Below are 144,179 nucleotides of genomic sequence, written 5' to 3' on the forward strand. Positions count from 1 at the left end.
TGTGCTTGGGTGCTTGCGTTTCAGAAACAGCAATGTGAGGGATAGGGAATGAGATGTCTCTGTGGGAAAAAGTAGCCTTTCGGGTTCTCAGCATTTTACTCAGCTGCTTTTCTACTTTTTCAGAAACTACTGAGGCTATTAAAATCTATTCCTGGTGATTAAAAAAAAAATGGTAGCGTCTCAATGGCTCTTTCCCAATTGCCCCACGTCTGGCAGCACATAGCTAAACATCCAGTTTTCTTTTACATTTTCTCTTCTAGGATCAAAACAATCCTGGTCATATTTGTGGGGAAATAAATCTCTGCCCTGCATTCCGTGTAGGGAATAGAGTAAGACAGAGAGCCATCTGAGCTAGCCTGTTTCTCTGGAGTATGTGTTTTGGCTGCTTTAAAAGTCTGGCTCCTTGGTAAGGGGGCTGGTCTATCCTGGGTGTGGGAGGAGGGAGGGGTGAAGCTGGCCTGGGAGTTCCTTTTAGAGCAGACAAAAAGAAACCAGGAAGTAAGGAGGAATTATTACAGTCTGTACAGCTCAGGATGTTAGAGGCGATAACCTCCACGGCCTGGTTATTCATTAGCAAAAAGGAAAGCTCGGGGGAGCGCAGGGCTGGTGCAGCTGCAGGCTTGAAGCAGGGTGAGAGCAGCTGGAGCAGGCCAGGCCGGAAGATTTTGCCGGGAGTTAGGATCAGTCCTTCTCTAACTTTTTCTTGGGACAGAGGGAGAGGCGGCTGTTCTTTGTTCTCAGATGTCCCTCTAAATAAAACCCTTTTTATTTTTGTTATTGTTGGGGGCCCAAGCAGTCAGGAAGAAGCACCTTCCCACTGGACCTCCTGCCCAGTCCCCTCTTGATTTTGCCCCGGGGCAGCAGCTACAAACAGAAAGGCAGCTGTGAGTCTGTCTTGGCCAAGCCCAGATCTGCTGGAGAGATCCGAAGCAGGGATTCTTCATTTTGTTCAGCTCAGTATGGTGAGTTGCAGCTGATTTCGAAGCTGCCTGGTGGAGGAAGACAGTGGATCTGTACAGCGTGTGGGGAGAGGGACATCCTCTCCCCTACTCCCAGCCAGGACACCATGGGCAGCGTCTGCATGAGGCTCTGGGCATACCTGCAGCCTTTTCTCCCCTGCTGGTCCCAAGAAGCAGACAAGTCGGTGGTGATTGAGAATCCAGGGGCCTGCTGTCCTCCAGAGGCTCCCAGGTCACAGGAGCCCGAGAGAAGCCATGGTCACTATTTTGTGGCTCTGTTTGATTACCAAGCCCGTACTGCGGAGGACCTGAGCTTCCGCGCAGGCGACAAACTCCAAGTCTTGGACACTTCTCACGAGGGCTGGTGGTTGGCCAGACACTTGGAGAAGAAAGGAGCTGGCTTGGGTCAGCAGCTGCAGGGCTACATTCCTTCCAATTACGTAGCAGAGGACCGGAGTCTCCAGGCAGAGCCGTGAGTATCACAGACCACACTTTGTTTCTTCGTTCTTTGGGGGCTGGATGCTGAGCTCTCCCTCCTTCCTATCCACGACCACTAAGTCCATGGCAGATGGGTCCAGTGCGGGAAAGCACTCGTCAGAAGCCACTAACTGAAACATGCCTTTCATGAGAGAGAGAACAGGGCCAGTGTTATAATGACTTTGCTTACAGTGTGCACACCTACAGTCCATTTAATGCTACCATTTGCCTTGCTTTAAATAAAACTACATTTTCATTTATGGGCAGTCATCGTTTCCTCAAAACCTACTTTCTATTCTAAAATCTGAGGCTTCTTGTTTAGTTAGTGTTAACTTTCTAAGCGTTCCAGGCTAATGCTACAAACCCCACAGCTAACGGCAACCATTTCCGTTCTGGTAGACTCCCAAATGGGCTTACTCACATAGATGATACACAACTACACAACAGTAGTTCTTCTGGTGAAATCATAACAGAGGAAACTTTCTTGGAGTTCCTGGATGATAAGGTGTACTCTTCAAATCATGACAGCTTTTGGTTGTTAGGACTAAAAACTGGCCAGGTATAGAGAGCAAATTTTAACAAGTAAAGTTACGGCAGTGTTTCTTCAGAACAGTAGATAAACGTTTCATCCTTAAAATGATTTTATAAGTGAGCTTGATGATGAGCACACCTATTGTTGTCATTTGCTGTCTCGTTCCATTTATCTGTCTCTGATTGTGGTGCTTAAACGGTTATCTATCCTCGTAAAGAAATGGGCCACTAGAGGTTACTGAGTAAATCTGGTTACCACATCGTATGACGGGAATCAGAAATGTCCCCCACAGGCTCCGGTTTTGTTTTCTCCAAATGGTGGCACTGTGTGGGAAGTCTGTGGAAACTGTGGGCGGTTGTATCTAGGTGATGGACAGGCCTTTGCAGACTGTCCCCAGCCTTTACCCTCCATCTTACTCCGTGCTTACTGCTCCACCAGACTCCGCGTACTGTCAGTCTGTCGCACTCTCTTAGTCACTACGCCTGCTCTCCCATGATAGATGAAAACCTCCGGAAACAATGAACCAAAATAAATATTTCCTCCCGAGAGAGAGAGAGAGAGAGAGAGAGAGAGAGAGAGAGAGAGAGAGAGAGAGAGAGAGCCGGAGATAGAGTGTGTTAAAGTTCATCTTAGTATATGAGTAATTCCTAAGGTTTAAAGTGGTATAAAAGAGGAAAAAATTATGAAATTATTTAAGCCACATTCCTCCCCTCATCCACGCATTCAAAGAGCAGGCATAGCTGTGGGTATGTTATGGGAAGTAGATCAAATGTAGTTTGATATGTAGGAGCAGGATTAGGGAGCAGGTGAACATTCAAGGTTGGTGATAAGTTCCAATGAAATCTAAAATAGGGAACAGCTTCTGGGAAATAGGCTTATTTGGAGATCCTCTCATGTTCTCCAATAGAGATTTTTTTTCTTTCTGATTGCTCTCTTTTATTATTACTTTAATATGATATTTTTATCAATTTGTTGAGAATTAGGCACTGTTTAATTTGATCATATCCACTCCCCCTCCTCCACAATTTTTGTTTCTTTGTGAGCTACACCTATCTTGCTGTCCCAGGAAACAGAATGGCAAGGAACAGCCAAGGGCCACTGCTGCTGGGTTCCAAACTTTAAGATTTCCAAGGGAAAAACAGTTTGGTGATTTATGAGATTTTTTTTTTTCCTCCAACAGGAACCTAAAATTAAGAAGGCTATAATGTATGCATAACTAGACATTAATTGACTTAGACTCTTGATGAGCAGAACTGATATGTAATCAAATAGGAACAGCCCTTAACAGGACATGGTGGTGCACTTCTATAATCTAAGCAACCCCGGTGACTGGAGGAAGATTGATACATGTTTGAGGTTATATTGAGCTACACAGGGAACACAAGGCCAGCATCGGACACAGAGTAAAACCTTGCTTCAAGGAAAAAATAAACAAATACCTGAATGAACTCTTCATTTCTGTGGTAGTCTAGATCTTCTCTCACTTAATTTCACATGAGAGTGGGTAATACGTGAGGCACATCTAAACAGAAAAGAAGTACCTTTTTCTCATCCCCTAAATGCTTAGTTTTATGCATTTTCTAATACTTTCTTTCTGTGTCAAGCATTGTGAGTATTTTACATTAGTGTAACATTATCAGAACAATGCTTTCATGTTAATATTGAGTGCCTTGAATTCATGATATACCAAGGTGAACACACTCTGGTTAAAAGGTGGGGCACAGTGTCTGGACTAATTTGTCTGTCTAGGAACACAAAATAAATCAGCTAAAGTATTATTTTCAATTCACAGGGATGGTCGATAGCCAAGAACTCTCTTTTTCACTTTCCTAACTCTAGCCTAACTCACCTAACTCTAGCCCTTTCCTTTTGGAGTTGGTTATCAACTGTGTTTCTCTTACTGCTAACTTAGGTCTTTATAGTATGTTTCCCTATACACTCTTCAATAGAAATAGGATGTCCAAAGGTGCTCCCACTCCGTCTTTGCCAGGACATGATGCCTGTTTCCTTCCAGGAACACAGAGAAGTTTCACCTAGGTACCTGGTTTCTTGCCACCATGTGGCTGAATGCTACAGATTCCTGAAAATACTTCCATTCTACTAGAAAGTGATCATAGCAATTTTCAGAAAGAGGATGTTCAAGAGACTCAGACAGTGTTTATTACCAAAGGAATCATATAAAAAGTTTTAATATCTTCATTGATGTTTTCAGCCTATGTTTAAGTTTTCCTCTGAACACTGAAAATTAATCTGGTTAATTGAGTTCAGTAAACAGAACTGAAGAGAGATTGTTGTCTGCACTTTCTTTGTGGATATAAGTAGGCAATGGGAAACCAATGAAAGAGGATTCATCTAATTTCTAATTATTTAGTTCAACATATAGTAGTGTTTATTTGTTTATATCTTTATCTTGACTTTCACTAGTAAGGAAATAATGTAAGAACTTCTGCAGTTATTACTACTGGGGTAAATCAATTGAAGGTTTTAGCTTGTTGAACATCCACCCCCAACTTTTTTGATACCTGGAAGTAGAGATGTTATAAGCACCACACTATTGTTAAGACAAACTGTTGTACTAATGGATTATTTCTACACTTGGACATGCTTTAATTTTCCTGAGAATCTTACATTAAGTGATACAATGGACTAGTTCTTAAAGAATTTTGTTTCTGTGAAGAACCCTTGAATGAATTCAAATTCATTCCTCAATCCTCTTATAGACAAGTGCTCTTCTTCCACATTTTTCAATCCAAAATCCATCAAAAACTTTATACTTAAGGTCCTGTTACTCAGAGATCCTTTAGAAAATATTATTTGATGTTTTTAAAGACATCTAATATGCTAGTTACTATGTCTTAAAGGCTTGGTCACCAGGTGGGGATTAGTAGGAGATCCTTAGGTCACAGGGACTGTGTCCTCTAAGACTGTTGGGGCCTCAGTTTCTTCCCCTTTCTTTGCTTTCACTATGTGTTTTTTCTACTATGTGCCCACATGTGCTGTCTTGCTATATCTGAGATCCACAGCACTGGGATCAACTTGGTCTTGGTCTAGAGCCTAGAAAATTACAAGCATTTCCTTTTTATTGTTATGTGCATGTGTTTGCATGTGGTGTGCATGTTTGTGTGTACAGGTGTGTATGTACATGTATACATTTGCATGTGGAGGCCAGAGAACAATTTCCTCAGCTACTGTCCACTTTGTTTATAGGACAGATCTTTTACTGCTCTGGAATTAGCTAGGCTAGCTCTCCAGCTAATTCCAGGGAGCTGCCTGCCCTGTCTCTTGAGAGCTTGGGTTATCAGTGAATGCTACTATTTTTCATATAGGTTCCAGGGATAGGCCTCAGATATTCATGCTTACAAAGTCTTGGGTCCCATCAGTACAAAACCAAACTCAACAGCAACAAAACAAAACAAAACAAAACAAAACAATCAAATCCCTAAAGTAACTTCTGAGTGTTAATTTTTCGATTAATTCTATCTTGTTGTCTCATACTCTTGTATGTATTCTTACCTAAGAATCACCTGCTGTGTCCTGTGACCACCCATTTGGCTAGGAAGAAGACTCAGTGAAGTCAGGAGAATCCCTATTTGCTATGCTAGGTATATAACTTGGTTTTATGTTTATAAGTGTCTATGAAGCATATAACATTTCTCTTGCCCCCTTAGCCTGAGGTTGGCTTATGTGGTATATAGGAGGGCTAGAGGAGCCCCAGGCCAGGGGAGTTTCTGGCTCTTGTGGTCACCTGGACAAGAAGAAAAACACTGTGTGAGAAACCTTGCCTTTTACTCTGCTTCCCTCTTTCCCTTTCTCCTCCTCCCTGCTTTCCTTTGTTGCCTACACACTAGAGTCTACCTTTAAAAAAAAAAAACAAGAATCAGTATTTGTAGCGTTTTAATATTTATTAATTTATTTTTAATGTGCCTGAGTGTTTTGCCTGCATTGTATGCAAGTGCACCACAGTGTGCCTGGTACCTTTGTAGGTCAGAGGATGGCACTGGATCCTCTGGAACTGGAGTTACAGATGGTTGTAGGCTGGTGTGTGGGTGCTGGGAATAGAACCCTGGTCCTCTAAAAAAGCAGCAAGTGCTCTTAAATTCTGAGTCAGCTCTCTAACCCCAGTATTTGCAATTTGTAATTGGTAGTTGATACTTACAGGGTAAAAATACTAGAATACATATATCCTTTCAAGATATATAAAGAATACATATATCCTTTCAAGATACATAGTAAAAATACTAGAATACATATATCCTTTCAAGATATATGTTGCCTCTTGTGATCTTTGTATAGTACTGAATGAGAGTTCTCTTAAAATGTTATATAATCTATGGCCATTGCCATTGTCTGCCCTGAAGTTAGTAGCTTGGAGGAATAAAACAGATATTTTCAGAAATAGTATCATGCTGCCATTTTAGAACAGAGTGAGGCTTCACTGGTTGGTGGGTTGAATATTATTGAATTTAGTAATTATAAATAGAAAACACCCACAGTAATCTCAGTCATTTTCGATGAAGGGGTCAGTTCATTTCTTTCTCACTTGAGATATGAAGCCAAATTTTGAAAATTGCATTAGCTGAAGATAATTAATGTAGTTTCAAAACAGAAGTTTATTAATGAACAAATAAGAAAAAGGCTTCAGAATACTTGTAAACCACACTAGCAAAATAAACTTTAGCCCTAGTGAGTAGTTAAGTCACTCGAAAATCCACAAGGATGCTAATCATATAATTGTTCTTTGTCTAGGTTATTTCTTTCCCTTTATGCTTGTTCTCAAGGAATAGTAAATGTACACATGTTGAGATGAAAATAATAGATTTGTGGCTCTTCCCCCAAGTGAAATATATTTAAATATTATAATTCTAGAAATCAACTAAAAAGAGGTTTATATGCATAAATTCAAAATACACCTTAAATACACATATGGCTGTCTATGAAATAAAGTGTTTTTGATGAATCAAAGCTATGAATTTAGGACCAACATTTTAAATTAGACATATGAACAGTTAGACATCATGAAATCAATTGGGAGTATATATCACTAAATGATTATGTCACTTCTGTATTCACACTCCTTCACTTCTTTGAATTGTTTGTTATCTATTCCTTGCTGTTGTTTGAATCAAGAGTATGACAAATGTGTTGCTCAAGGAAATCAACCTATCAAAAGTTTTATCTCAGCTTTGATGTGGTTTTTCATGTTAACATTGTACTGTTTATTTTCATAAAACTGTTTATGCTAAGTTTTCTAATAAAAGTGTTTATATAACTGCTACAACTTTAAGAAAAAGAACAATCAAATTCTGTTTTCATTTGTATTGGAAGGAGAGCTAAATATCCAAAATTGTGAGTAATGCTTTTGGTTAGGCACACCCAAATTAAAAAAAGAAAAAAAAATTCACAAAGGTATAATGAAGAAGTAAGGAGTGGCATCAATTAAACTGCATTGAAATCACAGTTAAAAATTGAGTTAAGAGGGTCTTAAATAATTAATAGAGGAAAGACTTGATTCTATGAATCTCATTATACCTTTGAGAAGCATTGACGTATCATGGTTTAGAATCATTAAGATGAGTTGAGAGTTATCTTTTCTACAAAAAGCAACACAGTTGATAATACTTCGGAAATGTCACTTAGAGTGTTTCATTGAGGAATGTTTTCTATTTATCAAAATAATTCATTTCTTTTTCTTTTCAGATTTTCAATAAATTACAAACAATAGGAAATTCTATGTGAATGGGATAAATCATAAACTATGAATGCTAAAGTTGAGTCTTAAAGAATAGAACCTAAATTTCAGCTTGGTTGAATTTACTTTTTGGTAACAACAGTTTAGTGGACACGTAGGTAGCTTTTTTTTTTTTGTCCAGATGACTTCATTTGACATCCTGGCTTGATTTTGTTTATGTGTCCTAATCTTTTTCTCCTTCCTTCCTTCCTTCCTTCCTTCCTTCCTTCCTTCCTTCCTTCCTTCCAACTAAAAGGTAAACATATCACTCATACACAACCTTGTACATAGTAAGATAAGGGCTAACTATTCCCCATACTTTCTGATTTGTCTTCTGACTAAGAAAGAAAAACAAACAAACAAGAATTTGTCTCACCTAACTGAAAAAAAATCCTTTTGGATTATCCAGTTTCCAATATTACAGTAACAATCTCTATTATACATAAATCTTAGAGCAATACTTTGGTTCTTCTGGCAAATATCTGAGTGAGACTAAAGCATTGATGAAATAGAATTTTAATGGAAGTGTAATACTGGTTGTTTCTTTTTTTTTTCACCTACACTATTATATACTTCATGACACAGTATGGTGCTATCACTTACCTGTGTAAACTTGAGCAAATCATTAATAGCTCTATGTCACTTTTTCATATGAAACATGGGAATAATAAAGATGCCCTTTTTCTCAGGATTCACTCTATGACATGATATTGTTTGAAAAAGTGTGGTGTAAATAACCTCTCCATTGTAAGGGTTTAATACATGTTACATCTTATTTACTTGGCAACCTCTTTTGCACTTCTATCCCAATGGTTCACTCTTTGTAAATAAACCACTATTTTAGTCTAGACTCATAATAAATGTTCTCTATAGCAGGAGTCCTACGCTGAGAACCTTTTGGTCTTAGACAGCTCAATGTGGTCCCTCATCTGAAGGTTTGATCTTCAGACAGACTATTCCATTCTGTCTTCCCATAATGCTCCTTTCTCTTTGTTACTTGAAGAGGTGCAACTCGCTGTATGCCCGGTCCTCTCCAGTCCTGCTGTAGCTTCCAGAGTACTAAGAGTTTCTGTTTCTAGTCTTTCTCATCCTTTGCCATTGTGGACACTTTGTTTGCTGCAGAACTGTGAACTTGGGGCACGGGTGGTAAGAAGTAGAACCATTATCTTGCCTCTACCCTGAGCTTAGCATATGTGTAATAAGGCCGGTTGGGTAAATGAACAGTTTAGTGAACACTACTGCAAATTTCAGGTTTTTTTTTTTTTTTTTAAAGAGCAGCTAAAAGAGTGACCTGTGTGAATTACTTTTTTTTTAACCTATTAGAAGATCTATATGAAGGGCATTAACCTTACGCATCATCTCTGTGAGTTGTTCATACCTTATTTTGTTGTTGTTGTTAGATTCATAGTCATAGTAGCATAATCTCTAACCTCCAAAACAAAAAGTTTATGTAACCTATCCTCAGATTAACAGATAATTTTTTGTAATATGGAATGAATATAAAATCAAGAAGAAATGGTAACTCTCATGGAGAGAACATATAAAAACCATATGTACACAAACTAAACTATACCTTGGTTATATTCAAAGTAAAGGAATTGCTAGGCAGAGCTTTAAAATGGGAAGCAAACCAAAACCCAATTTACAAAATTAATGTTGTGGGTCAGACTTGTAATTTCCGTTTTTATGGTCAACATATATAATTTCAAATTAGTATGTTTATGAAATATTTTTCAGCTTATATGTGCTGAAAGTTGACTGGAGTGGATAGCGATAGAGTTTCACGGTTACATTATAAACATTACCAAACAAAATAATTCTATCTTCTTTTTGCTAATTTTCTTGCTAATTAACTGCTACTTTCTCTACAGCCTTCTCCCTGATTTCCATTTTTAATGGAGTCTTTAGCACTTCTTAGCACTGAAAGCACAGAGCTGCTTTCTCCAGGGAAGGTAGTTAGGCAGATTAATAGCAGCTTTAATGGTGTTTCAGGGCCCCTTATAGCTATTTTCCCAAAGCCTGCAACTTTAGTATTAGTTTATGTGGCTGTTTCTTTGAAGATTAATGGAACATCAGAATTTTGCTAAAATGCATAGATGCAAATATAGATCATGTGATCTCTATTACCTACCTTAGTGCTTATTTAGCTAAATTCAGATAGTACTTCCTGTGTAAGATCTTTCTGTTACGCCATGCTTTCTCTAGAGAGATTTTTTTCAGCTAGATGTTTTTCTATTTAAAAAATGAGTTAATTTGCATGTCGAAGTCTGTAATGTTTATATGTATATTTATAGTTCATATGATTTATAATGCCTTCAAGTTTTGAAAAAATTAATAAGAGACTTTTTCATGATTTCTCTGCATTTTTTGAGAGAAAAATGAAAAGCATAAGTCAAGGAATGTAATTACTAAGAACCTCTGAACTTCAGGTCCATAGTAATTTGAAAGGAATTTTTAGAATCATATTGAGAAATATTTCTACTAACACAAATGTTGCAGAGGTTACTGGCAGCTTGATTTAAATGGTTCAGAGGAATTTCACATGGTTCTTCTGAAGGAGCAGTATATTGATGGATGTCAGGTCATTATAATGCTATTCTGATCTCATTTCTGAATACTAATTATAACATATTGACATGCTATGCCATGAGCTACTGCTCAGGAATCATTTCTGGAGTGGCCTGTGGTATTTCTGAATTGTATGATTTGAATGCTTTCTCTTTAATCTCTGAATCGTTTTTGATCGTCAAAGGAAATGATTTCTAAGGGACTCAACAAACACTTTGCTTGTGTTCTCATTGTAGGAAAAGTTTCTAAGACTGGCACAGTGGTTCACGCCTGTAATTCCAGCACTTAGGGAGGAAGAGGCAGGCAGATCTCTGTGAGTTTGAGGCCAGCCTGGTCTACAAAGTGAGTCCAAGACAGCCAAAGCTACACAGAGAAACCCTGTCTTAAAAAATAAAATAAAATAAAAACAAACAAGTAAATAAATAAATGAAGTTTCAATGTGGGTGCTATAAAGAATTTTAAGAGAGTGATTCTTTTTCTTCATAGAATTTTACAGTCTTAGGAAGAAAAAAAAAAGTAGAGAATGTTATGCGAACTCCATTTAGCAAAAGCCCTCCAGTAGCGCACATCTGGAGTGGTCTGCCAAGAAAGAACATACCGGAAAGAAGACTGAATCATCTCAGAAATAGGGCATTAGGAAATACTGCCATATTTGAGACTGCAGTTCTGGTAAGTTTGTAAGGTACCGGGGCCCTGCTCTGGACTGGAGTCTATCAAGAAGTAGAGATGCACATGTTTGACCATCAGTAAATGTTGTTAAGGAGGCAAGACTATCTAGAGACTGAAGACGCAGAACTCACCCAAGTGAGCCAGGATACATCGGCAGTTGGTTGTTCGTGTTATTAGACAATGTCTGTGCTTTTGTGGATGTTTAAATATGATTATATAGTGATATGATCCAAGTTTTGTCTATCATAATCTCAAAGTGATAGCCTCAAGTGCTGGGCTAGCTTCTGAATGTAGGGGCTTCTTTTTAAAAGTGTCTTGGGATGGACAGATGCTCGTTTATACCATAGAAATAGATCAAAATGTCAGGTTGTGCACTCTTGAGACAATATTTGTTTAATGCATGAATGAAGAAAGCAATACATGGATGAATAGGTACAGGAAAAAGAATTCAGGTTGATTTGAAGAGAATCAGACCTTTCTTTCAAGGTTCTACTCACATGATCTTCTTTCTAAAGAAGTCTTTATTGAAAGGATTCATAATCTGTTTTTCCTATAATTTTGCATTTATTGCTAATAAGTTTCATTTGAGAAGGTTTCCATTGTATTATGCCAAACACACTGAAATTAGCTTGTATTGTCTTTTATCGTAGAACATCCACCTGAGACGGGCCTTTTTTTTTTTTTATAACCACTTTGTAAATGTAAATGTAAATGTGGAAAATAAAGCTAAGTAAATTGTTTAGTAGGTTGTTATTAGGACTTAATTTTTATTTCTAGGACTAATTAAAACAGAAAAGTAGAGAGGTGAGCAATCCTATAGCATGATGTAGGACTTGAAGGCAGAGGAAATAATGAAGAGTTTTTGTGCTTCTTCAAAGTACTAAGCACACAAAACCAATTTAATTCTTACATGATAACTCTGTCTGGAAAGTTTTTCCTATCACTGTTTTTAGGGCTGGAAAATTGAAACTAAATTAAATAATTCTAGAGTTGTCTTATCTGGTGAGTAGTAGAGGTGAAAGTAAATTAGATACAGAAAAGCAGAAAAGGACTGGAATTAAACTATGATTTTAAAACAAGTGAAACATTGATTGAAATATTCATTTCTTATAGTAAATTTATTTAATACATCAATTTTGGATGCAGCATTTTAAAAAATATGCCATTAATTGGAATACAATTTCATCTCTTTCTCACTTTCTTTTGACATTCCAACTTTTAAGTCACAGTAAGATATCTTAATAGAAATATCTAGAAGAACTCCAGAAACAGAAAGATCCATACCGAAGGGCAAGTTAGTTCTGTAAAGATGGATCTTGAAGTCATTCATATGGAGAAATTATAATGTCATAGAAATGTAAGTACCATGGAGTGCTGCTGTTATCTTTATAAGGTTTATAAGGATAGTAGAGTAAAAACCCAAGAAAAAAATAGGGAGACAAAGACAAAATCTTTAGAAACATTTGTAGTCACCTGAGCAAGAGTGATATGTGCAAATTTTAATAAAATCCCTTTTTGGGTTGTGTATAACATGTCCACACTCTTCGGCAACCTCCTGCCTCACTAAAAACTGCCTCAATCAAGATGAGTTGACTTGTTTTGTTCTATGGAATAGTAGTAAGTGTGGCAAGAAAAGAGACTTAGGAGTTTATGAGTTAATATTTGCTTTCTACTCTTAAGAGTTCTACAAGTATTGTTCACAAAACAGAAGCCAACCTCCATGAACTCTAAAAAAATTGTGAAGAGCTCCTTCTGGTCAACCTGTCTTGCCACCTGACTGAAGACCAATGATTAAGCCCAGTTAAGATTAGTGGAGCCCATCCTAAGTAACTAACCTTTACTTTGTGAGCTAACTAAATGGTTGTTCTGAATCAAATGTAAGTAATGCAGGAAGAAGAAAATGGAAACAATGGACTCACCGAAGCAGATGAAGAAAGGTCAAGAGAACTAGAGAAAAAGAAGTAATGGCCACTGACTGGTGACAGCATGCAATAAAGATAAGGACTTACAAAGGAGCACTGAGGGTTCAGCCTGGGACTCTGTACTGGGTGACTTAGGCCTGTTGACTCATAGTAAAAGCAGTATATGAGACTTAGGTCAATCCAGAGAGTCAGCATTAGGGAACGCAGAAGTCACAGGGTCAATGGAGTCCAGTTGCTTCCACCTCTAAGCAGAGTTTGCGGTGTCTTACCAGACTGTTTGGTTAAAGGTTTACAGTCTTTGTCCTGTCTCTAGGGTGTCTTGGGAGCTATTTAGCATTGTGTAGAGGATTCCATATTTGGCAGCTGAGACAGATGAGAACAGGAAGAGGATTTTTTTTTTTTTTTACCTCCATCAGCTTGGCTGTCCCAAAACCTTTCGAGAACGCAGTAGGGTTTTCTGATTGTATAACCCCCTCTTAAGGCCCATATTGTGGGAAAAGTGTATTCAGTGCTACATCTTGAAGAGAAGCAAAAAACAAACAAACAAAAACAAAAATGAAACAAAAACCCAGATATTACTTTGAAAGAATTTTGATTGGTGCTAGATTAAGGTGATGTCAGGATTGGAGCTTGTTTGAAAATAATACCAAAACAGGTTAATAACTTTAAAAATTCTTAACTATATAGTAATATACTACCTTGCCTGTACATTGGAAAAAATCCTTTTCTATGATATGTTAGTTCCGACTATTAAATAAAAAGCGTGCTCTCAAAGCCATTTTTTCTAGGAAGCTTCTACAGGTCTCTGCTTTCTGGAAATCCCTGGGGACTGAGTTGGGTCTGTCCTGGCTTTCTGCTCTGGCATGCTATCACTGCCTCAACAGTTAGGATACAGTGGATGTGGTGATGTTTCAGATAAGAACACTATAAAGAGTGACTCAGTAGCTTCTCTCCCTGTGTTATACAATAGCTGATAACAAAGCAGGCCAAACTAGTTTTGAGGTTGAATCATTGGGCTCTGGGCTCTGTTTTAGCAGAAGGCTGCCTTAGGGAAGTAAAAATGAGAGGTCAGAGCTCTGACTTAGGATCTGGTAAGGTAATTGGAAGCAAAAGGTGTATGTGACACTTAGTGGAGGCTAAACAATCACAGTAAATGAGTTTTCATGTTTGAAAGAAATTTTAGGGTTTAAAAGAAACTCATGATCCACTCTAAAGCCTAAAATTCTATTTCCAAAGTTAGGTAGTATTATTCAATACTCTGGCTTATTAATAACTTATTTTTATCTTTTAAGATAAACCCGATAAATATGAAAGAGTACGTGTAACTTCTAGGGAAGTTTTGAACTAATGACTGATAAACATCATTGCCAGCTGCAAGGCATTACTAACAGGAGCCCTTAAGGTTGTCCTCTTCCCAGACCCAGAGCAAGATGGCTACTAACAGGCTCTGGGTTCACTGGGAGACCCTGTTTCAGTGAATTGCATGGAAAATAGGGGAGAAAGATACTTAGTGTTGTCACCAGGCTCTACATACATACTCACACATGTGCATATGTACCAGAACATGTGTTCCCACATACATGAAATACGCATACACATACACATATATACATTCACATCACACCCATATACATGTGAGAAAAAATTTCAAGAGGCTATGTATCTATATATGTACAATATATTAATGTCATTAAATAAGTTAAATAACATATTGTGTGGATATTTATATTTTAGAAAACTATAAATCAAAATAAAGTCACAGTGAGTAGATGGCTGTTTATTTACTTGAGTGTACACTACTCAATATAAATAGACTAAGAAAATGATTGGACATTGAAGCTGGGTATGTGGCTCAGTGAAAGTCTGTGGTCCTGAGTTCAATCTATAACACTGGGGGAAAAAAAAGCCAACAACAAAAACCTAAAAGTAATTTAAGCATAAAATCAAAAGGTGGCAAATCTGATGACCATAAATTTAAACATAGACCAAACAGGAAGTAACCAAACAGGAGGTACATGACTCTACCTTTGCCACAATATTGATTTCACTAAATGATTCTTTAATATTATATTCTTAACATGAGTAGGAAAAATCTAAAGTCAGACAACTTTGCAGTTTCTGATGTCATTACACATAACAACTTTTAAGATTCCTGTGTCTGCATTCTGATGCCAAAGGCCCTTGTCCTATAGACCATGAATGTTTTAAGATTCTAAAGGCCCAGTTATATACCTTGAGATAGTTGATGAGCCTCTGAAATTATGTATGCAATTTGTATGGGTACTCAAGAAACCATATTTTAAAAGTATAAGATCTTGCATTCTGAAATTAGCATGGACTAAAGTTTAAAGTTCATTTTCCTTGAAAACTTGCTTTGCTTCATTATATCAGGTATGAGAAGTTTATTATGCCCCATGGTCTAAGTTGCCAAGAAGCTCAGAGTCCAATTACATGCCTATTTGTAATGACTGTATTTGGCTTTAATGTGGCTTATTCTTGGCCCCACTTGTTTTCTTTTAAAAATATGTTTACAATTCTTCATCAATAGAAAATACATATGGAGGACTTTTTGGTATTATAATTCACTTTAATGTATAAATAACAATTATAAGTATAAAATTTATATTTTAAAATAAAAATAATTTTTAAATGCTAATCTACGTACTAATCAAAGTAAAAACTGGCTTTCTTAGTTTCTTTGAGAGACTATTACTTAACCAATCAGGGTAGGTTGCTTGCCTGTGGGCTGGAACTCCAGCCTTTTCTTTTTATCACCACGCTTTGCTGACCTTGAACTGCTTGGTTCTGCCTCCTGAGTCTCTTTCTTTGTTCCTTCCATTACATTTGCAATATCAATTGGGAACACCATTGTCTTCTGGAGAATTTGACATAACCTTCTCACCATTGTCTTTGCTTGTGAGTTTATGCACATGTGGACTGCACTCCTTTGGCTTATTTCTTACTTACAGAATCAGGTAGGGAAGTGCTTCAGTAAGGATGCTAAACCTCACTGAGAGCCAGTTCTGTTACAAGAGAAACACAGTAATGAGGAAAACAGGAGGAGGCCAATATGAGAAGGGTGCACAATGGCTTAAAACGCAGATGATGGGAAGGGCTGATGGGAAGATGACACGAGTAAAGAAAGGACTCTGCTCAACAGCAGTGTAAGCAAATTAATAGAAGATAAGTTAACATTTAAGCTAAGCAAATAAAGCTGGAGTGTACAAGGAAGTAGAGAGATTAAAAGAAGGGCCGATAAGTAGATAAACGCATGAACTGGTTTGTGGGTGAGAAACTTATCCAGGAATCTGTGCCAAATAAGTCTGACAAATGTGGCCCGTCTAGCAGGGTGTGGGCATTCAGGGAGGCCCAGGATTTGGTGATTATGTATTTTAACTGTATTTAAGACAACCCTGATGCTTTTGTGTTCAGTTTTTATGGAAGCATATATAGCAAGGAGATGAGCAAATTTTAACTCATGCTTGGTTGCTACATGCAAAGCTAAGAATATATAACACAGGTCGCTGTCACTGACAGAGCTCTCATTTCCCTCGTTATACTGCCTTCTTTATACCATTCACTTAATCTGTTTTGCCTGGGCATTGTTGACCCTTGACAAAGTGTAAAGAAAACCTACAGCATGTACCACCCATTGTGTAGACAATGATAACAAGTGACTTGATGTACTTAAAAGTGCATTAGCTTACAGTGTGCATACCGGTGAATGCAAGTCTCTATTGATATAACTTTTTCTATCGGCTAATGGAAAATTGACCGTAGAGCCAAGGCATTAAAAACAAGAGAGATTTGTTGGGAATTAAGTAAGTTAATAGCTTTACTTTGGTACCCAAGGATTCAAGATATTGGAAAAGGAAAGCACAGATATACTAAGAAGGGCCTGATTGTTTCCACTGGGGCAGACATGAAATACATGCTATTCATAGTTGAATGCTCAAAGAAATGCTATGAAAGAAGTAAGAAATTCATATGTATAATTAGGATGGAAAATTTCTTTTTGAGAGGTTAAACATAGATTGGAGATGTTTTTTTTTACAAATTTCTGCACAATCCCAGCAAGTAACGTCTGCTCATTTGTTTATAATTAAACATTATGATTTTTTTCTTTACTAATTACACTTTATTCACTTTGTATCCCCCCTGTGGTTTCCTCCCTCCTGTCCCAATCCCTCCCTTCCTCCACCCTCTGCATGCATGCCCCTCCCCAAGTCCACTGATAGGGGAGGACATCTTTTCCTTCTGATCCTAGTCAATTAGGTCTCATCAGGAGTGGCTGCATTGTCTTCTTCTGTGGCCTGGTAATGCTGCTTCCCCCTCAGGGGGAGGTAATTAAAGAGCAGGCCAATCAGTTCATGTCAGAGACAGTCCCTGTTCCTATTATAGTGGAACCCACTTGGATACTGAACTGCCATGGGCTACATTTGTGCAGGGGTCTTACGTTATCTCCATGCATAGTCCTTGGTTAGAATCTGTACACCTAAAGAAACTAATTAAGAGGGAGGACTCTTGCTAAAATGCTCAATTCCTATCCAGAAAGGCAAAGAGGATGGACATCAGAAGAAGAAGAAAAGAGGGAACAAGTCAGGAGCCTGACACAGAGGACCTCTGAAAGGCTCTGCCCTGCAGACTATTAATGCAGATGCTGAGACTTATGGGCAACCTTTGGTCAGAGTGCAGGGAATCTTAGGAAAGAAGTGGGAAACAGTAAGATCTGGAGAGGACAGGAACTCCACAAGGAGAGCAACAGAGCCAAAAAATCTGAGCACAGGGGTCTATCCTGAAACTGCTAAACATTATGATTAATGGTTTACAATTACAAGTAGATGGATAGTCATCATCTCACATTCTTCTTTAACGGACAAAATATAGCTTTTCTCCTTTCTCAAAGAAACGTTTTCAGCTGATTTGACTTTAAAAGTAACCTCTCAGAAGCTGATCTTTCTCAGATACAAAGGGACAACATCTAGGAAATAGTGTTTGCTCCACAGTCCTGTGACGATAAAATCCTCCCCAAAGCAGGATTTGTTTGTTTGTTTTTCTCATTTCTAACTGCATTGTTGCATCTTAGCCCTGCCACTGAGCAGGCTTAGTGGTTGAGTTTTGAGCAGTGGGCATTATGAAAAGAATGATCACAGCTCATTTTTCAAGCCTATATTTTAAGTTAGCTATTTGACATATTTTAGCAAATTTTGGTTGCCATGATTTTTGTGCCACCAGAAGGGAAGGGTACTAAAAATGATGAATGGTTTGATTTGATCCAGCAGGCATCCAGTGTGTTTGCTGAAAGCAGCAGGAGTGGGCAGCTTCCTGCCTTGCAGATTCTAGGGACTTTCTCTAGCCTGAGGATTTAAGCCTGTGCTGAGAGAGAAGGGCCAAGTAGCCCATTGCTGATGATTTGTCCTAGAAAGAGGCTATTGCCCAGCTAAGGGAGCAAACTGATCTAATTTTCAGAAACAAAGCTAATGCTTAAACTTATTCTAAAAATAAAAGGCTGATCTCACCCTGTGGTTTCTGTTCTACCCAAATGTTTTTCCTGGGATTGAAAAGCAAAATTAAATCACATTTAATAGAACTTACAGGTGATCATGATAGAGAAGTGGATCCAGAGGGAGAAAGACAGTAGTTGGTAAGAGGACATGGATCTAGGGACTTTTAAGAAACTGGTAAGGAATGGGAAGGGAAAACAAGGCTCGGATTTCAATTACAAAGTGGCAAGTGTCCATAACCCACGAATGTGCTCTACTATAAATAGAAACCATAGAAACCGATGTCCACCTGCTCGCTACGTATTCACAGGTAGTTGTTACAACACAGAAACCCTGGGCAGGTAAGATCAGCCAACAATACTGAAAAAAAAAAAATTCAGTGCAGTAGGAATTAGAGATAGCATTTGACACTAACTCTGTTAAGGGCTGAGTGGGCCGAGCATTCAATTCAATGGAGTAGCTCATTAATGATATGACATTTCTCATGTCTCTTCCCCTCTTGATTCAGGCACCTGTGACATTTAGTCTGAGTACTCTAGCCACCAGGCACTAACACTTTGCTAGTCAAATGCAGCAGTGTATTATCTCTTTGGAAAAGAATCTTCAATCAGTTTTATTAGAGGGTTCTGAAAGTGTGTTGTAAGTGGATGGGTAGGAGGGGACCATTGTTGTGGTTAAATTGGAGAAGAATAAGGTTGTTAGCACACTTAGGATGTACGTGATTCTGAAGCATTCTCTGGGCTCAATTGAAGTGTGATATGTGAGTATTGATTTCTTATAAAAATTCTTGACTGCTCGTAAGTTCACCACTATAATTTAAATTCTGGTTGGAAGGCCACACAGCAGCAGACAAATAAAATCAATATTCTTGCCTCTTATAAAACAATTCGTGACTCCATTTCCCCTCCGGCTACTGCTTATGAAACCACTTCTCTCAAATAGCAGAGCTCTTTGAAAAAATTGTCTGAACAAGAAGTCCTATTTCTTTCTTTCTAGTTTAAACTTCTAAAAAATTATTTTGAGAGAGAGAGAGAAAGAGATTGTTTGATAGCAGCCTATGACCTATGGAGGTCATAGGAAAACTTGTGGGAGTTGGTTTTCTCTTTCCTTCATGTGAGTTATAGGTACTGAGTCTTGGGTAATTAATTGCCTTTATCCACTAAGCAATCTTCATGGTGCTGCCTTTTGTTTGTTTGTTTGTTTAAATGTTAACTAATAAAACATTTGCAAAATTATAGATAACAGTTCCTCCAATCCATCAAAACATGGAAATCTTTTAAAAATAACATTTGTATTAATTCTTTGAAAATTGACTTAGTTAGGGTTTCTATGACTGTGATGCAACACCATGACCAAAGCAACTTTGGAAGAAAAGGGTTTATTTGACTTATACATCCTGAATCACAGTCCATGGAGGGAAGGCTAGGCAGAAACTCAAGCTGGGCATGAATCAGGAGCTGAGGCAAAGGACATGGAGGAGTACTGCTTACTCTCTTGCTCCTTACGGCTTGTTCAGCCTGCTTTCTTATAAAACCCAGGACCATCAGCGTATGGGTAGCATAATGCCCATCCTGGGCTGTGCCCTCTTCCATCAATCACCAATTAAGAAAATTCTGCCTACAGCCCAATATTATGGAAACATTTACTCAATCAAGTTTCTTTTTACTCAGATGACTATAGCTGTGTCAAGTTGACATAAAACTAGCCAGCACATTTCATGAATGTATATAGTGTATTCTACCTCTTATGAACCAGTAATGAGATAGTTACACAATCTTGCTCAGCTCTGTCAATGGCAAGTGCAGGTATCATAGAGTCCTTCTGACTCCCATATTCCTTTCCTATTTTTTCATCCAATCAATCAGTGCATTGTTTAGCCTTTTCATTTAATATGTACTTGTAACTCACCATCTCTCACCATATAGTTTAAGATCTCTTGATCTTTTGGTCTCGTTTAGTGTGCTAGTTTTTCCCAATGTTCTCGATTTAGTCCATCCTCTACAAAACTTACACCAAACCTAAGATAAAATTTAAAAATTAAAAAATTTATATTCCAACAAACTGTAACTAATATTAAAAAAATAAAAAATTAAAAAAAATTTATATTCCAAATTTTCTTGTAGCTTCCTGTCTTTTTCCGGCAACAACCTTCCCTCTCCCTCTCTCTATGGTAACTTTCCAAGGCCCTGAAGACCCTCTGTTTCCATTTCTCTCTTTAAGTTCTAACTCAGGTTTGGCTCCTACCTCTGTTACGAGCCCCACCCCCACCTCTTTTTGGCCACAATGGCCACAGAGACCTAGTTAAAAATTCATTTTGTAACATTTGTTGTTTGGAGCCTTATGTTTGATTGCTGTTATTCAGCAAACCATAAAGAAATGGAGAAAACTAAGTGGCTCAAATACAGTTTGATGGCTGGAGACCTTTGGGAATGCTCTGAAGACAAGGGACCTTGCTTATCTTAAGCCACTGACTTACAGTGGTAGGTACCAAATGATCCCAAATGTTTGATAATAAAAGGCAGTGTCCCTCGTTGTCTTCGTATGCATACTTTCACCCAAAAATACTGACAAAGAGTCAGTTTTAAATTTTACTGATATTTAAAGGAAAGTTCGCCATTCTCACTAAAATTTTTAATTAGCTTGTGTTGAGGGTTCAGCTATGTTCGACACTTCAGACAGATTGTTATTAAATACTGCTGCCATGATTCATTGCTTACATTGCACACATTGCAAACATTGAATACAGTCATTTTTACTCATTGATTTTTTTGAGTCGCAAAAGGGAAATTTTGAGTGTCTAACAGTCTTTACTGTTTCTAATAAGACAAAGTGCTATGTTATCAATAAACTGGCATGTATATTTTATACCAGATATTTAAAGATAGTTACATGTTTCAAGAAAGACTTATTTTTTTAGTGAACTCAAGGTAACACATGTATTTATAAAATACATCTGAATAAGGCAAAAATAACCTGAGCACTTCCACAGTGCCACTGCAAAAACCACTTCTTTTTCTTTTTTCCTTCTTGTTTTTATTTATAGCCTACAGAAACAAAAAATTAAGATCAGAAAGAAGAGTGAAAAGGGTAATAAGCCGAGGCAAGGAAATCAGTGTGAAGGTTATCTCAAAGTGTTAGTAGATTTTCAGTACAGTATAGTACAAATAATCCTTTAATATACAGGACTCTCCCAAGTGACTTTGCTCTTCTTGAAGCTGCTGGCAACTTTTACAGCTAGTTAATTTTCACAGTAGATAAAGCCTTGAGAAATCTACCTCTTTGTTGCAGTGTCTGAATGACAGAAAGTGTGGATTCTTCTTTGTGGAGAACTGGCGTGGCCTTGGAGGGCACAGTATTGTGGCTCTGCTGCCACTGCTTAGCATCTAGGATAGCACAGGTCAAGTCCAAGTGAGTGAGTGGGTAGGAAACGACGATCATTACTTCAATCAGCCGGCTAGGTTTCAGCAGCTCCTTCATGCAGGCTAACTGAGCTAACAGAGGTCAAAAGAAGGTGCCAGATTCCCTAGAACTGGAGTTAGAATTGGTGTTAGCTGTCATGTGGTGCTGGAAACTGAACTTGTCCTCTATAAGAACCGCAGATACCCTGAGCCATTTCTCCAGCCCCAAGGCAATTTTTACTATTTATTAATATATCCCTTTTATGTTGTCAACATTTATTCACACTTCCAAATAGGTGCCTAAGTTATATGTTTTGATCGTCAACGCCTGCAAAATGGTGAGCATTTAGTACTTAGTGGGATGTTTGGGAACACCTATGAGAAATTTTTAATGGCCTCACTTCATTTTGAAAGACATTTTATTTTTCAAATATGTGGACCAATGTGCTCTATGTAGCTAGGGTAATCTTGGCTTTGTCTGTCCTTAGCTTGTGACTATATTTTTTACATTGTATGTCTTTAAAAATCCACCTTCTTTGGTTCTTGCCTGTGTGTGCTGAAATCACCCAGAGGTAGTTTGGGACTTTTTCATCCTAGTTATCATTCCGGAACACCCTGGTTGGATTGGTGTAATGTGAGAGTTAAGAGTTAAAATGGTTGGAAAAACTCCCCCAGGTGATTCTAATATGTGGCAGAAACTGGAAACACCACGTTTCTCTATTGACCTGTGCAGAGGCAGGTACAAATCGCCTAGCCTATAAGAAGCCAGCTGTTTCTTAGGACTAATTAGGGAAGCTTCATTTCCAAAAACCACTTCTTGAATGATGTGCCGCCCTGCCCTAAGAAACTAAAGACAGCCTTGAAGTAGAAATGAATATGTGTTTGCCACTTGACATTTTAGTTGTAATTAACAGGATCTCTGGTCTTAACCAACATTAATTAGCATTGTAAACTGTTTAAACACAGACTGTAAAACAGCGCTCAGTAGATTATGGACGTTCATCAGTTTACTTCATGTTTATTGAAGGTTTCCCTTTCAATGCTGAATCTCTGAATTTATTAAACCTATCACATGGCTGTGATGGTTCTGCTCTGCCCATTTGGTATGTAGTTATCATTGCTTCCTTAGATGTTGTGGCATTGGGGTCAGGCTCTGGCATGTGATTTCAGTCTGCAGGGTTTACAGAAAGCCCAGATAGCTGGGGGATGGGGTGCTGGCAGAGACAAAGCTGCCTTCCCATGTTGATGTTACTTATGTTAATATTGTGTGTTTAAAAAAAATAGGTGCAAATATTTGCTTTTTTCCAATGTTAAACAGCAGTAAATGTCCACTACAGAGAGTTTCAGGAAACGCTGAGAAATGTGACTACTGCAGAATAATTCAGAATAGCTGAATTCCAGCTGTAATTTTCTTTAAAAAGTCATCTCATTTCTTAAAATGAGTTTTATACTCAATCCATTGCATCAAATTTTGGATCTAAACTCACCTGAGATATCATAATATATTTCACAACAGTTTCATCCAAAAAAAGAATAGGCTGTATCTGCTTCTAGCTGACTCTAAGGTATTTTAATGAAAGGGGTGCAAGTTTCAGGACTGACGGACCCTCCCTGGACACTAATTATAATTGGCTTGGGTGTATTTAAACTCAATGGTGTAAATTCTTATTTACTCGCACAGGAAAGGGATAGAAAGTATTGTTCTGAGCATACTTGCTCTGGTTTCTCTGCCATTTAAATTTTTAAAAGTTCAAGTTTATATCCAAGTTGTATTATGTCCTTCCTCAGCCACTGCTTCTCTGATGGATATTCTGCTCCTGAGAAACTGGCTTAAGAGTTTTCCATTCTTTCTTCTGTGCTGTCTTATGGTAACATTCGAAAGCATTCTTAAGACATCTCCAAGTGTTTTGCATCAAGAACACTATACAGACAGAAAAATCATTCCTGGATGTTTGTATGCAGACATACTCTTCATCAAAGTGTATGGCTCACATACATAGTCTACATTTTTACTCATCTAGTTTTAAGCTGCTACTTCGTCTTCATCTTAGCTTTTATAATTTGCATTATAATCCTGTCAAGTGAATGTACTATAGCTTATTGAAACTTGTTTCAGCAATCAGCCTCTAAGCTCTGGGGCATTATTTATTATTTAAAGTGTTTTGAATAGTAAAACAGTAAGTATCTTTCTACATAAAGATTCCCCTCACCCCATATTCTGGAGGATTTTGTTAGCATTTATGCCCAGAATCAGAATGAATAAAGCCAAGGATATACAGCTAGTGTCCAGGCTCCTATTGCTTTAGCCAAGTGCTTTTTAAAAAAAAAAGAGTCCAATAACAGTGTAGTTATATGTTCATAAATAACCTTATCAATAGTTGGAATTATTATAATTTTTCTAAACAGTGGGAAACCTTTTTTATAGTAATCAATTTGACTTTTCACTATATATTTTTTGTGTGTCTGTACATCTATGTGCATGTTCATGTATATGCTGATGTATGTGCCCATATATGTACTTGTGTGTAAGTAGGCCAGAGGCAACTTTATATACTGTTTTTCAGGCTCTGTCCAGCATAGCTTTTGAGATAGTCTTTCTGGTCGGTGCTAATGGGCTAGGCTGGCTGGGAAGTAAGCCCCACCAAGTCTCCCTTCTCACCTTCGATAATACCATGTAATCTACTACATATGGCCCTTTCTTTCCTCCTTCCTTCCTTCCTTCCTTCCTTCCTTCCTTCCTTCCTTCCTTCCTTCCTTCCTTCCTCCCTCCCTCCCACCCTCCCTGTCTCCCTCCTTCCTTCCTTTTTTTTTTTTTTTGAGATAGGGTTTCTCTAACAGCCCTGACCGTCTTGGAACCTGATTTGTAGACCAGGCTGGCCTTTACCTTACAGAGATCTGCCTGCTTCTGCTTCCCAAGTGGTGGGAATAAAGGTGTATGCCCCAGTGCCTTCCTCATCTGGCTTTTTCATGTGGCTAGTTGGGAAAGAACTCACAGCTTTGTGTTTGCCGTAAACACTTCACCAACTTAGTTATATAGCCAGCTTTGTATTATGTTCTTACTGTCTTAACTGAATGTAGACCTTTAACTATTTGTAAGTTGAGAATTTTCCTCACTGCAGACTCTGCTTAAGAGAATAACAAGTACACTAGACTGCAAAGGTACTATTGTAACAAGGTAATCAATTATCTTCTATTGGGACAGAGGCCCAGCATACTCTGAGATGACTTTATCTTAATTAAATATATAATTAATTCATTCCAAATAGGGTCACATTCAGATGTAAGGGAGAGTAAAAGTTCATTTAACCTATGAACTTTTAGGGGAGGGGTGAGCATACTTCAACTCAAAACATTCATTAATTGGACACTGCTCAAAGTTAGAATTGCATTCTAACATTGTCTTTAAAATCGCTGCTTGAGATTTTTATTTCCTTCACCCCATGTAGGTCCCCAACACATCTAACACATTATCAGTGTATTTGAGAACTTCTAATGCCTCACAGTCAACTCGCAGCCTTGATCCTAGCCCCATAGCTGTATACCCACTTGGACCTAGAGAAAATATTATGGTCATTGTCCAGTATTTTAGGGATACACTGTGAATGCCCATCATCTCTTCCTTGCTTCATGTCTTGTTTTATGCCCCCTTTGACTAATCTTTCCCTATTGTTCAATCTTTACCATTTTGATATTCAGTAGAACATCATCATTGACTTATTAGGCTTCATTTTTTTTTTTCACTTCTGGAAAGTCATTTGTAGAATAGTTAGTTATTCTAATTATCCTTCTTCTTCTTCTTCTTCTTCTTCTTCTTCTTCTTCTTCTTCTTCTTCTTCTTCTTCTTCTTCTTCTTCTTCTTCTCTTTCTCCTTCTTAAAACTTTCCCTTTACTGATTACTCTCATGGGCAGAGGAACCAGCTCTCCCTAAAGAACTCTTTGAAATACAACTTATCCATTTTTTTTTTCTGACAGTTTGTCAATAAAAACAAACTTAGTGGTCTGGTTATGTAGTTAGATAAAGTATCTGTCTATGTGTGTTAGCTGTGACTGACTAGAAGCACGTATGTAGAAGAGGAAGAGTTTGTTTGGCTTACAGTTGTAGGGGATACAGTCAATCTCAGCAGGAGTGAGAGATGACAGATTATGCTGCATCTGTAGTCAGGAAGCAGGTTAGTCAGGAAGAGGGGCAAGCCTATAAATTTCCAAGATCTGCCACAATGACCCACTTCCTCCAGGGATGCTCTGTGTCCTGAGCTTTTTGATGTATGTTGGCACTATTGTTCTTATTGTGTTTTTGTTATGGATGTAAGGTCTTAAAGGTACATAGTTTCTGAGCACCACATGTCTGAGCACAATTATTGTGCGAGGCTGACCTCAAGATGGAATTTCCTCTAATCAGCCTGACTTTGCCATCTCACTGGCATTAAGATGTGACACAGAGTGTTAGCATTCTGGAACTTTTTCCTTTGAAATTGTTTCTGCTTTACATTTTCTTTCTTGTGGATAGAATGGTGTGAACACTTTTTCATGTTTTTCTTAGCCTATGGTCAATGGATAAAATAATGGATTTCATTATGACATTTTAATGCATGGGTATAACAAACTTTCACTTTTTTAAAAATTTATTTATTATTTATATAACATTTTGCCTGCACAGCAGACCTTACTATAAATGGTTGTGAGCCACCATGTGGTTGCTGGGAATTGAACTCAGGACCTTTGGAAGAATAGCGAGTGTTCTTAACCTCTAAGCCCCCAACTTTCCCCCTTTTACCCCTTCATTTGAATACACAAAACAGAAATATTTTGGAATCCTGCATCACAGTAATTTGTAATCCTATAAACACTAATATGCATAGTACAAAGAAACTTCAATTTCTTCTTTCTAGGTCTTTTAATTATACTGCAATTTTTGGTAGAGGAGTCATTTGTGACTATCGATGCTTTTTGCTGCAGTACTGGCTGGTGATGGCGCCTATGTGTTTGCACATGATAGCAAGTTCCTACCACTGAGCCATATCCCAAGATCTTATGGTTTTTAAAATTTTTAATCAGTTTATTTTTCTTTTTGTTTAAAAAAAATCCGCATTCAATTAATTAATAATTAATTAATTTAGGTGTTCTCTCCCTCTCTGTCTCTCTCTCTGCGTATGTGTGTGTACACATGCATGCCATGGTACATACGTAGATGTGAGAGGGCAACTTGCAGGAGTGATTTCTCTTCTTCTGTGTGGGACCTGAGAATCAAACTCAGGCACTCAGGCTTGGAATAAGTGTCTTTACCTGCTGAACCATCTCACTGACCCCTTAGCCTTATTTTGAGATGATTATGAATTTAGCTGCAGATGCTAGCAATAATCTTGCTTCACTAATGGTAACAGCTTTCAAGGCTCCACTGCAAGCAGGTGAGGCTGAAGATAATTACATCCTTCTTCTGCTCAGACACAGCAGCCCTTCCCCATTTCTGCTTCTTATGCCTGCATCCTCTGTCTTGCTTACAGCCTCCAGCCCTGGTACAAGCAAGCACAAATGTTTATTTAACTCAGTTTCAAGACTATCACCTAATATGTTTGGAATTGGCTTTTTTTGTTCAATAAAAGTTCCTAGTTCCTATGCATACAGATTGTTATACCCTTGTATCTTCCTTTTAATTATTTCATAATATTTCATGGTTTGAACAGCATGAATACCATTTACACACCGAAACAGATCTGAGCCTTTATGAATTTTATGGTTTTTATGAATGGAGATACTGCAAACATTTTTCTACAGATTTTTGTGTGAACATAAATTTTCATTTCTTTGGGATAAATGCCCAACTATATAAGGGCTAGGCCATATGGTTCTGCATCTTCCATTTTGATAAAAATCTGCCATACTATTAATTACAAATGGCCCTGTCATTTTTTTCCTGCTAACAATGTGAGAGTGACCCAGTTTCTCCACATCCATATCAGAATTTAATAGCTATTAGTTTTTACATTAGTCATTCTTGTAGTAATGGCATGTCTGATTTTAATTTGCTTTTCTAATGGCTAATGATGTTGAACATCTTTCCACATTTTACCCTCCAAGAAATCTCCCTTGTTTTTACCCAATCTTTTAGGATGAGCTTTTTTTTTTTTCTAATACTGATCTTTGACGACTTCCTTATAATTTTAGATATTAGTTTTTTTTCTCAGATACATGATTTGTAGACACATTATTTCATTTTTATCGACCCGTACATTGTCTCTTTAAACAGAAGCATTTAGACAAGAGATGTAGCCAGAGATTAAAGAGATGGTGTCTTTAGCCAGAAACTGACGTCGATGGATGCGTGGTTCTGTGAAACATACTACATTATAGTGGGAATACACAGTGAGTGAGTGAGACCTGTTCATATAGTGTTCGGGAAGTAAAGAGAGATGTGACATTATCCCCTTCCAGGGCACACCTCCAGTGACCCAGTTTCCTCTCAGGAAGTGCTGCTTTTTAAATGTTCCACTATTTCCCACAGACTAGAGCTTAAATATTTACCCCACAGGCCTTTGGTAAATACTCCAGATTCAAAGTCAAGAAAATCACCTAGTCCTGGCTACTGAAGATTTTGCTTTAGCTTTTGATTTGGGATTTTGATATGAGAATTGTTTGCTCTATACTCTTATTCCCCCCCAACACTTTTGTATATATAGGCAAAGGTCAAGTCTGGGTACCCTCCTCAAGCACTTCTCCACATTACTTTTTGATAGGATGTCATCAAATTGGCTAGGGTAGTAGGCCAATGATCTTTAGGAATCTATCTCTGTCTGTTTCCTCACTGTAGGAATTACAGTCATAATTTGACATGACTGTAATTTTGGGTGAGTTTTGGGTGTGAAACTCATGTCTTCCTTGCTCTGTGAAAGCACTTTACTGACTGAGTCATCTCCCCAGCCCATTATACACTTACCAAAAGGAACCAATATTTTTGGTCCGAGAGTTGAAACCTCTGTCAATGAATTAATGGAGGAGAGACTATGAAGCCATAGTCTACACAGTTGAAGTCTTATCTTTCAAAATATTTTTGATGATTCTAAGCATTGTGAAGAATGACAAAGTGCCTCTTCTGTAGGTTTGGCCATGAAAAAACAAGAAGGGCATAGAAAGGTAGGACCAGTATTCTCAGTGCATTGTATGGTCATTGGTGGGTTACCAGGGTGAAGGGCATTCAACAGGAATGCCAATATGAGGGTAAGATGCTCTGTGTTTTCCCATTGAGTTCAATTTTTCTCTTTTCAATAGTCTTGTGAGAAGTGTGCACTGGGAATATTGAGTGACTACCTTTTCAGGACAACTGTATGCATTCAATTGGCATCATAGTAAAAAAAAAAGAAAGAAAAAAGAAATGTAGCTTTTTACAGATGAGAAAACTAAGATCAGAGGTCAGAAAACATCAGACATCATAAACATTCTAATTAACAGCTAGTCAACTAGCTAAGTTTCGATTGAAGCATGAGCAGAATGGCAAACTCCTCCATCGCACCCTGTGAAGGAACTGACTTGGCCAGGCTGACCTTATTATCAGGTAATTACAACGCACAAAGATTAGTGATAGGAAAATGTTATTGAGAAATAGAATACAATACGGAAGGCCATAACCATGTCAGGGAGCACTTACGTCTTAGAAGAGGACTGGTCATTTGCAAGATCAAATGTTTAAGCATGATTCATGAGGTTGATTATTTCTAGAGAGAACTTGGTTATATGGGAAGCGTGCTTAGGGATCAGACATCAGTCCGTGATGACATCATCGTTAGTTTCAGGAGCGTCAGTGAGGTTAAGCACTGAAGTTAAGCACAGCAGCGGAAACCCACATAGATTTTTAAGATGAGGGTTAGTTCAGTTTTCTAACAGATGTGAAAAAACTACATTCTTGCTTAGTTCCTGGTCTTAGTATGCAATTCCTGACTCCCCAGCCAATCAGAAGCATGTTTTACCACTGCTGTCTTAGATGGGCTGCTGTCCCCACGAGGGGCCTGAATACCTGCCAGGCGTCTGAGCACCGTGAAATGTCTGTAGCTTCACGAAGCAGAGAGAAGTGGCAGCAGGGGTGAGATCATTGACATGAGTCTTCAGGGTCCACTGACTCTCAGTCCTTCCTTTCCTGGAATCTAAAATTCTTGATGTTCTTTGACTGAGAACTTCCTCTCCAGAAACCATTTGTTTTATTTTAAAGTTAACTATCCTAACAGGAAGTAGATATTATTACCTTGGAAGCAACTCACATTTCCGTATCCAGCCCTTTGATGAGAATAAGATCTTAAAACAACAAAAGACAGAACAGTTTAAGGGTCTCATGGTGTGTGTGATGAAGTGAGGGAGACAGTGTCTCTTTGTGTGAGATGGTATGTCTGTGAGGTGTCTGTGTGAGACAGTGTCACTGTGTGTGTGATAATGTGTGTGAAGTGTTTGTGTAAGACAATGTGTATGTGTGTGTAATGGTGTGTTTGTATGAGACAGTGTGTGTGATGGTGTATGTGTGTGGGAGTTGTGCAGAAGACAGTGTCTCTCTCTGTGTGATGGTGAGTGTATGAGGCGTGTGTAAGGCAGTGTCTGTGTGTGTAGTGATGTGTGAGGTGTATAAAAGACAGTGTCTCTGTGTGTGATCGTGTTGTGATGGTGTGTGTGTGTATACTTGGCTAATTTTATGCCAGCTTGACACAAGCTAGAGCTAGAGTTGTTTGGGAAGAAGGAACCTCAGTTGAGGAAAATGCTCCCACAAGATTGGGTATGCTCCTGATGAGCAAGGCTGGACAAACCATGAGGAACAAGTCAGTAAACAGTGTTCTTCTATGGCTTCTCTTTCGTTCCTGCTTCCAAGTTCCTGCTCCAAATTCCTCTGATGGAGTGTGTGATGTGGAAGTGTAAGCAAAATAAGCCCCCATTTCCCAAGTTGTGTTGGCCATGGTGTTTCCTCACAGCAAAGAAACCTTAAGTAAGCCAATGTGTGCATATGAGATGGTGTTTTTCTGGTGGTGGATGTGTGTAGCTTTTCTGACACTGGACACAAACTCCAGGAAGAAGTTTCCTGCAGACTCTGACTGAATATGTCTACAAACAAAGCCAGTCTTGTTCTTTTAAAGTCCAAATTAAGGAAGCGTAAGGTTAATAAGGTACCTACCACAGCAGAGAATTACTGTTTTAAAATTTTTATTAGTATATGTTGAATGCATAAAAATAATTTATTTCAATGTGAGACTTTCATATATGATTATAGTATATAAAGCACAGCATTCTTTAAACATATTACACTCTGTTCGTAGGAAGTAAGGACATGGGGGCAAAATGGACATTTCAAGTCCAGGTTATTTCATTGTCCAATTAAAAAAAATACCAATAGTTTTTAAAAGAGTGTGATCAAACCACGAATAACAATATTCTATATTCAACCAAAATGTAGGTGCTCTACCCCCACAAATTATTTTTCAAAAGTAATTTTATTTTTTTAAATTTTTAAAAAATATTTATTTATTATGTATATACTGTTCTACCTGCATGTGTGCCTGTGCACCAGAAGAGGGCAACAGGTCTCAATATAGATGGTTATGAGCCACCATGTGGTTGCTGGGAACTGAACTCAGGACCTTTGGAAGAATAGGCAATGTTCTTAACCTCTGAGTCATCTCTCTAGTCCCCTCAAAATTAATTTTAAAAATATTTCCTTTTATTTTATGTATTTGTGTGTCTGCATGTATGTGCGGTTGTGTGCACATACATACATACACACACATACATGCATCTCTGGTGTCCACGAAGTTCAGAAGAAGTCATTGGATCCCCTGAAATGAGTTAAAGGCAGCTGGGAACCACCAGATATGAAGTGCTTTTAACTACTGAGCTATCTGTCCAAACACCTAACTGACTTTTATAAGGCACAGTTTACTACAGTGAGACATAGGTCTTAGGCTGCTTTTCAGTGAAGGCTGGTAAATTTATGCACTATGTAGGTGCACAGAGTTAACATATAAAAACCTTCTTATCTCCTCAGAAGCTCTCTACGGTTCTTTTTTTTTTTTTTTTTCTCCTGTGCCTTTGCTTGGTACTTAACTGGCTTGCCATCCCTCCAACTTATAGCCTTTAATTTTCTCTCTGACCATTTTTCATTATTATCTTAGTTTTTTTTTAATATTTAACTTTTATTTTCCCCCATTCAGTTTATTCAAAGGAATATATCTGATACAGCTTTTAAAAGAGCAGTAGAAACGTTTGCATTATGGTATTCCTAGGACATTTATGCTGCACAAAATTTGCTACCTTGTTATCTTTGCTTGCAAAAGTTTTTCTTAGAAAATAATATGACCTTCTTGAATTTCAATTATTCTGGGGTGTCCACGGCTACTTGCCCCTGGATAACTGGGTTCTGGAGATGCCATATCGCTCTGTCTTTTGTTGCTTGAGCTTTTACGCTGGCCTCTACCCATTGGGCTATCTTAGGTGTTTGGAGTTAGTTTTTGGTGGTTCCTGGAATCCTGTGGTGGAGAGAATCCCTTGGCAGGAAGATGGTTTTTCCTGAAGGAAGCCTTCTCAGCTTTTTGGGTATAGTCACTGGATGGTCGGTGTTTTTCAGGAGTTGTCTCTGCTCACTTCAGGCATAGAGACCTGAGTGGTAACTGTGGTCCTTGTTAGTCTAGAGGGCTCTCCTCTCACCTGGAGAAGTCCTGAAGACAGCTGCCCTGCTTCTGGGTTTCTTGCTGTAAATTTAGTGATCTGCTGCTGTAACCTGTGTGTTCCATGGTTTGGTCAGTTTTGTTAGGGATAACCAACAGCACAGACTCTAAGACCAACAATCAATAAATGGGACCTCATGAAACTGAAAAGCTTCTGTAAAGCAAAGGACACCATCATCAAAACAAAACAACTGCAGATTGTTTCCAACTACAGATTGGAAAAGAATCTTCAGCAACCCTTTTTCTGACAGGGGACTAATATCTAGTATATATAAAGAACTAAAGAAGCTGAAAAGCAGCAAACTAAGTAACCCACTTAAAAAATGGGGAACAGAGCTAAACAGAGAATTTTTTTGTAGAGGAATATAGAATGACAGAGAAACACTTAAAGAAATGCTCAATATCATTAGCCATCAGGGAAATGCAAATCAAAGCAACTCTGAGATTTCACCTTACACCCATCAGAATGGCCAAGATGAAAAACTCAAGTGACAACACATGCTGGAGAGGTTGTGGAGAAAGGGGAACCTTCCTCCACTGCTGGTGGGAATGTAAACTGGTACAACCACTCTGGAAAGCAATCTGGTGCTTTCTTAGGCAACTAGGAATAGTGCTTCCTCAAGATCCAGCCATACCACTCCTAGGCATATATCCAAAGAGGCTCAAGTACACAATAAGGACATTTGCTCAACCATGTTTGTAGCAGCTCTATTTGTAATAGCCAGAAGCTGGAAACAGCCCACCCAGATGCCCCTCAACTGAAGAATGGATGCAGAAATTGTGGTACATCTAAACAATGAAGTATTACTCAGCAATGAAAAAAAAAAAAAAAAGGAAATCATGAAATTTGCAAGTAAATGGTCGGACCTGGAAAGGATCATCCTGAGTGAGCTGTCCCAGAAGCAGAAAGACACAGAAGGTATATACTCACTCATATAGACATATAACATAGGATAAACCTACTGAAATCTGTACATCTAAAGAAACTAATCAAGAGAGAGGACCCTGACTAAAACGCTCAATCCCCATCCCGAAAGGCCAAGAGGATGGACATCAGAAGAAGAAGAAAACAGGGAACAAGTTAGAAACCTGCCACAGAGGGCCTCTGAAAGGCTCTGCCCTGCAGACTATCAAAGCAGACACTGAGACTTATGGCCAACTGTTGGGCAGATTCCATGGAATCTTATTTAAGAAGTGGGAAATAGTAAGATCTGGAGAGGACAGGAGCTCCACAAGGAGAGCAACAGGACCAGAAAATTTGAACACAGGGGTCTTCTCAGAGACTCATACTCCAATCAAGTACCAGGCATGGAGATAACCTAGAACCCCTGCACAGATGTAGCCCATGACAGTTCAGTGTCCAAGTGGGTTACATAGTAATGGGAAGAGGGACTGCCTCTGACATAATCTGATTGGCCTGCTCTTTGATCACCTTCTTCTGAGGGGGGAGCAGCCTTACCAGGTCACAGAAGATGACAATGCAGCCACTCCTGATGTGATCTGATAGACTAAGATCAGAAGGAAGGAGAGGAGGACCTCCGTTATCAGTGGACTTCGGGAAGGGCATGAGTGAAGAAGGGGGAGGGAGGGTGGGACTGGGAGGGGAGGAGGGAGGGGCTTATGGGGGGATACAAAGTGAATAAAGTGTAATTAATAAAATTAAAAAAGAAAGTAATATGACCATGGCATAAATTACATTTTAATTGATTATATGCAAAATGCAATGGAGACTGCAAGGAACATAGAGAGATCACAAGGCAGGAAAAACAAACAAACAGAAACAAAACCCTTACTCTTTTCTTCACGAACTAGACTCCTAGGACTAGCACTTTAAGTAGGAATTAAAGTCGGCACAGTGAGGAATCTCAGCTTGTTGCTCTTTGCAGGGCTTTACTCATAGTCCCCGCCTTTCCTGCTGCTGAGTGGGGTTTTGTCCACATCATTGGCGTATTGATCACATATGTCAATTATGAAGCATTTCCTCCCGACACATTCCTCTGAAAATGTATTTCTCCAATTATTTGGCATCAAAATGATGAATGGCACAGGTTTTTTTTTTTTTGGTTTTTGGTTTTTTTTTTTTTTGTTTTGTTTTTGGCCCTTCTTTTTAAAACATCCTACAAGAGAGTTTCCCCATCAACAGTGTGGATGTAGGAGTGAACACAGTCCTGTCTTTACTGCCCTAGCTCACAGTAAACCCCAATGACTATTTATGTATTCCCTATCTGTTCTGCAGAGTCCATAAATGGCTCCCAGGGATTTGGAGCTGACTTAGGTTGATGGGCACGTGGACAGAAGCTGGGATCCAGCGGTCTGGTTTCTCTGATGAGGAAGCCTCAGCACTCTGGAAGCTCTGTGTGTTTTATCTAGAGTTGAACAGGGAGGCACAACAATTGCATATAGTTTAATCTGGGTTCATACAGATAAACAAGGAGGCAGGTTTATGGTGTGCTGTTGGATCCAGAAGACAATTTTAGCTAATTTCAGCAGGAGCAGTCTCAGTAGAGAAGTGCTCTTTAGATTGTAAGTAAAGACGGAGGGTAAAGAAAAGAAAGCTACCATGGATCAGAGTGTCAACATCCACACTTGGACCAGATGAAGGCTTTGCCATGCTCCTGAGCCTCACCCTGGGAAAAAGCTTTGCCATTCTTCTATGGGTCTGAGTCTCTTGGGACTCTTGTCATGGCCAGCTCATTTCAACAAAACACATTCACTCAGGATTTCACTCAGGGCTTTCTCCAGGTTCTACAATTTCATTTGGAAGGTTTCTCACATTTACAAAGCTTGTAAGACACTTATGAGAAGTAAGATTGAAAGATATCATTCTGCATGAACTCAATGACTGGCTCCATTAACCCCCTCCCACCCCCCAGGGAGGAACAGTATTGCTAGGCCACAGAGGAGGACATGGCAGCCAGTCCTGAAGATACCTGATAAGCTAGGGTCAGATGGATAGGGAGGAGGACCTCCCCTAGCAGTGGACTTGGAAAGGGGCAGGGAGGAGATAGGGGAGGGAGGGTGGGACTGGGAGGGGATGAGGGAGGGGGCCACGGCTGGGATACAAAGCAAATAACCTGTGATTAATATAAAAAATTAATAATAAAAAAAGAAAGATGTCATTCTTAAATCTAGGTGCTGGGGAAAAGAAGATTTAAAACAGAATTATTTATTCTTATTTACGTGTCTATGTGAATGTGTGTGTAAGTGCCCCACTGTGAGTGTCTGTGAGACTGAATTCTATGTGTCTATAAATGTCTCCATGTGACTGTGTAAGTGAATGTCATGTGTGTATAAGAGCCCCCATGTTAATGTCTGTGCTAGTGAATGCCAGGTGTGTGGGAGTGTCCCCATGTAAATGTCTCTGTGAGTGAATGTCATGTGTGCAGGTTCCTCCATGTGAGTGTCTGTGTGAATGAGTGTCTTGCGTGTGCAAGCACCCCTATGTGAGTGTCTGTGTGAGTGAATGCCACATGTGTGCACGTGCCTCCAGCAGCCAGGCGCACCTGTTGAAAGTGGAGTTACAGACAGTTGTGAGCAGCCTGATGTGGGCACTGGAAACTGAGACCTGGTCCTGTACAAAGACAGCAAATGCTGTTAACGGCTGAGCCATCTCTCCAGGCCAAAACATATACATCTTTTAACTTTAAAACATGTTTAAAAAATCTTGTGATACAAAGCTTACAAATGTTTCTGGTAATCACATGCATTTCAGGGAGCTGGGGAGACCATGTCTTATCACTGAAATTTTCTATCTATCAAAACAATTCTCCACAGAAAAAGATCTATGAGTCTATAGCACTGACAACATGGAGGGAACATTCTCTTTATGAAAAATAATGCAAAGTTATATATTCAATTTCTCAATCAGAATATATTCAAGTCAATAAGAAGCTGTATTATTTTTGTATTACCAAATGATTCCACAGAAGTAAGGAGGAATAGTGTATTTCGGCTCATGGTTTCGGGGAGATTTCATTTCATCAGATGGCTGTGGTGTGAGTGCCGCTGTGGGCATGAAGAGGCAGACTGCTGACAGGGCTGTGTCTAGAGTTAGGAGTGGGCACTGCTGAAAGTGCCCGATACTTAGTGCGCTGATCCTGCCAGGAGACAGAAGCTCTGGAGAATTCATGGCCTTCAACAGGGGACCACAAAAGGGAGGATCCAGACTGAGTGCTGGGGACATGAGCATGGGGGACATTTTATGCGCAAACTGTAACACAAGAGAATAATTGAAGCAGACCCATGGAGGAAATCATTCCACATCATCTAGAGGAAGTGACAAGTAACATCTATTACAATAATTAGAAAGTGTTGATTCACTTCATCCTAAACATTTTCCCTGTAGTTTAACTTATTTCTCTTTTGCTCTTCACGTGGCAGTGATTTCACAAAACTGGTTTTTTTTTATTTGACGTTTATTTATTTTGTGTGTGCTTGTGTGTGCATGTGTGCGTGCCGTGCAATGGCACATGTGTGGAAATCAGCGGACAACTTGTGGGGATGAGGTTGCGTTTTCCACCGAGTAGGTCTCAGGGATTGAACTCAGGTCATTCAGCTTGGTGGAGAGCCCACTGAGCCATCTCATCAGCCCCACACTGTCACATTTTTAATCAAAAGAATAAAGAACAGTTTGGTTTTACCTTTGAATTGTTTGATTGTTTTTTTTTAAATTATTGTTAGTTCTTTAGAAAAACATCTTGAAATGTCAGTATTCAATATATGCAGTGTCATCTATAACTTTCAGATTGCTTAAGTGTTTATTCGATGTCATTTCACTTTCTACATCCACATTTAGATTTGTGTGTATCTAAATGAACGTCTAAACAGCACACAGAAGTTAATGTCTATCATCATAGACTCCTATTGTGCCATTCTCCAGGAACATGTTTAGAACCCAAAGGGTTGCTCTTCCCAGCTCGTAACCGTTTATTATTTCAGACATTCCCTGGAAAGCTTGAGAACAAATCCACATTTCTTAGTCCCCAATCTGCACAGTTTAAGTAGGTCACATGGAATGCTTTGTGTGTGTGCCAGCACGGGCTCTGCTTACTATTTGCATGATAAGCAATTCGGTCCCTTTTCGGTTACTTCCCCTCTCCATAATGCATGAGATGGAGGCCTTGCCCTAAGGACCCCATACTTCACCATAAGAATGACGCTAGATGATGAAGTTGTGAAGACTAAAGGGGAACTGAAGTTCAAGTGGGATTCTTGTGACTAATTTTGTCACCTGGCTCCTATGACTGTGATCACGTGACTGACCAGGGATAGCTTACGACTGGCAGATCTGCCTTGCTGCCTTGCTCTGTAACAAAACTTTAGATGCTTCTTTCTGTGTTAAGCTTCCACTACTATTTAAACAGTTTTAGGTTGTGACTACAAGATTCATGCCCTTAAACAACCATTTGCTCATCATTCATGGATTCATCTTACAGCACTGAGAATGTTTTTAATGCCTCCTGTTGTCCTGTGCCTGGGGATTCCAGGGATAGCCTAAAATTTTAGCTGATTAGAGTTTGAAAATGTAGTAGGAGAGAGTAAGACTTAACCAAAATGCCCAAACTCAAGTAAAATAAACCAAGGAAAGAGCACTAAGTAGGGGGAGGAGGCTCACAGGGCTCAGCCATGCTTGTTCTGAAGGGACGAATTCCTTTCTAAAAGCAGCTCTAAGATATATCCCTGTGGTGAATGGAAGTCTGTGGACAGGAAGTATTCTTCTATAATTTATCTACCATCATCAACCTTGAAGAAATCTGTTCCCATGGCCTGTTTGATTCCCATTTCCAAATCTCTTGGATCCTCAGGTTCTGCATGTCCACATTCCAATAGCAGATGTTTTGAAACTATAAGATTAAGAGATATCTTTTATGGGTCATGAAAGACAAGTCAAAGCTTATTATGTAGGCTACTGAGGAGGTTATGTTTTTTTTTTTTATTTTTACTTTTTTGTCTTACATGAAGATGCACCCCAATGAACATTTTAGTACTGAAGAGTACCTCATTTACTACCAATGAGCATGGTGTTTTAGTACCCAGAGAAGCTGTTCTATCAATTACCAAAATTGTGGAATCAAATCTCACTGACTTGTGGTTTGGTAGTCATCAAAAGCAGTTGTTAAAGAAAGATGCTTTCTATTTCCTGAGATGCCTGTGGCCCTCCCTTCCATAAGGTAGTGCTGTGCTTCTCAGAATGCAGCCTCTGAGTGACCTGGTTAAGAATTTCCTACTGCTCTTGGGACCTGAAGCATCCTCTGTGCTCCACCTTAGACCAGTTGGCAGTGTTTGCCTTGTACACACTCTTCCTGAGACGAAGTTTAGAAACTGGAGTTTGAGAACAGAGACCTGGGGGAAGTTAGCTGTTGACAGCTGGCCCTGACTGAGGGGCACGGGGGATTGGCGTGGGCCGCTTTTCACAGTGCTTTCTCTGCGGCAGCTCAGAAAAGTGTGGAATGTTATATTCTTGAAGCTTCTTTTTCAATGAATTCTATGTTTAAAAAACAAATCAGAAAACTAATTTCAGGTCTCAGAACGGCTTGGGAGCCGTTCTTTGTTTCCTGACAAACAGCTTGTGGACGCCAACAACAGAAGGCGCACTTACTTTCCAGCTCTGGCTCTGTCTGTGCCCTGACAGGGACAAGTGGGTGTGTGGACCTGCTCAGTGTCTGCCGTTTGACTGTCCTGTGAGCTGCATTTTCTTGGGAAATAAACAACCTTAAATTATTGATGGTAGCATTAGAATTGGTAGTGTTTAGTGAGTAGCTGGCTGCACTGGAACAAATTATCTTTTTAAAAAAGAGAATGGGTAAACCTGTTCTGTCATTTAATGAACTCTGTGTCTGCCTTCATTCACTCTTAAAGAACAGTGAAAAATGTATACACCTGTGCATTTTTTGATTGACTGTGCATTTTTGATTGATGGCGGCTATGTGAGCATGCACGTACACACAGACACCCTCCCCACAAACATATAGATCCACTATACATGCAAACACATAAACACACACACATGTACACATACCATATATACTTACACATATACCACACATATACACACAAACACATACATGGACACATATGTACATATCACACACCCCTGCATACATATACATGCTTATACATACATATATAACACATACATACATGCATATATGCATCACACATACACACATACACAAATACTCATATATAAACAAATACTACACACACAGACACACATATACACATCTAAGCACATATCTGCACACACATATACACACGGCATACAGCACACATACAGACACATACATCCAGACATATCCACATACCATATACACATATGCCCATATCACACATGTCTACACGTGCGTACAAAATTTAATTTAAATATTTTGATTTTTATATATTTAAGGGAGATGTCTGAGAAACTCCTACTTCAAATATACCAGTACAATTTACTCTTTTAATACCGCGTATACATCAAATTTTCTTTTTTTAAACAGATTTTTCCCTTTCTCTTGGTTAAGGAATGATAGAGCTCAAGGAATTTCTCTGAGAATGTTCTCAGCTTCTGTTGTATTTCTGCACATATCAGTGATAGAAACACTGACTAGAAGCAAATGCTAGTGGATGGCAGTCAAGCTATGGTAAGATCTAGGTTGTCATTCATTTGTGATTCTGTGGCAGTCTATCCCTTTTTCCCTATCCTTTATTCATCTGATTGCTTTGACATCAGGAGCATATGAGAAGACTCTGAATCTCTCTGTTAGGCTGCACATGCAGAGAAACTTAAAGCTTAACTTTTCTCCTTTTCTGGTTGTTTCTCTCTCTCTCTCTCTCTCTCTCTCTCTCTCTCTCTCTCTCTCTTGCACCCACCACTTTCCAATACACTGTGCAGGTCACTCAGCGCTTTTGTTTACTTACTCTGGCTTCTTTCATTTATGCCTGCTCACTCTTCCATCTTATTTTTCCAGAAACTTTTTTTTTTTCAAAACTCCACTTGAATGACAGCTCATCGCTAAATCGAAAAATCTCCCCTATATTATTACAGAGGAATCTTAACTGGTCTCTCTTCCTCCAAATTATTTCTATATCCAACTTGCTTTGCACACTGACTATTCATCTCTCTGACTACATATCCTTAAATTTGCATGCACCCTTTGACTTCTTACTTAAATTATCTCTTCCTTGATACTTTAAGAGTCTCAAAGCTTAAGGCCTGGTGGCACACACCTGTAATCCCAGCAATTGGGGAGGCAGAGGCAGGTGAACCTCTGGGAGTTCGAGGCCAGCCTGGTCTACAAAGCAAGTCCGGGACAGCCAAGGCTACACAGAGAAACCCCCTCTTAAAAACAAACAAACAAAACAAAAACAAAGAATCTCAAAACAATGGTTACTAGGCCTTTTGTTTTTTAATCTTTTCATAATATAGTTAGTATGAAATTGATGTTAATGGTATTCCAGTGTATTAAATATTTAGAAAATGATAAAGTTACAAGTTATGTAGGTTACAAGGTATATTAGGTTTAAAAACGTTACAATGCCCTCAAGTTGTTTTCAGTATTCCATATAGGACCAGAAATTTCATGTTGTCATTTAGTATTGATATGGTAGGCACCACTGCAGGACCTTAAATAAGCATCAGGTTATTATTATTATTATTATTATTATTATTATTATTATTATTATCTGAGCTCATGGTGTGTGCTTGCTAACTGGCTCACTCAGCAGTTAGCCCAGTGTAATTAATGATAATTCCCAAAGAAGAGGTTATTGTACATATCATTCGAGTATATTTAATGCTTTAAGTAAAATGGAGTGATATCATTTATAAGGTGGGGAATTCTTAATATTAAACAAATTAAAACATTCTTTGGGAGCCTGGGGAAATGGCTTCGTGGTTGAAGCTTTTGCTGTGTAAGCATCAGGTTCAGTTTTGGATTCCCAGAACCCAAAAGTTAGGTGGCTTCTGCAATTCCAGAGATCTGAAGAGTCAGGAAAACCCTGAGACATGCTGGGTAGCTAGAGTATCTGCCCTGAGGACCTCTGGGGTCAGCAAGACACCCTGCCTCAACATGTAAGGTGGAGAGCAATCAAGGAAGATACCTGAGGTCAACCTCCGTCCTCCGTGTGCACAAACATGTGTGTGCATCTGTACACACATCTGCCCACACATATATGAATGTGTGTGCACCCCCCCACATAGCTATACAAACACATGGATACCCTTAATAATTCCCATTCATGAGAAGAAATAAGCATCATTTTGGAAGGAACTAGGAAAGTAAGCAGTACTACACTTTACAAAATTAATATTCCACACACCCATTAGGAAATATTCTGCTGTGAAAAGGCTAACAGAGACAATAAGAATAAACATTTGTGATACTTTGTGAAATAATGCATTGCTGGGACATCTTAGGGTCATTTGCCTTTGACCTTTATGGAACATGAGGAAGGAACCGAGAATTAATGCTTTTCATCTAATCCTCTAGTTGTTGGGATAATGGGACCACAAATATACAAAAACTGAGCAGATGCATCAAAATTTACATTTTATTTTGGGACTGATGATTGGTGTATCATTATAGGTGTATACCTGTTTGTATTTTATTTCAAAGACAAATCAACACTGGTTTCCCCCTTCTTTTACACAAACAAGGAAGGTTCTGAAATGAAATTGTCTTTTGAGATGGACCGGCTGTCTGAACCTTGTTGCATCCTCTGCATTTTCTCCCACCATTGTGGGATGAATTAGGTGCTTTTGGAAACCTCTGAAGGAAGTGGGTTCAGATTATAACAAGATTCTTTAATGAACACTCACCTACTCCAATGAGGAAACACACTTTAGTTCCTTCAAAATTCCCCCTTTGTGCTGACGATTAAGGTGTGTATCAGCAACAAAAAATGCTTTATCAAGTGATCCAAGAATGAACTTCCTAGTTTCTAACTTGACTACCCATCCCACCTCAAATACTGACCTTGAGTGACATCATCTGATTAACAGTCGTTACTTGTATGCAGTCAATAAGCTCTTGGTTTAAAGGATGGGGAAGTTATCCTTATTTTTTTCATCTTTATGTTTCTACACAAAGGCTCTCTTTTTTGAAGAAAAAGGAAATTAGATAGGAATATATAGTCTAAGGCTAATTAACACGAGAACTGCACTGCAACTGGCTGCTAGCATATAGGTATTTTATACTGTTAGATATTCAACAAGCTCAGAAGATTATGTGCAAACACATTATCTAAAGTTCAATGTTCAGAATCAAATAACTATAAATGTCATGTCAAAGTTCAATGCATCAGTAGTTTTTATCAAGTATTTATTTAACAGCTCCAAAGGACATATGGTCAGTATTTGCTGTCAGAGGTCTGTGAAGCTATCATACATGGCTCTTGGTCTAGAGAGGTCTTTGGCAACAAGTGAATTACCTAAAATAAACAAATAAGTTAAAACTTTTTTTTTTTGTTAATTTGTCATGTTTGTGTCAGATCTGAAGTGGAGTCGCTGATTAGTGCAGGAATTTGGGGGAAGCAAGTTTAAGTGCAAATTTAGCAGATGTAGGTGAGACAAAGTTGGGCAAGTGGCTAATGCCCACAGGCTTGAAGGGTTGAAATTCCACTTCAGTGGGCTTTATTATGTCAGAAACAATCTGAGCAAAACAGCCACCTAAATCAAAACAAAGCAACCAACTCCTCAACCAACGACTACAATAAACAACCTGTCCCTGTGGTGAGATGTGCCTGGTCATACGTTCAGAGGCTCAAACCATGTTGTCAGCATGAGGAAGGGACAGACAGAAGCCACATGTGAGATCCCTGACAGCTGTGCCAGGCTCCTGTATATGATGAAGAAATAGATTAAGACTGAAGAGAAGATATGGTGCCCTATCGCCTTGATCTGTGATCTGTGTGGGAACCAATTAGGGAAAGGTTTTGGTGGGGGAAAAGGAAAGGAAGGAATGAACAACATAATACCCTTGAGAATTACCTTCTTCCCTTTGCTGTGATCAGGCCACGTGAAGTGGAGTAGAGGCAGGATTAGTTGTGCCGGAGCCAAGGGGCATTTAGCCCAGGAAGAGTTAGTGGAAGGGGAGGGGCCTGATTAGCTGGAACAGGAACTAGGCAGAGGCTTTCCTGGTAGTGTTGCCGATGTGGGTGAGTGATATGGAGATACTGAACCAGGATAGCTCCAGGGTATTCTAAGTGGAAGGCTTTTGTTTAGATATGATAAGCGGCTGGATGTGGATGAGTGTGCCCTGCAGACTGTAGGCATTTTGTAACAGTGCTGCCGAAGCCTCCCAAGCCACGCTGGCATGGGACAGCAGTTGGTTTTATTCGTTATAACATGTGTCATGATAGATGATGATAGCAAAGACATCCTAACCCCAAATCCACTGTTGTGTTCTAACCGACTTGCCACATAGAGGATTTGCCAAGTTCACCTCTACCTTCCTTTCCTTGTTTTCCCGTGAGAGACTGAATTCCTCCCTCACTTCCAGGATCTGCCTATGGTATTTAAAGACCAGTTACCTTAGTTTTTAGGGAGACAGAGTCAGATATCAGAGGTCAACTTTTATCAGCCTTACTCAGCATTCACTGAGAGTGGTGCTTCTCTTTAAACTGGAGGAGGAAATCATATAGGTCTGTTTAGAATTATGAGCGACCTAGATACCTACTTTTTACCAGTTGGTGTCACAGTTCAGTTCAGACTCCAGTATATGAGATAATGATGTTTTAGTGAAGGTAATATGTCTACTTGCTTTTTTATTTCATAGTGGCATCATGTTTTATTGATAATGACAGTTTTAAGTTGTGATACTATTTATTGTATTTATATATGATATTTTTTAATGCTGCTTTTTTGGTGCGTATGTTGGTTTTGTGCGTGTGTGTGGTGTATGCAGTAATATGTGTGGGTATGCAAACTGTTCCATTCCTTGAGATAGTGCCTCTCACTGAAACTGGAAGTAGGCTGGCAGCCACCAAATCCTAGAGATTGCCCTGTCCCTGTCTTCTGTGGCACTGTCACACCTAGATTTTTATGCAGGTGGTAGAGACTTGAACTCAGGTCCTCATGCTGTACAACAAGAACTCTTATCCACTGAGACATTTCTCCAGCTCCTTCATTTTTCTTAATTGTCTCTCTTTTTTTTTTTTCATGAACAACCACTTGCTAATCATAATACAGATTCCTTTAGTCTTTTTAAATTAATACGATGGCATCTATCAAGAATGACATGAAAGAAGGGTCATTCAGGACAATTAGAGATGTAAGATCACAAGATCACACTCATAAATTAGCCTAGGTTCTGTCACAACTTCAGATTAGAGTATTCAAAGCAAATATGTAATGTCAGTCTTTATTTAGTTCTCAGTAGAGGTACTGAGCATGGCCGTGCCTGGACAACGAGCTCTTAGAATTGTAATTTTTTTTTTTTAATCTCACAAATGGAAGGTCATTGCTATGATTTGTACTCAGAAACAATGGAGCTGAGGCATGAGGGGTTAAATGATTTTTTCACTGCTATGATGTCATTCTTAAGATGTCATTCTCACGATTCTGAGACGTCCCTGGAATTATTCCTGGTTTGCATCTTCTGTCTGTTTGTCTGCTCATCCATAATTCCCTCTTTGTAGTTCCACTGGCATTTTTCTAGTCTCTATCAGTTTTGATTGTCAACGATTTGAATCTTGACCTGGTAATGTATAAATTTTTGTAGCACATTTTCCACTGACTTCTTTTAATCATCTATATTTAAGTAGATGTCAAATTGTTCTGCAATTACATTTTATTCCAAACCTTCACACTGAAGAGAAGGATGGAGTAAAGACTGAAGGTCTTCTGTCATTATTTGTATCACCTCTAACTATAGAGATGCGGACACATCTGTATACATGTATCCACATGCAGGTTTTAAAATATGCACAAATGTAGCATTTCTATCTCTTTGTAGTTTACTGTTTTAATCCAACAGTGGGCTCCAGATATTTCCATGATAGATACCTGACAATTATTTGCAAAACATATTTCAGGCTTTGGTCTGATATGTCTTACTTCCACAATGAGCATTTATTTTCTCTATTTTCATCTCAAGGAAACATTTCTTTCTCCTAGTGTTCAAGTTATTATAGGTTTCTCCTTTTGGTTACTGTATGTCATGGTATAATATAATAGAAGCATCAGTTTCATTAAATTCAATAAAGCATGTGTGTTTGTATGTTTGCGGTGTCCTTTTACCAGATAACTTCTTCTTTACAGATAAGTGTCAAACTCTGAGTTATTTTCAGCTATCTTGTACAGAGTTCTGATTTCTTGACTTTCTGCATATAAACAGTGCTCAGATTTTAGTGTGTATCAAGTTCAGCTGGAAGGTTCCTTAAGCTCCTGATTTCTGGACCACAGTCCTGGAGTGTCTGCTTAAGTAGGTCTGCAGTGAGGTCCGCGAAGTCTTGTTTTAACGGTTCCATGCAAAGCTGGTATTCTTGGCTTAGAGACAACATTCTGAGGACCGTCCTCTCTGTGGTACTTCACATCTCCTGTGATGTTTAGATTCCTTCTGTGCCTTCACTGTTCATTTACTGCCCAGAAGAACAGCAGTTTAGGGTACAGTTGAAAAGCTTTGGTTGGCCAGCCAGGCCTGAAGTGTATGTGTCCTTCCAGAGTAGTGCCAATGAGTTCTCTAGAAGTCAAAGCTGATGACTGCAACAGTCCTGGCAGGAGCTTCAACCTCAAATTAAGGAAGAGTTTCCGCAGGTGCAAAGGGCAGATGAAATATTATTTCCCGTTAGGCTCAACAGTATCACATGCTCTAAAGATCACAATCCATAGCAGGTGTGTCATCTTTGAGTATGAAGGATGGTACTATGATGCAACAGCAAGCAGAAAATAGTTTTTTGTTTATATTCTTCCCTTCCTGGTGGGACTATTGCCAAGTAAGCTTCTAAGTATGACATAATCAGTTAAATTATATCTTTGCAGGAAAAGTCCAGAATTGCTGAGGCAGAAGTTCTGAAAATTAGTAAATAATTTCTCTACAAATGAAGATTGTCTTATATTTAATCATTGGGTTTACACAGACTGCTTGTTAGTCTGTATCTTGGGAAGAAGAAATGCATCATTCATAGACAGTTATCCTAAACACAAATGTAATGTATGTACATAAAACTTATGCAATGGAGCATGTATTACAGGAGAATAAAATGTAGGCGATACAATAATTTTTAAAAATGTAACTTGCTAGAGAAATGGATGCATGATCAATGCCCCTTGAATCAGGAAAATGCACAAAGCTTCTTTGCTTTGTTGCTTCTGTGTTGCTTCTTTGCTGGAAATACATGGAGACTTTTTTTTTTCTTTTACCCATTTCTGGAAACGCTTGGCTATTTTAACTATTCATTTTCAATCAGCACGTGCATATTTATAAAAATTTATACAGTTTTTGAAAATGTGCTTGCTTACGTTTTACACAGATGATACCACAATAGTATGAACCATTATTCAACCTCCTTTTGTGCCCCTACAAATTATTTGTTTAACCTCTATGTAAAATTCCACTTAATTCCTGTAACTGTTTATTCCCTATAATGAATAGTTAGGTTCTGTCTTTAAAGAAAAATACTTTGTTTCTCCTTTTTTTTAAAATGGTGCTGAGTATCCAACCTAGTCCCTACAGCATGCTAAGAACACGCTCTACCACTGAACAATACTCCCTGCTCTTGCTTTCTGTGTGCCAATGCCAAAACTCTCCAGTGAATTTTCTTGGTGCATAAATCCTTGAGTACATAAAATACAGAGTCAGGAAGTGAATCCGAGTGGCGTGCCAATACCCAGCTCTACCAACTGGTTCCAGATTGGTCTCTGAATGGGTCATATCAAATTATATCGCCACTAGAATTGCATGAATGTTGTTTGACATCTTCCCCAACACCTGAAAAGAAGAGGACTTTAAGTTGTCCAGTTGTAAAGTATGAATTTACATTTTATTGTTATTTTATACGTAACGCCTACTTACGGCATAGGCACTGGCCAAGGTGCTCATTTTTGTTAGTCTCTTGAACTTCCTATTTCTGTGAGTTAACCACTTATAGCCTTTACCATTTTTTTTTCTGTTTTATTGACTAGTGACCCCCCCCCCACAGTACAATTTCAATACCAAGCATATTTTGGTTATATACTTTGCAAACATTTTTCAAAGGTTTGTGGCTTGTGTTTTAATTTTATTTTATAATACTTTTTTGGAATTGAAGTTTAAGGTATATTATAATAAATATTCAAAATATTATTAGGTTTTTCCCCATTAGTGTTACTCATCTTTATTGTTATTTGGTTGTTGTTTTGGCTCTGCATCTTCAGAAAATTTTAAATTTCACCTTTTATATTAATGCTCGTTGAGAAATTATTGTATATCCAGGAGGCAGGATATATGTTACCTATTTCTTATGGTACCAATATCATTTACTGAATCATTCATCCTTAGCACTAATTTGCTTTTTTGGGTTTGAAGTTTTACATTTGTGTTTAGAATTAGACCTACAGTGACACTGAAGACCTGTAATTCTTGGTTTGATCATACTCACTAGCTCGTGTGTTCAGTAGCTGACTTATATTTCTATAATAATAATGTGTTTATATGGCCCCGGGAGCAAAGGCAGAGATGGCTGTAACACAGATAACTTTTTGCCAGGCAGAGAACTTTTATTTTAATAGTCTCCTCACTGATCAAAGTTTTCCTTACGTTAATAAACTTCTCATGAGCATATGAAATAATTCCATATTATCGTTGGCTTTGATAGTAATGGAGGTAGAAAAAACCCAGAATTAATGAATGGAGAAAGCATATTTCCATTGTTCTCACGTTAAAAGTGGTGAAAAGATTGATATTGAGTGTAGCATGCAGACTTTTGTGGCCATGCTTACAGAAGCAGAAGATCTCAGAAAGAATTAATGGTGAGGAAGGGTGTGGAGCAAACATCAATCAGAGTTCTGTTTTGTACTTTCATTTTAGGGATCCTGGAGTAGGGTACTGACATCCTAAAAAATCCTTTCAAGTACCAAAAGCTATCATTTATATGTGTGATGACTTCCACCGAAGAATATCAAATGTTTCTGATGTTGGAATGTTCTCTTCTTGTTCTTTTTCAAACAAACTCTGATTGGTTAATTGAGGTTTACATCTCTCTCCTTTTTAGGTGGTTCTTTGGAGCAATCAAAAGAGCAGATGCAGAAAAGCAACTACTGTATTCAGAAAACCAGACGGGCGCCTTCCTAATCAGAGAGAGTGAAAGCCAGAAGGGTGACTTCTCCCTCTCAGGTGCGGGTTTTGCTCGGAGTGAGTGGAGTGTGGGTTTAAAAGTTTGCAGTCATGAACTTGCTATGTGTGCCCGAGTATGCTAATGTTAAATTTTCTGATTTGTTTTATTCACACTTTCACCAAAATTAAACTTACTCAGGAGTAACATCAAAATTAGACAAAATTCCCCTATGGCTAGAAGTTGCTGCAAACAGTTCCCAATATATGAACCATAGATATAAAATGAAAAGCTTAGGAATCATGAGGTTGGGTTTTGCCTTACCTAAATATCCTTTTGGAGAAATGATTAAGAAGAAGCAAAAATTGCACTATTATCAAAACTGATTTCTCTCTTCTCTTTACTCCTGCTCCTCTCTTCCTGCTATGTCTTTACTTGTCTTTATCTAAGACATTTCATGATGTCTTCTTGGCTCACCAGAAGTTGTGATTACCTTCATAAGGCCACACTGAGCCCATCTTTTAGGAGTTTGGACAGGAACCCTAGATAAGTGGTGAGTAATTGACACTATTTATCCTTCCACAACCTGTGGTGCCAAAGGTTGATAGGTTGGCACTAGGAAGAATCAAGGGCAGTGATGCCGTTTTTATGTTGGGTCTGTACTTCCGAGCCTGATGATTCTGGCCTTGAATTGATATGGTAGAATCAGATGGACCCAACACCGTTGCTGCCCAGATCCATGGATAAGAGGATGAAAATACTGTTCTGATTTTCATTCTTGAGATGTACCTAAGTATAATCCTTCCTGATTTTTGAGATATTGCTAGCACATACAGTAATAATAACATTATTTGTTATCGTGGTGGGCCACTCATAAAAGATAGCCTAGAAAGTTGTGCCTTCACACTAGTATACACGTGCTTAAATCCGTGTGATAGAAGTCAATATTTTATACAGTAGCTTTTCTTCTGGTTATGAAACAAATCTATATAAACAGAACATGTTTTAAAAGAACAGTCCAGAATGTCACTAATTGGAGATATATTTTTAATACTAAAAACTCTTTCCATTGGCCTTTTTCTATAATTGACTTGTATTTATTTATGTAAATGTATTTATACATGCACACTTCTGTACACAAAAATAAAACAGAGACTGTCTTGTAATCAATGAGATATACACCTAAGTACACCTATATTTAGAACACAAATATTTGTGTACACATAAACATTTGGGCACACATAATTACATGTGTAGGATGTGAGGCCAGTCTTCATTTCTCTTATCCCTGGTTTGCAGTGTCTTGTGAATGTTTCTTCATGCCCTTTAATATTTATTCTGTAGTACTATTTTAGAAGCTACACAACATTTCATTTGTATGAGGGGATTTATCGTTTTGTTTGATTTAGTTTGTATTTTATACATTCGTGTTATTTTCAATTATTTTTCTATTATAAAGAACTATTGAAAATATCCATGTATGTGGACCTATCTGCATTGCCCACGTGGCACGCCTGGGTTGGCTACCCAGAGGCTATTTAAGCTGTGGGCTGGCTTTCCCCAGGGTCCGAGGATTGTTCAAGGTTTCTGAATAAACTGCATTGAAAAAAAAAAAAAGAATGATGCACTGGGAATCTTTGTAGATATATTTTAATATTTCCATGAGAATATTATTTTTATGGGAGGAAAAAAATCAAATATTTTTGAAATCTAGATGCTTAATAAATAGAGCCATAAGAGTATTCCTTGTTTAAATTCATCCATATTTGTTTATTTGCCTTTCTTATTATTTATATGCTCAATTTGCTTGTAGTTGTTAATCAAAAGCTAGATTAAATGTTTCAGATTAGCATAAAATATAGAAGAATATCTCCATGGGGAAAGAAATCTGAAAGTAGAGTCACCTGACTCATACATATCTTTGAATAATGCTGGGGCTAGAGTGACTATTCAGAACATTCTCTACAATGAATATTATGGGACAATACAGCTTTACAGGCTTAGAAAAGAATTACAAGGATATTGGCTGCTGTGAGCTGGGAATACTCCAGAGTTTGCTTATGGACTTAGGAAGTGCTGTAGAAGTAGTTTGGAGACTAGCAAATCATTATAAATTCTTTTTCAACAAAGTCAAACAATTTAGAGTCTTTCAAACAAATTATCTGATTGCTGTGTATTCACAGGGGATAAAGTAAATGCATCTGATTATGTTTTGCTGAAAGGGAAAATCTCTTATTAGTCAGAGGGAAGGCTATGCAGTGGGGAAAAAAAGGAGGAGGGCTTCAATAGATCTACATAAGACAAACAAACAATCCATTTGCTGATGGCTGATTATCACTAAGGAGCATCGGATGTACCACTCATAGATTTATTTCTTGGTGCAGTTGTCTTCTTAATCAGTCAGAATTGATGGTCTTCAATTTTGCTGACTGCTGTGCCATTAAAGGAAGGCAAACAATATCCCTTTTCTATTGCTGTCTTTCCCGCATGACTTTTCTTTACAAGTATTGTCTTTATTCCTTGGGCATCAATGGCTTACAGCTGTCAGAGAAGAGCTTCAGGAGGGAGCGTGATTTATTGAGGCTGTGGCAACTCTGGGAAGCAGAGGCCCCAGGTTGGGATGGGTGCTAATTGAGTTGTTGTGATCTACGCAGGGTTGTCGGATCTTGTGAGGTCGTAGAAGATCAGAAAAGAGACTTAGGGCCATGACACCTCTCATAAAGGCCAGGCACTAATTAGCTATGAATTACAGCAGCGCTTTTGGATATTACATATTATATGTGGTAGCCAGAGAATCTGTCTTCATTAAACACATGACAGGTAGTTTTAGTGGCTCTATTGTTATTTGTCATTGGTGGCGAATTGGTTTTCTGATGAAAAATATAGAATTCTGACAGCATGTCAACTGGTTTGGCTTTTTCTCCACATCAATCAATTACTTAAAAGGAAATTATTATTGCTATTATCATTAATATTAATTTGATGTTTGGTATCATATGAAGCATTCATAGTCTTGTTTGAGATGCTCTTTAAGGAATGTGAACTTTGAGGGATAACACTGAGCAGCAGATGAGTTTTTCAGAATAGATTCTGCACTGCACATTGTAGTTTGGTTTTTGGCATTTATGTACAATAGCCTACAGGGTAGAAGACAGATTATCAGATTCACTGATTTTGAAATCCTTTTAAACAAAAATAGTAATATACTTAAAGGCATAAAGCAAACAAGGTAATCAAGGTCTGATGCTATTTACTTATATATTTTTCTGTATTATTTATGATATTACTTATTTATGCTTTTGTTTTATCTCTTTTAATGGGTATATTGACAGTGCACACTAGATGCAAGGTTGCTTGCTAGGTGAAGGGCAACAGAGCTCATTAAAGAGCAATCCTTGAATTCAGTCTGGAAGAGGATTGTAATACAGTTGTCTTATGAGGAAAAGGCATGCAGAGGCCGAGCCACCGGAGAAGATCAGGCAAAGCAGAGGCTGTCCTTGTGCTCTGTACCAGTTTGTATTACATGGTGGCAATATAGAAAGGACTATTCCTGGCAAAGGCCGGGATTGTGTTTTTGGAGTGGTAGGAAGGGTGGGTAGTGTGTGTATGTGTGTGTGCGTGCGTGTTTTATGTACAAGTAATTATGATGATCAGAATCATATACTTTTGGATCTTAATCTATAGAGAGACATTTCAGGTAGAAGGTGATTGACCTGCTCTGTATAATAGACAGTGTGTTAGCTCTTTATTCACGACAAAAATGCATGAAAAGAAGTGACTTAAGCAAGGAAGGGCTTATTTTGCTCTATAGTTTGAAGGAGCAGTGAAGGCCCGGTGGCCAGAGTATGAGGTGGCTGGTTATCTGTGTCTGCAGTAGAGAGACAGAGAGAGAGAGAGAGAGAGAGAGGTGAACACAATGACATCATTTGCTGCTATCTGAAGTCACAGGTGGCAGGCTAGCTGAGGCCACTAGCATTCCGCACGTGGGTGACATACCCTACACTCAGTGAGCCGTAGTGTTCTAAAAACAAACACCCTGTGTCTCTGTAGGGAGAGCGTAGGAGTGGACCTAGAACTAGGGATTAAAAAATACTTCGGTGTCAAGCAGTCTGATTTAGTGTTAGCTATTTTCAGGATTATTTAAAATTCCAATCTCTACATCTAAAGAAACTAATCAAGAGAGAGGACCCTGACTAAAACGCTCAATCCCCATCCTGAAAGGCAAAGAGGATGGACATCAGAAGAAGAAGAAAGCAGGAAACAACCTAGGAACCTGCCTCAGAAGGCCTCTGAAAGGCTCTGCCCTGCAGACTATCAAAGCAGACACTGAGACTTATGGCCAACTGTTGGACAGAGTGCATGGAATCTTATGTAAGAAGTGGGAAATAGTAAGATCTGGAGAGGGCAGGAACCCCACAAGGAGAGCAACAGAACCAGAAAATTTGAACACAGGGGTCTTCCCAGAGACTCATACTCCAATCAAGTACCAGGCATGGAGATAACCTAGAACCCCTGCACAGATGTAGCCTATGGCAGTTCAGTGTCCAAGTGGGTTACATGGTAATGGGAAGAGGGACTGCCTCTGACATAATCTGATTGACCTGCTCTCTGATCACCTCCCCCTGAGGGGGGAGCAGCCTTACCAGGTCACAGAAGATGACAATGCAGCCATTCCTGATGTGATCTGATAGACTGAGATCAGAAGGAAGGAGAGGAGGACCTCCCCTATCAGTGGACTTGGGGAGGGGCATGAGTGAAGAAGGGGGAGGGAGGGTGGGATAGGGAGGGGAGGAGGGAGGGGCTTATGGGGGGATACAAAATGAATAAAGTGTAATTAATAAAATAAAATAAAATTAAAAAAAATTCCAGGACCTTTGCTCACTATTAGATGTCAGTTCTTCCTGGCTAAGAAGGGGTAAGCATCGCAGCATGGGAAGCTGAGTTTACAGTACTGCTGCTCGGTTCTGCCCAATGGGCTCTCTATGATGCAATATAGAAAGAACTCCTAAGCAGTCCCACTTTGTCTCCACAAATACCATCCTGAACTAGGATATTCAGAAAACTAGAGAGAAGGCAATGGATCAACCTGAAGATGAACCGTCAGGAATTGGTGGTTGGTCAGATACGGAGCAAGAGAGAGAAGAATGCCTGTCAGATCTCTTTCAAGCTAAGCGAATTCTAAAGGAGTATTACTGCTCGTCCCTGTTTGGGCTGAACGTTTGTAGGTTCTTGGTGTTTTGTTCAGGGAACTGAAGAAGCACGCCCAAAGAGCAGAAGAACAAAGGACTTTCATCCAGAAGCAATGGGAAGGCATAGGAACTGCAGGAGAGCTGCAGTTCCTGAGCAAGCATGCCCCTCAAAAGGGTCTGGTCACTGCCCACCAGAGTTTCCTTTTGTAGGTCAGGGAAGACAAATTGGTTGCTAGGGGCAGCGTATAGGTAGTCTGTATTTTGATTGGTAGGCTTGGGTTATATAAGTCGTTGTTCATCACGTATGTTTTTTTTCCTGCAGTGCATCTGACTTTAAGCATATGTATGCTCATGTATGCCTAGGCATTCGTAGGGTTAAGATGATAAACCGTGGATTTTCCCTAAGAGTTCACTGAGAAGATACAGCTGGCCTTATTGTTCATACACTCCAGACACATTCAGAGTCACTGAAGATGTCCAGGCAGATTTACTACAGATTTATAGATTGAAGTGACTAGCTGCTTTGTTTGAAGACGGGTGTGCATGCAGCGTGAGGCAAGCTTAAGTCCCAAGTTTTGAAGCAATTTGTTGTGATGGGGCTGTGATGCTGGCTTGCCAAGGTATCCCTAGGCTTCCTGCTTCAGGAAGGCTGATTTGTAGGGAGAAAGTGGAGAGAAAAAGGAAGATAAGCACAGAGGAGTTAGGGACAATTTTAGGTGGACTTGGTAGCAGTCATTATCTTTTAAAAATTATTTTATTTTATGCATAGGAGTGTTTTTCCTGAGTTTATGTCTCTGTACCACTCATGTGCTTGATGCCAAAGGAGGCCAGAAGAGGGCATTGGATCCTTTGGGTTACAAACAGCTCGGAGCTGTCTTGTGTATCCTGGGAACTGACTCTGGGTCTTCTAGAAGAGTTCCCAGTGCTCTTAACTACTGAGCTCACATTATCTTACATTATCTCTTTTTTGAGTTGTTTGTTAAAAAAGCTATGTCATCTTAATTAAGCAAAGAATACTCGAGAAGTTTTCAAAACCAGAAATGGTTTAGACTTTTTTCTTTCTTTATTTAATCACTTTACAGCTTGATACAAGTCCCCTCCCTCCTCGCGTCTCAGTCCCACCCTCATGCCATTCTTCCCCACTTCACCCCGTCCTTCTTCTTGAAAAAGGGGAGGCCTCCATGGGGTACCAACCCAACCTGGCACCTCAACTCACAGCAGGACTAAATAAATCTTTTCCCATTGAGGCCAGACAGGCAGCCCAGCTAGGGGAAAGGGACTCAAAGGCAGGCAACAGAGTCAGAGACAGCCTCTACTCCCATTGTTAGGGGACCCACATTATCTGAAACATATGTGTAGGGGATCTAGGTCCAGCCCGTGCATGCTCTTTGCTTGGTGGTTCAGTCTCTGTGAGCCCCCATGGACCCAGGTTGGTTGACTCTGTAGGTCTTCTTGTGGTGTTCTGGACCTCTCCAGCTTCCTCTATCCTTCCTCCCATTCTTCCACAAGACTCCCTGAGCTTGGCCTGTTATTGGGCTGTGGGTCTCTGCACTTGTTTCTATCAGTTGCTAGATGAAGTCTCTCAGAAGATGGTTATGTTAGAATCCTGTCTGCAAGCATATCATTAACAGTGTCAGGGGCTGGCTCTCTTTCATGGGGTGACTCTCAAGTTGGGTGAGCCAACTTCATTCTCTGCTCCATCTTTGTCCCTACACATCTTGTAGGCAAGACAAATTTTAGATTTGTCTTTTAGAAGGTTTTATGGATGTATTGGTGTCCCTCTCTCTCCACTGGAAGTCCCACCAGGCTACAGGAGGTTGCTTAACTTCAGACCCAACCTTTGGTACTAAAAGTACCAGCTAGGGTTGCCCAGATAGACTCCTGGGAGCCTCCCTTATCGCTGAGATGCACCTCCCCTCCCCCCCAACAATGATTTTCATTCTCTCTCCTAGTCCTCCCTTCCTTCCATCCCCATTATCTTTTGCATACCCCCTTCCACCCAGTTCCCTCCCTCCATCTACTTCAGATGTCTATTTTATTTCCTCTTCTGAGTGAGATTTAAGCTTCTTCCCTTGGGCCCTTGTTGGCTTCTTTGGGTCTGTATATTGTAGCATGATTATCCTGTCCTTTATGGCTAAAATTCACGTATAAGTGAGTACACACCATATGTATCTTTCTGTGTCTGGATTACCTCACTCAGGATGATACTTTCTAGTTCCATCCATTTACCTGCAAATTGCATGGTGTCTTTGTTTTTAATATCTAAGTAGTGTGCCAGTGCGTAAATGTGCCACATTTTCTTTATCCACTCTTTAGTAGAGAGACATCTAGGTTGTTTTTAGTTTCTGGCTATTACGAATAAAGCTGCTATGAGCATAGTTGAGCAAATGTCCTTGTTGTATGGTGGAGCATCTTTTGGGTATATGTTCAGGAGTGGTATAGCTAGGTCTTGAGGTAAAGCTATTCCTAATTTTCTGAGAAACCTCCAAATTGATTTCCACACTGTTTGTATAAGTTTGCACTCCCACCAGCAATGGAGGAGGGTTCCCTTTGCTCCATATCCTTGTCAGCATCTGTGTCACTAGGGTTTTTGATCTTAGCCATTTTGATGGGTGTGAGATGAAATCTTAGATTTGTTTTGATTTGCATTTTCCTGATGACTAAGTACATTGAACATTTCTTTAAGTGCTTCTCAATCATTAAAGATTCCTCTGTTGAGAATTCTGTTTAGCTCTATACCCCATTTTTAATTGAGTTATTCTGTTTATTGATATCTAATTTCTTGAGTCCAGCTTACATTATCTCTTTTGAGTTGTTTCTTTAAAAATTATGCCATCTTAATTAAACAAAGAATACTTGAGAAGTTTTCAAAACCAGAAGTGGTTCAGACTTTTTTTTTTAAATCAATTGTAACACATTTTCTATAATAAAATGTTATTTTACTGATCATGTAGGGCCCATGGAGTATGCAAGACTTTCATAATAGTTATTTATGGTTGTTATGAAGCCTTTTTGTGAAAGTATAAGATGTACCTCTCTAGGGACATACCTGTTTTTAATATGTGTCTGTACATATATGCATCAGTACTCTTAGAACAGAATAAATAGTTTTATCCTTCAAAGTATTTGGTCACCATTGCTAGACACATCGCATAAACGGCAAAACTGCCTTTGTGAGAAGAGTGCCACTTCACATATGTCCATCAAGATTAATGTCCACACGTGGAAGTAGCCAGCGTGACCTGAAGCTGCTGCCTGAATACTAACTATAATAAAAGACGAATCTGTGTGATGGTATAGAATTCTAAGATAGTGTATATTTACCCATGCCTCACAGATTAACTTTAAATACAACTGAAAGGGAGTGATGACAAGATCAGGTCTCTTAGGAGAGATGTGTATCCTTCACACAGACCTTGTGTGCATCCTTTATTGTGAATTTATAGACCCAAAACTTTTCTTACTTTTGAGCAGCCCTTTCACTATCTGTAAGGACTTTTCCTGGTGGATTAGAAGGTTCTTGAGCAGAAGGAACTTGACTGTTGCTTCTGTTTAATTCTCTCTGTCCTTCCACATTTCTCTAGTTTGTAAAGACAGTAGACACTCAAGCACTCTGTTCTTCATGCTGAGATCTGTAAGATCAAAGAGAAGCAAGGCCAGTGACACTTCTTTAAACCAGCACCAAGGCCCTTGAAAGAGCACACGTAATCCTCTGGTCGTTTATACCGCAGATTATTTTAGAAACATGGTTTAATACTCTTAACAGGTCAGTATTTCCACCCAAGTAATATGGCTGTGGTCGACAAAGTGGAGACAAAGTGGAAAATGTCATTCCTTAGTGTGACTCCTGCCTCACATCCCACTCCTGCCAAGTCCAGATGCAAAGCCACTTCATACATTCTGCTCAACCACGATTATCACTCCCAAACTTGACAGATTCACTGAGTCATTCAAGTCTGAGTCTGGCCCCATGGCAAAAGGCTCTGTGTTTCATTAGTAGTTTCCTGCGTCATCTATTCGCTCTTCATTTAAAATTAATGTGGACCTTGTGGCCACTAGAATTTGTCATTAATTCCATTACTACTAACCATGAACATAAATGTAATTGTATATCCAGAGCATGAAAAAGTATTAAACGACTTGGAAAAAAATATGTTCCTTGAGTTTATTATGCAATGAAACTTGTATGGATTCAGGGAACTTTTGATACTGGTGTAAGATGTTTTGCCTTTTCAAAAGTGCACACGCTGCAGAAAGCGAATCATCTTGTAATAACGCCACTATCTCATATGGGATGCATTAAATTTTAAACATGTTGGTGCCATCTTGGAAAACGCCTTTTAATTAAAGTCATAATTTAGTTGTGTTCAGCTTAATTGCAAATATCATTGACTGTAATAGCTAGTGACTTTTCTGTGAGTTATGGTATGTGCTGCCTTCTCTTAATGTTACTACCGAGAAGTTGTGTTTCAATGTTTTAAATACTCTATAAAGTTAAATTAACATTTTATTATGCATTCCATGGATCTGCGCTTGTGTGGATGTGCACACACATATAAATAATACACAGGCAGAACACCATCCGCCCCTCGAGGGTGCTGACTCTTGGGGGAAGCTCTTACTGAAACTCATCGTTGGTGTTTTTAGATGCTCTGATATTCTTTACAGGACTTTTTATATTTCCTTTTCTGCTTCTCTGTGACGCCCTAAGGATGGCTCACTGGAGTCTCCTGTCCGTTCTTTAAAATGCTCTCCAGGTTGCCGTTTTGAGCTCCTTGAAGGAAAGCACAAGAAATGAGCCAGGTTGTTGCTCTTTGAGTGGAACTTTACGAGAACCACCTTCAGTCAGGTAGACACAGATGTCGGGTGGAGGTCAGTGAATTGGATGTTTTCGTAATCCATGGTACAATGAACTCCTTTGCTTTGAAATTTTTACTTCTGGCAAATTAAATTGATCTTTTACTACTTTTTTATTTTGGTCTCACATTGCCTTCACAGTTTGATAACAGCCAGTTATTTCTGTTCATCTACTCAGTGACACAGGAAGAGTGACAGAGTCTTAGCAGCCCTGTAAACTGTGGCCACTCATGGTGATTTGTTAGAATCGCTATGTTAGATAGTTTCCACTCACTCTCCCCGCCCCCCCCCCCCCTTTTTTTTTTACAGGAATGTAGATGAGTTGATCTGTAAGTGGCTGTAGAGGAGGGCTAATCAGGAGGAAGGTGGAAAGATTCTTTGATCTGTGCTTAGCCTGTGCCCTTGCCTTGGAGAGGAAAGTCATTGTACCGCAGAGCACAGACAGCTGCGGTTACCCTGCTGTGTGGCAGCCACTCCATGACACAGGAGTTGTCAATGTGTAGTTTCCTCATTTCCCAGCAAATATCACTCCGGTTGAAGGCAGATAAGTGACACCAGTGCAGTGCACACTGGTCTGCGAAGCTGACATTCAGGAGAAGAGCCAATAAGAACAGTCTCTTGTGATTATTTTCACACGTTCATCTGGTTAAACATTACCATGAGTATTGTCATCATAGTCGGTTTGAGGTGGTTTAAAACCACAAAACATTTATTTCTCACCGTTCTTGTGGTTGGGCAATCAAAGGTGCTGGAATATTTAGTGTGCAGTAAGGGCTCTTTTTCTGATGTACAGATGGCTCTCATGTGTCAGAGAGAAGGCCCTGGGTTCTTCTTACCAGAGTATTTAAGGACTCCATGCTCATGAGTTCCTGGAGTTACCTCCCCAAAGCCTCACATCCAAATCCATCATTTGGGAAGATAGAGCTTCCATGTGTGGATTTTCATTTTGGAACAAGCAAACCTTCAGGTCATATCTGTTGCAAAGTATTGAGTTGTGTTTCTTTTTTAATTTAAGTTTTTGTTAGTTGTCAGGAACTTCATACAATGTGTTTTGATCCTGTTCACCCTTATCCCAGCTCCTCTTATTGCAGTGATCATGCCAGTGAAGTAGATGACCCACAACATCTCGCAATGAGAGGGTTGATGTTCACCACACTGGCATATGTTCTGAGACTGGGTCCTTTACTGGCTCTCCTACATAGTAATGGGGGAACTGTACACTTGTCCAATGGAAAGAGGAGGGCAGATGGTTGTCTTTCTACTTAAATTTCAGATAGTATTTATTCACTCAGTAGCAACAGCTACCTGAGATTCTGGCTAGTTATAACAGAACTTTCAACTTCTGTTTCCCCTAAAACAACCTTTCAGGGAGAAACAACTCAGTATTTCATGTAAAATGTGTCGAAGCATCTGTATCTGTGATATCTTTTCCAAATACTTTGATAGCAAAGTTAAATGGTAAATTTTTTTTTCATGAGAATCCAAAAGAAAAATAATCTCAAGATAAAAAAAATAAAATCAGAATTCTCTTTTATAGCATTAAATACCAAAAGATAAAAAGATAAAGATAAAAATTTTGATTTTAAGAGCATGCCTTCTCAATCTAATTTTACTAATAAAGTTGATAAATTGATAGTTTTACCTTTGTTCTCCTGTGGATATTGAAGCAGTTGCTTCCTTTTCCCTTTAATTCTTTGTCCGTCTGTGGGCATCTGTCCCTCCCTCTCTTGGCTTTAGTGTTTGTTCACATATTCCTCGTTACCACAGGCTCATGATTAAATCCAGGAGGTTTCACACTGCTGTAATGACATCACCTATTGTAGAGTGGGTACTCAAATATCTTCAAGTGTTTTCTTAAGTTCTTTATTTATTTACCTTTGATACAATAGAGCGTTATGGATGTTACTGCATTATTAAATCTTTTCTAGCACCCAGAAGAGGCATTCAACAGCCCTGCTTTACAGCCACACTCAGTCCTTCTTATCTTGCCACCTTTCATGGCCTCACTTAAAGCAATAAATTTTTCACTTGATTTCTTTCCATTATTTACTTTTTACTTTTAAATTAGTATATGCAATATCAGGTTTCATTCTAGCATTTTATTTTTTATTAATTTTAATTTTATGTGCATTGGTGTTTTGACAATATAGCTGTTTATGTGAGGGTGTTGGAGGCCCTGGAATTGGAGCTGTAGATTAGTTGTGAGCTGCCATGAGGGTGCTGGGCCTTGAACCCAGCTCCCCTGGAAGAACAGCCAGGGCTCTTAACTACTGAGTCATCTCTCCAGTCCCATTCCAGCATTTATTTGTTTGTTCATTTGTTTATTTATTTATCTCTTTGTTTGTTTATGTTTTTTTAAAGAGTTTTTTTTTTTTTTTTTTTAAGTACTCCAACAAGACCTGCGGGCCAGAAGGGGGCATCAGATCAAGTTATAGATGGTTGTGAGCCACCATGTGGTTGCTGGGAATTGAACTCAGGACGTCTGGAAGAGCAGCCAGTGCTCTTAATCCCTGAGCCATCTCTCTAGCCCTTGTTTATGTTTTTTGAGACAGGGTTTCTCTGCATGGCTTTGGCTGTTCTGGACTTGCTTTTGTAGACCAGGCTGGCTTCAAACTCATAAAGATCCACCAGCCTCTGCCTACCTAAGTGCTGGAAATACAGGTGTTCACCACTTCACCTGGCTCCCTTCCAGCATTTTAAAACAAAAGTTTTTGCTGGTTCTTGCCCTCCCGGCATGTTTGTGTGTTCCGAGCTCTTCCTGTACATCAACTCCCTGCTTCCACATCTCTTTGCTTCGATGTCTCTCTTTTCTCACACCTCTTCCTGCCTCTACAGCCCTTTTTTCATTTCAGAGCCCGCACTCACCCCTACCCCCATGGTACACGTGAACGTGGGCATCATAAGTTACAATTTGCCTGTGAGCAAGGATGTGCAGTTTTTGTGTTTCCGAGTCTGACTCACCTTGCTAAATAGAATACTTCAGAGATCCATCCACGTCTTTCCAAATTTTATTTTTCCTTATAGCAGGATAAAATTCCATTGTTATGTACTATATTTTTCAATACCTATTAGAGATGTGTAGTTTAGTCCTATTTCTTTACTCTTGTGACTAATGCAGCAATAAACACGGATGTATAGGTATTTCTGTGGTGGAACTGAGCCCTCTGAGTGTATGTCCTGGAGTGCAATGCCTGTGCCATAGAGTAGTTTTACTTTTCACTTTTTGACACACCTCTGTATTGATTCCCATAATATCTGTATTAGGTTATACTCCCAGCAGCAGTGAACAAGGGTTTCTCTTCCTAAATTCTCACTGGCGTTTGTTATTTTCTGACAATGGTGAGATGTAATCTCACAGCAATTTTTGGTTTGCACGTTTCTGATGGACAAGGATGCTACATACTTTAAAAAGTACTTATAATTCTAGGGCAATCTTTATATGACCTTTAGTCATCCCGTGCTTCCTGTAAAAGTTACACCGTCACTGTGATTAGACTTTCCACTATGGTCTTCATAGTGTTTGTTCCTCCTTTCTTTGAACAAAGCACACAGGACTAGGCAGGTGAATCTCTGTGAGTTTGAGGCCAGTCTAGTGTCCATAGTGAGTTCCAGGACAGGGTTATGGAGAGAAGCTCTGTCCCAAAAGAAAAAAGAAACGAAGCAAAAACAAGTAAACAAAACAAAACCCAGAAATCCAAAGCCAAAACAAAAAGTTCTTTTTCTGTTTTGGTAATGTCCATTCTTAAGAACATCCTTACTTTTGAAAGATATATCATGATCCTTAAACTGAGGGTGGAGAAATGTTTTCTACAATCCACCTCTGAAGCCTCAAAAAAAGAAAATATAAATCTGTATATAGTGTATCTGTTACCAACATGCTTGAGTAACTGACAAAGACATTGTGTCGTACATATTATAAATGTGGCTGTGATAAGCTCAGTGTGGTCTATATTTGTGATTAGCAAAAGGAATTGAAACTAGAAGTTTCTCTACTCTGGAGGCCTACAACACATTGTAAGCTTAATGATCTCATTTTGGAAAACAACTGAGGATGAAAAGTTTTGAGCAGCAAATGACAGCGAGAGGCAAGAAAAAAAATAAAAAGTAGAACAATTAAAGGTGAAATGGCAGCCACAGGCATCCAGCTACTCCATTATTCTGTAAGCAATCTCTGAGAACTCTTTATTTAACAAAAAAGAAAGAAAGAAAAGAAATGAGAAAGAAATAGAAATAAACCCCCCAAACACTGCAGGCTTCCACAGCTCATCTCTGAAACTCATCCATCGGCCAGCTTTTGACCACCTACTCCCCCTTGTGGCGTTTTAGAAAAGAACCTGCTATGAAGCAAGAAAACGGAAACATTTTATCATTTGTTTTTACTTTCCCCCTAAAATGCTTCCTTTATTCTTAGAATGAAAAAGAAAAATCCGCATATATTGTTGGCAAATAATATACACTATAACAAAGAATTTATAACAAAATTGTGAAGTTGTTAAGCTTCTATTTAGATAAAATTCCCAGATGACATTTAAATTAATAATTTTTCATTTAATTTTCAGAAATGTGTATCCTGCTTTCACTCATCAGTCTCTCCTATCCCCTCTGCCTTTGGATCTCTTCCTTTTTCCAACAAGTCCTTTACTACTTTCATCCCTTTTTTGGGGGGTGGAGGCACGAATGACCTGCCAAATTTAGTGTTATTTTCTTCCATGGTAAGCTACTGAAAAGTTGCTCTTACTTCTCTACATAAACTGCCACCCGTGCTCATGCATGGAATTTTTTTAAGTGTTTTATTTATATTTTCAGTCGTCATGACCCAGTAGTTTATGGGAAGGTTAACATCATCTGACTTTATTTGAAAAATGTTTCTAAAAATTTATGCTGTGAATGTAAACACACCCAGTTAGTATCAATGCTATTTTTATTTACCTCAAAAGACTGACAAAGGTTTAAATTTTCTCATGGCATCAAGTGTCTGTGTGGTGATTGTTATGCAAAAGGTGTTCATTATAAGAAAAGGGAACCAAACAAATACAATCCAATGTAATAACAGTATTTCTAATTTTAAATGTGCATTGAAGTGATACATGCATATTAGATAATTTATAGCTATTTATTAACATCCCATCAATCAGGAAGTAACTTCTAATGCCTCTTAAAAACATGTTTTGCATTAATTTATCAGAAACTTCGGCACAGGAACTATACTCTTAGAAATCCTTTTGCTGCTTTAAAAGCCTATTCCTGTTAGAGACTAAATTTACTCTCCTGGTTGTTTAGCAGGGTAGGGACTTCCTTTCAGTCCCTTCTCCTTGCAGAGCTATCTCCTTACCACCTGCAGATGTTCATAAAAAAAGTTTGAGGAAAACATGGAGAAGGCAAAAAACATAACAGAAGAATAAATAAGCAAAAATCATACTGCCATTTTTGTGTAATTATAGTGAGAGGCATTTTATGTATCTCTACTGTAAGCCAAGCAAAGAGATGACTCAGTTCTTAAAAGAAACTTGTGTTTCGTTCAGCAAATTAGAGTAGGGATTGTTTATTTGCCTTTCATGTCCCTGTAGGTATTCAGAGGGTTGAGCTATAAGAGAAAACAAGACAATTCCTGACTCATGAACATATGTCCTAGTTGGCAGTAGGGGTTAGATGCAAAGTAAATAGAAGAAAAGTGTTCATATAAGAAAGATAACTATTTATTTGTTGAGCTGCTCTGGCTTTTAGTTAAGTAAAAATTTTGTCAAACTCACGAAGATATTTTTCTCTACATAATACCTAGCTTGAGTTAAAAAAACAAAACAAAACAAAACAAAAAAACAGATTGTTTCTCTACACTGGGAATTTGGAAGAAATTAGAAAGTAGAACTGTGTGATACAATCCTCTTATATATGGAAGGATACAGTCTTTAGAGCCTCATCTGGATCTTCCTACTAGCAGAGATGCCTTTCCTGATAGTGAGCTCCATAGTAACTCCAAGCAGCAGACACACTTTGAATATTTTATGTGCTGACACATTTAGCCTTCACACCTGTGTGAAGTGCACTTCCTTATGAATTCACAGATGGAAAAACCACCACCTGGAGAGATGGGAGTAGCTTGTCCAAGGTCACACAGCTAGAAAGAAAAGAATCTGAGAGGCATCTATAGCCAGGTAATTATGGGTCTCCCTTTTCTCAGGGACTGTTGGCCACCAGTCGATGAGGTCGAGGGGAGCAGAGGCAGGGGCCAGGGTTTGCCTGGCTGAGATGCTTCCACAAGGCAATTCAACTTTATCGGACTGAACAAGGGTTACGTAGAACCTGGGGGAGAAGGTAGGGAGTTCAGGGTAGATATACACCATTGGCTACAGGCTTAAGCTACTAGAATGCCTCATTTGCATGGAAAGGCATTTCAGGAATCCCAGGTGCTTACTGAGAGGGTTCTTATCAGGAGAAAGGAAATTGAGTCTGTAATTTACATAACATTCCTCAAGTAAATGGTATGGGGATAAGTCTCCTCAGGCAGAGAAGAGGAAGCCCCACTGACAAAGGAAGTCCCAGCCCAGGGCTTTTCGCAATGGTGGACTGTAGCCTTAGCAGCAGGCTTTCCCAACAGGCAGTTGGTTGGGTTCAGAGCTTTCTACAACATCTATTCCATGTTCAAATTAAAAACAGATACAAAAATGCATTGCCAGGCTTAATGTAAGGTAGAGATTCCATCTGTCATTCTTTAAATATTAGCAAAGCAGTACAGCCTATTCACTGGGCCCCTCCCCACTCTTCTGGAAGAGACTTGAGTGTCCACTTAAATGGCAGCCTGAGTGGTGTCACCTGGGATTTTGGAAGCGATATAGTGGCTATTATGCAGAGAAACTCTTTCAAATTTAAGCATAGTATAGTGGTCACAACAGTCCTTCGGCGAATATTCTAGTCTGCTCTATAGAGGAGGAAATGTTTCACAAAGTTACAGAGAAGGTGGTGTCCACCCAGCTCTCTCGAGACCAAGCTCAGACTCTTTCCCACTCTGTGCTGTTTTAACAAGGAAAAGGATTAGGATGATTTCCTTACCGTCACCTAGTACTGCTCCACTCACAAACCCATGCGAATGAGTTTACCAAAGTTCCTTGAGCCACAATATGAATAGGTTTCTCTACATTCCTACATTTCCTAACACCTCTAAATTACCAATGGGTCAGAGTCAGCACATTAAAATAATTTCCTTCAAAAGAGTAGAGTAAAAGCGTTTATTGGTCTTCAGCACATTCACAGTAGGACTGGGTGTTGACCATGTGATCTGAAGTCTGACTCAGCAACATTTTTATATGTTAGCCATTTACACTTTGTCTGAGTTGGCAAGGTAATGGGCATTAGTGTTTTCCTATTGGGATGTCAGGGAACAAAGAATAATGAATATAAGAAGTCACTTGAGAATTTTATAGATTCACCATTTCTGTACTTACCTAGTCCTCAACTGTGCTGAGGACTCATTTATTTGTTTATACACTATGTCAAGTAGATAAAGTAACTTAAAAAATGTGTAACTGAAGTTTATAGCATGATTATACTAAAGTTCCCAGGTGTGATGCATTCTCCTATAATCCTGGTCATCTGAGCCTGGGCCAGAAGAGTGCACCCGAGAGCTCTGACTGGTCCAATAAAATGCAAAATATCAACCCATCTGAACCTATCTGGATTTCCGTTTCCTGTCTGGCACATAATTGCTGAGTGATCTTGAGCACATCATTAAGGTCAGTTTAGCTTCATTTTTCCACATCATGGCTGATTCATTGTGATCATGTGTATAAAGCCCTTAGCACAAAGTCTGATATATAATAAAAGCCCAATACACACGCAATCATTGTGGTAATGATGAGACCGTTTTGTGCTCATTACTAGGCTAATAAAACAATGAAGACATAATCTTCGTAATCGAATGGCTCAGAGCCTTTAAGGACAGGTACAGTGAAAATGCATAATATGAATTCTATGGAATGACTAGCCTTGAGGTGCTAGAGTCCGACATACAGTGGGAGACTGGGTCAAGGGAGCCACTATATTTAATAATGGAAGCTAGAAAGCTTAAGGAAGAAAAAGATACCTGGGCCTAGCCTTGAAAAATTAGTTAATGTATATATAAATAGAAGACATTCTCATTGTAGCTAATAGTTTATGCAAAGTAATAGGGACAGCAAACCAGAATATTACCTTCTGGAATAAGTAAGGAATAAGTAAGGAACCTTAAAGAGAGTGTACAGGAGAGAATACTGTGTTGATGATGGAAGATGGACAATGAAGCTGGAGACAACTTGCATTTGGCCTTACCGAGAGACCCAGGAACAAAGTACTGGAGCCCTCAGCAGGCCAGTGACTGTGGGAAGGACAGATTGAGGGAACATAGTATTCACTGAGTTAAAAGGTCAGGACTCCTGTCTCTGTTTTGAGCATCATTTCCTAAGTCTCTTGAGTGTCTTGGTTTTTGGATGATTGTGGGGAATTCTAGTTAAGAGGAAACTTGGAGAATAAGAAAATATGAATTTTTTTTTCTTGGCATAAGGTCACTGTACAAAGAACAGATTTCAAAAGGATGCTTTCATACAGTTATACAAAGCACTTTGGCCGTGTGCTTCTGCTTGGCTCTCTCCCATTCCTATTAGTTGCATTCATCCCTCTAAATACTTTAATTTCTACTTTCATGCCATGCGCTCATACATGGCCTCATGTATCTCTATAAAATCCGAAACCCTCAATGAGAAAGACATGACATTTGTCTTTCTGAACCTGACTTTTACTTTTACTTACCATTGACAATCTATGGTTGGTTCTGTTTCCCTGAATCCAACGCAACCTTCTTCTTCTTTTAGGCTCAATGAAATTCTATTATAGGCACATACCACATTTTATTTACCTTTTTCTCTACTGACCGACACCTATGTTGATTGTGTAACTTGAATAGAGCTCTTTATTGGCCATTTTTATTTTGTCTTTCGAGAACTATTTGTTCATTTCACTAGTCCAGTTATTGACTGGGTTATGCACTTACTGGTTGTTTAGTTTTTAAATAACCCTCAATATCAGTTCCCTCTCAAATGTACAGTTGGCAGGGACTTCTCCCATTCTGTAGGCTTTCTCTCTAGTTGATTGCTTCCTTTGAATTAAATATTTACCTGTTTTACTTAAGGTCTTTGAAGGGATACAGAAGATGAATGAGGGCAGCATTTCAGCTGCCTGAGATAGTAAAGGAAGAATAGAATCCTGGCATTAGATGGCTGAAATGTTTCAGAATGTTGAGCTGGTACCCCTTCCTTTCCTTTAGGTGGTATCATTGGCAGAAATGGATCTTATCACCATCTCATTCTTAAGCAGTACTCATAGTTTGAAAGTTATGAGTACTGCTCATAAGTTACGAGCTGGAGTAGTCGTATGAGATAGTAACATAAAATCCTATTTCATTTTCAATAGGACAAGATGGTGTGGATTAAGGCTGTGGATGTCAGAGTCTCCTCTGTTTTTTTTTTTATATATATATATTTATTTTTTACATTTATTATTTTTTACTGAATCTCTTCCCAGTCCCACCCTTCCTACTTCTTTCCCCCATCCCCTTCCCCTAGTTCACTGAAAGGGGGAGTTCCCCTCATCTCCCATCTGCCCATAGCTTATCAAATCTCATCCAGACTGCCTGGATCTTCTTCCTCTGTGGCCTGGTACCACCACATTGCCAGGGAACCTAGTTCACGACAGAGGTAGGCCCTGCTCTCCTTATTCGAGTACCCACATGGAGACTGAGCTGCCCATGGGCTACATCTGAGCCAAGGGTCTAGGTCCTCTCCATGTTTGGTGCATCAGTCTCTGCAGTGATTAGATTTTTTTTTTTTTTTTTGTAAGCTTTGTGAGTTCTTTACTGTCTGCATGAATTATTTTTTTCAGGTTTATTTTGGTCATGATTTCATGCATTTCAGCGCATGGATGTTTGTCCCCATTGTTTCCTGGTCTTTTATACAAGGCAGAAGAATTATTGTTGGGAACATATACTGGAACAAACTGCCTACCTTGGAGCATCTGGGAAGCAAAGAGAGCACTGAAGAGGTCAGGGTTCACTACATCTTTCAAGGGCCCTCGTGACTCAGCTTCCTTGGGTTTGGCGCTATGTCCCAAAGGCTTGACTATAAATAATATTATTTTTTTACCAATTCCCTGAGAGTCCTTAGTTCACTCAAGTTTACACACGAAACTTATCTTTCTAGTGCCATATATATTTTTTATGTATGATGAAATTTCTGGACATGAAAGCCAGATATATATAAATAATAATTAAGGAATCACCAGCCGTTATTCTTGCTATAGGAAAATCAAGGTTGAAAATAGAAAGAGACAGTATTCGAGTGTGAAAGTAAATGATTTGGTATGCAAAATGAATCATTTGAGATTGCTTTAGCTCTTCTCCTGCTATGATACAAATACCTAAGAAACACAGCATAATGGGGCCAGGCTTGTTTTGGCTCATGATCTTAGAGTTTTTAGTCCAACTGTGGTGAGGCAGTACATGATGTGCCAGGGCAAGAGGGAGAAGAGATCCCAACTCATGACTCCCAAGAATCAGAGAGAGTGGAGAGGAAGGGGCCTGGATCAGAGCACATTCTTCATAGTCTTACCTTCAGTGACTCACTCTGTCCAACTAGCCATCCCCTCTGTATAGCCCGTTAAGGATTAATACACTGATAATGTCTGGCCCCTCATGACTAGTTGCCACTCAGCATTTCCACCTCGGCACATTGCCCTCCTGGGAATCAATCATTTAATACATGAGCCCTTGGGAGAATGTCCACGCCAAAACCCCAATAGATAGGAACACTTATTAATGAGATCAAAACTGGTTTCAAGGTACTTCTCTTACTATTCTTTGCATTTCCCCCAGCACTTTTATGTTTATTCTGTTTAAATGAAACATAGTAGGAAAGCGGGAATAAGTAACAGAAGTCTGAATTCTAAGGGCAAATAACAATTGGCCTGAATACCCCATTGTGGGGAAGGTTTTCTAAGAGCTTTGGAGGAGATTTGAAAGCCCACAGAAAGGTTTGGAAGCATGCTATTTAGAAGTTAAGATATTATCACATTTTCTTCAGTCAGGAAGTGAGTAGTAGATGGTTGATAGGTTTTGTCACGTGTGCTGACCTTTGTAGGCCATGCTGCAGGGTAAGACTGGGATTCCAGCTTGGCAAACAACTTACTATTACTGTAGACATTTAGGCATCACTTTAGACATCTAAGCAATTTCTCTGTTATTAACAGTTTAGAAATCCATTGACTCAACTCAACAAAATTTTACAGTTTATATATTATGTTTCATTTCTCCAATGTCTCTTCTACTGTAACAGAATAGTAGAAATGTCCAGTTAAAGTTGTCCTTTTAAGGGTTCTCCAATACCTTGGAGTGCCTAAACTTCCATGAATAAAAATCCTAAAGTGAACAAAATCACCCAAAGACCCCCAAGAGGGGAAAAGAAACAGATTATTTAATCGTCAGTCCCTTCATTAGAAAACCATTTGTATCATAAGATTCTCCGCGCTTTGACCAAAGTTTGTCTATGAGTCTCACCATCTGCCTTGATACCTTACAGGGTAGAGCCTTTTAGAGGCTCTCTGTGGTAGGCTCCTCTTCTGTTCTCTGTCTTCTCCCTCCTCTTTGCTTTTTTGAATGGGGATTGAGGATCTTAGCCAGAGTCCTCATTCTTTTTTTTTTTTGAATTTTATTTTTTTCTTATCAGTTACATTTTATTAACTCTGTATCCCAGCCGTGTCCCGATCCCTCATTCCCTCCCAGTCCCTTCCTCCCTCCCTCATCTCCACCGTGCCCCTTTCCAAGTCCACTGATGGGGGGGACCTCCTCCCCATTCATCTGATCCTGTTTTATCAGGTATCTTCAGGACTGGCTGCAAAGCCCTCCTCTGTGGCCTAACAGGACTGCTCCTCCCTTTGGGGGTGGGGAGACCAAAGAGCCAGTCATTGAGTTCCTGTTAGAAATAGTCCTTGTTCCCCAAGGACCAAATATATCTGGGCATAGGGTCTTTTCTGAGACTGACATTCAACCAAGAACCATGTATGGATATAACCTAGAACCTCCGCTCAGATGTAGCCTGTGGTAGCTCAGTAACCAATTGGTTTCGAGTCCTCATTCTTGTTTAGCTTCCTTATGTGTACAGATTTTAATGTTTATCTTAAGAAGTGGGAGATGGTAAGACCTGGAGGGGACAGGAGCTCCACAAAGAGAGCAACAGATCCAAAAAGTCTGGACACAGGGGTCTTTTCTGAGACTGGTACTCCAGCCAAGGACTACTCATGGAGATGGCCTGGAACCCCTGCACAGGTGTAGCCCATGGCAGTTCAGTGTCCAAGTGGCCTCCATAGTAATGGGGCAGGGACTGTCTCTGATACTAACTGATTGGCCTGTTCTTTGATCACCTTCCCTTCAGGGGGAGCATCCTTACCAGGCCACAGAAGAAGACAATGCAGTCACTCCTGATGAGACCTGATAGACTAGGATCAGAGGGAAGGGGGGAAGACCTCCCTTATGAGTGGACTTGGGAGGGAAAGAAGAAGGGATCTACAGGGGGAGATACAAAGTGAATAAACTGTAATTAACAAAAATAAAAATAAATTTAAAAAAAGAGAACCATTTTTTGAGCATGTTGATATACACTTGTGGTTACAGAAGAATTTTTGAGGTTAGTAAGTGTACTGTGTCATTTGATTGCTTATCATTTAACTGTTCAAGAACTTACAAAAGAATAAGTTGGAAGAGCGTATAATATGAAAATGTAAAAAATGATTACAAGTATTTATTCAATAAAAAATGTAAAAAATAAATATAAAAAAATGAAAGGAGAAGAAACAAGAACGGGCCCTTGTTGAGTCTTCCATGGTAGATAATGCTAAGAATTTAGAAATCAATTTAACCAGGGGTTCTGTGGGAGAGGAGGCAAAAGGGAAACATATTTTGCTTTTTGAAGAGAAAATGAATGATTACTTTAAATGTGAAAGAAAAATGGATTTCATTGTTTCTTCACATAAAGAACACTATGTGTCACACTAGACAATGTTTTGAGCCAAATGAATAGATGCTGCTTTAGGTGGCTAAATTTTACATTGTTTCTCTAAAAAGAAAATACAGACTGGAAGTATTTATGTGTCTGCTCTTATTTTAAAGGCTGTGTACTGTTATTATAGCTGACATGAAAACCAGATGGACTAAAACACCCTCAAATTTGCCAATCAAAGGGTAATCTTCATGTTGGCAAATTTAATCATCTTTGTTCATACGCAGTTATGATTTCCGCAAGGAACCTCAGCTGGATTCCTTCAGCAGAGAAAGGTTCTGGAACATATGAGCTGCCAGCTGTATCCTTATGTTCATAATTATTTTCTTCTCTTAATTGTATATCCCATTTATTTCACTTATTACAGTAAATGCATATCTTTTTCCCCCTGTTAGGTAACTTTTACAATTATTCAGTTTCTGCAATTAAGTCTCAATTCCCAGGTTTACTACATTTTAACAATCATTTAGTCCTAGAAAATGATTTGGTGAACACTCTTGCTCATATTGCTTTCCTCTTTGGGGTGATTAACTGCTGTTTTAGTTTCCCATACACATGCTTTTATTGGATTTTGGGTTCCAAATTAGTCCACAGTAATCGACTTTATAAGAACCTCCCCTTTGCAGTGTGTTCTTGTACTTACTATTAAGAAGGTCTTTGCTGATACTGGTTGTCATATTTTCAAGTTTGCTTTATTAGATCTGTATGAGAAGTTTATTTCTCATTTTAATATCATAAATATTTAGTGCCTCCTCTCTCTTTCTCTGTGTCTTTCTCCCTCTCTCTCCCTCTCTCTGTCTTTTGGACTAATTGTTTGTTGATACTTCCCTGTAGGGAATCATGTAGCTGAATGCCTTTCTGTCTATATTGTGAGTTGCTTGAAAGGAACAAAGTGAGATATGTAATGGGCATCTGAAGATACCACATCAGATTTATTCCCAGGGTCATCATGGCATTTCCTTTCTGTTTATCTGTTTTCTTCCTTTATCTACATATTTATTTTTATAATTAGAACATTATATTATTTGTTCCATTATTCATTTTGTGGGCAGTGATGGAAATTGAACCCAGGGATTATGCATATTAGACAGACACTCCATCACTGAGATATTATGCCAGCCCCATGCATTTATTAAATTTTTACTTTATTATTATTATTTTTTTGTGATGTAAAATCTTGACTCTTTCTGAAACATGGGAGACACATAACTAAATAAAGGCACATAGATATTTGAATCATTTCCTTAGGGTAAGTCTTGAAAAGGAGAAGCACTGGCTATTATCTCCTATTATATCTTAACCTAGTCAAAGAGTTTCTGCAGAAAACTGAGGTGATATAATGCAAGAATGTTAATATATGCTGATTTATTGCAGATATAATATCAAGTGAAGAGTCAGAATCCCAAGAGGAATAAAGAGTCAAGTTGCTTTGTGGAGGGTTTTATTGCAATTCCAGACACGTCAAGGGCTATTGTCATCTGAAATTTTATGCAATAGATAATTTTCATTAAAGATAACTTAAAGTAGTGAATGTTTAAACTATACATTGGTAAAAAAAAATACTTATTTCCTTTAGATATCAGTTATACAAGCAAGAAAAACTTAAATCCTTTTCTTAAAATAGGGGAGTTAGCTAAGTTGAGGAGCCAGAAATTTAAGGGGGAGAATGGCCTATATCTGTAAGGGAGTTGGTTTACAGGGGTCTTGAGAATTAGCTTGAACATGTGGTAAGACTTTGAATAGCTGAACAGTTCAGGATCACGATTTCTGTGCTACACAGCATGGAAAAGAAAGCTAAGTTTAATTGCACAGGTTATATGCTATGCTGCCTCTGAAGATCAATACACAGTAAAGCTGTAGGTCAGAAAAGTTCTGGAGGTTCCCAGGCTGTACGAGCCCTTAAAGTGCATTCTTAGCAAGCTCTTTTGAGTCAGTTAATACAGATGAATTTTCACCTAATTAAACTTACCAGCTTAACAGTAAAGCTTAGTGACTGGTGTCCACAGCACACTGAAAATTCCTACCTGGAAACAGGGTGTTTTGGGGACCTACAAATTAAATTATATGCAAAATACAAGCTAGCTGTCACCTTTGTATTAGTTGATATTATTTTTTCCAGAAGAGAGAACAACTTGTTTACATATTATATATTACTACCATTTAGTATTTCAAGACAGATATGTTTTTTCCATCCTCGGGTCCTAGTTCTATTTTCTGCAGAATAAGAATTCACTGTACAATGAGTGTGATTGTTATTTTAGACTCCTTTTGATCTATGTGTGTATGTGTGTGTGTGTCTTGGGTGTCCATGGAGGCCAGAAATGGACAACAAACAAATTACCTGGAGATGTGTTTCAGGTAGCTGTGAGCCACCAAATGTGGGTGCTGGCAACCAAACTCAAGTTCTCTGCAAAAGCAATGGCTGTGTATTTTGAATTTGGTTTTGATGCATGATAGATCATAATAATTCAATTACGTGCTATATACTCATGGATATAGAGCTAATTTAGCCCATGTTCTGAGTCAGTGTTATAGGGAGAGTCATCAAGATTGCCTTTGGCATAGTTATGAAAAGTTATAAACAAATGTTTGGAAGTCAGGAAAATAAGGAGTTTATAAGTGCAAGTTTCTCTCATCTTGAATTAACAAGATTTTTTTTTTTCTCTCTCCAAATCTGTTTGGCAACCACCATGGGTTTTTTTGTTTGTTTGTTTGTTTTGTTTTTTGTTTTTTTTTCAGCTCTCATTGTACAAAGAAAATAAAATGTAACTGCAGAGGTGTCTCTCATTTGTTGACAAGGCTATTTGATATTACTGATATTGTAATATAGTACCCACACACTGCACACTGCAAATATCTATCATTCTGTGTGAACAATGACACTAGAAATGTCCCTGTGGGGGGCATAGAGATAAGATCATTATTCTCATTTTCTAGATAAGGAAACTGAAATGAAATTCTTTGCCTAAGGTCAAAGAACAAATCATGGGCAGAATAAGATTAGGGCAGAGAGTTCTTGATTTTCAATCCTTTGCTCAATCAAGGAAGTCGTATTGTTTTACTCAGTGTGGGAACTGATTATTATCATCAGAAGGAATAAGGCTGTGCCCACATGATGCCAGAAGATGTGCTAAAAAATAGGAATTTGTTCAACCATCCATTAATTTATCTATAAAACAACAAACTGCTTGTTATATTGGTATTTTTCACTGAAATGACTCGATGTGTGTGCTTCCATTTATGTCCTGTTCCAAAGTTAGTATCTGGAGTGTCTATCTTTAAAAAAAAGAAACCAACACCTAATTTTGTGATATCTTGGCTTTCATACATATTTGACATGTTTGAGTACCATGTTATCTGTGTAATAAAGTTGGGACCCATTTTTCTTTGAGAGTTCTAAATTGCACAATCTCACAACATTCCTTTCGAGTAGACCATCCTTTTCTACTGTTTGAGACTGGGTGAAACAAGATGTTACTGTTAGGACAGAATAGAGCTGGACCTACCTGTCAGCAACTGCACATAGATTTACCTGGCTTCGCCAAACGCTCTAAATCACATTGATACTCCAGACTCTTGAGTCAGATACTGAGGTCCGAGGCCAGTACACTGTTCTGTGGTGTGGTCCATGCAGCAGTTAAATGCAGTCAACAAACCTGTACTGTACTTCTCACACACACTAACTTACATCTTTCAGTAGATCCTAGTTCTTGTACATGTTCTGGTAGATTAATCAGTTGACAAGTGAACATTTTCCCCCAGGTGAAATAGCACAAATGAGAGAAAAAAGGTAACCACAGATTTTGTAATCACTCAGATCCATCAAGATGCTACTGACCTTTTGATGGATGGTTCCATTATGCTTTATAGTTCGCCTTATTTTTATTTTTGCAGTTCAGCTACTAAAGTGCTTAATTTTCTGAACCCACAGCAACTCACATTGAAAATGGCACAAGCATGATTTTCCATTTATAGGCTACAGAATTTAGAGTAGGTTTGCTTCCATAGAACAAATCATAGGAAACAAAAGGAATACAAAAATCACTTCTCTATAGTTCTAAGACCCTTGAATTCATTGTCATTTGAAATGACAATTAGTAAGGGTGGGAACTCTAACAAACTGAAATTATTTTTTAGAAATCAGCTATATATGTTTAGTTTAATTTGACTACTCATGAATACATATAATGTCAGAAGTACCTTCATCCTGACAATGATGTATCGATTTCCCTGCTGTAACCTTTGTGGCCTAATTTTAAAATAATATATATCTTTCAGTTTTGTTCAGATAGAATGTGAATGATTCTCATTTGAGTTGTCATGGAGCCATTGGCAACAAAAAGGAATGGAAGATTTATCTATCTTCACTGTTTTTCAAAATCCAAGAAATTAGATGCTGTCTTGAATATAACTGCCTTTTAATATTATTTGCTAGTTTGTTTTCTTTCCCTTTAAAAATAAGATTTCAGGGCTTCTTGGTGAATATCATCCTACCGTGTAGCTGCTAAGCTGGGAATTCCAGGTGCTTGCTCAAGCCCCCAATTAAAAACCCTGTCATGTAGCTGCTCGGGGCTCTCCCCTCTGATCCACTGTATTGCTGACAGTGGAGAGATTGAGCTTAAGCCTGAATAAAGCTCATCGCTTTTGCATAAAAAAAAAAAAAAAAAGACTTCAGGGCTGGAAAGATGGTTCAGTGTGTAAAATGATGACTGCACAAGTAGGAAGGTGGGGCTTTTGATACTTAGCACCCATGTAAAAGTGAGTACACATCTGTAACCTCAGCTCTCTATCTCTCTGTTGGGGTGGGGCAGGTCAAAGACAGAGGTAGCTCTCTGGTGCTCTCTGGTCGTGTAAAAAAAATGAGCTTCAGGTTCAATAAAGTGATAAACTTTATCTCAAACATAAGAGGGAGGGGGAAAGAGGTAGACACATCATTGACCTCTGCCCTTCACCTATGCACACATTGGCAAGTACATCGGCACATACATGTAGACAACACACACATACACAGAATAAAATTCTAGGGAAGTTTTCTTATATTCTGAGAGTGTCTGTGTAGCTTCCTTACAAGTTTGCATCAGACCCCTTAGTAACTTACATTTCACTTTAAATTCACCAACTGTTGTCATCAGTGGTTCATTTTGGAGATCTTTGAGTGAATTTTCATTGTATATGGGCTATACTAGGTATTGAAAGTACACAGCACAACCCCTTCCCTTCAAGAGATCCTTTTGTTGGGATACTTCTCAGTTCATTTAAGTGGGTTACCTGATAGAAACCAGGAGCTTGAGTGGGGAGGACAGGCTTGGTGATGGATATGGAGTTCAGTGGAGATCTAGAGGGAGAGGCAGCTCCTAGGCTAGCCATTCATAGGAAAAAGAATTCAAGTGATATTCAAAAAGTTCAAGATATGAATTAAATTTTATGAAAAGACTGTTGAAACAACAAGAACACCAACAAGTACAGGATCCAGGGAGAGAAATCAACAGGCACCAGAAAGACTTAAACATGAATGTGGAAATATTTGAGAACCTGGAGGCCACTAAAGTCTATATTTAATTCAATATTGATGACATCAAGGCTCAGTGGGACTGGCATGCCCAGTGTATTAAACTGTAAGCCTGGATCTCCCCTCTTCTGAAGTGGTTCCATAGACCATGAAATAAAATTATTTTTACTGTGCTTTAAAACTCTAACTGTATTCTCAAATATTAGTATCTGGTTAAGTTAGTAAAGAGTTCAGACCTGTACTAAGGCAAATATGGCAAACATTTGATTAGGCTTTCTTTATAATCAATAGAAATTGCCATAGCTGTATCAATCATTGTGATTTTCATCTATGTTATTGAGGAAATAACATAGAGTATTTTAACTTTTTATTCATCTATTGATTTAAATCTCTTGCTTGGAAGCCTTTCGATCTTTTGTGGCCCATTAAAGAGAAATCCATAAATTTGTGTTTAATGTACACATAGTCCACTTCAATTTGGAACCATGAGATGGTCCATCTTGTTTAAAAATAGGAATTAAAAGAATTGCTTTTCATCACTTCCAATTACAGATCTATTGGCTTGCTAGACATCACAGCTATAATTGATGCAGTTTTCTCTTTGATAAATGGCAAAGCTTAAATTTTCAGGCCAGTAAGTTATATAAATTGCAGCTATACTTTATATTTTGCTTCCACTTCTGGTATTTTTTTTTATTACATTGTGGAGAAATGAATTGGGACTGACATGGTATTGTTTACAGCTTTCTTCGATTTTTTTTTTGTTAGCCTTTTAATCTAGATACAGGACTCAATTATGAGCTAAGTCCTCCATGGCAACAAAGGCCTTCTACTTGGAGATAATGCAGGCCAATTAAACTTGACCTAAAAGTCAGTCAGTTGCATTGGTAAATTGATAGATCAGGGTATAAAGATGTATATTATACACTTAAAAATTTTAATTTAAGATACTGGTATTCTCTTTAAGAGAGCTAATTGTACACTTGCCTTTTATGTTTTCTTAAAAAGATATGAAAGCAAGATTCCCCAAATTCAGATGATCTTTTAAGTATCATATTATACTTTTATTATCAACTTAGACAACTGAATCTTCTCTTTGAGACCTAGTGGTATAGAGGAATGGTTCTCAACTGTGTGTTGTGATCACTTTGAAGGTCACATATCAGATATCTTTAGTATCAGATATTTATGTTATGGTCATAATAGTAGCATAATTATAGTTATGAGGTAGCAGCAAAAATAATTTAATGGTTGGGGTTCATCTGTACATGAGGAACCGTATTAGAAGGCTACAGCATTAGGAAGGTTGAGAGTCATTGGAATAGAGGATTTTTGAACTAAGGCTCTAAATTTAAATATTGGCAATGCCACCTTCTCTCTTTTATGATTAACAAGGTGATCCCACCTGATAGGACTGTTGAAGATGCTAATAATGTTAACATAGAGCTTACCCTAGTGGTTGACACAGTAAATGTGCTTAAAATTGAATTTTTTTACAGGCTGTTAGGTAAAATACAAGTAAAACTCTAAAGTTAGAGTCTTCTTGTCAGACCCCACAAAGGAATTGGCTAATGACAAAGACAGGTACTGTCGCTCCTGGGCCCTTCAGCTTGCCTCCTCACTACTCAGGCTCTGTGCTATCATGGGAACACTGCTGCTGCTTGATTATTCAAAGCCTGGCTCTTGTATTCAGAAAGAGCTCAGAAGAGCTCTCCTCAGCAGTTGCCAGTGACTTTGCCAAGTGATAGCAAGATAGCAATTGTATAGGTCAATGTTTTGAACACAGTTTCAGAAAACCTGGCTCAAATTAATTTCTTCCCTGCCTTTGAGGTTGAAAAGCCATGCATGGTTGACTCCAAGGACTAAGACTTACTTTCTCAATCAACACTGATTTCCACTGGGTTGTGTCTCTTTTCGGGTCAGTCTCCTCCCTGCTGGACACACAAATTATATAGTTCAAAACACAAATAGTTCAAAACCTCCATCAACAAAAACAAAACCAAAACAACTCCAGAAAAAAAAAAATCATAACAGCAAAATTCTTTCATCTTCCTGGGCTCCTTTATACATACCAGAATTGAAGCTTCTACATACTTCTCTCTGACATGGCCTTCCCGAGATTGGGGGGCCGGGGGGGGGTGAGGGTGGGGTTTAGAGTCTTCCTGCATCTCACCATCATAGAGGAGCAAAGACTTTCTGGGTAACATGGGAATGCTGTTAACAAGAGAGAGATTGGTGGACAACAAGAGAATGCAGTTTCTGTTGGAACTCATTCTATCAGAAAATAATGCCATTCGTTGTCCCTTAAGATGCTGGAGGATTTGCTTGAGGCTGAAGCGATGTTGCAGAATTGCACATGTAAGCCACATTTTAGGCTCTTGTTGCATTGTATTGGGTGTTTCTGGTATCAGCCTGCACTGAAGGGCCTAAAGGGTGACCAGACAGTGAGTAGCACTGGCACTGAGGAATTCCTTATAATATTGTGAGATATAACAATCCTTTTCCTCTGTTTCAGTCTGCCCATAATTAGATTACCCTGGGAAAAAAGACCAGGATGAGTTGAACTTGTCTAAACACTTTGCGCTGTTATCTCTGGATGCTGTGATGTCTGAGCTAGTTCAGGATTTCCTTGCTTCCATTGCTAGAACAACAGATTGAATTTTACGGTCTTTTTCCATGATGTGTGCCCGCCTTTCAAGCTTGGCATGTTTTAGTGTTACTCTGACTCCTTGGTTTTTGTCCTCTCTTCCCTTCAGTCTGATCTCTGAGTGTCCCTGCTTCTGCATCACAAATTTTGGGTGTGCCTTCTTTGTATATTACATATTTCCTGTAACAAAGTTGAAAGATAACATTTTTGTGAAAATTTCATTCCATACAGTAACAAACGACCACAAAGGAAGGTTTGGGTTCAGTGATGCATTTATTGACAGGATTTGTTTTGTGTTTTAGTTTTGGATGAAGGTGTTGTAAAACACTACAGAATAAGAAGACTGGATGAAGGTGGATTTTTCCTAACCAGGAGGAAAACCTTTTCAACCTTGAATGAGTTTGTGAGCTACTATACCACAACAAGTGATGGCCTGTGTGTCAAGCTGGAGAAGCCATGCTTAAAGGTCAATTTATTTCAGCTAAGTTCATTTATCTTTCAAGTTAACACTGTCCTCTCAGACATTCAAGAATTTGTCATTTTATGGAAAAATAGTCATTTGATTACTTAGGGAAGGAAAAGGGAAATTATGGCCTGTGAGTCAATACTATCCCATGTTTATTTTAAAAGAAAATTTGTTTTTTTTTCTTTTTTTATTTTACAAGAGACATGCTGATTCCTTTACTATCTTTAGTTGTTTTGGGCTCTGATGTTTGATCAGTAGTTTTTTTTTGTGCATATATCATTTTTATTAAAATTTTTATTTTTTATATTAATTATAGTTTATTCATTTTGTATCCCAGTTGTAGCCCCCTCTCTCAGTCCCTTCCAACTCCACCCTTCCTCCCTTTTCACCTCCCATGCCCCTCTCCAAATCCACTGATAGAGGAGGTCCTCCTCCTCTTCTATCTGACCCTAGCTTATCAGGTCTCATCAGGAGTGGCTGCATTGTCCTCCTCTGTGGCCCAGCAAGGCTGCTCCCCACTCAGGGGGAGGTGATCAAAGAGCTAGCCACTGAGTTCATGTCAGAGACAGTCCCTGTTCCCATTACTAGAGAACCCACTTGGACACTGAACTGCCATGGGCTACATCTGAGCAAGAGTTCAAGGTTATATCCATAAATGGTCCTTGGTTGGAGTATCAGTCTCAGGAAACACCCCTGGGCCCAGATTTTTTTGTTCTGTTGCTCTCCTTTTGGAGCTCTTAACCTCACCAGGTCTTACTATCTCCCTCTTCTTTTCTAAGATTCCCTGCACTCTGCTCAAAGTTTGGTTATGAGTCTCAGCATCTGCTTTGATCAGTAGTTCTTAATCTGTGGGTGGAAACTGTTTTGAGGATGTGTTGAACGATCTTTTCACAGAGGATACCTAAGGCCATCTGAAAACACAGACATTTATATCACAATTCACAACAGTAGCAAAATTACAGTTATGAAGAGGCAACATAAATAATTTTATGGTTGGAGTTCCCACTACATGAGGAGCTATATTAAAGGGTTACAGTGTTAGGAAGGCTGAGAACCAGTGTATTGTTAGAGTTTGATGGCTGCAATAGAGACGTAATACGTGCAGTAAACCTGACAATGAGTTTTACTAGCCATAGTACCCTGCGACCAAACAGACAAAAACAACCAAGGAGGATCTATTTACTTTGTCTGCATATCTGGGCAGAGCATCATGGTGGCAAAAGCATGTGGCTGAGAAGGTTTTCCTTCAAGGTGTGCAGGAAGTATATAAAACAGATAAATATAGGAGGCGGTCTGGGATGAGAGACACAGCTCCAGGGAAACACCCCTGTTACCATCCAATAGACATGTGTCCTTCCTTTAAGCATGCCTAGGAAGGCCATCATCTTATAAGAGCATTATGGATCAAGTCTTTGATCATATCAGGGCTTTTATGACTTAATTGACCTTGGAAATGCTACCAGAGACGTTCCTAGAAATTTGTTGAACTAATCTCTTAGGTTGGTGGTTCTCAAATTTCCTAATGTGACAGTTTAATACAGTTCCTCATGTTGTGGTAATCCCAACTGTAACATTATTTCCTTGTACTTAATCATTGTGTTTTGCTCTTGTTATGAATCAAATGTAAATATTCCTGGAGACAGAAGTTTTCCAATGGGGCCCTGAACCACAAGTTGAGCTCTACCATCTGAGGCATTTCTTAATCCAGTCAAGTTGACTGTTTAAATGAACGTTACAGTGCTCTGAAAAACAAATGGCCTTGCCGGTTTTATTTACTGTATGGTGACTAGTCCATGCCTAAAAAATTTACTTACTAATTAAAGTGAAAGAGTGAATGGAAAAAAAATGACAGAAATAAATTTGAAAAGTGATGGTTCATTTTGCAAAAGAAAAAAAAATGTCGTAATAAATACGACAGCCAACGAGTGTAGGGAAGACATGTGAGGGAGGGAGGTAGCTTTTCTAGTTCAGCTTCACACTGAGAGGACCCAGTGAGGCTGGAGGCAGAAAGAAGTTACTGCGAAGTCCTGTGAGGATGACGCTGAGTGCTGGGGTTGGGGAGGGGGCAGGTAGACACAAGGCTGGGGCGTATGAGAGCGGATTGCCTTAAAGTGTCAGCAGTACAGAATTTAATTACCATATTTGAGTTGTTGATCAATATTTTCCTTAAAAGTACAAGACTATTGTTTTCAATCAAAATATTAACCTATGTTTTTTGATGTGTGCGCCGCGCGCGTGCGCACTTCAGTACCATAGCGGGCTTATAGAGGTCAGACGACAGCTATGTGTAGTCATATCTCTTCTTCCAACTCTACATAGATTCCTTGAATCAAACTCATGTCATCAGACTTGCACGGGGAGTACATTTGCCTTCTAAGCCAGCCCCACGTCTTCGTTTTGACAAGTCGTCTCAATGTTCTCTAAAACAGGTAGAGGTCCCAACTCCTTTTGATTTGTCATATAAAACCGTGGACCAGTGGGAGATAGATCGCAACTCCATACAGCTTCTGAAGCGACTGGGATCCGGCCAGTTTGGAGAAGTTTGGGAAGGCCTGTGGAACAATACCACTCCGGTAGCTGTGAAAACATTAAAACCAGGTATGAGAACATCAAAGGTGAAATGGCGCACTTTGATTTTTTTTTTCTATGACAAATTCCAATTGTAAAAGCCATCAACTTCCCATATCACCTTCTCAGAAAGCTATCAGCTTCCAAGAAAAATAATTTAGTAGTTGTTTGGATGTAACCTAACAAGCAAATGAATTGTTGAATATTGTTTGTGGCATGGGGCACTGTAAAGAAAACCAACTTAGACATTAAGGGTGCTATGAACTGAAAATGTTGGGGTATTGCAGCGTAAAAGGTAAGACCATCAAGTTTGGGGTAAGATGACCCTGAGTTAAACTTAGCTTTGTCCTTTTGTGCCTCTGAACAGTTCTGTAAACTTTTTTCTATTTTCTTATTGGGATGAGGGAATCAAAACAGTTCCCCATTCCTAGAATTTTAGGAGGACAGATTAAGTCAGTGGACACAAAGGTTATGCAGAAGTTCTTAATGAACTTCCAGCTCCAGACAGAACCCTCAAGCGCAGGCTTGATCATACAGGAATTCAGTGCCAGCATTCACTTCTGCTGGGTAAGACATCAGAGAGACACTTACATGTGGCTATGGGCCACCCGATGGCTGTCAGCGAGTACAATCTATTCCAGCATTGAGGCTTTCACTGTGGCCCTTCTAAATGCTAATGTTGTTGACAGCTGAGATGAAACTTTGTTGTCCAATCTAATTATTCTTTTCCAAAGATAAACAGCAAGCTATGCTCCCCAACATTGCTTTCTAAGGGAGGCTCTCTGGAGGTCAAAAGAGAACAACAACAACAACAACAACAATAAAATGTCATATTTCTTACGATAAAAAAAGCCATGATAGTTTGCTCCCCAACAGAAATAATTGTTATTGATTTACAGTGTAATAGCAGCAAACAGCTTTGGCGATTGGTTAAATGTCTTCACTTCACTGGAGCCATTAATCAAACTTAGCAGCTATTTATTGCCTAGCAGACTACCATGCAATAAAGATGAGCCTGAAATCAACTCCCACACTAGCCTTGACAGGCAAAAATTAATATTTAATGTCGTATTACTGGATGACTTGAGATTGGGACTCCCTTCAGGCCTGGTCACGAAGGAGTGCTCACAGTAGCCCTCACTGCGCTGCAACTCCAGCGCTTATATATAGCTTGACTTGGGAATGGTATGTGTCCTGTAGAAATTGTCTGAATGATGATTATAACTACTACTGTCACTTTAACCTTCACAAGTCAGATATGTCTTTCTATATGGTTACATTATATCTATTTGATATAGGTTGATATGATATAGGTTATTGTTAACCACAGAGGAAAAAAAAGTGATTTGTTATGATTTATGTGACTCTTTTATACCTACCTACATTTTCCTATTGTGATTTTAAACTTCTTTTTTTTTTTTTTTTTTTTTTTTTTTTTACCAGTTACAATGCTGGCATTGAGGGAGCTCAGAAATATGTAATGAAAAGAGAATAGGTTCATTTCTTCTCCTTTTTTTTGATATTGTCTCTTCTCCTCCAACAAAAAAAAATACAAATAATATGTCTGGTGTTCTTAAGAGTATATAAAATCACCATCATCACCATCATCATCATCATCATCATCGTCCTTGTCATCATACTATCGTCAGAAACAAGGGCAGCAGCTATTGGGTCCAAGTGTGCTGGGCACTGCTGTTATCCTGAAGTGTAGAGAGCTCTGCCAACCTGCTCCAGACTGAAGAAGGATCTAGTAGTAGAGCTGCATTGGTTTCAGGATTCAAGTTTGAGCCTGGAAGCTGAACTTCTGCACTTTGCGTTGGCAGAGTGTTTCACTACGTAGTGTGAAATAACATCACGTTGAAGAACAAGTCACAGAGCAACCTGTACAGTGCCAAAATGTACCCATGTCTGGGTTCAGATGTCAATTGTGAAGTCTTTGTCTGGAGCAGATGATAAATGGAATGGTGTCCTGACTGAATATCAAGATATGATCAATTGCAGTAATATTTCTGGAACATTATATACCAAAAATAACATTATATACTAAAAATTATTACTGAAGCAAACTCTGGCCATCTTTCCTTCTCCTTCTTATTTGATATTAACTCTTTGATACATTGCAGATGAGTTAGGGTTGGATCAGTTAAAAATCAGTTTAACTGTGAGTCTTCAAAGGAGGCTTTAGAGCCTCCTTTGGGTTCTGATGGAGGAAGTAGGTAACAAAGGAGGAAATATTGAGTATCAGTTTCACATTAAACTTATAAAACAATGAAAGACAACAGTTAGCTTTTGGAAATGTTCCAGAATATTTCTTACTTGGCCTACACCCTGTATTTCCACAAGGTCCAGGAAAGGATTATGGCAAAGTCATTGTTTCAAGGTGTTTTTCAACTGTTCCCAGCATGAGTACCAAAAACAGGGCATCAGTCCATCCTCTCTGGATCTGAAACCAAGAGCCCTGGCTGGAGTAATTAAATATGCCATGTCTGCCCGTGTTTGTGTTAATGGTCACTCTCTTTCTGGGTGAAGACGCCTGCCTCATCTCAATTACACTGCCAGCATCTCTCTGTCCTATCATTTGTCATATGGACATGAACCCACTTGTTCTTCACCCCCACATTGTAACACATAAACTGTATACCCCTGACACAATAGTGCATGCAGTAATTAGGTTGCCCTGGCTGAACTGATTCCACTCTTTGATAACTCTGAAGATTGTGGCACTGACGCTCTTATATTACTGAGAGGCAGGAGGCAATCTTGGCGATTCCCACCAGGCTGCTGTTGGGATAGGAATGCCTCAATGACATAAAGTGATTTCCTCCTCTTCTTGTTTCAGGTTCAATGGATCCAAATGACTTCCTGAGGGAGGCACAAATAATGAAGAGCCTAAGACATCCAAAGCTTATCCAACTTTATGCTGTTTGCACTTTAGAAGATCCAATTTATATTATTACAGAGTTGATGAGACATGGAAGTCTGCAAGAATATCTTCAAAGTAAGCTGAGGAGTTAATAAAAGGAAGGAAGGGAGGAATTCAGTTGAGCCAGTCCCATAAATGTCAATTTAGCAAGCCTTCTATAACCCAAAGGATGTTTACAATGTGTATATCTTTGAGAATGAATGTCATAACATTGACCAGCTCAACTATTATTTAATGCAATATGTTCTGTGTTCTCAAAAGGGGAAAAATATTTATGTAGTGAAAGATCAAATTGTTCACAGTGGACATAGCGGAGTACCTAAATGGAGGGTGGGAAATTGGTGAATGAATATTGTGTGTGTTTCCTTCACCAACTAATTGAACATTATTAGTCATAAACCAATATTTTCTATGGAGTAGTTTGTGGACATGGAATATTTGGGAGAAAGAAAAAAAAAGGTATCCTCGCTCTTTGTTTTTGAATTGTGTGAGTGTGTGAGTATACGTGTGTGTGTGTGTGTGTGTGTGTGTGTGTGTGTGTGTGAGTATACGTGTGTGTGCGGTATTTGAAACTACTTCCACGGTTCAGCGACGTTAGAATCTCCAGGCTAAAAAGTAGAAATATAGTATTGCTTTATTTCTGCATTTGATTCTGGCAGTCACAGCAAGGGCACTCACAAATGAATAATTCACAAAAATAATAAAACAATAGGAATTGAAACAAGATGTTCAAAATTGAGATAGAGCACAGAGAGAATGATTCATGCTTGAAAAATAGAGACTTTCTCTCAATTTTGCAATGTCAGAGCAAGACTGATAGAATCATGAGCAGGTGAGAACAGTGGAAGGAAGGCTTCCGGAAGGTAAAGACATTGTCTGCTTTCAAGGAGGACTGATAATTCTAACTTGCAAATCAAAAAAGAATAGAGACCACGATGTGTCCTACTTAGTGCCATGAAAAACAAATATGCTTAGCTCCCTTGCATGAAGTCACCAAACCACACAGCCTCAGAAGAGTGACCTATCACGGAAGAGTTAACTTCAGCTACTGACTGACTAACTACCTGACTTATTCCCAGGGTAAAGCAGAAGAGTGATTCCCTGTCATATCTAATGAAGTGCTTTGCAAATTAGGTAGAATTGTGAGTTCCCAATATTTAAGCCTATCGTGAACATTTAATTAATTTATTTTCTCTAACTTGTCTTTGGTTCTTTTCAGTCTGTGATTTCCAGTCTCACATTTCTCAACAACTGAGAATTCTTCTAAGATGCTCTCCTAACATAATTTATTTTTCTTATAATTTCATCTAGTCTCAGTGTTTAAATGCTCATGTTTATCTACACTGTCTTCGACTTTCCCTTTTTAATATAATTTTTTATTTATTACAATTTATTCACTTTGTATCCCTGCTGTAGCCCCACCATCATATGCTCCCAATCCTGCCCTCCCTCCCTCATCTCCTCCCATGCACCTTTCCCAGTCCACTGATAGTAGAGGACCTCCTCCCCTTCCATCTGACACTAGCCTTTCAGTTCTCATCAGGTCTGTCTTTCATAGTCTTCTTCTGTGGCCTGGTAAGGCTGCTTCCCCATCAAGGGAAGGTGATCAAAGAGTCAGACAGTAAGTTGATGTCAGAGACAGCCCTTGTTCCCCTTATTAGGGAGCCCATTTGGAGACCAAGCTACCATGGACTACATCTGTGCAGGGGTTCTAGGTTATCTCCATGAATGGTCCTTTGTTAGAGTATCAGTCTCAGAAAAGACCCCTAAGCCCAGAGATTTTAGTTCTGCTGTTCTCCTTGTGGAGCTCCAGACCCTTCCAGGTCTTTCTATCTTCCCCTTCTTTTATAAGATTCCCTACACTCTGCCCAAAGTTTGGCAATGAGTCTCAGCATCTGCTTTAATACCCTGCTGGGTAAAATCTTTCAGAGGCCTCTGTGGTAGGCTCCTGTCTTATTCCTTGTTTTCACCTTCTTCCGATGTCCATCCCATTTGCCTTTGTGAATGAAGACTGAGCATCTTATCCAGGGTCCTCCTTCTTGCTTAGCTTCTTTAGGTGTACAGATTTTAGTATGATTATGCTTTATTATATGTCTAATATCCATAAGCGAGTATATACCATGTGTGTGTTTCTGTTTCTGGGATATTTCACTCAGATTATCTTTTCTAGTTCCCACCATTTGCCTGCAAATTTCAAGATTTCCTTGTTTTTAGTTGCTGAGTAGTATTCCATTGTGTAAATGTATCACAATTTCTGTATCCATTCCTCAACTGAGGGAAATCTGGGTTGTTTCCAGATTCTGGCTATTACGAATAAAGCTGCTACGAACATGGTTGAGCAAATGTCCTTGTTATATACTTGAGCATCCTTTTGGAACATAGTAACAGTTATTATTTCCGAATCATCATCCTGTATGTCACCTAGGTTGTTTTCCTAGGGAACATTACTGTGTAGTCCTAATTTTTGGAGGAGACATATTGCATTAGTTTTTCACTTTTTATTTCTATAAAAGGACCTAGTCATGCAGAGTAAGGTTGTTGGTCTGTATATTTGACCCACTTTTGTGTAGTGGCTGTTTATTTCTCTGTTTGCTGTGACCCATATTTGTCTGGTTGAGATTCAGTCCTCAGGCCACTCACATGTTGATACGTAGATGAGGTATCAGAAGTGATACAAGCTTAGCTAGGGCTAGGTGTAACTTCTGAGCACAGCAACAGACCTTCCCAGAGAGTTAGCAGGTGACTGACACAGATCCTCAGAAGTCCATGGAAGGCTTGCACCATTATGCAGCTGGTCGTTAGGTGGCATAGGCTGGGGTCCAGTAGGAGTGGGTGGTACTACTTGAGAGAGGTAGGCAAGTCTTATGGTGGTTCTCAGGTGGTCCAGGCTGGGGCCATGGCAGGGATAAGTGCTGCTAACTGCAGGAAGCTCACTAGGCTGATTGGCTGGGCTGAAGTCTGGATTTCAGTGTGTGTGGACATTGCCCCCTGAGGAAGGTGTACAGGACCCTGCATGTCCCTCCAAAGGATGGGACTAGGCTCTGCTTACTTCTCAGTTCCTGAAAGTCTGCAGAGATTATTTCCATCTTAGTGAGTCTTTCGCTGGTCAACTGCCAGATGCTGAAACTTAATCTTTCTCTTGGTTCTTCCTGTTCTTTTTTCCTACTTCTGTTTTCCACCACTTAGTTGGTAATCATCTTAGAGCATTATTGGTTCTTTTATCTAGCTTATGTGAAACACTAAATGTAAGCCCACAAGGATGGGAAGCTGTCTCTGTTTTAGTGTTCCGGCAGAGTCTGGTGCACAGTGGTGTGTACTAAGACATGGTGACTGAAGAGTTAAGTTGAGGTCACCCACAAACTAATAAGGTTGGCATTTGGAGTCAGCTAGTTTTGAGACTGAGGCCCAAGCTGGAAAAGCTTTAGTCGGTACATTGAAAATTTCAAGTTGGAGAATTTCTGTGGATTGTTTGTGTGGTTTACTCAAGGCTACGAACCTTGTCTTTCTCTGGATTAGGCCATTAGGGGCATGTTACTAAGGCCCTTTATCTTCAAAGATACTTTACAGATAGGAGGAGTGATGAATGTGTAGTTATTACATCTAATCTTTACCAATCACGAGGTGAAAACTCAATAAGCTAGCCTTGAAAGGATTCTGCTACTCTTATGTAGCCCATTTTATTATGTGTTGCTGAGCCAAAAATCTTCTGGTATTGGGCTTGTTCCATACCCTCTGTAGTAGAATTGCAGTGTAATGCATATTTGAAAGAACATCCACATTTTTTTTTCTATATAAAAATCTTTGTTGTTTCTAATCCTTGCTGATTTGTTTTGCTAATAAATCCAAAATGGGAGTAGCCCATTAAAATGCTTTAGCATTGATAGTATTTGATGATATAAATCTTACTGAAATTTATTATTTTTTACATATAGACCACTTTTATTAAATGTCCTCTGAAAGAATCATTAAAGTACCAAGTTTCATATCAATCAGATATCTTAATACATATAACGATGAAAGACATCAAGATTTAAATAATCTCAGAAGAGAGTAAAGGCACACATATCTTCATATGAGAAAAATATCATCAACTTGTAAAAGGGGAAAAACTCACTTTTATAGAAGAATATATTCCAGAGCTCCACTTTTTATTTGGTTCCTTAAAAAAAAGATCTCTAAACACATGGGCATTCTCACTCTTCCCATGAGTGTTTAGTCAAAGGAAGGCGAGGACGTAGACTATACATTCACACTGTGATAAAATGACGTTTCTGTTGCAAGGCAGTGTTACTGAAAGGCAATGCAGTGGAAGATGAGGGAAGCAGATATCTGGCTTCTCATGTAAGCAGCTGAATTGCTCTGTGGGGAAAAACTCAGGGGAAAAGAAAATTTTCATTTTCAATCAACCCAAGTAATGTAAGCCTTAAATAAACACGAGCAGTTTACATAGGACTGTAAACAATGAAACTATGATGTTTATTAGCTTTAGATTGCTTTCTACTGAAATTATTTGCTGAGTGTGTTCTAAGTTGTGCAGGTTTCACTATAGACTGACACTAGACAGTGTGATGTGACAAGCAGGGAAGGATTCGTGCGAGTTGGGATGAACTTTCCAAAGTCTGCAAGCATTTAGGAGGAGTCAGGTGAAAAACAGCTATTAGCACATTCATAATATTTGTAAAAGAATCTTCCCATATGAGATATCCACAAACTGAAAAAGTTTACACACACTTTGGGGGCAAAATAAATACTTGAAGACTGACTTATCAACCCTTTGATATAGACCACTTAAGAAAACCTAGGTAATTCAGGTAATACAGTGAAATATGTGTACTTACATACGTATTTCACTTATAACATCTTACTGAAACTTAAAAATAAGTAAATATCTGTATTTGATTTAGTTTGTTGAGCTTACTTTTTCTTTTCATTTTCTCAATAAATACTTACAGAACATCTACTGCAAATCAAACACTGAGATTCCCTTTAAGGAACAGCAATTACTTTCTGCCTTCCTATGTTAAGTCCTGACACATGGTTAATGATTTTTCAGCAGTTTGCTGAAGTGGACTGAGGCAGGCAGGTATATTATTTCCATCAGTGCACCCTTCAGGCAAATATAACTGCATAACTGCTGTTCTTCAGAGGCATGAAAATGACTCCATAACCCCCTCCTGTTGTGTGATTAAGAGTCACATGTACACACACACACAGTATAAAAACCTAGATGGTATTTAACTCTTTCCAATTTACTTTATTTCTTAATTCTATTTATTTTACTTTTTATTGGAAAAGGCACCAAAAAACACAGAAAATACATAGATCAGATACAGTACAGCATATAATTATAATGAGTAAGTAAGAAGCTGGGCAGTTATCTCTCAAACCAAGAATCTGAACATAGCAGGCATTCCAGAGACGTCTGAATCCTCCAGCATTCATAACTCCTTGGTGTCTTGCACTTCCCAGTAACTATCTACTCTTAACCTTGCCAGTCCTTTCCAGTGATTATTTTCTCTTAATCTTACCATTCCCTTTTAGCAACTTTATTTTCTCCCTGATTCTGAGGGTTGAACTCTGTCTCCTGCTAGAGAGGAGCTTTGCCATGGAACTGAACTGAGGACCTACTCTTTGCTACTTTTAGAGGAGCACCTTGGAATCCGCTGTTTCATCTGGCCAGCCCCACACACTCCTCACTCATGCAGTCCTTCTCCCTTATGTACCATCAGGTAGAATTGTCCTTCCTTCTTCCATGGTCACCACTCATTACTTCTGCTAACAAATAACCTTTCAGCTGGCATCTTACTGAGTCTGCTTATCAAATTTGACCACAATGGTAGTCTGCTCCTAAAACCTTTGATTTATTGTAGCATCTTTGACCTTCCTGCTTCTGGCTGATTCTACACAGTTTTCTTGCGCCTCTACTTTTTTTTTCTGCCAACTCTAAGTGTCAGTATTCTCACGAATGTGCTTCTTCATATGTATCTAACACGTGTTCCCACTCATTAACACAACTATTAAATTTGTACATTTAGCTGCAATTCTGTGCTCCAGACCCTCAGGCTTCCCTTCTTTTGGCCAGTTCCCCATGGGCCATTCATATACACCACTAGATGATTAAAATTGTTTCACATTTGCATAGCTGCAATGATAATATTAGCATCTAGGATCTATTGGGGCTCTTCTTCAGTACCTGGCATCATGTTAAATACTTTACATGTATTTATTCATTTGAAATTTGACTTTAATAATGGATTCTTTGAGACAATTACTATTATCACTACATAGATGAAGGTACTGAAGCACAGGGCTATTCATCATATTGCTCAAAGTTACAAAGATATGAAGAATAACCCTAATATAAAATATGATACTCTGATGTTATTTAATTCTTCCTTACTCCTGCCTTATGGCTTTCCCGGAAAGCAGGGCTTATGTCTAAGTCTAATGACCACAAGTCCAGTTGATTGTATGAAACAGTATTTTATTTAGGAAGGCAAGGAGAACAGGAGTTTGCACTTCTGTGAAGTAGTCCCAGTGCTCTGGATGTCTAAAGATCCTTGTCAACAGTAGGGCAGTTTAAACCTGAGGAAGACATGAAATTTCAGAATTTCCAAGGATAGCACTGGCCCCTTTTACTAACCATCAGGCCCACTCTACTATGTGAATTTCTGTACCTAGCAATATAGAATGAGCAGTAGGTGGATTTCTGTCCATTTAAGATGCGTTTTTATCTGAAGAGATGTTCAGAGTCTAGCAAGCCAAGAGGGAAATTAAAAATGCATAGTGCATGTGGCTATAAAAACAATACACACATTTTATCAGTGGCATATCCTTAAAATTCACCAGTGATCTTATTTTTAAGAAAAATTTGGTAAAAGAATGGAAAATTTTTCTTTGATTTAGATCATTGCCACTTCATCAGTTCAGTGACTAAGGCAAACTGTGCAGTTTGCTTTCCTGTTTAAAATTTCAGGTTCAGTGTTTATGTACGGTGTGTGTAGAGGTCGGAGGTCAATTTTGAGTGCTTTCCTTAATGACTCTCTACTTTATGAGATCTGGGGTCTTCCTGTCTCAGCCTCCCCAGCACTGGGATTACAGACTTGTGCCACTGTGACCAGATGTTTTACAGCTGTGCTGAGGATCTAAAATTCAGGCTCTCACCCACTGAACCATCTCCCTATTCTGGAAATGCTTTAAAGAAAGACAGAGGCCCCCAGATGACAGTTTTCATGAAGAGGCACACCAATGCTGTGTGGCTCTGGAAACACACCGGTGTTGGCCTGGTGGGGTGCTTTTGCTGTGTTCTTGGTAGATAGATTAATGTCATACACACGGGACTGATTTATTAAAATTCTTAGAATTCACTCTGCTAGTTCAATGTTTTCCAAGATGATCTCTTATTTTCTCTTTTTGTTTAGATGATGGTGGGTCAAAAATCCATCTGACTCAACAGGTAGACATGGCGGCACAGGTGGCTTCTGGAATGGCCTATCTGGAATCCCAAAACTATATCCACAGAGATCTGGCTGCGAGAAACGTCCTTGTTGGCGAACATAATATTTACAAAGTAGCAGACTTTGGACTTGCAAGAGTTTTTAAGGTAAATTGAATTTTGTTTAATTAGTTCTTATACTACGTTAAACACCAAATAAGAAAGATGGCCAATAGACTAATGATTATTGTTAAAAACTATTTCTTAGCCTGGTATGGTAACAAACACTTATAATGCCAATACTTAAGACAGTGAGGCAAGAGAATTTTGGTTTTGAGGTCAGTTTGAACCTCAGTGAGATTGTTGTGTACAAACAATAATCTTCTTCAGTCATTTCTACACCTTGTTAAAATGGTTTTAGTAACCTTTGAGGATTTTATACAATGTATATTGATCATATTCATCCCCTTTCTCTAACTTCTTCCGGATCTATCTCCCACCTTTCTACTCATCGAGCTTCATGTTTATCCTCTGCCTGTCTTTCTGTCTGTCTGTCTCTAAACCTATGGAGACCAACTGGACTTTACCTTATTTTTTGGTATAGGGTAGTTATTGAACCTGTAGTTATCATTTTGGCTCAATTGGCTGGCCAGCTTGTCCCTAGGCTCCACCTGTGTCATCATCCTCAGCACCGGGGTTACAGTCATGCACAGCTTCACCCTGGCTTTATGTAGGTGCTGGCAATCTGAACTCACGCCCTCATGCTTGTCCAGAAAGCACTTTGTCCACTCAACTATCTCTCCAAAATGAAGCCACTGGCTTTTCATTTCCTCATACTCAACCTGTTTTGTGACATCAGTCCAAAGACACTCATGAGAAGACACCATATGAGGTGTTTAAATCTGGATTTAAGTTTAGGTTTCCACATCACTCACTAAAAATATGAATGTAGAATATGAAACACAGCAGGTAGAGAATCTCTTTTCATATCACCCCCCTTTTTTAGAAAAAGAAATCAATTGGAAATTCATTATGTTGATAAATTAATTTAAAATATTTAGATACAACTTTTTGGTATTAGCAAGTGCTTTAGAGAATAATCAATGGCAAATTTTAAAAGGAGTTTTATTTATTTTTCTTTTATATATGGGTGTATTTTTGCCTGCATGTGCATCACTGCATGGGCGCAGTACCTGCAGAAGCCAGAAGCTACCAGACGTTCGGGAGCTGGAGGCAGAGATGATTGTGTGTGGCCGTATGAGTGCTGGGTGCCAAACCTGCATTCTCTTCAAGTGCGGCAATTGCTCTTAACTGCTGACCGGCCTCTCTAGCCTCAGTATCAGTCACTACCAACAGCAAATAAAACCGGACATCCTTTGCACCTCCTCCTTCTCCTTCAGTTTGTAAATGACTCGTGTAAATCCAAATTACCCCAAATTCTCCTGCATGCAATAGAATGATGCCCCTCAGGTTCTCAAGACACGTCATGTTAATGACTTCCCACTGATTCTTCTAATCTGATGTGTTTGGTTCGGAATATTTGATACTGTGATACAAACTTATCTAAGCTCATATTGAATATTTCCCTCTAACTTTCCATTCGAACCAGGCTACAAGTAAATGAAGGCAACACAAGTCACTAACTTGGCTTGAATCCCTGATGCATTAACAGGTAGATAATGAAGACATCTATGAATCTAAACACGAAATAAAGCTGCCAGTGAAGTGGACTGCGCCTGAAGCCATCCGGACTAATAAATTCAGCATTAAGTCCGACGTGTGGTCTTTTGGAATCCTTCTCTATGAAATCATTACTTACGGCAAAATGCCTTACAGTGGTGAGTGATTAATTCAGAAGTGGGCTTTTGCGCTGCAGGTCACTTGCTTAGATGTGACTTTAACTGCTTTGCCTAGAATTAGAGGGCAGCATTATGAAGCTGACCATACCATGTGCCTGTAGGAGCTCGGCAGATAAAATTTGATGATGATAATTTGCATTAATGAGGTGGTTTATTGCCTTCTTCTCCTTTGCTCTTGAATTGCAATCTCATAGACTTGGCTTGCTGCAGGTTTTAGTTTAATGTCTGCAGCCTGGGAAGTGGATGGTGGATCTCATGGCTTCATCAAGGGAAAGAATTTGCTTTGTAACCCAGAGTTTAGTGTCTATAAATTGAAGACTCTGATTGTCTCCTTTTTTGGGGGGGATTTATTCTGTGTTTCTTAGGTATGACAGGTGCTCAAGTAATTCAGATGTTGAGTCAAAACTACAGACTACCGCAACCATCTAACTGTCCACAGCAATTCTACAGCATCATGCTGGAATGCTGGAATGCAGAGCCCAAGCAACGACCAACATTTGAGACCCTTCATTGGAAACTTGAAGACTACTTTGAAACAGACTCTTCATATACGGATACAAATAGTTTCATAAAATGAACAGCAAAGAAAAAGAAGAAAAATAATAAAGATGTGAAAAAAAATTGGAATCATCAGTCCAGAAATACAGTCTTATCAACCAACTGTGAAATCAGTTTATTTTGACATATTCAGGTGGTAGGATGAACTCAGCCATGCATTATACATAAAAAAGATTATGTGTATTTTATTGACTAGAAAACACTGCAGGACAGTATAAGATGATATGCCTTTTTTTTTTCCCTCACTGCCTGGTAAAATCAAGCACATTAAATGAAGTTATTTTTCCTTTTAAGAATTACTCACATTTCTATTTATTGTTTAAAATGCCGATCAAAAGAATCAACAGATGATAGTTTTTACTCAGTAACTGTTATAACATTTTCCTGTTTACTGATTAGAGTGGTTATTCATTATTCCTCAAATTGCTGAATCCCATCAGGCTGTTATTATGAAGGAATTTGATTGCTTTGCCGCACAGCAGGACCTGTGCTTTGAGGTTTTTTTTTTCCCCCTCTTTTAAAATATCCTGTAACTACAATGATGGCAAAGCCATGTTAAACGACTTGATTGTACTTGAAGTAATTGCACATATTTTTCCTATGCATAAGAAAATGAAGCAGCTGTTGAGAAAAAGAATTAAAATCTTTCTCATTTTGTAGAAGGAAATGATGGAGGATTTTCTATACCTCAGTATGTGTCATCAGAGAGTCATCTGCATTAGTTTTAATCTCTTAATGTTGGGGATCAGGTTGCAAAGCTGATGAATTGCTCTGTATGGGAATATAAGGGAACCACCACATTGCCCACCAGGTCTGAGAAATAGATGTTAAAGTGGTTTAGGGAAGCTGGAGGATTGTGCAGCTTTCTAAGTAATAATAAAAAAGTTGCTTTGGCACACAGGCCAGTTTTAAATTAGCTGCAAAACAGGCCAAGCCCTGCTTCAGCTCTTGAGGTTAGCAATAATGTTTGTACCTCGTTATGAACTGTAGCTTTTGTCTGTTAAGACAGGAAGCTTTTTCAGTATCTTAATTTTTCTGCCTCTTTGGATGGCTAGGAAGACTTCTCCAAAATGAGTTCCAAGTCAGATATGCAGAGTCTAAGGTCCTGTAACACATAGCACTGAATGAACATTCCAAAAGGAAACAGCTATATTAAGTTTATCTTTCATCCTTCTTTAAGAGAGAATACCTAGATGGTCACAAAAATCCTCTGGCAATGAAAAAAAAATAAAAAAGTCAATTCTTTAAACTAGGAAGTGAGAGGCAAGGCCCCAGGAACTAACCATGAATGCTTTGATGATGTCACTGTCCTAGTTGCGTGTCTGTTTGCTTTGGTAAAAATCCTGACAAAAAGCAACTTAGTGGAGACAGGATATATTTTAACTTATTAAATTCCAGGTCAGTCCATCACATCAGCAAGTTACAGTGACAAGAGTGTGAAGCCAGCTGATTACATCACATCTATAGTCTAAGAGGACAGAGAAATAAGCATATGCCTGCAAGGTTTGCTTGCCTACTTACTTGTACTTGGGTCAATTTCTATACTCTTAAAAAGTTTGGGACCCCTTTGCCTAGAGAATAGTATGTCACAGAATAGGCTGGATCTTCTGAGATTATCTTAATGAAGACAGTTTTCTACAGACACGACCATAGTCCATTCCAATGTAGACAATCCGTCATTGCCACCCTCTTTACAGGTGACTCTAGGTTGTGCCAAATTGACAGTTATAGCTAACCATCAGGCCGCTTTAAGACTCGAATCTTATCAACCTTTCCTATCTACCATAAGAATTGTTTCAGTTCTTGTGGTGACAGATGTCCATTAGTGGTAAGCAAGGGTCCTTTTTCTCTTTATTCAAGAAGAGGAAAATGGAAAACTTCATTCTTAGACATTATACCAAGCTTAATTAAAAAAAATTTTTTCCATTTTTTTGGGGGGGGCGGGGGAAGTGGCTGGCAAACACAGTCCCATGCCCACTTTGGACAGCAATTAGTGCAGTATGTTGATTGATTAGAAGAAAGTCTGCATTGAAGCTGGGGATATGAGCTTCCCCAAGACCACTTGATTGTTCAAATAACAATTAGAGATTGGTTGCTGGGTAGGTGTCCATTAGCAGCTCTATTTAAGATGAACTAACTGTTAGAATTAATTGATGCACATGTATGCATTCATTTGTCTTAAACATTTCTGAAGTCTTTAATCTGGATCATGTGTAAAAACTATAGGCACACTCAAGAAGTAAAAAAAAAAACATTTGTAAGATAAGGTCAACATTAATATGCTAATCAGTTGACAGAGCATAGGATAACATCAGTTATTTATTTCAAATTATCTGGTCTAATGTAACCAAGGAGAAGATTTTCAACAACTAGTTGGTTTAAAAAGTACAACAGTAACAAAAATAACTCCCTTTTCTGAGTTCATTTCTTCAGGACAGATTCTGCTTGGGCATATGTAAAGATGAATGGAAATATTCCCATTTCATTGTGAAAATTCAAATGCTATGTACTTTTATGTGTTAGCTGATAATAATAAATTTGTAGTAAGATTTGGTTTTGAAATATAAAACTGTTATCCTTTCCTGCTTTAATACCAACTGAAACTTGTTTAACTCACTGTGTTTGATTCTAGGGGACATTTATGTTCAAAGCTCTGTCAAAGCAATCTATTATTCTTGTTTTTAACCTGATGGATCATGGGGGAAAATAATGGATTCAGTTATGAGAAGCAGTAATAGATTTTTTTTAAACTGACATAAATTTTCTCCCTGTATAGAATAAAAGGATCAGGAAAAAGATAGACTGAATTTCCTACAAATGAGCCAGCTCTTGTTGAAGTTCCCTCTCATAAATTGTAGCCAAGCACTTTTCATGTAATGTTTTATTTATGTAATCCAGTTATTTGGAGGTGGTAGTGAGGGAGGTGAGTACATCATTTTTTTTTTTTGTAGTATTTCAAATCATTTTTGACAAAAACCTTAAGAAGTTTTGTTATAGGAAAATTCAAAATTCCATTAAGCCTCCTTTTAAGAACAAAAGGAAGGAAATAGGTTTAAATTACTCAAGGTCAAAGAGGCACAGAGTGGAGGCCTAGCAGTTATACAGAGCTGAATGTTTTGTCATCAAGCATAAACCCGAATCTACAGTGATCAGGAATGTACAGCAAGGCTGTACATTCTATAAATGGGTAGCCTGAAAGGATGCCAGTGAAGAATCCTGTAGGGAGATACCACAACACTTGAAACGACTACACACGTTTTTGTGTGATAGCCACGTGGATCCACGGTACCACGGGGAACACCAAATCTTTCGACTCTAGTTAGCTAAAGGAAAAAAACAAATCTTGGAAATCTTACTGTAACCCAGTTACAATTTCTGAAATGAAACAGGGCCCAGGTGCTGTTCCATGGATCATCAAGTATACACTGTGCTGAGATCATGCTTTTCTTGCTATAGTTAAACACAGAGTATTTAGGTCAAATTACCTTGCTGGCAGGTTGGTTGTGGTGACATTTTAGGATATTTTTGCAGGGGTGAGCTGTATGTGAATTGGAATGGTAATGAATTAACACCTTACTCAAATTACATCGCCATCTGCCATCACTGGTAAAGTACTGTTAAAGCGAATGAGGTTTGTGTACTTGAGAACGTATACCGAGAATGCTTGTGGGCCAGTGGACTCGTCTGGAAACGGTGAATTCATGTATTTCCTGGCACCACTAAGGGGAAGCTTTGGTTGTAGTCATCAGCACAATGCAAAACCTCAGTGTTATAGGAAAACAAAGTAGAAAATTTGGTAGAGATTATTTTATAGATATTTTAACCTTTGACCCCAGAAATATTTTAATGTCTATAGTGCCGTCCTTCACTGCCTAAGTTGTCCCACTAAACTCTTTCTAAGTTTTATCTTTCCTTTCCTATCGTATGTATGTATGTATGTATGTATGTATGTATGTATTTATGTATGTATCATGACAGGGTTTCTCATGTATCTCAGGCTAGCTCTATTTGGTCCTTGAATCATCCTGCCTCCATCTCCCCAGCACTGTAATGGTAGACATACATCACCAAACGCAGTGTCTCTTTTTTTTGATATCTCAAATTACTTATTCAATTTAGAAATAAACTAGAGAGTGAAAAGTGAATATATTATCTTGCCATAAAGAAGAGTGAAATTATATCATTGCAGAAAAATGAATGGAATTGGATGGCACCATGTTAAGTCAAACAAACCAGGCACAGAAAGACAGTAATAGCATGTTTTCTTTCTTATATAGAAACTTTTAAAAATGAGCTGAACATAGAAGAGAGACTATTGGGAGTAGTAAAAAAAAAAAAAAAGGAAGATAGGTAGGTAGATCTCTACAATTTCAAGACCAATTCCAGGACAGCTAGGGTTTTGTGGAAATACACCCTTCCCTTCCACAAAGCCCCCACAAAACCCTAAGCCATACCCAAAGACCCCAAAATAGAAAACAAAAACCACAAACCAAACCAAATAAATAAATAAACAAGTTGGAAAGAGGCAAAGGGGTCTGAACAAAAAAAAAACTCTAGAGAGAAAAAGGTAAAAGAAGGCAGAGAGAACAGTGGTCATGATCAAAGCAAGAAAGCAAGATATTTGCATGCAGAGAGCTAATTAATTTCCTGAACATACATTGACAATAACAATATATTCAACCCTGAATTTCTGAGCCTTTAACAAGTTTACTTGAAGTGTTTTGTTAGGTAATATTACCTATGTAGAATGTAAGGAAAGAGCTGCCTAGTTATTTCTAAATACTCTTTTTACCTTAGTGGTTAATTTAGTCAGCTAATGCAATAAATTTTAGTATAATATTTTTTCATTCTCATGAAAAACAATCATCTTTTCCAGAAAAGGAAAACTAACTCAGACATGCCTTATGTGTTTAGTCAAATGAATTATTGTACAGTAACTTCACTTAATATACTGTGGTGAACACAGAATTATATGTTAGGAAAAAATTACTAAAAGTAACTAAAATGATTCTGTTTGGAAGAAGCAAAAAATTATTTTAAAATAATTTCCTCAGATATTGAATGCAGGCTTTATATTATACTGTTTATGTTTAAATTTTATGAAGCATAAACTTTATAAAACATAAAATTTAAAAATTAAAACATTATAGTTGTTAAACAATTTTCAAATATGTGCTTTTTGAGAAACTGTGAAATAAGTTCAGCTAGCCACACTATTACTTTTAAAAATGGAAAGAGAGATTTTTGTATCTTGTTAAGTCTTGTTAAGTTTTGAAACATCTATTTTTCTCATCCATTCATATTTCTAATTCATATTGCCTTTTACTACTCTTATTGATATGTGATGATCTATTATACTTGGTTATATATGTAATGAAGAGATAAAAAGACATTCTTTAACTGTACTGTTGTTTTCTTTGTTTATTTGTTTGTGCGTTTTGAGACAGAGTTTCTCGGTGGTCTTGACTGTCCTCCCTTTGTAGATCAGGCTGGCCTCGAACTCACAGAGATCTGCCTGCCTTTCCTCCCCGAGTGCTGAGATTGCAGAGTGAACCACCCAGAGCAACCACCTGGCTGCTCTACTCTTCTTATAATGCTATTATTTCCATGACTCAAGTGCAACTGATTTATAAATAATTTTTATTTCCAGATATTTAAAACATTAAGGAAAAGCATGACTTGGAAACATTTTTTTGCTTTACCTGTTTTTGTTTTTTTTTCCTACAGTGGATTTTTTTAATAGGAGTGTCGTACCAAATTGCTTATTTTGTACATGACTTTTAAAAGTTTACTTGAGTGCTTCAGAAATAAGTTAGTTGTAGGTCTACTGCGCAAACCTAACATGTTCCACGACAAGTAAGATTGGTACTCAGCTGACTACGTTAAAAGAGCTTGGGATGAAAAGGGAGTCCAATAATCCAGGATCTGTGGCTTTTGTCTTTGACAAATATCACGAGGCCGGCAGCTCTGGTGATGGGAATGATGATTTTGCTATCTCTCCTACCAGCAGTTAAATCCTTGGTGTCAGAAGACACATACCCCACCTCTACCCCCTTTCATCAGCTGTGTTCATGTCGCTTTGTCCACATACAAGAAAAACTGGCTTTGTAGTCCCACTGTGTGTCCAGGAATAGGCTTCATCAACACCCCATGAACAACATAAGACTGTCACAATACATTAAAACGTTTAGTAGACTTCAAGCTATGCCAACTGGTGTACTGACACATATATTTACCTGTTGTTTGTGTGCATGCCCGCAGGCCATGTGTGTGCGTGTGTGCATGCATGCATGTGTGTGCATATATGTATACCTGTATAGTTTTCTGTGTGTATGGTGTATGTGCGGGCACCTGTGGAGACCGGCAGGTCACCGTGGATGTCTTCCTCCATCACTTTCTTGTTTTTTGAGAACAGGGTCTCTCACTGAATTTGGACCTCACTGTTTTGGTGAAACTCATTGGCCAGCAAGCCACATGGTCCTCCTAGTTTTGTTTCTCTGCCTTTGTAGTTTCTGACTCTTGGTTAGAGTACCAAGGTTTATAAAGCATGCTTGAGATTGAGCTTAGATCTTAGATCTCTACACTTGTGCAACAAGCCCTTTATCCACTGAGCATCTTTCTGACCCCTATCATCCACTGATATTTTTGTTAATAATTTTATTATTCATTGAATAAGTATTTCTCAATTGCCTGTGATTAGCAAGCAGTTAGTTAGATGCTTAGGCAAAACTGAACGGTGGTGAGATTGTCCCCACTTTCTTTCAGTTTTCAATCTGCCATGGAGTCAGAATGGGATAAGTGAATCTCAGCCTACAAATCTGTATGCACAATTTGCTTCTCGTTTTCATTCTAAGAATTAAATTATGACCTATAATCTGCCATGCAGTACCCATTTCCCCACCCAGCTCATTTAACAACAACAACAACAAGCACAGAAACATTACATCTTTTTAAAAAAAATTATTAAAATTTTTTTCTTCACATTTTTTTCATTATATATCCCAATTGAAGCTCCCTCCCTCAACTCCCCTAGTCCAACACTCCCTCCATCTTCCCACCCATCCACTTCCCCTAGTCCACTGAAAGGGGGAGTTCTCCACCATTGCCATCTGCCCACAGCTTGTTAAGTCTCATCAGGACTGCCTGGATCTTCTTCCTCCATGGCCTGGCAAGGTGGCAACATCAGGGGAGAACAATCAAAGAGCAGTCAGCCAAGTTCATGATAGAGGTAGCCCTTGCTCCCCTCATTCAGAGGTCCACATGGAGACCAAGCTGGCAATAGGCCACATCTGAGCAGGGGGTCTAGGTCCTCTCCATGCATGGTCCTCCATAGGTGCATTAGTCTCTGCAGGACACCTTGGGCTCAGATATTTTAGCTTTGTTGGTCTTCTTGTGGGACTCCTGTCCCCTCTCTGTCCCTCTATTTCCACCCCTCTCTTCTTTTATACTTTTTTTAAAAAAATGGATAAAGGCTTTATTTTGGTACAAAGTTCATCAGAAGGAGAAAGCCCAAACAGCAGATCTTGAAGCAGCTGGTCATATTGCACATACTCTCAGGAAGCAAAGATCCATGATTTTTTTCCTGTTCAGCTTACTTTCTTTTGCATTTGTAGTCCAAGATGGCAGCTCAAGAAATGTCTAGAGTAAATGTTGCCATCTCAATTAATGTAATCAGGATAAGTTTTCACAGATAGAGACAGAAGCTATTCTGGCTTTTGATTAAAGATATAAATTTTTGAGGATTAAAATTTGAAAGAAAATTAGCTACACGAGTATATTTTGAATTTTTCTTACAGGTTTCTGTTGTTTTGTACAGCGAAGCTGTAGACCCTATGTTTTGTAATTTTCCTAAGTTCCATAGGGAAGCTTTACTTGAAACAATGCAGTATCTTCAGTAGCACCTTAAAGGTACAGGCATATATACATGGTTAAGGTGATTTTACTAGGGAAGATTCGAAGAGAATTTGCCCCTACAATATCAATGTGAAGATAAATATAGCAGCTTATTGAATACTTCCAAAGCACCCTACTGCTATCTTACACAGTTGTTTTGAAAATATCCTGTACCTCATAGAATGGCTTCCCGAGCTTTGGAGGATGGCTGAAGGTCACATTTCCAAACAGGAAGCTAGAGAAATGATGCAGGCGGTAAAACATTAAACCTCTCTTATAGGTACATGTAAATAAACAAATACAAGGGAATATCAAGACACTTTCTTGAAAGACCTAGAGAGGAGCCCGAAAGATAATATTGGTTCTCTCCACCCCCACTTTTTCTGTACTCTTGAAGCATGAAATCCAATATTAGCCTTCAACCAGCAAGAAAACCTGGAGATGGAAGTTACTCTAGTGTTCGATGAGAGGAAGTTGCTGACGAGCAGTGAAAACCTGGTCTGCACTGTAGGAAAGCAGAAATGTGCTGCTACCTTTGCTGTGTAGGATCTGCAGTGCCCATTTCTGCATAACATCCTGTCTGCTTCAAACCTGTGTTCCAATGTTACTTCTAAAAAAGTCTTAGTTGATCTGGATTTTCATAAGTTCTAAGTGTTTGTGTTATGTTAAAGCTGTAGAGGATGGAGTCTTATGGCACTGGCATTTATTTTCCTTACCACATGTCCACCTGCTTAGCTCTTTAGCTGCTACTGGAAAAAAAATGTTGGCTTTGGATCTTCCTCACCTAATGACACATGGTTCTAAGGACGATGGCATGGAACTGATCCCTCTCTCTAAATGTTACACAGCCCAGAGTGGTTCTCCTCCATAATATTCCTGTTTTGAGGAGGCTTCTGGAACATTCCTTCTCTGCTGTTTCTTCTTGGTGATAAAGGTGCCCCTGTACTCAGAGGAGAATAGACCCAAGTTAAGACTAACCAGGCCATTGCTGTTGCATCCACAGAGAGCTTTGCATAAAAGGTTTCACATTTGCCCTACTTATGTCTCAGAACAGGACTGTGTTGACAACCTGTGAGTCCCTTTGACTCACTTTTTCCTTGTGACCTTGGAATCTGTCATCTTTCATGGTGTTGGGATTGGGTTTTGTGGACTTAAAGACTGAAGACCACTTCAAGAGCCTTAGATTTTAAACCTCCAAAGACAAGACTTTTTACTTCTGTTTTCCTATTTTTAAATTATAATGATCTTTTGGATAGTAGGTTCCTCATGTGGAGGGAGAACCTGAACATGGCACACAATGCCTCAGACATGTGTCAAAAGCAGCTACTTGCCATGTAGGGAAAAGAAGAAAAGTTACGCAAAAAGTAAGTAATTATGGTTGTGTTGAGTATGACAAAAATATGTGGAATGCTGTGGGAGTGCATAGCAAGATCCTGTAACTAGACCTGTGGCTTGTGGAGAAATGAAGGAAATCATGCTTCTCTGTGGTCTGAAGGAAGAAAAAAAACCTCAGTGCTTATAAGGACAAAGTAGACATAGCAGATACATAGATTCAGCACAGAAAAATACAATAAAGAACTGGAAGAATCTATAGTCTCACTGGAGTGATGAGGCATGGACCCAAGTTAGGTGTAACCCATAGAAGTGGCAGGTGAGGGTCTGGTGATAGAGAGTTCTAGATGAAAATCAAAGGAAATGGGAATTTCAAATTGAGTGAAAATGCTAGAGATGTGGCTTTTAAATTAGAATCCTCTTATATGAGCCAAGAATTAAAAAGGTGGCCTATTATATTGAACTTTAAAGAGAAGAGGTAGAACATGGAACTTTCCCTAATTAGTCTTTAGCAACCTGACATCCTGAGGAAGAATGTATTCATCTGAGGAGAAGGCTCAAAGTCCAAAAGCAGGGGGCCATCACCAAGTGGGAGGGAAGAGGTGTGAGACCACACATATCACATAGACAACTTTTCCTGACACATAGGTATGAAGAGATACAGATAACAACTAACTGGAACTGCAGAATTCACAGGGATTCACGCGTGTCTAAACACGGATGACACTAGATTTGTTTAGTAGCTTAAAGTTGGGTCACCAGAGGATGTACCAGCAGGAACATGCTAAGTAGTTCAAGGTCCAATGTTCTTTGTCTCTGATGAGTCTGAAAGAATAACCCATTGCTATCTTGGTCACTGAATTTATATAGATTCTACAATAAGTTGTTTTTTTGTTTGTTTTTTAATGGTGGTTTAAACCTGGAATACAGTAAAGGCATATATTGAACTGGTTTACCTCTTGTTGCTGAAAAACCATTCAGTTTGTTTTAAGGAAAGGCTCATACTGCCATTTCCTTACCTATTTTCCCAAGACTGATCTAATTTCATAATGTTCTTGGAATAAGCAGATTGGTATTCTTTAGAAATAGAAGTTTCACCTAGCTTAGGGAAGTATAAAAAAAGAGGAAAAAAATTTCGGTAATTTCAAGTAAAATGTCTATTCATTTCCCTTGGCTATGGACGTCAGATCAAATTATTCAAAATGAAACAATATGGTTCATTGCAGATGAATTATGAATCCATTTGAGTGTATGTTAAAATAGTGTCAAGGAGGTAATAGCAGATTTGAGATAATATCTCAGGGGGAAGACATTTAAACTATCCTAGAGAATAAAATTATAACCAACGAGAAAAGAGAAAAAGAAAAAGAATAAAAACAAAAGAAGGTGGGGCTATTTTAAGAAAATGTATCATCAAAATCTCTGGGAAAGATGTTTCTTCCTATATCTAGTGTAGAATGATTTAAGAATAATGTAGAAATGTTCCTATTTGACTATTGAATATACATAGTTAAAGCTTGGAGTTTCAGGACCTGAATCAGGTAAAAGAGGTTTTGTAATAAAATATTTCTTGGGAATTATCTTCAACTTAATTTTAAAGTGCTACAGAATTTTCAAACTGAGAGGGACCCTTGAGACCACATAGTCAGACATTCAGGGTATCTTACCTTCTGTTAGAATGAAACTCAGAGGCCAAAATAATAAAACCAAATAATTTGTAGCCTCTTGGGGGAGATTTTCCTTTAAATGAAACTTCTCCATGGACTCTACATCCTTGCAGAATTGCATATCTTCACAGAAAAGTAAGATGAAAATAATGCATTATCGTTTACTCTCCTTTTATTTTAGAGAAAACCATGGTATTCCAAGTAGAGAATCATAAACCTGTAATGATTTATTTTCTGTTTGTGCATTAAAACCACAAAGCATGGATGTTGCACAATCTTGTGCATGCGGGAATGAATGGCGGCATTAAGCAACAGCAAAAACCAAAGAAGCAGGGTGAGCTACTTATGAGTTCTCGAAATGACCAGCAGATGGGGGCCCAGGTTGCTGCTGAAGACTTTGTGATCAGAAGGAAAAGCAAAGGAGAGCAAAACCACTGTAAAATTTTCATATTACATTCAGTTTGTGTTAAAAAAAAAATTAGTGGAAGGAAGTTCCTCTGATCGTAAGTCTTAGATCTTCAATGAAGAATTGGATGAAATAATCTCTCTGTGTCCACAATTTATAGAAATACAAAAGTAATTATTTCAACTCCTGTAGACTTTGGTTATTAAAATAGATTTGAGAGCTCCTCACCAAAATAGAGCTTACAGTACATCACCTTTATAAATATTTTATGATCCATGCTGAATAGATTCCCACATGTCTGATTTTATTTCAAATGAATTGAAATACTTCCTATATACCTTTGTTCACATTCTTATCCACTCTTTTAGCCACTAATTACGAATAGACATCTGTGAAATTAATTCTAGAGCACTAGAATTACTGTTAATACATTGGGGTTATTGTTAATACAAAAAGGAAAACACTTTTAACACTAACATAAACTGACAACTCACAGGTTATATTCTTCAATCATAGGTGGCTTAAATTATTAATATACTAATGAAAATTGTCCAATCTTTTCCCATTGTGCTTTAGAATGTTTAGATCAGGAAACAGGAGGAAATGGTATGTTGCTTGTGGTATTAACTCTACTTAATTTGAAACCTTAAAATAATTTTATTTTTCCCACTAAATACTTAATGCATTTTCAGCATAAAATTTAAATATTTATATGTCAAATATTGATTTTGTGCTAGTGCATTTAGCATATCTAAATCACAGTGGTAGTTTTGGAAGCCAAAAACCAGTTAATCTTTATTTTATTATCTGCTCAATACTATGGTTATAGATTAATGTGTTGAGCAAAGAATTATGTATTTCAGGCCCCTATAGCCTAACAAATAGATGTCCAATGATACAAACAATTAAAATCCATGCACTTCTCCTTTAGGAATGACTCAATTACCTCTTCTCTTCCATTTTGCCTTTGCCTTGATGCATGCTCATCAAGAAAGGCCCAATAGGAAAAAAAATTTATACAAGGGAATCTCTACTTGGTTAAATGCTGGGAAATGCCTATGCAACATCAACTTTATGTCTTCTTGTTGGTCTTGTTTTGGGAGAAAAATTGATTAGAATTCCAGAATGTTTCTGGCTGAAGCGCTAAGACAAAATTTCGCCCTTTGTCCCATTGAGAGAATACTCCATTTACCTTACGTGGAGCTTATAAATACTGGGTTACACTGAGCCATAGCAGGGAACCAAGAATGTAGCAGAAAGAAAAGGGGTGGGTGTTTTCTGAGGAATTCAGCGATTTTCCAAGGTTTAGATCCCATGGTGGTGTTCCTTCTTCATGCTTTCTGTTTTGCCAAATGGTAGGAGTGAGACCTGAGATGAGAAGAAAAGCATCAGGAAGAAGAAAAAGATGTAGATGAGCAGAGAGAATAGCAGAACTATCTTGGAAGAACTAGGTATTCTCCCTTGAGACCTCATAGTGTTATATCTATTTCAGTCTTAGCTAGCAATTTACTGACAATTCTTTGCCAAATCAAATCACTTAATTTTAAACCATTTTTTTCTGTTCTTAGTAAAATATTGTTAGTATTTATGAATCACAATGAGAGTCATGAACATAATGCCCTGACTATTTCATGAAGGTCTTGAAATATTTGGATCTAAGTACACGTTACCACTTAGTGGGTGCTGTATGGGCAGCTAATTCATCACAGATACTTGCTTGCTATGTAGAGTATTTCTGAGCTGCTTCTTTTTGCAAGTTGGTCAATTTGTGGTTAAGAAAAGTAATTTAATTTAACCTTAAAACGAGCAGTAAATCTCTCTTGACTGTTGAGATACAGAGATGAGTGAGTTCTATGGGTGGGACTGTTTTGGTCTTTCATCCAATCTTTAACACAATACTCAACGATCATCTGCTTTATGCTGTGGACTGGGCTGGGACTCGAGAATAGACTATGAAAGAAGGAGTCCAATGTGATAAAATTGATGATGTTTTAGAGCTGAACTCGCTAGATTTGCAGGTGATATGCCCACCACGAGTTGTCACTCTTGAGCATATTAGTTAGTGACTTTTACTCTTTTTTTTTTCCTTTAAATCTGGAAAATGAGCTTTTATCTAGGTTGAAGACTCATTTTAATAAGCAACTGAGACAAACACATTGAGCTGCATGTGACACAGAATTCTTTATGGCCTACACGATCTGATGATCTGATGAGGATTCAGTCTTTCTAGGTGTGGTGGTGCATGCCTTGGACCCTGTGGCACTCTGGAGGCAGAGGTAAGCTGATCTCTGTGAATTTAAAGTCAGGCTGGTCTACACAGCGAGTTCTCGACCAACTAGGGTTACATAGTGAGACCATGCCCCCTCCACACACACAAACAAACAAACCACTTAACTGTAGGCTGTGTCCTTTAGGACTGCTAGTTTTAGGGAATGTGTACAAGTAAAGTGTGGTAAGGTCTATTATCCAGATGTGCATTCCAGGGACTCAGGAGCTGCATTGAAAATTAGAGTCAAGGGCTGGTCTGAGATGGATGAAGATGTCAAGGCCAGGTTTTAAGTAGAGTTGGGTACTAAGACAATGACACTAACTTTAGCCTGGAAAAATATCTGTGCAAATATAAGCCTCAAGTTGAGTTCAAATTCAGAAGACTTTTCTTCAAGAAATCCTAGTAAGAGTTTTCAACCTATGAGCTTTTTCTTAGAACATGAAAAAAGGAGGCCTTGTGTCTTTGACCTTTGGTACTTTTAGCTTTAAGGGACCAATTTACCTTACCAAAACAACAAGCTTGGATTTAGATTTAGTATATTTTTACCTATCTTTATTTGCCATACTTGCTAAATTACACTTGCACTCGTTCTTGGTGTTTTTATCCTATTTTGAAAGTATAGTTTTCCTCTTCAGTGAATTTCAGAATTCTTTTGTTCTCATGCAGCTTCTTGGCCTCATGTTCTTCTCATGTGCTTTGGAAGGAACATACTCAGTGAATTGGTTTCATGGAAGGAAGCACAGCCTCCAGATGGCAAGTATGGTAGAGAGAACTCAGTGTGTAGGGGAGAGGCCCGTTTTCTCTGAATTCACACTTCACACTCTACACCACTTCAAAAACTTTCCAAAATACAAATGTCACATGGAATTAATATGTAATTCCCCAGCACACAGAAAATATGAATGATTTAAGTTGAGCCTCATCTTGTTTATAATCTGAACTTCCTTACAGTTTCTTTTAAAAGAATTTTTGACCCAGAAAGATCTTTCTTTTATCACACATGATCTAGTCTCATCATAGCATCTGATGTGTAGTGGGCAACGAGTACCCCTTAAATGCATGCATTAAAAAAAGAGGAAGATAGACTAAAATCTTCCATATTTATACCACAGCTTCTGGTGTCTCACTTGGTGGCAGGGGAAACATTTCTCCCAGGGCATGCTGGTGTGATGTGGTTATGGTCAGTATCTGACTTAAACCAGGAGGTTTAAGTTTCTGTTTCTTGTAAGAACTCCCAGGCAATTGGTGACATGAGTGAAGGTGATGAATATGACCCAGAAGCCAAGTCAAATGTCATTCTCTACTTGTTTCTGCTACAGACCTGGCTCCACAAATAGGCTGCTGGTTTAGAAAGTTTCTGGCAAAGAAACACAGTGGATTTCTTCATTAGCATGCCAGCTTGCAGGAGAGCTTAGAAACAAGTGGATGGTATCCATTTTCTTTCAAGGTTGAGTTTTACAAGGATTTCTTTCATTGTAAAGATATCATTCCATTTGCTGAATGTGAAATCAAAGAAGAAATTACCTGGGTTTGGGATCATTTAGAGACTGAATTTAGTATGATGATGGATCATTTTACCTACCTAAACTAGATAAAAGAATTCAGCCATATTATGAACAAGAACAAATAGTCCTAAGATGCATATAAAGTGTCAGTCAGCTGGGTTTATGGTTTAGTCCTTTGAAGAGACTTGAATGTTAAGATATATTGATTCCCAGGACATTATGTGAGATTCTATAAGAGAAGATTTCTGAACCATAAAGGGAATTTTCAAGTCAAATAAATTTTTTGTTATACTCAAATTTGTTTACCTTCAGGCTAAGTCTTCACTCAGTGTCCCAGGATGTTCCACTATTTAGGACTTTTATTCTGGAGATGGATGTTTTAGATTAAGTTTAAGTGGCAGTATAGTCACTCATTGATTTTTATTCACCAACTGTTTATTGAGCACCTATTATGCACCAGATATATTGTGGACACCAGGGATAAGAAAACAAAGAAGACAAGTCTCCATTCCACATCCTAAGGATGGTTTTACTTTAATCTTACTTTGGCCAACCGTTTCTACCGCACTCATGAAGTTTAATAACCCAATGGTCAATGTTGTGGGGATGGAAAGGCAAAACAGAACTGAGTTGCTCCTAATACCATAAATGATGTTTAAAGTTCTGAAGAATTTTGTCTACTCACAATGCTGTATGTTTGTGTTCTTCCTTGGAACATTTTAGCTCCAGGCGTTCGATGATCACTTGAAGCCAGTGTTCATTTCTCCATGCCTGGAAGACAGAAAACCAACCCTCTCCTCTCTTTGACATGGAACATTATCAGTCATTTATTTTCATCCAGAATATTTCCAGAAATGTTTCAAATGGAACACATACAGAATGATTTCAGGATTCTGTTTGAATATTTTTTTATATTAAAGAAATGTTTAAGTTTTATGATGTCATGTTTTACATGAGAGGAGAAACACCAGGGTGCCAGAAGTGACTGAGGTCTTATTACACAAATATCAATCCCACTGGAGACTAGGTAAGCATCTTACTCGCTTTCCCTGTAAAGGTTCTGGGTCCTTGTCTTTCGGCTGTGTTTCTCCAACTGTGCCATATCCATTACCAATAATGAATCTGTCCTGCTTGAGGCATATGATAAATCAGTAGACTAGATCATGAGGCCCTTCTTGACAAGAACTTAGACCCTACCTCATGCTGTAGATTTTCCCAAAGTTTTGAACACTCTAATTAGTACTACATTGTCTGTGTGTGCTCTATGAGAGTTACACTTCATAGTTACAACTCTCTTTGACAGCTCAGAGCATGGGATGTTCTATTTCAAACTGGAGGTGCATCTCCCAAGATCTGAAACTAACTTTATTTTTCTGTATGTCAAAATCTTCATTTTCCCCAACTTTTCTGAATGCTCTCAGATGTCAGAACTTTTAATACCCACTTACTCCCCCTTTTGTAAGCTTTTCACTGAAGCTTGTGAGGGTTCACTCGCTTAGGATTGCGGTGACCATATTCACCTTTTCTTCCTTTAGCGTACTCATTCACCTGCCAGCAAACTCTGCAAAGGTAGTGCTGTGAAGCCCAAAGTGGATGGAGAATTTGTCTCGACATGTGTATGAGATAGGGGAATTGGTCATCCAAGCGATAGCAAAATGGACGTGGTCGTTCACAGTTGTCATGTCAGTGTTTGAGGGGTGGAGGCGAGAGTACTACTTGTAGCTTTTCATTAGCCTGGGCTACAAAGTGAGTCTGAGGCTAGCTAAGTTACATAGCAAGAGACCCTGTCTTCAAGAAACCAAATAAATAGATAAACAAAATAAAAGTAAATCATTTGTAAAGCTTTAGAATGAGAACATTTTCAAAAAATAGTAATGGAAAATGTAATTACTTCAACAAGTGACGATTTCATTTTCTTCAAACTTCCCTGCCACCTCTTACTCATGAATGAGGGTATGTTTAAGATTTGGTTGTTGGGCCAGGGGAGATGGCTCAGTAAGGAAGAGCATATGAATAAGTCATTAATTAAATATATACAAATATGAGTTTGGATGCCAAGGACCCATTAAAGGGCCAGGGAATGTGGCAGCCCAGCTGTAATCGTAGCTCAGAAGCGGAGACACGACAGTCCTTGGAGTAAGCTGACTAGCTAGATGATCTGCAACATGGAGCTCTAGGTTAAACTGAGAGACCATGGCTGAATGAAAGAAGTGGAGAGTAATGGAGGGTGATTGCTGGTGTTGGTCTCTCACGCTTCCAAAACATATGTGCAAGTAAAACATACACTAACATACTCCTGACCCGACTGTCTCTCCATCTGGAGTGCAAGAGTTAGAGGTATGTGCCATCATGCCCAAGTCTCCCTGTATTTGTGGGTGTGGGTGTCTGTGTGTTCACGTGTGCAAGTTGATGGCAAGATGGCAATTTCTTTCTGACATTAATTTGTATGACTTTCTATTTCACTTCCCTCTCACACTGGTGATCCTAATGGAAGCAACTTGTGACTGGGTACTAGATTCCCCCACGTGAAGTGCTGGAAAGTCAGTGCTAGTTGAAAGGGGTAACAGTTCATCTTTGTGCTGCTTCCATCACAGTGTGCTGTCCTAGTATATGCAAACAGCCTGTAAACTAGGCTGGCACAACCACGAACAGTGACTGTTTGTGGTAAGATCTGTGATAACTAGAAAGGTTGGGTAAAAGGCAAACAGCTAAGTTAGATATGGAAATACACACCTGCAAGGATAACAAGTGAGGCAAGAGCTGAGTAATTATAAATAAGACAGATATGTAATGCACAGGAAAGAGAATAACCAGCAAATATAAAGGACTTACAGTACCAAAAAGGTTGTTGATAGTTGTATCTTTACCTGAATTGGAGATCTCATATGCTAATTTCTTTGTCAGATTGGAAACTATCCCCAGATATGTACAGTTAGTCTTCAGGATCTGTGTCTTCTATAATCAGGGGTTCAACCAAGTGTGGATTAAAAATACTTGAAACAGTAAGTTGAATGTGCAGTGAGGATATATAAACATTTTTCTTGTTATTCAGTAAGTTACAAAGCAAATTTACATTGTTTTAGGTATTATAAATAATCTGAAGATGATTTAAGGCATCTTAAAGCAGGTGGAAGGACATGGGTAGCTTATTTCTGAGGAATTTGGGAATTTCTTGTGAGATGATGAAATTCAATCCTTGTGTATGGATAGTGCTTACAATACACAGTGTTCTACATACATTATGTTTTATTAATTAATCCTCACTTAAAATCTTAAAAATGTAATTCTCTCAACTTTATAGAAGAGGAAACTGTGGCTCAAAGAAGACAGATTCTAGTGTTATTGCAGTCTTGGGAGACTCAGAATCAACTTGATTACTAATCAACTTATCAGTTGTACTTCTATGGATGGAATCTTCATTATCTCCATTGTATGGGGCATTAACTCTGAAATTGCGTTTGATGCATTTTCATCGTATTCTTGTCGTCAGGAATGAGTTCTTGTCAGTTGTTCCTTTGGGACACCTCCTTCACATATTTCTCTTTCTCATCAGTGATGTTCTAATGTATACTCATTTCCTCTTCTCAGGGTCACCAGGTTTTGTATCATCCTTACACTTGCCCCCAAACCTCTGTGTCTCAGAAGGAAAAGTATCAGGAAGCTGAAGCATTATTTCTTCGTAGAAAACCAGTTCATCTTGCTATTTTTTTTCTCAAGTATCACTAAAATCTTACAGTTCTGATACTACTGAGTATTTTGTCTTCTAGTTCAGTTCTCTTTAATTCCCTTTCTTCTCCCAATGTGAGTCTTTTGCTCTTGATTTACAATCTTTCTGTTTTCTGCACATGGAAAATTAGAAGTTCTTTGTGTACAATTTCTTTCAAGTATAAATTAGGTGACGGCATTGTTCTGACTTAGGAATCAATTAATCTTTGGAAGGTTCTGAAAAGGTATTATGTGTCTGTGGTTAAAAGCAGACTTACAGGCACCAATGATTTTCCCCCTTCATCTTCAGTACACTGATCAAAAAACAGCAAGGGTGAATGGTTTAGCTACTTGTGATGTTTCTATCACAATGACATCTCAGTCATCTCCTAGCTAATTGAATGTTACATTTATTATAAGAAACAAGTTTAAGAAAATCAAATACATCAATACAGTATATATTTACCAAGTCAGCATTATGTAAAAGACTGTTTTTTGTTTTTTTTTATGTTCCTTATACTTTTTTTTAAGACTGTTTTTTTTTCAAGGTGTATTTTTTCTTCAAATGGAGTTTATAGTCCACCAGATTTAATGTCAAGTTCATATACGTTCACATGCTGAGTAGTAGATCTTAGAGAATCCCCAAAATCTGTGTAGATAGAAACCAGTATCAATTTACTCAGTTTTTCAGTTTCACTTTTGTAATAGAGCTTGAATTTCTTTTCTTTAGCCCAAAGCAGTTGTTGGGTTCAGTACTTAATCTTCAACTATGCTTCTCATCATTAAAAAGCTGCCAATATTTGTCTGAAATTAAGGATTGAGAAATCAATGTTTTAAAAAAAAAAGTGTGTAGTTACTGATCTCCTTTGGTATTTACTCTGAAAGTGATTCACTTTCAGAATCACTTCTCTCTCAATCAATGCAAAAGTCTAAGTTTGCTTCTTCAAGATTTATGCCCTCTTCTCCCTCCCCCTATGTAGTTAAGTAGCTTTCCTCCTTATTGAAACATTCCTTTCTGGAGAGAAACTGGTTAAAATTCAGGAAATTCTAAAGGAATTTTCCTTAAGATTCAGGAAGAAAACTACTCGTAAGTCACAGGAAGTTTCTGAAAATGACCAGATGTTCCAGACCTCTTCCTCCCAAGGTTATGTAAGAAGAAAAGAGGTGAATAAGACAATTTCAGTCTATGGAGGAAGTCTTCAATATGTTAAACTACTAGCTAGTCATACAGAAAGCTCTAGGTTTTTATAAACACTCATATATTTTTAGTCAGGGTTTTAGTGATGAAGCTGGCTTTGAGTCATCCATATTCTTGTAAATCACTCCAGTAAACTCACTGATTTTGGTAGTATCATTACTTTTGTCTGTTATTGGGTCCCTGTATGGGTTGAGGAGATGTTATTTCATGTCTCTCCAGGAATAGTGTCATACAATACCCCAATATTACATACTCTGTGCACTTACAATTTGGTATACATTTTGGTATATATTAATGCTCCAGGAAAGCAGCTGTGCAACCTGTGCTGGCTTTTACCACTGCAAATTGGGGTAATCAGCAGATTGAAAGAGTAGATCTGTAATTTTCAAATCTTTTGGAACTCATTGGGGGAGCTCTGTATAGCTCAGTTTCAATTTTCCTTTGAGGAGCCAGTCACCTTTATATATATTTTTTGTGTGAGCTTTTATTTTTCTTGTACAATATCTATAACATATATGAAAGCATATTAAAAATCAATCTCTTCCAAAGACCAACATGAACACTCTTTTACAATATGACTCAAATGAGGATCACAAGTTCAAACTCTATATATGAACTTTTTCTATGCTTCTCACAAATTCTTCTCAGATTCATGATTTCTTTTGCTTTAATTATTATTGTTATACATACTTACTGAATCCATTTAGTGTTGCATTTATGTACATGCATTTAGTGCTGTTTACATGTATTTAGGCAGCGGGGAAAATTAAGTCATTTCAGGGCATAATGCTACAGGGAAGAATGGGGGCTGTGTCAGCATTACTTGCCCTATTGTTTGCTTTTTCTTGGAATGAAGACTCTTTGGCTGTCATGCAATTTGATCTACACCAACATGAAATGAATGTTTAGTGTTGTAATGGTTGATTTCATGTTTCAGCTTAGGTGTATTATGGGTTTCTCCAGATCAGTGGTCAAATTTTACTCTCTGAGTGTCACACACTCAGGTCATTTATTCGTGCACCTGGGCAGAGGCAAGACAATTAGAAGTGTGGTGAAGTTAGCACAGAGCCTCTGCGGAGAACAGAAAGCTCCTATCTAGAAACAATCAGGTGTATTTAGGGATGCGCTTCTGTTCTATGTTGCCGAATCTCTTAAGTGTCAACATCTGTAGAACATACGGTAATATTTGTGAGTTAGAGCTACCTGGTGAAGACATGGTAGCCGGATGAGGAGGGGAGAAAACACACACCCTGAGTACAGACCAAGGATTTGAGAAATTTATCTGTGAAATGAAAATAAAACAGATATTAACATAGTCCAGTGGAACCCCTTTAACGTGATTTAGGAGGGAAAGGAAAGACTGAAGGAAGGGGAGGAATCATGAGAGGAGGACAGTACAGCTGTTGCAGAAAGCGGTATAATACAGAGCCAGGGGATGTTCAGGTCAGGATTATACATAGAAAAATAAATTACAAGAATGAAGAAGAAGATTTCATTCTTCAAGAAAGATATTTATTTACATAGGCGAAGAAGATAAATTATTTGGATAAAAAATAGAAGCACACTTATCAAACTTGTGAGTTCTCCCAAACCGTGAAGAGTAGCTAATATGATTAATAATATAGTCGAGATTCAAGAAGTCATGTTAGAATGTGGAAATGATGAATTGAAACAAACAAAATGAACTTTCACAATGATAAATGTGAATTTTCCCCTTTCTATGGGAATAAATCACTTAAATATACAATAGAGGGGAAATGAATTAGTACCATTTCATGTGAAAAAGGTTAGCATTTTACTTACAAAACACTGATGTAGTCATGATGTTGGTGGGGTGAGATGATGGCTTTAAAGTTAGTGAAGCTCTAGACTTAGTGATTGAGAGACTGTAATCTCTGGCTCAGCAATGTCTGCAATGTAACATATAAACTGTCTAAAATTTGAATGGGGCAACAGTCTATAATTGGATCCACGATTAAATGAACTATGGTATGCTCTGATAATGGCATACTCTTTGGTTATAAAAAAATAATGAAGCTCTCTGTTTACTAATTTTGAAAAATATTTAAGAGAAAAATGAAGATGCCTAGTATGTAAATATGTTTTTATTTATATAAAAATGTGGGAAGTAGGAAAACATGATAATATTTATTTTTGTTTTCATGAAGGAGTTTAAGATTAATCAAAGTAGGTTTAAAATGTGTTTTACTTAACAGTAGGCAGAGTGAGGATGAAATAAGCTTGGAGAGGAATGATATTTTTCAACCTGCCTTAGTTAATTTCTATATGAACATATGGATACATCATTAAATTTAGAATATTTTTAATAAGATGGATGATTGGAGACAGAAATTAGAAATGAAGAGCACAGATCCATGTACCCTATCTGAATTATGATCTCCACCTTGACAGGCTTCACACTTCATTTTCTGCCCCTCTCAGTGACACCTGCATTTACATTTGCCATCTAGAAGCCCATCAGTCACATCATCACCCATTACATGTACAAAAATAAAATGAAAGTTTGGATTTCATGACATATGTCTCTAAGAGTCTGTGACTATATCATTCATGTAAGAGAGTCCAGGTTCAGTTTTGTTATCAAAGAGCCAATGAACGACAGCTAAAGAAGAGAGAAAGTCCAGCCTATTCTATCAAGAAGCTTTGGAAGAATATTTTTTTTTGGTATGTGCTGAGACTATCTATGGTATCAAACATGGTTTCTGCTTTCAAGAGATTCCACTGAGAACCAGCATGTTTTCAGCATGTTACTCTGAGAACCAGGCACATAGCTCATCAATACGGACCTCAGTGGTATTTGCGTCCAGCGGTGGCATCAAGACAGAGGCTTGTAGAGTACCAAGAAAACAGGGATGATTGATCATCTTACCCGTGTCCTCTTTCTTGTTTATCTTCTTTAGGTGTATAGATTTCATTATGTTTATCATATCTCATAGGTTTCTATAAGTGAGTATATACCATGTGTGTCGTTCTCCTTCTGAGATACTTCACTCAGAATGATCTTTTCTAGATCCCACCATTTGCCTGCAAATTTCATGATTTCCTCCTTTTTGATTGCAGAGTAGTATTCCATTGTGTAAAAATACCACAATTTCTGTATCCATTCTTCCGTTGATGGACATCTGGGTTGTTTCCAGGTTCTGGCTATTACAAATGGGAGGTGCATTGGACGTAGGAGAAAACAAGTAACAGGCCAGGAGCCTACAGCAGAGGGCCCCTGAAAGACTCTACCTAGCAGTATATCAAAGCAGACACTAATACTCATAATCAAACCTTTGGCAGAGTGCAGGGAATCATATGAAAGCAGAGGGAGTTAGTAAGATGTTGAAAGGATAGGAGCTCTACAAGGACCAAATATATCTGGGCACAGGGTTTTTTTCTGAGACTGACACTCCACCAAGGAACATGTATGGATATAACCTAGAACCTCTGCTCTGATGTAGCCTGTGGTAGCTCAGTAACAAATTGGTTTCCCATAGTAAGGGGAACAGGGACTATTTCTGACAGGAACTCAATGGCAGGCTCTTTGACCTCCCCATCCCCCAAGGGAGGAACAGTCTTGCTAGGCCACAGAGGACGACTTTGCAGCCAATCTTGAAGATACCTGATAAAACAGGGTCAGATGAAAGGGGAGGAGGTCCTCCCCTATCAGTGGACTTGGAAAGGGGCAGGGAGGAGATGAGGAAAGGAGGGTGGGATTGGGAGGGAATGAGGGAGCAGGATACAGCTGGGATACAGAGTTAATAAAATGTAACTAATAATTAAAAAAAAGAAAGAAAACAGGGGTGGTGATGTAGGAGTGGATTTAGAGACAAAGATCCCTGGGTGTGTTTGTTTATTTATTTATTTATTTCTCTCTCTCTCTCTCTCTCTATATATATATATATATATACACATATATATTATATATTATACATATTATAAAAAATATATATGTATATATATTAGTTCATTCATTCATTTATATATGTATTTATTTATTTTACAGCTTGGGCCCAGTCTTCTCTCTTCTCCTGGTCCCACTCTCATGCTCCCTCCCTTCATTCTCTCCTCTCCTTTTTCTCAGAGAAGGAGAGGCTCCTAAGGTGTACCAACTCACCTTGGCACCTCAAGTCAGAGCAGGACTAAGTGTATCTTCTCCCACTGAGGCCTGACAATGCAGCCCAGCTAGGGGAAAAGGACGCAAAGGCAAGCAACAGAGTCAGTCGAAGATAGTCCCTACTCCCATTGTTAGGGGACCATTGTAGAGGCTATCTTTGACTAAAAAGAACCCCTCCTTGGCCAAAGTTTCATCAGAATTCTGAAACATCTTAGAGGCCTGTATACTTAATAAACATCAGTTATAGAAAGGCTTTTTTTTTCCTGTTAGTTTAGAAAGAACCCATTACTACTTGGGCTCTTCAATTTTCTCCATCTCACAAGAGATATTAGGGTATCTTGGCCAGCCTTTGACTAGAATTCTGTTAAGAAAGTTTCATCAGCATCTACTATTCTCCTGATAATTATGTTTTATCAACTTATTTTCCAGCTGTGCATTCTCAGTTTACTGTACTGTTTATGGAGTTCAGCACAATCTTTCTCTTGAACCGCAAGACTTTACTGCATTAATTCCTACTCTTTTTCTTCACAGAGTTCCTTACCACACTTTAACAAATATTACTAAGTAAGGTTGCCTTTAAAAAATGTAGTTAAGGCTGGCTTCCTGGTGATCAATATACCTGAGTTTAATATTAAAACAAGGAAAGGAAAAGATGAAAAGGGAAGAAAGGGGAGTGAAGAAACAGAAACACAAAAGAGGGAAGATTACATGGTGCTGTGATGAATGTCAAGTGACTCATCTGGAGGAAAGCCCACAGCTTGCCCGGAGGAATGGGAGGATAGCTAACAGAACTGTTCAGGGCTAGAGAGATGGCTCAGTAGTTAAGAGCATTTATAGCTATGGAAAAGAGCAAACATTCCCAGCATACATTTGGTTGTTTACAACCATCCTTTACTCTAGTTCCAGAGAGTATGACACTCTCTTCTGACCTCTGCAGGCATAAGATACACACAGGCCAACATACATGAATTCAGCATGAAGGAAAATACACACATACACAAAAACAAAATAATCTAACAAAAAGGAAAAGAAGGAAGTGTTCTCGGTGTGGGCTTGCTTGTTCAAGACTGAAAAGGCAATATGACCATATGATGTTAGCGCTATAGAAAGCACATGGCCTTAGAATTTCAATCTGAGCTATGACTTAAGTATGACTTAGTCAGAAAGAAAACATGGCAAAAACCATCACCTCTGCCTTTTTGACAATCTGAATCATGGGGTTTCTTTTTCACAGCACTTCTTGGGATCACTTCCTCCTTCCTAGTCACAGTACTATTCATGACATTCAGCAAAGACAAAGGAGACCTCTTGTTCTAGCTCAGGGGAGGAGGTAGGGTATTGATAGTGTGTAAATGTGAACAAAAGAAGGATATTTACAAAGGGGGCTGGCTGATCACAGGTCTTTGAAGGAGCCTCATAGCCAGCACAGGATGCAGCAGCTATCATGTTCTTGAAGCTAGATGTTTCTCTAAGGGTTGTCATACAGAATCATCTCATCACGGAGTAAGTGAGTAATAAAGTGTCCTTCCAGTAGGAAGAATAAAGAGAAATAATCTAAGTCTAGTGCACATGGTTAGAGCAGTGGTTAGGTTGTTTTATAGTCCCAAGCTTAGTAAGCATGAAAGATGGCTATTCAAATCTGCTTTAAGACTTCCTGATATCATCCCAAAAGGGGGAAGAAACATTTTTTTGAATTGAAGAAAATCATTTTTTCTTTACCTTTTCTTCCTAGGAGCTAATACAGGGTCTTGCTTCTTGGCAGCTACATCAAATAAGTTCTTTTTATAAATGAATTTGGGAGAGGAGTACTAATAATCAATAGTTTTCTGATGTGTTTTCTACTAACAAATAGCAGTTCGGATTGCCATTTGTGACTTTGTGAGTTTACACCCCTGCACCTCCCACAGAGAGACATGCTTTTCCAGATGAATAGCAAGGTCACGTGACTTTCCTGAGATCACAGAACAACAAAGTCTTTTTAACTCCCAAGTTTTAGATGATTATATTGAAAATTTTAATGGAACTTTTATTTATTATTTGTTTTCTTTCTATGTATTTTATTTTATTATTTTAAAAATTATTCTCTGGCAGAAAAACACTTAAAGAAATGCTCATCCTCATTAGCCATCAGGGAAATGCAAATCAAAACGACCCTGAGATATCACCTTACACCCATCAGAATGGCCAAGATGAAAAACTCAAGCGACAACACATGCTGGAGAGGTTGTGGAGAAAGGGGAACCCTCCTCCACTGCTGGTGGGAATGTAAACTGGTACAACCACTCTGGAAAGCTATCTGGCGCTTTCTAAGACAAATAGGAATAGTGCTTCCTCCAGACCCAGCTATACCACTGCTAGGTATATACCCAAAGTTTGTTCAAGTGCACAAAAAGGACATTTGCTCAACCATGTTTATAGCAGCTCTATTTGTAATAGCCAGAACCTGGAAACAACCCAGATGTGCATCAACGGTGGAATGGGTACAGAAATTGTGGTATTTTTATACAATGGAATACTACTCAGCAATCAAAAAGGAGGAAATCATGAAATTTGCAGGCAAATGGTGGGATCTAGAAAAAATCATTCTGAGTGAAATATCCCAGAAGGAGAAAGACAAACATGGGATATACTCACTTATATAGACCTATAAGATATGATAAACATAATGAAATCTATACACCTAAAAAAGATAATCAATTGAGCGGACATGGGGTAAGATGATCAATCCTCATTTAGAAAGACAGATGGGATGTGCATTGAACGTATGACAGGAGTCTACTGAGCGCATCTGAAAGACTCTTAACTAGCAGTGTTTTCAAAGCAAAGACTCATGACCAAACCTTTGGCAGAGTACAGGGAATCATAAGAAAGAAGGGGAGTTAGTCTGATGGGGAAAGGATAGGAGCTCCACAAGGACCAAATATATCTGGGCACAGGGTCTTTTCTGAGACTGACATTCAACCAAGGACCATGTATGGATATAACCTAGAACTTCCACTCAGATGTAGCCTGTGGTAGCTCAGTAAGCAATTGGTTTCCCAAAGTGAGGGGAACAAGGACTATTTCTAACAGGAACTCAATGACTGGCTCTTTGGTCTCCCCACCCCCGAAGGGAGGAGCAGTCCTGTTAGGCCACAGAGGAGGGCTTTGCAGCCAGTCCTGAAGATACCTGATAAAACAGGATCAGATGAATGGGGAGGAGGTCCCCCCTATCAGTGGACTTGGAAAGGGGCACGGTGGAGATGAGGGAGGGAGGGAGGGACTGGGAGGGAATGAGGGATCGGGACACGGCTGGGATACAGTTAATAAAATGTAACTGATAAAAAAAAATTATTCTCTTAACTTTTGAGATTATATTATTTCTATACATTTTAGATTTTAGCCCATAGGCAGCTCAGTCTTCATGTGAGTTCCTTAGTAAGGGGAGTAGGGGCTGTCTGTGACAAGAACCCAGTTCCCTGCTCTTTGATCACTTCCCCCTGGTGGGGTGACCTTGCCAGCCCACAGAGGATGAGGATCCTGGCAGTCCTGATAGGCTAGGGTCAGATGGCAGGGGAGGAAGACCTCTCCTTTTCTGAGGATTAGAGGAGGAGGATGGGGGGAAAGAGGAAGGGAGGGTGGAACCAGGAAGAGATGAGGGAGGAGGCCATAATCGGAATATAAAGTGAACAAATTGTAAAAAATAAAATAAAAAATGAAAATAAAAAGGTTTTAAGTCATTTCTAAACATGACCTTAATAAAACAAAGTGGGATAGTTTTTTTCTTTTAAATTTGGTCGCAAAGTCTAAGTTAAGAAAGACTCAGAGAGCAGCCTGTGATTCCCGTGGGAAGTTCTGGTGTGCTTTAGAGATTGGTCTTGTCATTTATCTGGTGGAGACTGACAGTGGTGTGAGAAGAGAACAAACAGCTTCGTAGCAGGGCAGGAGACCTGTGAAGAACTGAAGACCCTAGAAACGCCAGGATGCAATTGTGGCACAGAGCTAACAACTTCCACTGGGAATGGGGCTGACCATTCCAGATGGCTCCTGACAGGATGGAAGGGCCACCATAGGGGGGCTGCGAAAGGAGCTGTCCTGGGGCAGAAACAAGAACAATGAGGGTCCTTTCTGATACCAATTGGGGCTGCTGGCCCTGAAAAAGAAGGATCCAAACTACTGTCACCCCCCCCCCCCTCCGGGCAGGGTGCTGTCTCTCACAGTGCTCAGCTAGACTCACCACACGCTCCTTTGATGATAATAATTATAAATGGACTGGACACAATATTACGTATGTTCCATTCTTGGGCAAAAGTCATCCTACTAATGACCAGCATCATGAGTGTATGCCTTTATAGTCAGGACTAGGGAGGGGTGTGTGTGTGTGTGTGTGTGTGTATGTATGTGTTAGTTTGTAAGAAAAAGCTGCAATCCCCTGCATGTATGATGTGGTATCGAATAACCAAGAATGTAGTTTAATGATTTTGGCTCTCTTTTTCTCCTGCATACTGTTTCTTCTCCATTTACCTGGATTACTGTGCTTGCAAAGTCTGAGATCAATGCATTAACAGCAGAGATTTCCTATTATCTATATTCCTTCTGTAAGTAAATTTTAAGAGATGAATGTTTCTTTTCAGTGACTTTCATTTTCAACTTTACAATATGGTAAATATAAGCCACATTCAGTTTTGTCTCCACCCCCCCCCCCCCATTAATCTTAAAAACCTAAGAAAATTGCTAGGGCGTAATATTGAACTCCATTTGGAAACTACTATTTAACCCATCATTTCATTATTGCTGATTTGATAATTAGCTAGAATTTATACTGTTAAAGGGGTCTTTGGCTTGTAAGTTATTTGCTCATTAAAATAATTAGTGCCATTTTATAGCTAAAAGCTTTTAAAATCTTATTTGTTTTTGTGTAGGTGTGCATGCCGGCTTGCTTGGTTGTAGCACTTGATGTGGTGCCTATGAAGGCCAGAAGAGGGCATCAGATTCCGCGCAACTGCAGCTACGAGTGGATGTGAGGTGTCTGATGTGGGTGATAGGGTGATAAGAATCCAACTTCTTCTGCAAGAGGAGTAAGTACTCAATCTCTGAGATAGCTCTCCAGCTCTGAGACTTTTCTCTTTTCTTTTTTGCCTTTTTTTTTTTTTTTACATTTTTATTTATTCTTGGGAGTTTCACATCATGAACCCCATCACAATCCCCTCCCAGTCATTCCATGTCCTCCTCTTGTGACCTCCCTCCCAAAATAAGTAAAATATAAAAGCAAAACCGACCCAAAAACAAAACGGGAAAATGATAATTTAAAAAGAAAGTTTACTTTACTTTGTGTTATCTATATACTCTCTGGAAGCATGGTCAAATTTTTAGTGGCCAGTCCCTTGAAATGGAACTGAGTGAGTCCTTCTCCTTCTACATCTCTGCCAGAAGTCATAGATCATGCAGATCCACTCTTTGGGTTCTCATCACAGACACTACCCCGAGACCAACTGCTACTCCTGCTCCCCCACCCCCAAAGTAACAACCTAGACAGGAAGCCAGTGAGAAGAACTCCAGAAAAATGTGAGTGAGATAGCTAAAATCTTAATCCAGGAGCTTACATGGCTCACAGGTGTCAAGTGGTAGGTAGGAGGCCACTACCTGGAATCTGATTTTAATTCTAGGACTTCAGTCACTGGGTCATCTTGCTTACATGAGGGGAAGAATTTATCTCAGTCAAAGAGAATTCTCTTGTGGTTGTTTTCTCATTTACAGCAGCTTTATGATTACTAAGAGATATTAGAGGGTCCAGTGGCATGGTACGGGGGTGAACAGGTATCTGCAGGTGTCACAACTCCCATGAATACTTCTCTGGTCACAATCTATGACTTCTGTTCATTCAAAAGAAGCACCATTTCACCACAATTTGTTCATTCAGTTATTCTAAATGAAATGATAAGGACAAGAAAAGCTGGAAGGTCAAAAAACTTATCCCCTGGAAGAATGGGTAATATGTGGGTTGTGTTTGCTTGTGGTGAAAGGAACTGAGCCCCGGAGTCTTATGTGCTTCAGACAAGAGCTGAATTGTATTCTCAACATCACAGGTTTGATTTCTGTGAATAAACACCATGCACCATGAGCCTATCTTGGCAATAGAGTATTGGTTGGTGAAGTAACTTTCCCCCATAAAGGCACCAGAGACACTTACAAACAAAAGATGTTTTTGAAAGAGAAAAGAACAGCACTTAAGAAAAAAAAAACAGTTTTATGTGACAGATTTTTCACTGATGAAGACTAAAGGGCTAAGGAAAAGCTGTCTACTATCATGCTAAATTTTGATGAAGAATGGTCATTGAGGGCCTGAGTGTGACCTAATGCTAAGGACTGAGGGAGCTAGTCAGCTGCATGTCCTCTGGGCCTCTCTGTGTAACATTTCTTTCTCCTGGGTGAGGGAGGACTACTGTTACTATAGGTGGTTAAGGAAGAAAGGGAAAGGTCAAGGAGTGACCTTTTCAGGTTTTGTGGCTTGGCTTAAGCAGTTGTTGTTCTGGTTTCTATGCCTGATCTTTGAGTAGAGAATTTTTTTTTTCTACCTCTTTACAGATGAAGGAGAAGGCTTGGAGACAGAAATCAAAGATTAGAAAGATGTCTTTAAAAAAATTAATTTATATTTTAAAATTAATTACAGTGTATTCACTTTACATCCCAGCTGTAGCTCCCCTCCTTCACTCAGTCCCAATCTCACCCTCCCTCCCTCCCCTGCTCCAAGTCCACTGACCAGGGATGTCCTCCTCACCTTCCCTCTGACCCTAGCCAATCAGGTCTCATCAGGACTGTCTTTTATAGTCTTCCTCTGTAACCTGGTAAGGCTGCTCCCCACACAGAAGGAGGTGATCAAAGAGCCAGCCATTGAGTTCACGTCAGAGACAGTCCCTGTTCCCATTACTAAGAAATCCACTTGGACACTGAGCTGCCATGGACCATATCTGTGCAGGGGTTCTAGGTTATCTCCATGCATTGGAATATCAGTCTCAGAAAAGACCCCTTTGCCCAGATCCTTTAGTTCTGCTCCTTTTCTTATGGAGTTCCTGTCCCCTCCAGGTCTTCCTATCTCCCCCATATTTCATAAGATTCCCTGCATTCTGCCCAAAGTTTGGTTATGAGTCTCAGCATCTGCTTTGATATTCTGCTGGACAGAGTCCTTCAGAGGCCCCCTGTGGTAGGCCCCTGTCCTGTCCCCTGTTTTATCCCTCTTCTGGTGTCCATCCCATTTGCCTTTCTGAGTGAGGACTGATTATTTTATCCAGGGTCCTCCTTCTTGCTTAGTTTATTTAGTGGTACAGTGTTCCAATACTGGGTTTCCTGTACTTTGGTGTAGTGTTTTCCAAACCTTTACTCTCTCTGTTTTTAAAATATTTTTTTTTAATTTTTAAATAGTTTTATACATTCACTTGTATCCCAGCTGTAGCCCTCTCCCTCTTTCCCTCTCACTCCTCCCCTCCCTCCCTCATCTCCTCCCTGCCCCCTTCTGAGTCCACTGAGAGGGGGTCTCCTCCTCTCCTTCCATCTGGCCTTAGCTTATCAGGTATCTTCAGGATGGTTGCAATGTCCTTATCTGTAGCCTAGCAAGGCTGCTCCTCCCTCAGGGGAGAAGGTAAGCTCATGAGTTCATGTCAGAAACAATTCCTGTTCCCTTTACTATGGAACCCACTTGGATACTGAGCTACCACGGGCTATGTATGTCTGAGCAGGGGTTCTAGGTTATATCCATGCATGGTCCTTGGTTGGATAAACAGTCTCATAGAAGATCCCTGTGCTCAGATATATTTGGACCTTGTGGGTCCCCTCTAGGATATACTAATTCCTTCTTCCTTCATATGATTCCCTACACTCTGCCGAAGGGTCTCAGCATCTCCAAGCCTCTACACTTACAAAAACAGACTACAGATGAAAAAAAAATCACAAATTCAATATAGTTTACCAAATCTATGTAATTATACAGTGCCATCAAAAGAACCCCCCCCCACACACACACAAAAAGAAAAAGAAATGCTGAATAGGATCATGGCACTCAGTACACTCATCTCCTTGTTAGCCCTCCTACCGTATTCACCTTTCTCCATTGGTTTACTCTTTACATTTGTGGGCAAGAGAATCTAAAGAATTCCATTGCCCCATGGCACATGTTTATACTAGGATGGAAAATGACCTAAACAGTTGTCTCATCATATATCTTGAAATTTATTTCTATAAATTCCTTGATGTGGCAATTTTTATAGGCAATAATATCCTAGAGAATGACCTTTTATTTTTACAAAGTAGAGCATGGCTGAGTTTGTCCTACATGTATAGATTATTGAAATACAAGTTGTCCCAGGGACCAGTGAATTCATACTCAGAGCACTGTGACATATTTTCAATAGTGGCTATGTTCTCATTAACAATGGTGACAATTTTGAGCCATAGCACCTATATCCAAAGAAGTAATTGTGGCATGTGAGGTCATTACTTTGTGGAGGACATATTGTGTGCCAGGTAGTCTTTTTTGGAATTTATTTTATTTTTTCCCATATATTTGAAATATTTTTTTTATCACATAATGTATTTTGATTACCATTTCCCCTCCCTCTGCTTCTCCCAGTTCCTCCTTACTCCCCTCCATCTAGATCCACTCCCTCTCTGTCTCTCCTTAGAAAACAAACAGGCTTCTAAGGGTACTATTAAAATAAAATAAAAGAAAAATATAAAAACGGAAACCAGCAGGTCAGAATTGGACAAAACAAACAAAAGGAAAAGAGCTCAAAGGAAGGCAAAGCTATCAGAGACCCACTCATTCAGACACTCAGGAACCCCAAGCTGGAAGGCATACTATGTAAGCAGAGGATCCACAGCAGACCCTGTGCATGCTGCCTCAGTGCCTCAGAGTTCCTAGGAGCTTTAATCACGTTGATTTATAGCGCCTTATTTTCTTGGTGTTTTCCACTTCTTCTAGCGCTAACACTTTTTCTGCTTCCTCTTCCATGGGGTTCCCTGATCCCCGAGGAGAGGGATTTGAAAGAGACATCCTGTTTTGGGTTGAGTATTTCAGTCTCTCACTCCTGTCTAGCTGTGGGTCTCTATGTTTGTTTCTGTCTGCTTCAAGAGGAGGCTTCGCTGATGGTGCCTGAGGATCTATGAGTATAGTACAATGCCGCCAGGAATTATTTTATTTGTTTTTAGAACAGTAGTATTTGGTTTTACCCCAGTATTTTAGGCCATCTAGTCCTAGTTTCTTGCTCACTCAAGCAGTGTCAAGTATGGGTTCCATCTTGTGAGGTGGGCTTTACATCAAATCGGATACTGGTTGGTTACTCCCACAAACTTCGAGCCAGCATTGACCTCGCAAATCTGCAGGTAGGACATCAATGAAGATCAAAGGTGCTGTGGGTGGCTTGTTGTTTACATTTCTCGTATGGTAACATGTAGAATACCTTCCTATACAAAAGACAATAGGACATAAAAGTGAAGGCTCTAGGTAGACTCTAGTTTAACTTCTCCATGTTCATAGAGTTGTGTAGGTGTTGTCTTCAGCAATGCGGCCTTGCTGACAGTGTGGGAAAAGCCTGTGTTGCTGGGGATTCCCATGAGACCCCTTTGGCCAACAACTCAATTAGAGATAACCCAATCCAGGTACAGAAAGCTTCATTTGGTGACATGAGATGTCCACTTGGGACTCTTGTTTTCTCCATTATTTGGCAATTTCATTTAGATCACCTTTATATATGTATATATTGTAGGAAGCTTCTACTTTATTAGGTTCCTATACTGCCTCTCAAATGGCCCTTAATTTTAGCTCTCACACCTGTATTCTCTCCCTTATTCCCTCTCTCCTCTGCCTTCTTTCTTTATCTCCTATTTTGGCTCCCCTCATCCATTCATAATTATATACTCTATTTCCCTTTCCTAATGAGATCTGTCTGTCCTCTCTAGTCTCTTACTGTATACCTAACCTCTGCAGTTTATGGCTTGTGGCCTGGTTATCATTGTTTAACAGCTAATATCCACATACCAGTGAATACATTCTATATTTGTCCTTGTAGATATGAGATACCTCACTCAGGATGATTTTTAAAAATAGTTCTATCCATTTAAATGCAAATCTCATGATTTCATTTTTAAAAGACTGAGTAATATTCCATTTCTCAGTGTAGCATAATAATGTGCAACTGTATCACAGTCTCTGCACTCATTCTTCTGTTGAGGAATATCTAGGTTGTTTCCAGTTTCTGGCTATTCTGAATAAAGGAGCAGTGAACATGGCTGACCAAGTATCTCTGTAGTAGGATGAAGTATCCTTTGGAGATATGCCCAAAAGTGGTACAGCTGGGTCCTGAGATAGATCGATTGCCATCTTCCTGAGGAACAGCCATGATTATTTCTATAGTGGCTGTACATGTTTGCACTCCCACTAGCAGTGTAAGCGTGCTCTGTTTACGCCACATCCACAACAGCATGAGCTGTCACTTGTGTCACTGATGTTAGTCATTCTGACCATTGTAAAATGGAATCAGAGTAGTTTTGATTTATATTGTCCTGATGAGTAAGAATGCTGAACATTTCTTTACGTGTTTACCAGCCGTTTGAGTTTTCTCTTTTGAGAATTCTCTGTTTATATCTGTATCCGACTTTTAAAATTGGGTTATCTGATTTCCTTTTCTTTTTTTTGTTGTTGTTGTTTTAAATTCTTTATTAATTACACTTTATTCACTTTGTATCCCCCCTGTGGTTCCCTCCCTCCTCCTGTCCCAATCTCTCCCTTCCTCCACCCTCTGCATGCATGCCCCTCCCCAAGTCCACTGATAGGGGAGGTCTTCTTTTCCTTCCTTCTGATCCCAGTCAATTAGGTCGATCAGGAGTGGCTGCATTATCTTCTTCTGTGGCCTGGTTATGCTGCTTCCCCCTCAGGGGGAGGTAATTAAAGAGCAGCCCAATCAGTTCATGTCAGAGGCAGTCCCTGTTCCTATTACAATGGAACCCACTTGGGTACTGAACTGCCATAGGCTATATCTGTGCAAGGGTCTTAGGTTATCTCCATGCATGGTCCTTGGTTGGATTATCAGTCTCAGGAAAGACCCCTGTGCTTAGATTTTTTGGTTCTGTTGTTCTCCTTGTGGAGTTCCTGTCCTCTCCAGATCTTACTGTTTCTCACTTCTTTCATAAGATTCCCTGCACTCGAATCATAAGAAAGAAGGGGAGTTAGTCTGATGGGGAAAGGATAGGAGCTCCACAAGGACCAAATATATCTGGGCACAGGGTCTTTTCTAAGACTGACATTCAACCAAGGACCATGAATGGATATAACCTAGAACCTCTGCTCTGATGTAGCCTGTGGTAGCTCAGTAACCAATTGGTTTCCCAAAGTGAGGGGAACAGGGACTATTTCTAACAGGAACTCAATGACTGGCTCTTTGGTCTCCCCACCCCCGAAGGGAGGAGCAGTCCTGTTAGGCCACAGAGGAGGGCTTTGCAGCCAGTCCTGAAGATACCTGATAAAACAGGATCAGATGAATGGGGAGGAGGTCCCCCCTATCAGTGGACTTGGAAAGGGGCACGGTGGAGATGAGGGAGGGAGGGAGGGAGGGACTGGGAGGGAATGAGGGATCAGGACACGGCTGGGATACAGAGTTAATAAAATGTAACTGATAAAAAAAAATAAAAAAATAAAAAAACTTAAAAAAAAAAAAAGATTCCCTGCACTCTGCCCAAAGGTTGCCCGTAAGTCTCAGCCTCTACATTGATAGTCTGCAGGGTAGAGTCTTTCAGAGTCCCTGCATGGCAGGCTCCTGACTTGTTCCCTCTTTTTGCCTTCTTCTGATGCCCATCCTCTTTGCCTTTCTGGATAAGGATTGAGCATTTTAGCAAGTCCTCTCTCTTGATTAGTTTCTTTAGGTGTACAGATTTTAGTAGGTTTATCCTATATTATATGTCTATATGAGTGAGTATATACCATGTGTGTCTTTCTGCTTCTGGGATAGCTCACTCAGGATGATCTTTTCCAGATCCCACCATTTACCTGCAAATTTCGTGATTTCCTTGTTTTTTATTGCTGAGTAATATTCCATTGTGTAGATGTACCACAATTTCTGTATCCATTCCTCCACTGAGGGGCATCTGGGCTGTTTCCAGTTTCTAGCTGTTACAAATAAGGCTGTTACACACATGATTTTGAAAGTCTTTTTCTGTGCCACTGAAATCAAGGCTTCAAATCCCTCACTTCTCTCCAAAAAGATTCAGTGTATCTGGTTTTATATGATTGGCCTGCTCTTTGATCACCTCCCCCTGAGCGGGGAGCAGCCTTACCAGGCCACAGAAAATAACAATGCAGCTACTCCTGATGTGATCTGATAGACTAATATCAGAAGGAAGGAGAAGAGGACCTCCCCTATCAGTGGACTTGGAGAGGGGCATGTGTGAAGAAGGGAGAGGGGGGATGGGATAGGGAAGGGAGGAGGGAGGGGCTTATGGGGGGGATACAAAGTGAATAAAGTGTAATTAATAAAAAAAATACAAAAAAAGAGGATGTTTTTGATTCATTTGCAGTTGAGTTTTGAGCAGGGTGACAAGTATGAATCTCTCTGGGTTTTCCTACTTGGAGCCATTCAGTTTGACCAACGTTATCTGTTAAAGGTGCCCCCTCCTACACTCTGGCCTCCAGTGAGTATTTCTGGCTTTTTAAAACAAAGTATCAGCTCTCCACAGACATGTGGATTTATATTTGGTTCTTCAATTTGATTCCATTGACCAGAGTGCCTGTTTGTCAATACCTTTTTGTTTGTTTTCACTATAGCCTTATAGTAAGACTTGAAATTAGGAAATGTGATACTTCTACTTTGCTGAGAGTATTCATCAGTTGCATGAGTTTCCCGAGGGATTGTTTTCCAGTCACTTAGGTATACTATCATATCATCTGCAAATAAAGATGCTTGCTATCTTGCATTCCAGTTTGTATCCTTTTAATGTCCTTCAGTTGTTTTATTGTTCAAGCTGAGACTTCAAGTACTATATTGAGTAAGTATGGAGAGAGCAAACAACCTTGTCTTGTTCCTGTTCTTAGAGGAATTGTTTTGAGTTTCTCTTCATATAAGTTTATGCTCTGGACTTGCTTTAAACTGCCTTTATTATGTTTAGGTATGTCCCTTATATTCCTAAACTCTCCAGAACTTTTATTATGAAGGATTGTTGGATTTTGTCAAAGTTTTTTATTTTTTTCTGCATCTAATGAGATGATTAATGACTTTTGTCTTATATTTTTATTACATTTATCAATTTACATATTTTGAGTCATCCCTGAATCTCTGGGATGTAACCCACTTGATCATGGTAGATGATCTTTTTGATATGTTGCTGGATTCAGTTTGCAAGTATTTTACTGTGAATTTCTGCATCTATGTTTATAAGAAAAATTGGTCTGTAATTCTCTTTCTTTTTGGGCATTTATGTGGTTTGGATATCAGGAAAAGTGTGGATTAGTAATGTAAATTGGGCAATGTTCTTTCTGTTTCTATTTTGTGAAATAATTTGAGAAGTATTGGCAATAACTCTTCTTTGAAATTCTGTGAGACTTCTGTGTTAAATTCATTTGTGAGACTTTTAATGATTCCCTCTATTTCACTAGGTATTATAAGTCTGCTTTTATCATCTTCATTTAACTTTGTTAGGTTGTTTATATTAAGAAAAGTAACTACTTCTTTTAGATTTTCTGGTTTGTTGGAATGCAAGTTTTTAAACTATGTCTTTATGATTCTCTGGATTTTTTTGTTAGTTTGTTTCTGTTGTCATGTCCCTCTTTTTGTTTCTGATTTTGTTAATTTGGATATTCTCTCTCTCTTCTTTCTAGTTAGCTTTACAAAGGGTTTCTCTATGATATTTATTTTCTAAAAGGACTAACTTTTTGTTTCAGTGAATCCTCATACTTATTTTGTACCTATTTTTTGATTTCAGCCCTGAGTTTGATTATTTCTTGCCATCTACTCCTCTCGGGTGTTACTTCTGTTCCAGAGATTTCAGGTATGCTGTTAAGATGCTAGTATGAGAATCTCCATTTTTTTTTTAATGTAGGTGTTTAGTGCTATGAACTTTCTTCTTAACACCACTTTCATTGTGCCCCAGCAGTTTGGGTATGATCTGTATTATTTTCACTCAGTTCTAAAAAGTCTTTTAATTTCAATCTTGACCCATTTTTCCTTCAGAGTTGTGTTGTTCTGTTTCCATGAGTTTGTAAGTTTTCTGCGGTTTCTATTATTGTTTATATCCAGCTTTAATATATGGTGGTCAGATAGAATGGAGGGTGTTATTTCACCTTTCTTTTATCTGATAAGACTTATTTTGTGTCTAAGTGCTCAGTTTTGGAGAAAGTTTCATGAAGTTTCTGAGAAGAAGGTATATTATTTTGTGTTTTGGTAAAATGTTTCTTATATACCTGTTAGGCCTTTTTTTTTTTTAAACATCAGTTAGGTGTAGCATTACTGTGTTTCATTTTTATCTGGATGACTTGTCCATTGACAAGAGTGGTGTATTGAAGTCTTCCGTTATCATTGTGTGAAAGTCAATATTCCATTTTAAGCTGATAAAGTGCTTATTTTATAAATATGAGCGTACTTGTGTTTGAGGAACAGATAGTAACAATTAAAATATCATGTTGGTGCATTTTTCTCTTCCAGAGTATGCAATGTTCTCTACCTCTTCTGAGCAGTTTTGATTTGAAGTCTATTTTGTCAGATATAAAAATGGCCACAACAGGTTGATTCTTAGGTCCATTTTTCTTTTTTTTTTTGGAATAAGTTTTTCCACCACTTTACCCTGAGATAATATCTATCCTTGATGTTAAGGTATGATTCTTGGATACAGAGGAAGGATCAGTTGTTTTCACATATGTTCTGTTAGGCTGTGTCTTTCTTATTGGGGAATTCAGATTTATATTGATAGTGAGATATGTCAATAAAAATACTTGTTGATAAATGCTATTTTTTTTTTCGTGCTGGTGATGGTACTATGAGTGTGTGTGTGTGTGTGTGTGTTTGTTTGTTTGTTTTAATCCTCTTTTGACTTATTGGTCTGGGATTATTTATTCCTTGTATTTACTTGGGTGTGGTTAACCTCTCTAAATAGGAGTTTTCATTCTGGTGCCTTCTGTAGGGCTGGATTTGTAGATTAATATTTCTGAAATGTGTTTTTTTTTTTTAATCACAGAATGTGTTATTTTCTTTATTGTGGTTTAGAGTTTTGCTGGATGTAGTATTCTGGGCTGCCATCTGTGGCTTATTAGAGTCAGCAGCACATCTGTCCAGGCTCTTCTGGTTTTGAGAGTCTCCATTGAGAAGTCAGGTGGAAGCGGCCTGTGGGTTCCCAGGAATGCCTGTGGAGTTGGAGGCTGTGAAAAGCAATGAGTGGGAGGAAGGTCGTTTGAAGGGGAAGATCTGTGTGATCCACTGGAGAAAGGGGCAGAAAGAAAGGGTAACTGCAGCAGGTGGTCTTCTACAGAGCTAAGGATAAGACTAGGGGATTGGCTTTGAAGAAGCCTAGGCAGAGTGAAGGTTGATACGTTGATACTTAGCCTACCTGTTTCCCTGGTGACTTTTCTTTTCTTTCTTTCTTTTTTTTTTGCAAGTACCCCAAATGATGGCTTAATTGAAACTAGGTTGCTCTTGCCTATAAACTCATACTGAAAAATGATGACTGGGAAAAGGAATGCTCCTTTTGCCAACTGAGGAAACTAACACAGATACACAGACACAGACACACACACACACACACACACACACCACTTTTATCTTTCCCCATACAAGGTGGATAGATACATTAATTCCTTGTGAACAGAGGACAAGTAGCTCCATTACTTAGCAGAAGCATAAATTAAAGACAGAGTGTGGTTCAGCACATCTTCAAAGAGAAAAAGAAGAGACCAAAAGCCTTCCATGCTTCTCTTCCTCCCTGCTCATACTATCATGAATAGTCCACTTTAATTCATTTCAGGGTTAGCTTTAAACATTCATGTTTTCTCTCTGATTTTCCTTGGCAGCTGGCATGAGGACCTGCCCTGGCACTTGTTTGTTTTTATCTGAACAAATGTCTCCATCTTCACCAAAGGGCTTGTGTATTCTCCACTCTTTCCTTTACAGATGACCCGTCAAGCTGCAGAAATGTCACGTTAATATTTTATGGACAGGCTATCCCAGCCGCTTAGCAAGTGGCCGAACATTTCAATAATTTACCTTGGGCCTCTTCACTGAGAAACCAAGCAGCAACAGGCCTGGAGGCAGCCTCTGTCTCTAGAGCCTTTCGCACATCTAATCCTCTTCTCAACTCCTTAAGTGAAAAACCCAAATAATTACCACATATCAATCTATTCTCATGTGTGCCTATTTCAAGCCCATATTTCATTTATTTTCAGAGAGTATCTATTGACTCTTTTATATTTAGGAATTCAGTTTTTGTTTTTCTTTTTGCTAAAGATTACATTTGTGAATTTCTTGGCTTTTTATCTCAATTAAAATACCCTGGCTGAGAAGAGAACACACACTACTTCATCACCGATTTGGTGTAATCAGATACAATCTGGCACATCACAGACTCTTAAGTTTCTTTTTTTTCCAAATCAAAAAAAAATTATTATTAACACAGTTTGTCTTTTGTTCCATATGTTCTGTGGTGGAAAAAGAAGGCCTGGCAGCCATGAGTTCTACAACTGAGCCCCAGTGTCTCCTGCCTAATTCAGAGCCACAGTCAAGGAGTTATCTTTTTTTTTTTCATGTGCCAGGCAGGGATTCTGATTCTTGTCTGACACTTCACAGGATTGGGGTAAGGATGAAAAAAGCTTCCGGATGTCATTCTTTATTAATAGACATCTTTTAACTCCCTTTTCCCAGTCTGTGATTCCAGGCTCTTGCATTTTATGTCCATATCTGCTATCCATGACCTTTGAGCTGTGAACCAGCAGAAACAAAAGTACCCAGGGAAAGAGTGGCAGAGCCTCCCTGCTTCTTTTGTTGTCAAGAAGGACACCCTCCCAACAAGACAAGTCCAGCTGGCAACTGCATGTTACAGTCTGCCACAGTGCAGGGAGGGGTGAGGCAAGAGGAAACCTCGAGAAAGGGTGTGCCATCCAATGCGCTGTCTGTTCAGTCAAATGCTTGTTTTGAAGCAGTAAAAGATCCAGTGTTCTGAAGCATCTTATGCTTATAGGCTTTTTGTGATGATGAAAGAGCATATGCTTTCCTTTTGGAGTCTACTTCCAGGATCAGCTCTTTTCTGACAGATCCCAGGGTTTCAGAATTTATCACATAGAAGTCCAGTGCCATCCTCAAGGTGCCTCTCTCAACGTGAGCATTAATTGTAGAGGAATTTTAATTCGTCAACATGACTGCTCTGGCAAGGGATCACATCCAAAGACCTTCTAGGTCTGTGTGATCTGGCTGGAATGACGCACCTTTAACCCCTCTGGCGGCAATACAGACATTCCGTTAGTCCACACCTTTCATCCCAAACCGTGAAGGCAAAGTTAATTTGTAGAAGGAAGCACCCATGTTTGAAAGTGACTGCATAATTGAGGGGCAGACAAAGTGACAAATCAGGAAAAGATTTGACAGTGAGTCAGAGATAAGATATGCCCAATTATCCTGAGAACAGATAAGAAAGAGAAGCTACTTAACAGCAGTATAGTAGAGTTGAGAGAGTAGAATAGGGTCCAGGAGAGAGAGAGAGAGAGAGAGAGAGAGAGAGAGAGAGAGAATACAGTAGAGTACAGTACAGTATAAGCAGTTCAGTGCAGTTCAGTTAGGAGGAAATGAGTTCAGTTGAGTTCATGAAGTTTGGTGCAATTTAGTTCATGGAGTTCAGAAGCAGAGCGATTCTGGAGAAGCAGAGAGAAGACATTTTGAGTCAGTCTCAGCTTGGAGAAAAGTTTTGAGGCAAAACAGCTGAGTTGAACCAGCCAGCAAGAGTTCAGAGAGAACTAGAAAAGGTGAGCTTATTCACTAGTAAGCCTCCGAGAAAACAATTACAGTCTGACAAATACAAGATGCTTTTACAGATAATACTAGAAAATTCCTGGTAAATATCTCAGATATGGCACAAACCAGAACAGAAACTGTTGATGATCTTTTAAAAAATTTAATTAATTAATTATTTTTTTTATTAATTATAGTTTATTCACTTGTATCCCATCTGTAGCTCCCTTCCTCATTCCCTCCCAAGCCCATCCTCCCTCCCCCATCTCTTCCCATGCCCCTCCCCAAGTCCACTGATAGGGGAGATCTTCCTCCCCTTCCATCTGACCCTAGCCTATCAGGTCTCATCAGGACTGTCTTTCATAGTCTTCCTCTGTAGCCTGGAAAGGCTGCTCCCCCATTAGGGGGAGGTGATCAAAGAGCCAGCTACTGAGTTCATGTCTGAGACAGTCCCTGTTTCCATTACTAGGGAACCCACTTGTACACTAAGCTGCCATGGGCTATCTGTGCAAGGGTTCTAGGTTATCTCCATGCATTGCCCTTGTTTGGAGTATCAGTCTCAGGAGATGAAATAAGCACAACCTCAAGGAATGATATGATATGGAAAGAAAGTTTTCATAGTTTCTGTACTTTGGGGCTGGGTGTGCCAGTGAAGACTTTCAAAGGAAAGCTATTGTGTATCTAATGTGGCCTGAAGTATCTGTAGGTCAAAGGTCTGGTGATCTGATATAAGGAAGGTGGAGACAGGCTGGAAAATAAAGGAAAGTAAGGACAAGATCACTCTTCCATTTATTTCTTACTGTCTTCACCTTTGCTGTTCAAGTGACTGAGGAGTGGGGTTGGGGATGGGGAGTGCTGCTCAGCCAAGGGTGCCATGGGTCATGGTGGCTAGTGTGCTTTGTTTGGGTTTCCTGTCAGGCCAAGATCTCATAGTGAAATAGCTGTTTCCCATCCACCTTAAATACCACATTTCTCCTAAGGTTGACTGAGGTAGGCACCAGGAAGGGAATAGAATTCAGGAAATACTATTCTTGCATATCTAATCAATATACCTTGAGCCACCCCAACAGCATGTGCCTGTAAGGAAACAATCTGTGTAGGTTACAGGTGCAGATGGGTCATTAAGCCCTTCAGAATCATCAGTAAGCAAAGCAAAGCAAAACCAAACCAGGCAAGAGACTTGCCCTCATGGCCTTATAATCTCATAGACATGATTGCTGACAAAAGGATCACAAACACAAACAAAAAGTTACATTTTCAAATGGACTGAATGAGACAAGAGTAAAAATTTAGAGATCAGGAAGAGACTATCATTGGGGACTGTGTCTGTAATGACAAAGACTGAATGAAATCAGTGTCATGGAAAAAAGTGAAAATCTTTGTATTCTATTTCAGAAGGAAAGTATAGCACCTTTTTTTTTTTCAGAGTGAAAGAAGGGAATAGATTTAAAAAAATAAAAAAGGATAACCACCAGGTCTTTATTTAGGGAATGCAGCAGAGGACTGGACTAGTTCTCGGAGAGACGATTAAGAACTAGATGTGGGACACAGCAGATTTCACGTGCTGGGATGTGATGTGTGACTGTATACAAATGCTCCAGCTCCATAGAGAAACTAGAGAATAATTCAGCGAACACACGCATTTGAGAGTTACACACACAGAGGGAGAATTAAGAGGATATGAAAATAACCAGGTCTGACTAGCGAGGACGTATATAGTAAGACAGAAGATCTAAGAGAAAACTAGCAGTTGGTCTACAGTGTGGAGCCCCCTCCAGGTCTTTCCATCTCCCCCTTCTTTCATAAGATTCCCTGCACCCTGCCTATAGTTTAGCTATGACACTCAGCATCTGCTTTGATATCCTGCTGGGTAGAGTTGTTCAGTGGCCCTCTGTGGTAGGCTCCTGTCCCATTCCCTGTGTTCTCCCTCTTCTGATGTCTATCCGATTTGCCTTTCTGAATGAGGATTGATCATCTTACCCAGAGTCTTCCTTCTTGCTTAGCTTTTTTAGGTGTACAGATTTTAGTGTGTGTATCCTATATTATATGTTTAATATCCACTTATAAGTGAGTATATACCATGTGTGTCTTTCTGCTTCTGGGATACCTTACTCAGGATCATCTTTTCTAGTTCCACCATTTGCCTGCAAATTTCTTGATTTCCTTGTTTTTAATTGCTGAGTAGTATTCCACTGTGTAAATGTACTACAATTTCTGTATCTGTTTCTCAGTTGAGGGACATCTGGGTTGTTTCCAGGTTCTAGCTATTACAAATAAAACTGCTACAAACATGGTTGACCAAATGACCTTGTTATAAATACTTGAGCCTCTTTTGGATATATGCTTAGGAGTGGTATAGTTGGATCTTGACGTGGCACTATTACCAAATTTCTGAGAAAGCATCAGATTGATTTTTAAAGTGGTTGTACAAGTTTAAATTCCCACCAGCAATGGAGGAGGGTTCCCCTTTCTCCACATCCTCTCCAGCATGTGTTGTCACTTGAGTTTTTGATTTTAGCCATTCTGAAGGATGTAAGGTCAAACCTCAGGGTTGCTTTGATTTGTATCTCTCTGCTGACTAAGGAGGTTGACCATTTCTTTAAGTGTTTCTCTGCCATTCAATATTGCTCTATTGAGAATTCTCTGTTTAGCTCTGTATCCCATTTTTTTTTGAATTGAATTACTTGGTTTGTTGGTGTTTAACTTCTTTATATATTTTGGATATTAGCCCTCTGTCAGATATAGGGTAAGAACAAAACGACAGCCTACAGATTGGAAAAAGATATTCACAAACCCTTTATCTGACTGCTCATGATCTTAAAGATGCTCTCTGGTGATAGAATTAATTGACTTTACTCTTTGTATGTCTGTGTACCTCATGCATGTGGTTTCCTGGGATGCTGGAAGATACAATTGGATCCTCTTGAACTGGAGTTACAGGCAGTTTTAAGCTGAAATGGAGCTGTTGTGTAGGCTTAGATTTTTCAAACACATGCTTTATTTAAGGTTTTTAAATGCCGTTACCTCCCCAACCTTAGGTAGGAGATTAGTAGGGAAAGGAGCTGTAGACCTCTTTTATCTACTTCTTACTGATAAGGGTTAATGGGTTCTTTGGGAATTTACCAGTCTCAGTCGTCAGGATACCAGCAGTCCAGTCAAATGGCAAAGCAGCAAACCACAGCAGCAGCAGCAGCAGCACCAGCAAGCAAGCAACAGCAACAACTGCAGTTACCACCCAGCAAAAGTGGCAAGACTCTGCCTAAGTGGCGCATGCCCACAGAGGTAACAAAACTCCAAAGCAGCAAGAAAAGTTTTCTGGAGCGTTTCTCTTTGCAAAACCCAGCATAACAATGCTAACAATTGCAAAGTGTAGAGATGCCAAAAGTGCTGTATCAGCACTATCCGTCGGCTTCTATTTATCCATTCTCCAAGTACACACTAGGATGTTTTCCAGCTCACAAAAACCAAGCCCCTCACTTGAGGTGGTTTCCAGCTGACAACATCACAAGCCTTTTCATGGGGTCTGATTTCCTATGGGGCAGTATCCTGAGAGGGAGAAATGTTTCCACATTCCCACACTTGGGACCAAAACAAAACATATATTCACATGATACAACTGAGTTTCCAAAGAAACCAGAAACTTGCGCTTCAGTGTTGGGAAACAAACTCTGGTCTTCTAGAAGAACAGCACTGCTCTTAACCTTCGAGGTATGTCTGCAGCCCAAGAGAGCTCATATTGTAAGGTTTCTCTTAGCAAAAAGTGGACAGTGCCATTTATGTGAGAATAGTAAGTACTGAGGTTTGGCCTGTGTACATTTCATGTGCTTAAAGTCTTCATTGTATTATGATAATGATCTTTGCGTTGATAAAAAGGACTTGGTATTTTAGTAAGTCACAAGATCACTTGAATGTATGAGATGCTCCACAGATGTTTGTAGAAAACTAGAATAATTACCCTATGACCACAACAGTGCAAGGTTCCCCCAAATAACTCCATAATATTTTGAAGTTAGCTGTTGACTATTGTACGCTAAAAATCTTTAACCAGTTTAAGGTGAATCTATTTAGCAGTTTAATTTGTACATCAGGATATCAGTTTCCTCAGCCATAAAATAAAGATTCTGGCATAACAATTCCCAAGTCACCATCTAGATAATTATAAATCGACTCCTCTGGCTTTTTCATCATTCATCTCAACTCTGTTCGTAGGCTTCATATTTACATTTCTATATTTACTTATTTTAAAGCACGTGAAATGCAAGCATGTGTGTGTGCAAGGGGTACAGCTGAAGGGCTGGGCTTCTGCCATTCCATCTTGTTTTTGAGGCAGGGTCTCTCCTGTTATTTTTCTTTTTGCTGCAGCATAGGCTAGTAGGCTCTTGAAATTCTGGATACTTCCCTTGTTTCTGTTTGTTCTCCACTTCCTGTAGGAGTGCTGGGATTACAGATGTGTGTTATCACATCAGGCTTTTAATGAGGAGTCAGGGGTGGAAATATGATCATCAGGTTTGTCTGAGAAGTTTCTCTACACACTAGACCACCCCAGCCCCACTCCCTGCTTTTATATGGGATACCTCAGTCCTTGGAATGTCTTAAGTTCATTAGTTCATACACAATCATGGAGTTACAGGTATTGTTATTTTATCTGGGTAAAAGGCGACCTGGAACTTCATTATGGTTTTTAAGCTGAAATTAGATGAAAACAGGTGTGTGAGTGCAACATGAGATGTATGTGTGTGTGTGTGTGTGTGTGTGTGTGTGCAGAAATAGGAAAATATTGATTAAAAATAGATATTCTTTACCTGTAGATGCATTCTTTTTTTTTTTAATCTAATCATACAATAGGAATTCAATGTATTGAACCAGGACAGACAGGATGGCAAGCAGTGCTATGGAGAAACCTATTGTCTGCAGCTTAGGACACTGAAGGTGGAAAACCCACAGCACAGGAAGCATTGCACAGAACAGGGAATCTGTAAGTAAGTTGTGGAAGGTTATTGTCTTTTAATATTTTAGTCTTTATTATTGAGGCAATGGCTTTTATTAGCTTCCTTCTTCTAAATAATGTTGTTAGGTAGATAAAAATGCCACAGTTTACACTGAGAATTTTCGTAGTAGAAGCAGGGCTTGTAATTCTTTGCAGCAGTTACCCCCGCTTCCTCTGGTAGTCCATGCAGAGGTCACAACATTGTTCTTCTGTGTGTATTACAGGAAAAAAGATATATCCCTGTGCCATCACAAGAAGGACATCTGGTCTACAGTATGTAGGGGCTAAGGGTTATATACACAGGGTTCCATATGGTCACTTTCAGTTTTGGTCTGGGCTTAGGGAAGAAGCTACCCCCACTTGCTATTTGCAGAAAACAAAACAAAACAAAACAAAACAAAAACAAAAAAACAACCACTTTTCACTGATGTATGATAGCTGCCCCAGGTTGCTATCACCTTTAACTGAGTTACAGACCCAAACCACAAAGATAATTTAGTGTACCAATTAACATCACAAAAATTATCTCCTTTTTAAAATCATGATTTATGGAAGACACAAGAAAACAAGAGGCTTTTCATCTCCAGGGAAAAATTGAATGATATCAAATTGAAATATCTGTTAGAGTTTAAGCATAAAGCTGAATACTAATGGGCAGAGGTTACGTAAATTAGGGTCTAACTATTAGGTGCTGAGGGTTTCTGAGTGCTGACACATGAGGTTGTGAGGTTCTATTGGAGAAAGCTTCACACTAGGAAATATGCTGCTTTTGGTGGAAAGTCACTGAGAGGTTCTGCAGTCCCAGCTGCGGGGTGATTGATGGCCTCACATTGGAGATCACTCTTAGGGGAGCTGTTTATGCCCATTCTCCACCCGGAGCTGCTGGGATGTAGTTCACTGTGATGATGACTACCTAATGAGCTGCCGTGACAGCACCTACACGACCAGGAAGAATGGTGGCTGGGGAGCTGCTCTAGAATCAAAGGGTGTCAAGGAAATGAATGGGGCTGAGCACACAACCATCAACTCTCCCCAAACATGATGGGATGGGGTGACAATTGGAAAAGAAAGGTGATGTAAGGGCTTCAGAACCCACAAACTCCAGACATATGCCCCTTTGTTCTTTCACTTAGAGAATTCACTTCACGGAGATGCCTCATACTGCATGCTCCTCACAACTGAAATACTATGGTTCCATTGACACTTAGCCACATCATTATTTTAGTTTTTTTGGGAGAAGATAGCTGACATTAATTGTTGGTGCATAGGCCCTATGCGAACCTGCAATTACTCAATGCTGGAGAAATGTCAGAAGACAAAGCCTTCCATGCAAGTACCTATACTTACATATGCGTGCTCTAAGTTGATGGTGTCTATGTAGTCCACAAAAGTC

At 38.9% G+C, this 144,179-nt stretch overlaps 1 protein-coding gene across 1 annotated transcript; it reads left to right on the forward strand.

The window, feature by feature from the left end:
- The first annotated feature begins 441 nt into the window (after nucleotides 1–441).
- On the forward strand, nucleotides 442–98,356 carry Frk (fyn related Src family tyrosine kinase). Its single transcript, XM_021658927.2, has 8 exons — nucleotides 442–1,431; nucleotides 48,616–48,737; nucleotides 80,253–80,416; nucleotides 82,846–83,014; nucleotides 85,824–85,982; nucleotides 93,329–93,510; nucleotides 95,015–95,180; nucleotides 95,567–98,356. Exons 1-8 carry the CDS (start codon nucleotides 1,067–1,069, stop codon nucleotides 95,776–95,778), a joined length of 1,539 nt encoding a protein of 512 aa, XP_021514602.1. The 5' UTR covers nucleotides 442–1,066; the 3' UTR covers nucleotides 95,779–98,356.
- The last annotated feature ends 45,823 nt before the right edge of the window (nucleotides 98,357–144,179 follow it).

This window comes from Meriones unguiculatus, chromosome 20 (assembly GCF_030254825.1).
Source record: "Meriones unguiculatus strain TT.TT164.6M chromosome 20, Bangor_MerUng_6.1, whole genome shotgun sequence".
Lineage (NCBI taxonomy): Eukaryota > Metazoa > Chordata > Mammalia > Rodentia > Muridae > Meriones > Meriones unguiculatus.

What these genes read in the sequence shown, in the direction of transcription:
- Frk (XM_021658927.2), top strand. Translation starts at nt 1,067, where the DNA reads ATGGGCAGCGTCTGCATGAGGCTCTGGGCATACCTGCAGCCTTTTCTC. An exon ending in TGTGAAAACATTAAAACCAG is followed by an intron (nt 83,015 to 85,823) that starts GTATGAGAACAT and finishes TTCTTGTTTCAG; the next exon opens with GTTCAATGGATCCAAATGAC. An exon ending in GACTTGCAAGAGTTTTTAAG is followed by an intron (nt 93,511 to 95,014) that starts GTAAATTGAATT and finishes ATGCATTAACAG; the next exon opens with GTAGATAATGAAGACATCTA.